We start from the raw sequence: 144,179 nt of genomic DNA on the forward strand, positions 1-144,179 counted from the left end.
AGATTAAATCACTTTAGACATTCCTAGAGTAGCTCAGTCTTTTGTGTGCTACACTAATTCATCTAAATGTAAAATAGAAAGCAAAAATGCCAAAAAGAGAGTCAGACTTTCTAAATTGTATTTATTTGTAGAAAGCCATGACTTGCACATCTGTAAACACTATTTTTTGGTGCAATGGTTCTGCGTTAGACATTATAACATGCAACAGAAATTATTCATTTTGCTGTGTCTGTCTCATTAGTTGTTTAGAACCAATTGTATTTGTGCATGTTCATTGCATTATTGCAAAGAGATGAAAAAATTAGCTTATTTCTGTGCAATGAGCTGGGTAGTGTTTTAAGCAATAACATTGAAGAGTTTTCAAATGTACCTGTTAAAATATTTGTATTCTAGCAGGTGCAGAAGCATTCATTTGTAACCATAGCATTAACACACATTTTGCACAGGTATATTGTTTTTTGCCCTAGAACTGATGAGTTTTTAAAGAGTCAGTGACTCACGTGAAGTTTGTATTCATCATAGTTACCCTGGCGTGAGCCCTGTGCCTGTCCATCCATGCATGGGTGTCACACAAGTACATAGTCTGTGATGTAATAATCATCTTTGACAAAGGATTGCTTACAACATGGTCCTGCTGTGGAGTGCTCTAAAATAGTGAATTCATGTTTGTGTGTTTGAAGCGTTACCCTGAGAGATTACAGGCACAGAGTGATTCATGCTGCTTCCTTCTTTTGTGCCCTAGCCAAGTAACAGGATTTTGCCAAGTATTTGTAGCTCTTGAAAGCCATGTTCATGTCTTTCCAGGATGGAAGATATTCTCAGTAAGTACACAGCCTGCCAAAATGAGAAGAAGAATTTCCCTACAATGGCTAAGATGAATACTCCTAATACTATTTTATAGCAAAATTTATGTCAGTGAATACTCAACAGCAAATTCCCAAAGCTATTACTTACTGTTCATTTGTGGGACACAGTAAAAAGTACAGAGAACGTTGCCTGAGCTAGAGAAGATTTTTTATTTTACACTACTTTTAATATGAGTTTTTTCTGCAATTCCTTTTTTTTTTTAAGAATACGGTGCAAGTGAGGAATTACTGAATTCCTTTAAACTGTTTCCCAATTAGAGAATGTCTCCTTCATCTGATTCTATTAGTAGTATGGCTTACCACAGAACCAGGAGTGGATCATATGATCCACCAGTGATGCTTAATGATAGAACAAAACAATGTCCTCATGCTGACCAAAGGATCTGTCCTTAGGTGTCCTAAATATACTTGAAAGTAAGAAAAGCTCATCTGAAATATGTAGTGAAATGTTTGTTCCCTATTCTAGACAAAAATATCTTAGAATACTTTATTTTGCTGGTCTGGCTCCTTGAATTGGGCATTTCACTATTTGTAGTTCTTCTTCAGTGTTGTGTAGTGTTCTCTTCTGATTTGCACTAAATCTAGAGACAGGTAATATCCCTCATGAGTATTTGCCTTGTGTGATGTTTCTGGCTTTCTAGGTTGTAGTTTACAAATTTTGCTGTGCTATTTCTATACTATTTTTATATTTAATTACTTTTTTTTATTCATAAGAATGTAAAATAGTTCCATTTGACCACATGTGGAACAAAAAATGGATTGTCTACCAACCAATGAACCACTCCAGGGCAAGAAAAGAAGCTACTGTATATATTAACTGGTGCAATTTATAACATCAGCTGATAGGTACTTAAAATATTATGGAATTGACTGCATACAAAGATTACACTGTGAAAGGTTAACTATGGCAAATTGAATAATTGATATATTCTGAAGCCTATAGATAAGAGGATTAGCGAAGTATGCTGTAGCCTTTCACTTTTGTTAGCAGTCCTGTCAAAGTCAAATGCTATCAGGACCGTCTGAAGTCTGCTGGAAACTCTTTGAACCGACACCCCTCACTCTCAAGTGAGCAGCAGTTCTATTGCATCCCCCAAGTCCAGGCTGAAGAAGATGAACTGGGACTGCCCAAGAACCAGCCACCTAAAAAGCAGCATAAAACCCACAGCTTTGTCACCTTCATATTTTATATAAAATGGCAGTGAATTGTCCAGGAATGTAAATCTGTAACTATTGTTGCTATTTATTAAAATTAGTAGTAGTAGTAGTAGTAGTAGTAGTAGTAGTAGTAGTAGTAGTAGTAGTACTACTACTACTACTACTACTACTATTACTGAATGACATTTGCTCTCTGAAAAAATTGTTCCTTCTTAGCCACAAGCAATACCTTTCTGAGCATGCCTCACATGATGAATCTCTGTCAGGCAGTGTCCTGTTCCAGTAGAGCTGTGCTCTACTGCTCTACTAGACAGTATTGTTAGATATCTGTTTACTTCGGCTCCTAACATCAACCCTTAATGATATTTTTTTCTGTTTGTTCTTGTGATGGTCTGAAAACCTGCGGAGAGATTAAATTCTAGCTGGTGCATAAGGACTGCATTAAAAAATAATGAAGGAGAAATGCAAGGAAAGGACTGTGAGGAAACTGCAAAAAGTCTATGTTGCTGTATCCAAAACTTCATGCTGGGGGCCCTTGGAGCCCCTGTGTCCATATGAGCACTCTGCCTTTATTGTGATGCCATGGCTGGGTAAGATACTTCTGGGTTTTTATTGCAAAGACAGCATGGCTGCACAGAATGACAAGATTAATTAATTAATCCCTAATTTGTCCACCTGGGGAAGCAGGGTACCAGGGCAGACTGTGATGCTTTCTTCCCTGACAGTTACTGGAAATAACTGAGCTAAGTTGATTCTGAGATTTCCAGTTGGCTGACTGATACCTGGTGCTTGTGCAGAGGTTCTGAAGAAAGAAGGTTATGTCTCCTCTGAGACCACATCAGGGCTCCAGTACCAAGTATCCAAGAATATGGCTGTGTGCAGCTGAGGCTGTAGCTAACCTCCCACCCAGCTCATCCGTGCAGGACAAAGACCTTGAGAGAATTTCAAGGTCTCTGTCACATGAGCTCCCAGACAACAGCTCTTGCAGATGTATGGCCACAAAAAGGGGGATGTTCTGACCTGCTTTTGAGGACATTTCAATATGTGCACTGTCTAGCATTTCTAGGGAGCTCAAAGATTGTATTTGCTGACTGTGTGTCTTTTTCACTAGAAATAGGGCAGATCTTCACAGTCCCTAGCCTTAATCTGACATAACCTGCTGATCAATGCTGGTTCTGTTTCTTCTGTCTAGAACTAATTTTCTGTACAGGTTTAGTGTGTTGGGTTTATTTTGTGTAGTAGTTGAGGGTTTTGGTGATTTTGGTTAGACAGTTGCTGTGACTTGACCACTATTTGTCCCAAAGCTCCCAGTCATCCTTAATGTTGCTCTGCTATTGTGATATGCACACACTCTCCACTGCCTTGTATGCAAGCCTTTGACTTTTTTGGGGTAGGGATTGTTTTTATGGTGTTGTCTGAGTATCTTATAGAGTTCCCTCATTGAGGCCTTGAGTACCTTTACAAAGCATTGACTATATTAATGAACTCTGTAGAAACAGCAGTATGTCAAATGGAAAAGCAGACATTAGCATTTTTAAGGCATGGGGGGAAGAGTAATAAAGTGAAAGAGTCAAACCTAAAGATGTCATTCCCAAGATGATGCTCTCCACCTACCTCATGCATGCTGTATACTAGGATATCTCAAAGATGAATATAGGATATTTGAAATATGTTTTCAGTCCCACCTCTGGCAGTTTAGATTTGCTCCAGATCATGGCTATTCTACTCCTTCTCAACTCCAGGCAATTTGTGTCCCTTCTCCTTGAGTGTGAGGCTGAGTTTTACTGGAGAATCCTGAAGAGCACCAGCAGTGAGCTATCAATTCTGCACGTGGATTTACCACTCTGTCTCAAAGAGAGCTGTGTAACTCTTAGCCATGCGAATCATGCTAGCCTCAGAGCCCCTGGCTGGCCGTACGTTCCCCGGACGCTTTACCCCATTAGTAAATGTTCCCGATCAGGGCGAACAATGATCCAGCGCAGGGACAAGAGAGCAGGCCCGTGGGGCGGGTAACTCGGGGAAGCCTTTTTGCGCTCCTTCCTCACAGGAGGCTCGGAGGAGAATCTCGTTTTCCTGGAGCGCTTCCAGCAGAGCGGGGCCGGGCGCGGGGTGGTGGCGGGAGCTCCGGGGGCGGGCCGGCCCTGAGGAAGGTGGCAGCGGCCGCCGTCCCAGCCCTGCTCACCTGGGCAGCGGCGCCAGCTCTCCGGGGCCGCTCCCTTCCGCTCCTTGGAGGATGAACGGGTCTGGGAAAAAGGTAAGGGAAAGCCGGGAGGGTCAGGGGCTGTCGGGACGACCCCAGGAGCTGCCCCCTGCTCCAGGGTGCTCGAAGCTGGGGCACGACAGCGTCGAGTGCTGGCACTTTCCGGGCGTTCTCCCGCTCCGGTCGGCGGGGCTTGAGGAGATGTGTCCCACCGCCGAGGCTGCCGCGGCGTTTGCCCGGCCCCGCTCAGCACGGCTCAGCTTCGCCGGGAGTTGTGCTCAGAGTGCCCGGAGCCCCAAAGCCGAGGAGTCAACCTTTCCGGTGGTGCCGTGACCACCCGAGAGGGATTTTCTGTGCAGATATTCCCGGAGAGTAATAAATCAAGGGAGAAGAGTTCTGTTGTTGAAGTAATAACGAGCAAAGAACAAGCTGCTTTTGAGGAAACGACCACCAAGCGCTGCTTGGGGGAACTGTTCAGTGCTGTCAGGAGAGCTACAGCTGCATTTCTTAGCTTTTGAGTGCTGTGAAGTATTTGATTCCAGCCAACCCAAAGGCAAACCAAAGGGTCTGCTCGAGAGCAGGAGCCTAAGCCTTTTAAATGTGGTGTGATCCATCTTGTTCTAGAAAATGTGCCCATAACTAGAAGTACGTGGCCATTGTCCTGCCAGAAGTTCAGCTCCTCGGGTAAATGCTGACACCCGTTGCTACTGCTAGTGGCTGAAGACTGTTGTTGCTAAGTGTTTCTATATGTTACTCTTCCTCTTCAAAACGTTGTAGTAAAGGTTTGCTGTGTCTCTCAAAATAAAGCTGATAGTAAGGACAGTACCATTTTAGCCCATTCTAGGGAAAATTACTGCAGGTGCTCGTCCCCAGGAGGGAATCTGCATCCCTGGGGCACCTCATTACCTCTCAGCAGTGAGGAGCAAAATGCCAGGACTTCATCTTCTCCTTCCTGTAGGGAGAAAGAAACAACTGCAGACAGAGAAGGGCAGGCACCAATGAACTTCCTTGCTCACACACAAAGCGGTGGAGAAGGTAGAGAATAAGAGAAGGCCACCTGCCCCTCTGTTCCACTCTCAGAACAATTTGCGCCTGGCAACTCATACAGTGGGGCTAGTGGAAAGGAAACCAGACTGTTTTCTCTTCAGCTTTGCTCCCTTGAAGCAGATTTCTTACTCCACTTGCAAAATATCCATAATGTCAAGTATTTTATTAACTTCTGGGCAAAACTAAGTGAAATGGCATTGTCAAAGCCCGTCAAAATCTGACTGTTAAAGGGAGATCAAAGTCAAGTTCTATAGTGAGATTTGCAAGCAATTCCAGGAACATCATTCTATTGAACAATACCTACCAGAGGGTATATTTTTTGTAGGATTTTGCAACTGGGAGACAATTATTTGCAGCAGTCACAGAGACAGTGTAACAAAATCAAGGTAAATTAAAACACAGTTTTGCTGCTGTGAGTGATTTTTCAAAGTTATGAAATTAAAGGAATTTGGGGCAGGATTTTTTTTTAAAAAGGATTCTTTTGCTTTTTGGTTGAGTTTGAGAGAGGTCATTACTGTTAGTAATGTTCCTCTTCATCTTTGTTGAGTGAATCATTGGATTTGTGGACTGAAAAGCACACTTTGCTCTTTCTCAAGCAAAAGTAACCTTCACCTGTTGTATTTAATATATTTTTTACCTTCCAAGTGGCATGATTTCTTGTATTGTTGATGAGTAAAAGCATGAAGTTATCATTTGATAATATGTTATACATAATCAAAGTACCATAAAGACAGGGGTGTTTTAACACACAGTGGTGTACCAAGAAAAGTTCTATTCTAGCTGTCATGACTATTTTTCTCATATCTAGTTTAAGTTAAAAACAGTGCATGGAATCTGGATAATTTAAATAGTTTTTAGGTATTGACTTTGCTGTAATCTGAGTTTACAGGATGTTATTTTTTACTGTAGTTAAGAAATTTGTTGGACCAATATGAAAAGACCGAGAAACTGTTGAGCCTAAGAGCCCAGTATTTTTTTTTTTTTTTTGTACAGGCTTACTTATATATTCTTAAACTGGTTTTACAGTAAATGACCCATGAATAGAGTGTAACTGGCTTCAATAGTGGGTTGTCAGGTACCAGATTTTCAAGTCCCTGTAAAATAGGACCTCTGAAGTAGTATATTCTTACTGCAATGAACTGGGATTTATAGATGATACTTCCAATAATACCAACATAAACTTTGCAATCTACTCAGAGCATAAGGCCTTAATATTGAGGTCAGAGTGAAGCCTATGACTGGCTTTGGAAGGGATATAAAGTTTTGGGGAGTATATTTTCCTCATTCTGGAGGGATTTGCCGGTGTAAACACCATAGAAAATGCATATCCACTGCTTTCTCCTGGAAAAAAAACAAAAATAGAAGATGCTTCAGGGAAACTTCTGGTTTCCAAAAGCACTCATATGCTTCAATTCATCATGCTGAAATTAGTCATGTGTAAAAAACTAGTTTCCTGTGAGCATAAAATTTGTTAGGATATATATATTTTTGCAGTTAAAGCCAGCAAAAGTTCTTTAGTAGTGGAAAAACTGATACATGTGAATATTTTCCAGTGCCTGGATGCACTGACTTCATTCTGGGGCCATACTAAATATGCATTTCTGCAGGTAGATTCTGCTTCAATATAGCTGTTTCTTCTGTACGTCCTTGGCTGGTGCGTGCTGCTCACAGTAAAGCCTTCTGCTTAAGTTCTCATCAGTCCAGGCATACTGCAGCAAGAAGACTTCAGGAGCATGACTGGAGTGTGCTGTAAGAGGTGTGCTAAAAGTGTGCTATTAGTGTGCACCCTCTAAATATTCCCTCTTTCTCCTTGTTCAGTAAATCCATGGTTGTCTTCTCACAGGCAAGATGCAGAAAGAGCACTGATGGTAGGAAAAGGAGTCTTAACTTTCCTTCAGTTCATACTTCAGTGACAGACATATTTCCCTCTGCAGCCACTCAGCTCTGCTCCAGCTTCTGCTCACACTGATCATCACTTACTTGTTCTACATTCTTGTGTCTCTAAGCTCCTTCTGAGCACTGTGCTTCTGAGGAGAGGATGAGAGTTGAGACTGTTGAGCCTGGAGAAAAGCAGACTCAGGCCATATCTCATCAATGTAAAACTGAAGAAGGGTGCAAGGTGGATAGACTCTTTCAGTGGTGTACAGTGACAGGTCCAGAGGCAATGGACATGAAAGAAGCTGTGAAATGAGATCCTCTCTGAACATCATCAGGAAACTGTAAGGGTGACTGAGCACTGGAAAGAATAGGTAGTCCAGAGCTGTCATCTTCATACTTGGAGATACTAAAAACTGTCCGGTTCAGCTGTCTGTCTCTACCTGGACACGGGTAGGGTGGTTCTTGGGTGGCACGCGTTTCAAAGGACGAGTCTGGACTCTTCAGTTTTTCGATCTTCAGATTGTTTATTATTTCTTATCTACAAAATTTTCTGTCTGCCCAGCAGAGGTCTGACCTGCAAGGCAGCCAAGGGCACTCTGACCACCCACGAGGCGGTCGTGTCTTTTTATACTAAAATCTATGTACATGATATTTACCTTTATTTCCCAATACCTTTCACCCATATTAGCAAGTGCACTTTCACCATGGACCAATCCCCAAGTGCCAACATCACCACAGAAAATTGATGACAAGAAGAAGAAAGAAGAAGGACGAGACATGCCCTGATCCCTCCATCTTGTCTCCATAACCTCCCTGTACCAAAACCCTAAAATCTATATTTCACCCTATAAATGTGTCTTTTTTACACCCTTCACTTCCAAGTGATTCTCACGTCCTCAAACTGCTGTCACTTCCGTAGATGGATCAAAATCAAGCCACCAAACACTCCTGGTAACATTCCAGGATTTACGAGACCCCCAAGGGTTCTCTCGGTAACTCTGGACATCCGGAGTGATGTGCTGAGTTCCCACAAAAAACTACACCCAGATATACCCATCCCAAGCAACCAGCCACACACCCTTCTTGGGTGTGTGGGGGATTTGACCTCATGGCCCTTTCAAACTCAACCATCCTTTGGTTCTAGGACTTTTTGATTCTGCTGTCAGGCAAAGCATTGTTACTCTTCACAGTTTCCTGTTGCTTTTCAGCAGTCCACATAGTTCCCCATCCTGCAGCAGCCTTCACTCCTCTCAAGCATTCTGGCATGTTGCACAGAGAGGCTTATCCTCTTTAGTTGTGCTCTTTCACCATAAACCTAAAGTAAGCAGCATGGGGGTTGCTGCTTGAGGGCTGCATTAGCAATGCTTCTCCAGAATTGAGACTTCTATTCTTACAGCTTATTTTCTGGCATCAACTCAAATGTATACCTAAGCAAGGGAAATCCATGTGAGAATGGGCAGATTCCTGCAATGCTGCCTGAAACCAATAGCAAAGTTTTCACTGAATTCAAAGGGAGCAAGGCAGAAACTGAAATACTGGGATGTTAAGGAAACCTGACTGACTGACTAACAAAATAACTTATCTGATAGTTGATATCAATTCAGAAGAAGGGACTGTGAATAGCTAGCAACACAGTTTAGGATATGACATAATATTTTCACCAAGCTCAGTCTGCAAAGTCAAAATATGGTTTATGCCATTGATACCTGAGTAAATTCTCATGAAAAACATCTCAAACTAGATAGTCAACAAATCTTAGAGGTCTTTTCGGTAACATCGCTTACCCAAAACCAATAGGTTTGTATGTACCCTGTAAGTGTATGTGTTCTGAGTGGCATTCCTGAGCTCCTGGCTCTCTTCCAAATCTCAGTTGTACTGTAGGGCAGGCAGCTCAAATCCCCAATTTAAGTTTCCCAACCATTAATAGAAAGGAGGAGAGACTTGAAAGTATTGTGATTAATGCATAAAACTGGCTTCTCCTGTTATTAAGTGAGGTTTTAGGACACATTCATCTGCAACTAAGTGCATTATGGTCTGGGAGGCATTGAGATCTCATGCAGAACTGCAGTCTAAGCAGCAAAAAAGGCTGCATGGTTGAGTGATAAAGCACAGTCTCCTTCATTTACTTATACTGAGCCTATCTCCAAGGTTGTCCTCAAAGATAGCCCCCAGCAGAGCACTGTGGCAGTGGGCAGACATGCAAATATGTAGCATGTGCAGGATGTAAACCACAACTTGACTTGTGAACAGGGACAACTAGTGGGGAAGACAGTTACCTAAAAAATTGTGATTACCAGGGCCGACACGGACTCACTGTGGTAACTGGAAAACTGAAAATACTTTGTCAAACAAATTGATGACCTCAGTCCAGTTTCTTGATGGACTAGTGCCTGTCTATTTGCCATAATTGCAATGATCCATGCACTGCATCAAGACAGGCAGAGGCTAAGGCTCAAAGTCTCTCTAAACTGAGGCATTTTAGCTGTGAAATCATCACTTATAAGTAAACTGAAATCTAATTCATGAAAGTGCTTCAAAAGCATTAAGAACCAAAAACAACATATTCAGACCATTTTGTTGTACATCACCACAATCCTTGCACCAGCCATGCTTCATGTTTCTAGTATTTTTACATCATTCACTAAAACTAGGTGGACAAAGAGTGGTCAAACATCAGGTAATACTCCAAGAGGAAGAAAAGGTATATACACAAGTGTTCCTTGATGGCTGGTTTTCAGATAAATGCTTTATTAGGCAGTAAGCATACTGCTTGGATGACATTACCAATTCTTGAAGAATTTATTATGTGCCATTTAAAACAAAGGGATTTAAACTAAAATCTTGCAAAGACTTAAAACCTCCATGTTTAGCTTTACACCTCCTACATAGTTTCACTGTGGTCAATGAAACTATTCACTGTGGAAAGCTAAGAAGGTGTGTAAATCTCTGTAGCATTAAACATTTTTCTTGATTATCTCACCAGGGACTGGAAACAGGGATTGGCAGCTATCAGACACCAAGGGTAAAATGGCAACTTGTGTCACTGAATATTGGCTTAATTGAAAAGCAGCATTAAGAATTGTGAAACAATTCTAGCCTTTTTTCCCTGACTTGCAGTGGATGCTGTGTGGCTCTAAACTGCTCCCTTGAGTACCCCCAAACAACTGAGATTTGCTCACCCAAGAGTAAGGCACATTTTGACTGTCAAAATAAGTATTTGTAACTTTTTTTAAAAGTATTTAGCACAACCAGGATTGCTGGGGACGTATGTTCGTATGTGTATGTGTGTAATGTCCCTGCGGGAGGCTTGAAAACAGACTCTCTGCCTGGGTCATGAGGGGGCTGCACCAGCGATATCATTCTTCTCACCCTTCTTCTCATTCTTCTCCTCACCCTTCTCATGCTTCTCCTCATCCTCCTCCGCTTCCCCCCACCCCAGGTGAACACAGCTCGGTGGTCGCCGGCGCTCCCTAAGACGCTGCCGAAGAGGGGAAGGGGCTTAGCAGATCTGGGGACCCCAGAGGCAGCGCGGGGAGCGGGCGGGGTGACGGGGAGGCGCCGCAGGGGCGGGAGTGGCCGGGGCAGCGCCACCGGCGGGGGGAGGCGCCGGTGCCGGCGGCGCGGGGTGCGCGGCGCAGGGGCGGCGGCCCCGCATCCCGGGCGGGCGGCAGGTGGGAGCGGAGCGGAGCGGCGGTGCAGCGGGGCGGGGTGGCTGGGAAGGGAAGGGATGGGCTGCGCACCCAGCATTCACGTCTCGCATAGCGGTGTGATATACTGCCGGGACTCGGAGGAGTCCAACTCCCCCCACCAGACCACCACGATCTCGCAGGGCACCACCACCCTGCACGGCCTCTTCGTTAAGACAGACGCGGCCGACTCCATCCCCTCCGTCCTCGCCTACCAGAGCCGGCAGCCGCCGCCCTCCGCCGGCCCCCGCCGCAAGGAGCGCAGGGAGTCCGGCGGCGCCTCCGCCCGGTCCAGGACGCCCCACTGCTGCAGCGTCGAGGCGGACACCCAGACCAGCAGCTCCAGTGCCAAGGTAAGAGGTCGCCGCTCCGGAGGGATTTCCGGCGGTCCCGGTGCGGGTCCCCGCCGGCCGCGGCAGAGGGAGGACGGTGTGCGGACCCAGCGCCTCCCCCGCCGGAGGATGCTCGGCGGGCGGGATGCAGCTGGCAGGAGCGGTGCCCTAGTGCCCACTGACTCACCGCAGCTGCGGCGGCCGGGCCGGGCCGGGCTGGCACTGCTGCGGGGGGGCCGCCTCGCCTGGAGCTAACCGGGGGGAGCAGCAGCCGCCGGGCCCCTCAGGCTCTCTCAGCCTTTCTCCGCCCCGAACCACAGCCTTGGTGCGGCTCCGGGGCGCCCTGTGCTGGGATCGGCCACGCACACCCAGCGAGCGGGGAAAGGGCTTGTTTTGAGCTCTGTGGCTGATGGCAGAGAGTACTTAGTGCTAGCTTTATTTACTTCATCCCTTTTTCTTCCCGCCGTATCTGTTAAAATGAACTGTTGCTTCTAGGCGTGGGTGTTCGGCTGAGAACCGAACCACTATGATCTGCACACGTACGCTGATGCACCTTGCTGCTTTAGGGCTGTGGAGATGCTCCTGGAGGAGCGGGCGGGGGCTGTGTCTGTAGGGTACCTGGAAGACTTGGTCCCCCTCTCAGTGGCTAAAGCAGGCACTGCTGCAACCTGCCTGTCAACGTCTTCACTTAAGTTTAGCACTTGCGAAGAGATCATTGCGCTGGATTTTTTTTTCCATGAGGTTTGTTTGGTTTGTGGGTTGTTTGGTTTTTTTTTAATATCAGAGTAAGTAACTTCCCTGAAAGTCTTTTAGAAATTAAAATTTGTTTTGTTGCCTCCTTCCAAAGTTTATAAATAAAAAACAAACAAAAAAAAACCAAACCAAAAAAACCAAAAAAACCCCAACCAACCAACCAAACAAACAAACAAAAAAACAAAAAAAAACCAAACAAAAATCAAAACCGGTGTCATGATCTTAGCTGCATCTTAGGTTACTTTTCTGTTTTACTAAGAAAGCAGGATATCATGTCACAAAGTAATCCTAGTATTTTGTTAGAATATCAGTAAGAAATTCCAAAGTTATAAAATGTTCCTTAATTATTTAAAAAATCAGACATATTAGGAAAACTTAAGGAAAACATAAGTGGGAGAAATCACAGAAAAAAACCCAACACCCCCATGGCCCATTGTCAGTTTGTTAGTTCAAATGCTGAGAAAATTGTAGAATTGTCTGCAGTCATGTTTACTGTTTTACTCACTCAGATGAGGAGCCTGCATTATCAACAACTGGGACAAAATTCAAGCATAGCTGGAGTAAAACAATTCTTGTATTTCTTGGATTTATAGATTTTTATTTTTTTTTACTAGTCAGAGTGCAATACTTCAGACAAAACATGATTTCTTTTTTTAATATGATTTCTTTTTTCTCCTGTTAAGAGGAGAACAAAATCAAAACACTTTTACAATTAAGTTGAGAATTGAAAAGAAAATAGGAAGAATTGGAAAAAAAAAGTTTTTTTAGAGTCATAACTTGGTTCTCAATAGTTGTTTACTATATATTATTACATTACATGCTGTTATAAACAAATATATTTCCCAACTTTCTAGTTATTTAAACTGCATGTATTTCAGATGGTTTGAACTTTCTGATCGGTATTGTAATGTTGGTGGGTTCCACAAGGCCCAGTGCTGGGTCCTGCCCTTGGGTCACACCAACCCCAGGCAGCTGCACAGGCTGGGGCAGAGTGGCTGGAAAGGCCCTGGGGGTGCTGGTGACAGCAGCTGAACATGAGCCAGGCTGTGCCCAGGTGGCCAAGAAGGCCAATGGCATCCTGGCCTGGATCAGCAATGCTGTGGCCAGCAGGGCCAGGGCAGGGATTGGCCCCCTGTACTCAGAAAAGGTGAGGCCACACCTGGAATCCTGTGTCTAGCTCTGGGCTCTTCACTACAAGGCATTGAGGTGCTAGAGTGAGTCTAGGGAAGGGAAACAGAGCTGTGGAACAGCTGAGGGAGCTGGGCGTGAGAGAGAAGACTGAAGAAAAGAAAGCTCAGGGGGAACCTTCCCACTCTCTACAACTGAAAGGAGTGTGCAGCCAGGTGGGGGTTGGTATCTTCTTCCAGGCAACAAGATACAGGATAAGAGGAAACAGCCTCAAACTGCTCCAGGGAAGGTTCAGGTGGTACATCAGGAAGAATTTCTTCACACAAAGGATTGTCAAGCATTGGGAGTGACTGGCCAGGAAAGTGATAAAGTCATCATCCCTGGAATTGTTCAAGAAATGACTGGATGTGGCACTGTGTGCCGTAGTGATACAGTGGTGATTGGTCAAAGATTGGATTTGAACTTGGATGTCTGTTCACAGAATCACAGCATTAACTAGGTTGGAAAAGACTTTTGAGATCATCAAGCCCAACCTATGACTTAACATCACCTTGTCAACTAGTCCATGGCACTAAGTGCCATATTCAGTCTTTTCCAACCTAAATGATTCTGTGGTTCAGATTTGTGATTATTTTTGATAGCTTCACTTCTTTTTACAAATTATGAGTTTGTTAGGCGTCTGGGGTTTTTGAAGTTATTTAACAATTATTTCAATTATATAGTAGAAATATTTTCATTCTTAAAAGAATTAGGATCTGTAATTTGTTTTTTTTTTTTTAGTTGAGTTAGAGCTGCCATTCTTACTGCCAGTCCTGGCGTAATTTTGTACATCGCACTAAAGTATTGACTACAACAGGGTTGGGTTATTACAGAACTATCATACAGGCAAAATAGTATACTATACTTGACAGATTATAAGTGGAAAAGTGTGGAAACATGTTCCTGCAGTAGTACACGATAACAATATTTATTTCCATAAAAGCTCAAAAGTGAAGAATAATATAATTTATTTTGATATGGAAAGAGTGTCTAGAAATACCACTTGGTTTTAACTGCTGTAGTGCTTGGTTGCATGCATTAGCAATATTGGATATTCCATACCATATGGCATCACACTTGGGGAAAGAAGGAGGAAGGCACAGGGGACATTTGGAGTGATGGTGTTTGTCCTCCCAAGTAGTCACTGCACATGATGGGCCCTGCTCTCCTGGGGATGGCTTTACACCTGCCTACCCATGGGAAATGATGACTTAATTCCTTGTTTTGCTTTGCTCATGTGTGCACCTTTTACTTTACCTAATAAAGTGTCAAATTCATGAGTTATTTCAATTTCACTCCTCAGATTCCTTCCCCATCCTCTGGGTGATTGAGTGAATGAGCAGCTGCCTGGGGCTTAGTTGCCATCTGGGGTTAAACCACCACAAAATCTCATCTAAGTGAATTAGAAGACAAAAGCAATATACTAACTATTAGCACTATTATATAATAAAATGTATATATATCTGTTCTGTAACTGCTCAAAACACTCAAACTATGTGTCTTGGTTTTGAAAGACACCATGTTGCTTGGTGTGCCTTCATTTTGTGTTCTAAACTGCTCTTTAGTTGTTTACACAATCAAGTATTGCACTTTACATTTGATCCTGCTTTTTATACAATGTTTTAAAACTCATCCACACGATAGTATGAAACTAGCCTTAAAATAAATCAACCTGTAATAATTTCAACCCTATTCAGTTCAAATAAAAAATAAAAGCCAACCAAAGAAAAAATGATCCAATGTCACTTAAAATACATGGCTTATCTAAACCTTACTTTCAAAGTATTTATCTGTATTCATTTGGTGTGAGGTCAGTGTTACAAAAGATAATTTTTTGTTTTTTTCTTTTCTTCTTCTTTCCTTAATGAAAAGTTATGAATTGTTCAGAGAATTGAGAGGTGTTGGTCCCATCCACTGACACTGTTTATGAGTAACTGGTCAGCAATTTTGGTGGGTAGGTGTGTTTCTTTTGATCTTGAAAGCCTGGTAAACAATTATCTACAGGTTGCTTGACAAAGATCTCAAGTGGACTTGTTACAGGTTGATTTGGGAGAGGACCCACAGTTTCTGGTGCTCAGCCATACACTCTGTTCTTAAAGTACTTGGGCAGAAGCACTCAATTGAAAAAAACCAGCCATTCCTTCCCTTTGTACCCTCCTTAACAAAGCAAAACAATGTAATGAAAAGAAAGAGTATTAATATCTCAAATGTTCCATCAGCTTTCTATAAAGATACAAGGCATTTAGCTTCCATCACGGAAGCATAACAATGAGCTGAGAAGATGCTGACTGTATAATGGCTGCTTGACCAATTGCTCAGTTACTGCTGGTTCTGAAGTGCAGCAGTACCACCTGTTTAGCAAGAAGTAAACAGTCTTTTGGACACTTCCTTGGGGATTTGCAAATGTAAATCCCTTATATATGTTTACATCTTTTAATGATGGCCAAGTCTTAAGCAGAAGTTGTGAAAAGTTCTGATTTTCTTGATATCTTGAGACTTCAGCATTAACAAAACTTTACAGCAACAGACAAGTTTCAAAGCTCGTGTTGCTAACATATTAGCTAGATGGAAAAAACCCTGCAAACAACTTGCAGACTTCCATTGATTACTTTATCATATTTTTCTTCTTGAAATTACAAGAACAGCAGGTGTAATGATTTGGTTCTTCTTATGCTATCTTCTCTGTAGAAAAGAAAGACTTGTTTATGAGCCTCTCTTGATCAGTCACAGTAGCAGTAGAATTTGACCATTTTCAGGCTTTTCTGTAGCAAGAAAAGCTCAGAAATAAGCAAAAATACAATGGGACAGTATTTCTTACCAGTGTTGGCTGTGTTAAGTTCCAAGGTGGAAGTGTTGGGACATATGGGACATATCCTTCTCTTCAAAATGTCAATGGTTTTTTTGGTTAGGTGTTTTTTGTTTGTTTTTTTTTGGGGGGGGGGGTTGTTGTTGTTTGTTTGTTTGGTTGGTTGGTTTGGTTTTAGTTTTGCTTGTTTTGTTTTGTCTTGTTTTTATGTGGGGAATAATTCTAAGACTGCAGCTGCCAAATACAAATTGGAGAACATCAAGAAATCCAGCCACTGAGAGAGTTGCATCAAGTTCATAGGTCATGTGTAAATATAGTCATAGGTATTGCCTTGATTTCAAATACAATTGTCTTTCAAGCAGTACCACGTATAAGAAAAGTGAGGGTACTTCTTGCACTTCTGGTTTTGTTTGAGGTGTACTACGGTTTAACTGGCTAGTAGTAAGTTCTGTGGCATGAGGAACACACCAGATGTAGTGTAAACCTAGAAAATAAACCACCCAACTCTGTAACTTAGTGTGATGAAGGTTCATTTCACAACTCAGTAGGACACCTGAGACATAAGGCACCTCTTGAACATAGCTGAGTACTGCAGAGTTGGCATAAAAAAATTGAGCAGGCCAAAAACTGTTGAAATATATTACAATGCAGGACCTTGTTATTTTAGGCTAACTGTTCTCTGAGAGGTGCTGGCCTGAATAGCTCTTACCCTAAAGAAAAGTACTAGTATAGAGGTGTTATTCTGTGACTAAGCCCAGGTATCTTAAATGAATACAGTAAAAGGACTTTTGCTGATCTGTATCTGACCTTTCCATTCCTCCTTCAAATGATGCAGGTGAACTTTGGCAAGCACTGTTGTTATGCTCTTAAGCAATGCTTGACAGAAGAACTGTTACAAAACAGATAAAACCATTTCTTCAGAAAATATTAAACCACCTGGCAAAGAGAAGCCTGATTAATAACTTCACATTGAGTCACACAACATTCTGGACTTCCAAAATTGCTCTGGATGATATGCATTTATATCACTAAATATAAAATGAGCACACGTGCGTGCGCACACACATGTATGAGAAAAGAGAATTGCCGAAGGCTTGTAAGAGAACAATGAGCCTCAACAGTTTCATCATTAGAACTCAACAAGTCCAGGACCCCTCTAAGTCCTTCAGTAAAAATTTATTTTAAGACTTTGTCTTTCAGTGCCCAAAATACCAAGTGGTGTTAAACTGACCATTAGCAGCATCTGTTTTGCCCTTTTACTGTTTGATATGCGCAGAATGAGACTGAGGTTTTATCTTCTGAAGAGCTTGGTGTGAATCTTTCAAAATTTTCTCTATTGTCCATGTAACTTTTCTAAAAGTGCCTTTAGTGAACACTGGATGTACCTGTATGGCTGCTAGAAAATAACATGTGAAGTGTTTTATGATGCAGCAGCATTTACCTTTTTTTGGTGAGTCTTTTCAAACCCAGGATTATAGCTTAAGGAAATCAGCAATCACATTTACTCATGTAAAGACCAAAGTACAGAGATAGTGAAGAGCAGCCTGTGTGTTTGAAGTGGTTGAGGGCATGAGCTTACAGCTAACTGCCTCCTGATGATCTCTTGTGTAGTACTGTCTCCCTCTGGCACAGATCAGTAGGTGCATTTCTAGCCCAGAAAGTCACCAGCAGTCACCTTACTGTAGGGCAGCAACACAACACCTGGCTGTCCCCTTGCTTTTTTGAGGGCATCTTTTCTGGGGCAGTCTCACAGACCATAAAGTAGAATGAGCTCATTGTGCAGGAGCTTCCACAGCTCCCCCAAAACACCAGTGCTTTTGGCTTATGAAGCTTGAGTCACCTTTCTCTCTATGTGAGGAAGAAGTTCTGTGCAAAAATACATTGTTAATTCTGAGTTAAGGTGACGTTCTGTACAGTTTTTTGGTGGCAGTGTCTACTCCAGGTAACTTTCTTCACTTGAGAAGACCATTAGTCCATTTGACAGTGAACTTTATTTTTCCCTTTCAGTTCAGCCACTTGTGTTAACCACAGCCCCATCCTTCCGCATCCAATTATTTATAAATGTCTTTCTCACCCTTGTTGTCAGCTGTAAAAGAACAAAATGCATTAGAGACATGATGTTCCTTTGTATTACCTCTGACTCTTTGAATAGCAAGGTACTCTGGAGAATAGTTTTTAAAAATCCATGTGTATCTCTACCCTGTAAATCTTTGACTTGGCTATCCAATGCCAAATATTTCATATCTTGGATGTAGAAAGGGTAGAGTGCAGATTTATGCTGAGAAACCCCGCATCTAAATGGTGCTACTTCAGAAACTGTCTCAATATTAAACTCTTAATAACATGAGTTATTCACTTTGAAAATGCATGTCTAATTTTGATGTAGATTTACAATTAATTGACCTTTTACCCTGGATTCAGGTTGCATCTGAGGAGGCAGCATTTGGTCCAAAAGGATGGGAAAACTGGACCAGTGCAGTTGGTTTCATGGCATGGAAAAATAGAGCAGGAATTGCAGAGATCTGGGCCACCTGGATTCCAGTACACAGAATTCACAGACAATACAGCCAGGTGTGAATGTGTGTATAGATATTATTAAACCACATTTAAATAAGAATTCCAAAGGAACAATGGATATTTGAGAGACTCTGCATCAGTAGGGTCAGTAACATCCACTGATGAAATGGACAGAAGAGAGTTTTAAAGCAATATAGGTAGTAAAAATCAAGCTATTCAACATCTGTTTGTAAGCCTAGGAGAAACTGCTCACAGTCAGTTTTCATATAGAGCTGCAGCCTGTCAGATTTAATTACAATTAATTTGTTTATATTTGGAAGAGTGAGGTCTGATTCCTATCTTGTTATATGCATGTTTTCATCAAATAGTGATATAGTTACAGGTGGTATACCTTTTAGTGTTGTAAAAAAAAATCAGTGTAATTGAATGTGGAATTGAACATGAGGTCTCTGGTGTTAGCTTGGGAGCTACTTCCAGCAGTCAATTTTCCCTTTTCTCTTAGGTTAGCCATTTTTCTAGAAGAACAGTGAGAGAGGCTTTCCTCCTCCCCTGCTGCAGACTTAGAAGGCTATCTGAGGGCACTGTGGACTTGAATGTTGTCAATGATCATTGTTCCCCTGCAGTTATCATGTCCATTATGAAATGCAATTTATCAAACCATTGTGCTAGCCCGAAAATCAAGAAACCTCTTTTAGAAAAGGAGAGAGAAAATTAGGTTTAGCTTTTTGTGTGTGTTCTTTTCCAAAGTTAATCAAATTTCTTCTGAGACCCCGGAATAGGTGTTAATGTGATGACTCAGGTGTTTTCTGGATAGACACCCAAGCTCAAGTCTCTGTTTTGAAAGTTTATAAAAAGGTCCTCTCACGTGAGTACTCTTCTCACTGGACTGTTGGCTGTTGTCGCTTTCTCTTTCTCTCGCTTTTAAGATTGCTTCCCTGAAATCCATGCATCCCAAACAGTCCTGCCTGATGAATCATTACTTCCTCCTTGTCCTAAAGACAAATCTTTCTTAAACAACTGTCTATATTGTGAAAAATCACAAGATTTCAGAAAGGGTGGTTATATTACATTCCAGAATAAATCCATTCACATGTGTTAAACGTTTAGGTCTGTGTTAATGTTCTAAGCAGTGCTGTGGCTCATGGAAGAAGTCAGTAACTGCTGTGTCAAACACCTTTGCTGTGGCCTAAACACCTTTGCCATGGCCTTGTTTCAGACTGCTGCATTTTACCTCAAATTGCAATGTGTAGGCTAGGATAGCAAGACAAAAAAGTTAAGATTTCTTGCATTCTCATGGTCATGGTGTACTGATCTGCAGCTGCTGGACAGCTCTCCTTCCCCTTGGAGCTCTGGATGGCAGCCACAGGGTGGTGGTGGAAACCTGGGAAATCTTTGGCTACTTTTGTCAAAAAGGTCAGCTGGAGTACTATGATGGTGTGGTGGGTGGTTAGAGGAGAGATGGTTGAAGTGAAGATCTGAGATGGACTAAGCAGGTGAGATATCATGGTTCAAGTAGTAAAAAAATGATCAATCTAGCTAAGCTGGGGTGGTTGTGGATGGGTCCTGTGTTATGGGCTGGAGGAGTTCAGGGCAGAGACATACCAAAGGGAATGGAGCTTAAGGGACATGTAGGTAGAGAGGTGTTTTGGGGGGAAATAAAAGTCTTTTCTTGGTGGCACTGGATTCTTTGATGCTTTGAGTCTTGAGCAGATGTGATATCTGAATCTAGAGATTTCTGTCCAAATCTTAGAGCTGCACAACAAAAACATATCTTTACCACTCAATGCTGCTGCAACAGGAATTGCCTAGATGATCTGTGTACAAAACTGTACCCACTGCTGCTTAAAGCCACTTGTTAGTCTGTGCTTGTCTCTGTTTTATTAATGAGCCCATCACAGTAGCAGAGGACTCCTTCTGCATCTTATAGTCAAACATTTGAAAGCAAGAAAGAAGTACCTAATATTAGTCTAGACAAACTGAAGATCACTAACCACCTGCTTTCTGAAAGAAGTTTTGACAAAAGAGAGGCAAAGATATTCTCCCCAAAACCAAAATTACAACAACAAAATAACACCAAAGCAAAACAAGTAACACTAAGAATCATAATTGTTCCAATACGGTGATACTACTGATATAACTGGTTTTAGCATAACTTCTGTGATAACTTTGTTAAATGTCAGCAGGGACTTCTGTATTGCCATCCCAATTAGGACAGAATTCACACAATGTGTTAGCTCTGTGAGTCTGGTGCATGGGAATTATTTAAACTTAATGGGTTTTGGTTTTTTTTTCTTTCAAATGTAACTGTATAAATGGTGTCATTTTGTTTGGAGCAACAGTTTCTTTGATACATTCTGGGTTTTTTTTTGGTTCTGTGTGACAGAGCTTTTACTACTCTAGTCCTTTAGGTGAGATTGAACTGAGCAACAGAACTGGGGTTTTTTTTCTCACACCATTAGTGGGTTAAAAACTATGTGTTTGATAGATTTATTTAAGGCTCACACTCAAGACAAGAGTTGTGCAAGTCTTAAAGACAATATATTTTAAATGTCATAATTTTAAGTTATATTTTGTGCATCCTGGTGGTAGAGATGTCAGACTTTTTCTTTCAGGTTTATGAAAGTGAAATATAAAATTATTGAGATGAGAAAAACTAGTGGGACTGATGAGTATTACAGTCAACCAGAATGGGTGTCTGGTTGCAGATACATAAGAACAGCTGATGCACATACAGATCCCTCTTGGCCCTCTGGCATTTTAGTGGCTTAGGGACTATCCGTACAGTTCAAAGAGTTCAGTAATGAACTGTCTTCAAAGAAGGGAATCTTTTTCATGGGTTCCACTGCATTTATACAAGAGGCTATTTTTAGATGAAGCATTTTTTTGCCCCTTTGGAGCTATAAGACATCTGCGACCTCACCTTAGATTTGAAAAATCTGCTGTGCTGGAAGTAACTCCTTCAAGGCCATCCTTTCACGTTTGCTTTATTGTTATTTTTCATTTAGTTGCAAATATCCACAGACCTGTAGATAGTTTTATACTGAAAAAGGTGCTGTATTTCTGTAGCTCACATGTGAATTCTTGTCAGAGAATAGTGTTTTCCTACTTGGCTGATGCACATGATTGCCCATCAAAGGATGAACTTTAATCATCTGAATTTTTTGTGTATCATTTCCTACCACTGAAGGAAAGAGAAGCATTTTATTTCAAAATCTAATGAATGAGCTTAAAATACAGTGTTTACTGTACAAAACAATGTTTAATGATGCAACATTAAAACTTGGTGCCATTTTGCACTTCCAGCTCCAGCGTAGAAATGTGAAATGCATACATATAGTCCAGCAGTACAAATTCAGAAGTCGCGACTCCATATGTTAGAATGCAAATCTTGCATCTGGAAAGAACACTGACATCAGTGAGATGATGATCTGGCTTTTTTTAGATAGGCAGTGGGCAAAAGGCTATTCAGATTTTCAGAAAATTTCCCCACATTTTATTTTTAATTCAATAGGAATAAATGTCTGGGCTGCAATACATTCTCTTGTGGCTAAAGGGCTAACAGTGATCAAAATAGCTGGCATTATACCTCCTACACAGCCCTTAGCTATTTTAACTGTAGTTGGGCTGTGCTGCTGCTCCAATTGGCTTTTTTCTAACTCCCCCTGATAACTGTTCAACATTTCTTGGTAGGTGAGGGAGGTAGTGGCCAGGCATTGGTGCAGCTACAAGATATGCATCACTTGGAGATGTCAGCAGTGCTTTCTTTCATTGATCTGCCACTCTCCCTGCCACAGGATTTTTGGTTTTCACCTGTTCTTTCAGCATAGGATCACTGAGGAAGTGATCACATAAGAAGAGGATAGTTTGCCTTCTTTGAACAATAGGAGATTTTTTATATGTTTGTACATATACTTGCTACATTCTTGTCTGCAGGTTGGGTGTGCCATCTGCTGGCATCTTTCCTCCAGTTTTCATTGACTTTATTCCCAAAATAAATTTTATTTATTTTATTGCCCCTCTCCTTGCCCTTTCGAATGATTGCAGAGGTATTGCCCTTACTGAAAATGGGATCAAAGCAGGATACATTTAAATGTGTGAATTTCTTTGTTCTTTTTGGTCACAGTTCACAGCCTGCTTCTACCAGCTGCCAAGTATCTTCAGTCATTCTTCCTCACTCTGAAGAAGGGTTGTTCTTTGTCTATTCCAAGTATTGACTAAAGTGATTAGTATCTGACAATACAGGTATATCTTCTTTTTTACTATCAATATGCATGCCATGGACAGGAAAAAATCATAGCATAAATGTACCTTCATGCTGCCTGTCACAGAATTAAGTGTAAAACAGGGAAGAGCCTTCTGTACATCTTCTCTAATCTCCTTTCAAATTTTTCCTGCTTGCCTTCTTAAAAATTCACTCAGCAACTGACTTGTATGCTAATGGGAAGTTAGTAAGAATTGGATTTTCTGTTTATTTGAAAATTTTGCTTCAACGAGAGAAATATTTCAACCACAAAATTCTGGGAAAAATGTTTCATTTATTCATAAATTAGAACTTACTATAGTCAGTTTGAGATTCTGGTTATACTCTGATAAAAACGTTCACCTGATTTACAGCTTCTTCAAAAGGCCTTATTTCTAATACATTAATATCTTCTATTAGCTGGGAGGATCCAGCTGAAAATTTTCTCCCTGTCTGGTACTGCTAACTTCACTTCATGCTGCAGTGCGGAGGTCCAAAGGCATGTTACCATAGAGATACCCACAGTAGTTTTAAACCAACTTCAGGTTACTAAAGCTTGAGTGCTAATGATAGCTGCAACATCAGCTGCAGAATGCACACTGTCAGGATGGATACACGCTTCAGCAGCTGACTACACCTAACTAACAGCCCAGTGATGTTCCTTTCTGAGGTTGGAAGCATAGGACTGAGACCTTACAGCTCTTGCTGAGACTTAGCCACTCTTGTACTAGGGCACCTCAACAAATGCATAAGCACCTCAGCTCTGCCACTATTATAAGGGTGGTGTGACACTATTATAAGGGTAGGTGGCATTGAGCAGCTAGATCAGATCTAAAAAGGCCCAGTGTCTCCCAAATGGAATTGCAGTGCTTGCTGCTCTTCCTCTTTGCTTGGTAATGGACATGGGGTTTTTTTTTTTAACTTTTTGTGATGATGTATTTCACACCTTGGGTAGAGGTTGCACTGTTAGATCAATATTCAGGGTGAAAAATAAAATGAGTGATTATTTACTCATCTCACCATCAGACATAACATCTTGTATGTAGTTACTGTTTTGGCTCCACTGTGTGTTTAATACTTGCAGATGTGTTCAGTGAGCACATGCTGAAATGGAAGTTCATTCCCTTTTGAAGAAAGAGATTAAATGGAGCACTAAGGTGAAGAATTTAGCAATCAATCTTTAAATAAATATGGTTTCTTATTTGCTTCTGATCCCAAATCTCTCAAAAGAAACTAAGCAAGGTAGATGAGTAGGCTGTTGCTGGTTCTGTTGTCATTATGTTTCTTTTCCTGGAGAACCTAGTCACACGAGGCAGCACATGGATGAAATGCTTTCCTGTTATTGCTGGCAGCAACTGAAGGGTACAGTGTATGACAGTGGGTCCTCTGGAGTACACAAGGCAAATCCCCATCTCAGAACAGACCTCTCGGCATGGTAAGTACACCATGCTGACTGTAAAATTGCCTTTAAGTCTATCAGAGCTGTTGTCTCTGACCTACTGCAGATTCATACCTACTGCAGTGTCAAAGCCACTTATTTTTTAGAGTACACAAGGCAAATTCCCATTTCAGAACAGATCTCTCTGCATGGTTAGTCCACCATGCTGACTGTAAAATTGCCTTTAGGACTATCAGAGCTGTTGTCTCAGACCTACTGTGGATTCAGGGTATGTTGATTCACACCACCTCTGAAAATACAGCTATATCTACCTAGAGGACTTAAAAATGTCTTTGCTTATTTTTAATGGCAGTTTTCTGAATAATCTGTATCTGTTACGTGGCGGTCTCCATGAAAAACATAATGACTGCAAATTACAGAACATGTCAGGCTGTGCTGTGCTTCTCAGCTATATATAAAAAAGGAGGTAGTGTTCCATGGTGCACATAGCATGAGTTCCCAGCAACAGTACAAAAATAAGTAAAAGAGCTTTTTTTGGGAGGATTAATAAGTAAAAAATTACTCCTGTGTGTTTTGGAAATGTCTAAGGCCTTCAGTAGGGAATGGATGTGGGAGGTGTCACATGTGCTTATGCTGGTCTGGTACAACTTATCCTGTGTTGACCATTCTCAGAGATATGATGTTAGTTTGGTGGCTTGATATGACCCTCTGCAACTGTTATGTCTTTACAATCCTGATCTTCATTGAAGCCTGACCTAGCAAAATATTTAGGGACACAAGTAGAACCATCCAGCTCGACTGGGAAAACCAGAGCACTCATTTGACTTAACTTTTTTTCTCAGGGTCATTGCACCCAGAAGTCTAAAATAGCCCTGGGGTGGTTATGACACATGTCTGGCAGCAAAATTTGGAGCAGTTGGTTAGGTCCATGCCATTGAGGGGTAAAATGGGGTTTCTCCAAGAACTGCAAATGTGAAAATTCATTGTTTTAGTAATTTTATATGGATCTGAAGACTTGAGGTCTAAATTCTGTAAGGGATAGTAATGATATATTTGCAATACCATAACTGAAAAGGTATGTGGTGCTCTTTTGTTAGTCAGTGTGAGGATCCAGCAATCTGCATTACCAAATTCATCACAGGGTTTCTACAGGTGGGACTAGTGAGCAAGTGAGAGTGTTCTGTGTGTGCCCAGAAATGAACGTTTTATGTTCTTTGACTGTAACAATTACAGACATTTTATTACAGAGGAGAAGGTCTCCCAGCCCAAAGTCTCTTATTTGCTTTTGGGAGAGCATTTGATCTTTAACAGCAACTTGCTATGTGAAGTAAAATGTAATTTCTGGACGCTTGGGTCAGAGAGCTGGCCCTTGCAATTGTTGGAAGCCACCTCCTGTATCTTTTTCAGTTTCATCAAAGCCTTGAAAAAGTTTATTTCTGGTCTCTGATTTACTGATGCGAGTCCTAAGCTGTCATGTCTGCATTTTCTATTGTACTCAGCTAAGAAACTTCTAACAGATAGCAACATAGCTCTTTGTATTGTTTGAATTTCACCTAATTTCTATGACTCTTGCAGTCAAGGCTCTCTGCTACCCTACCTATCTTGCAGTTGGTTTTTTTCTCCATTTTTTTTAATAGCTTTGCCTATGGCATTCCAACAAACCCTTTTCAGCAGTCTTGAACAGGACTAGTTTATTATATTTCTTTCTCTTGAGAATGTATGATTTTATATGGTTTTTAATATATATTTTTATAAATATTTAAATATGGTTTTATCTGCACTCATTTTAGAGTGACCCCATATGTTTTATAAAATTATATTCTATTGCATCTTTTGTTCAATATATCTCAATATTTTTGTTCTACCATAGAACTCTGTTGCAGAGTGACACAGAGTAGTACAAGTGGCCTGAGTGCCCAGACCTCTTTAGCTGATCGCTTGGCATCTCCTTTCCCTCAGTTTATGACAATCAAATATTTCTTAACTTCTTTGAAAACTAGATGGGACCCAGTAAGAAACTTACAGAAGTTACTGTTTCCTGTCTTGTGACATGCACTTGTAATAAGTACAATATTAACAGGGAATACAACTTATTTCCCTACAGAGTGCCTCCAAAGACAGCTGTAAAATCAAGAGATATATGAGAGAGATATAAAACAGAAAACTCAGCAATAGCTTTTTCTGTTGTAATCTCATGGACTGTAGTGTAACAGTGTGAATAATTTACACATAAGCCGTTATTCATTGGAGTTGTCCATGATACAGGGTCTAATCCACTGAAGTGAAGACATCATGCCTTATAAAATCTGTGATGGTGCACATGTTTGTCTGTGAATTGAAACTAAAATATTTTATGGCTTTCAGGGGCTGGATTTTTTAATAAAGGTGGTTGGAAAGTGTCAGGATTTTAATGTCCATGTGATCTCTTGAAGAGGAGATTGATACTCTTCCACAGTTCATGGCAGGTATATGGCTCCTGTTGCTTAGTAAGGGCTTAATTCAGTGAAGTCCTGAACGTTTGGACTATACTGCCTTTAACTGTACAAGAAGCCCTTCTTGTCTCCAGAAATCTTGCTCATAAAATAGAATTAAACAATTGCTGAGCTGGGTTCAACTTCCGCAGTATAAGGTGCATTGAAACTAGGCAATTGCAACTCTTCTTTGGGAGAGAAAATTTGTCAGTTAACATTGTACACAGCAGGCAGAACTTCTGCTTTTGATTCTTAAGGGTGGAAGTTCATGCTGTGGACGTGCAGAAGCCATGGGAGAAAATTGATTGGCAAGACATTTGCAAGAGGGTCGTGCTTCCCTGTGTGTACAATTTTTTTTAATCTTCTCAGTAATGTGTTGGTAGTAAGTTGCATAATTACATCCTCATAATGGACAATCCTAATGGTGGAGAAAAATGACTATATTGTGTTCAAAGAGATGTCAGTACCTAAAAACTGGAGTAGAAGTAAGAGGTCTCTGTAGAGCATTTGCATGAGTTTTGTAATGCTGGGTCTGAACCATGGAACTTAATTTAATGGCGCTTCTCTTTGGTAAGACTGGAACAAAATGTCCAAAAAAATGCTTTTCCGGAAAACTTTTAATTTCACCCGCACACGCTGTGTAAGTAGTGGTAAGTAATACCAAAATTATTATTGCTTATTGTGTAAGTAATAATTTGCACTGGTTCAGCAGACCAGGTGAAGGTCTATTATATGCCTTCTTTCCGTGCTTTTGCAGAGCTTATTTGGATTGCAGCTATATGCAAAAGTTAAATCCTAAAATCAGATGCTTGTCCTACCTGCCTTTATATTAATAGAATAATAGCAGTCAAATTTTCATGACTGCATTCAAGTTTGTAAGACTGGGTAACTAAGTTTCATCAGAGTATTTCTTGTTTCTGTGAGGTATGAATTCTTCAGGTGCATCTAACACCTGCTTCTCTGTTCCTCTGAGTCAGAACTTCCCTTGTCTCTACCACTTCATGTATGTCACTTATACCTACCTTGTACAAATACTCCTTCTACTCTTCCTCACTCTTCATCTCTGTTTGGGTAGCCAAACATCTCTGTTTGGGTAATCAGCCCATGTGCCCTATTAGAAAAGTCTTTTGTCTTTGAGAATTGTAAAATTGGTGAGACAACCTTTGTAAACACTTTAGTCTTGAACGACAAAACAGAGAGGGTGGAAATGCTGGGTTTGGGTGACCCAGTCTATTGTGGCTTAGTTTGATGACTCACGAGTGGGCAAGGCACTGTGCATATCACAGAGTGTGATATCTGGATATCAGTCTTGGAGTATTTGAGACATGACTGCTGCTGTCTGGATTTGCTGCAGCGGCTTTGTCAAAACTAGAATAGAAACTTGAACTGAATTAAATGTGATCATGAATTATTCAGTCAGCGTAAGAACCTTGGAGCTGTTTATTTTGATGAGAATTTGGCTTTGATTTTCATTATCTGCACAATTTTTAGTGTGAGACATGGCACAGACTTTCATGTTGATAATTTGTAGTTTCACAATAACAGACAGTGCTAAGCTGGAGGCTTTGTTACAGGAGACAGCATCACTCATGATACTTGAGATGGTAGGGTCTGCTCTGAGAATAATTCTATTTGTGGATTTCTAACTAAAGGGTCAATGGCAAAATAGTTAATTTTGACATATATTTAAGTGCTGGTTTTGGATTTTAAGGTCAATGTTAGACTGTAATGGGGAAAGTGTCCATAGATGTCTGTTATCCTATAAACTTGGGAAGGTTTAATTTTTATTGATGTTTGTACTGTGAATTTGCAGTTTGGAGTGTTGTTGGGTTTTGTATTTTTGTGGAGGTTTGGGGATATTTTCAATAGAGTTCCTAGGCATAATTCTAAGACATATCTTGTGGATGCTAAAGTTTTAATCAGAAGCCAAACTAGTTGTTTTCTACTGCCTGCTCCCAAACTCAACAGTCAAGACAGAAGCGCTGCAAAACAAATGCTGTCTGACAGTGTGAAGGACCAGGGAGGAGAGAACATTATGTTTTCAAAGGACATGTATCTGTCCTTTATGCACAATGCCCTGTTCTTTACTGGAGTTTATTTTGGTTTTTTTGTAAAATGTAGATCAAAGTTCAATGCTGAGTTTGTTTTTTTTTTTCCTAACTGCAAGACAATTCAGAAAACTTCAATAAATGACTCACTCTCATCAGAACATGCTTGTTCAGGGTTTTGTTGGGTTTTTTTTGGCTTTTTTTCTTCTTTGTTCCAGCAAGAGGAATATAATGTTTTATAGAGGTTTTAGGCTGAGATAGTATGTAGGTGGCTTTCAGGAGCTGGTAAAAGAAGATAGGAACAGACCTCTTTGAACCAGGAAAAAATTCATTCAAGCAAGGCCCACCCAAGACAAGAAGTAATAGGGGGTAATAGAAAGCCAACCCTCTGATGGTGACATCCATCATACATCTCTGAAGAAGCAGCCTGGTAACCACTGCAGCCTAGGGCTGGTGTTGGAAGCTAGCAGTATCTACAGTGAATAGTGTTGGAAAAATGGTAGAACAAAACCACGTGTTGGTTTTGCACAGCCTGGTTTTTGGTAGCAGGGGAGCCACAGAGGTGCCTTCTGTGAGAAGCTTCCACCATGTCTGGCAGAACCAATCCCTGGTGGCTCTGAGGATGGACATGCTGCTGGCCAAGCCTGGACCAGTTAGAGATGTTGGTAATGTCTCTGTGATAACATATTTAAGAAAACAAAACAAAGTGGGCACAATTTTTTCTACCCAGAGAAGAGGAGGAGGTGAGACTGTGTGAGGGAAACAACAAGGAGACTCCAATGCCAGTGCAGAAGGAGGGGCAGGAGGTGCTCCAGGCACTGGAGCTGAGATTCCTCTGCAGGCCATGGTGCAGACCATGGTGCAGACCATGGTGAAGCAGCTGTGCCCCTGCAGCCCATGGGGATCCATGGGGGATGCAGAGATTCACCAGCTGCCCATGCTGGAGCAGGTGGATGCCTGGAGGAGGCTGTGTCCAATGGGAGACTCTATGGAGAGAGAGGGCCCTGCTTCCAGGCTGGAGCAGCCTTGTCCTTGGAGGACTGCACCCCGTGGAAGAGTGACCATCCCACAGTGGTTTTGGGAGGACTGCCTGCCCATGGGAGGGGAGTTTGGGAGGACTGCTGCTCATGAGATTGGAACCATGCTGGGAAAGTTCACAGAGAGCTGTGTCCTGTGGGAGGGACCCCACGGCCTCACTGGGGCAGGATTCCTCCCCCTGAGCAGCAGAAGAAAACCTCGGGTGATGAACTGACCAAAATCCCCACGCCCTGTCTCCCTGTGCTCCAAGGAGGGAGGGGTTGGGGGAAAAAGGTGCTCTTTAAGGGCTTGGTTTTACTTCTTATTATCCTCCTCTAATTCTGTTAGTAATAAACTCAATAAATTTAATTTTAGACTATTTTGCTCTTGGAGTGTTTTCTCCCAGTCCTTATCTCAACTCATGAAGCCTTCATGAAATTTTCTCTTTTCTGTCCAGCTGTAGCAGGGAAGGGTGAGTGAGAGGTTTTTGTGGGTGCCTGGCATTTGGCCAGTGTCCAACCATGACACCACAGCACATGCCTTGAGTCGAATGTTTTTTTTCCCTTTTAACATTTGTAATAGAGTCCACAATTACCTACATGTGTACTTGCACACCAAGGATTTCAGGTGCTGCTTCTGACTGCTCTCAGACTGTTGAGGTGCATGATCTTAGTGATTTTGTTTAGTTTCAGTAAAATGCTAGTTTATTCTAAACAGTGGAAGCCAAGACAACTACATTTTTCAGGCTATCTACTACTGGAAGAGTAACGTTAATTGAGGAGGTAATTCAGGTGTATGCAGATAACCTCCAGATGCTTTTTCTTAATCAGTGTTTGGAAGGCAAAGTAAATTTTGCACTTTAAAATGATTCTTTGATTGCAGACTAGCAGTATGAGTCACAAGTTATGAGTATTTACCTAGGCCAAGAGGTGATGGAAGACTATTATGACTATTTAGCTAATCTCTTCCTGCAAATTATGTTCTAGCTGTTTCTGTTCATATTTCTATGATTGTATTACCTGAAATATCCAGTATCAAAACTCACTTATTGGTGTTTTTGTATCATTTTTAATAGCCATGCCCAAGAATTGATCTACTGTATTAAACCATAAGCCTGACTGCCTGTTATCTTGTCTTGGGCAAGTGTAAGGAGCCTCAGGCAACAGAGAGAAAAGAGGGCAGATGGAGAGGGATCACTCCCTGGGCCTCTCTTAGCTTATAACTGAAGGGCCTGCCAGTTGAGTTTATGTCCCTACTGATGTCTTCTGCAGCAGTACAGGGGCCTACCTTTGGTAAGTTTTGTTCAACTGCTCTTTTAACAATGCCCCTTCCAGTGGCCTGCTCTAAGTGCAAGCATCAAATTTCTCGTATTGGGAATGCTCTTGGTGAGTCATTCTTCATTCTGCTCTAGCTGCTCCTGATTTCATAGATACCTGTTCAGTTCCTTAGGAAGCTCTCTTCCTAGAGGAAGCAGCCTAAGATATCTTGAAATTTCATTATTATTCCTGTTGCTTAAATTTTTCTAGTTTTCATTAATTTATCTCAAGGAAAGCAAAAGATTATGTACAACATTGAAAGTGTTGGTTCACCATAAATTTACATGGTAGTATAAGGTTTTTTGTTTGGATCTTTGTTCCTATCCTCAAACTGGTTGCTTTTTTGACTACCTCAACATACAAAGATGAAAATACAATTAACTTCTATATCTCTCTGTATCTATAATCTTGGATTTTGCTCTCTCCCAGGCACCAGTGCATGTATTTTTAAACAGCTCAGTCTCAGTTGGTGTGCTTTTCCCCAAGGTAAAGAAATTTGATCGGATTCCCCAGTAATGTGTGTGACTCATGCTTCTGCGAAGTTGAGAATGAACAGTAATGACAGATGGATTTACAGAAAGAAATCTCACCATGCCAAGATCCATAAGTCTGGACATACTCTGTTCATTTGACAGATGTTTGTAAAAGTTTGTTTTCCCTTCACCTCTTCACATTGCAAGGGCATTAACATAACTTACTTGCCAAGCATATTCAGTGAAGTGAAATTTGTGCGCTAACAAAATAAGTATACTCTTAGAGAAACTTCTGTTGATAAAGTCAAAAGTATACAAAATAAGCTTGATGCATTCTATAGTTGTTTTTCCTTCCAAAAATCTAACATAGTAGTTTGGAAATTAAAGCACTTGTCCAAAAAATGGATTTTACTTCCTGTATTATCAGTACAGGCTGGAATGTGATTGCTGAGCAGCAGCCATGATGACAAGGGATAGGTAAAGCCATGGCTGACCTAATCATGCATTGCAACAGCACCACTTGAAGGGACTAGATTGCCTTCAGGGGTCCCTTCACGACAAAAGTTTTGTGATTCTTTATTCATTGGAGTTTCAGTGAACATCTCAAGCCCTTACCAAAACCCTTCTTCTGATTCATGCTCCCAATATCTGGGGGAAGGGGAGGAGACTACCCAGTGCTGTGAGTTTTGAGACACTCTACATGGCCAGTGAAGAAAAGGATGATCTTAATTTACATGTCCTGCTGCTTTGTGAGCAGAAAAGCATAAGCTAAGACAAGCTATAAACAACAAGGTTAAGGGGTGTAAGGGACAATGTCACCCTGTGTTTGTCCTGCTTTTGCATTTTCCAGTTTTGCATCTGCTTTTGGCCACTTGTGAAGACAGGATGTTGGACCAAGATTACGTGGTTTGACTGATTCTTTTGATTGTTCCTCACAGGTTTTTTTAGAAATGGGGATGTGTTTAGAAATCTCCTTTTTGGATTTTATTAAGGATCATCCTACCCCAATGTGTTCAACCAACTGTATCTCGAATACCAAATTTATTCTATGTTGATACCAAGAATTTTGGTAGTGATCCTAATAGTAGATCATGATCCTTGTATCCATGTAAGAAAAATCTGCATGGTGAGAAATTGTGTGTACAAACTGCATGACTGCTTCCAGATGCTGTTGAATGCCCTAATCTGCAAATTATAGGAATAAATGGGATGTGGACTACCCTCTATGGATAGAGAGTTTCTGAGTCTTTTGCAGCCTTGAAAGGTCTCAGAGTAGCTGCTGCTGTGAGCAGAATTGAGGACTGCTCAACAATGGTAGTTTGTATGCCAAATGTAGCACCATAATGGCTGAGCTAGTGTCTTTTCTGCTTGTTTGTTCTATTGTCCTATTATGATAATGTATTCACAAGGAAGCTGCTACCAAACTGTGAACAGAATGTAAAAAGTCCTAAAATAATATTCTTTCTTCAGTTATCATTTTATATCAGATACACATTTATTATCTTAAACCTCATAGGATTATTTTACAAGTGTCAGCTTGCTTGTTGAAGTCATCTAAAATCTGTATCAATGGACACTGATATTAATTTCTCAATTTTTGTTTCCCTTTGGGTAATCCACTACTTGTGACCTGTTGGTGTTAACTGCCTTTTGTTTCCTTCTCTCTTCCCCATGTCTTTCAGAGGTTTACCTGCATCCCCCTAGTTTGCTTTTCTTCCCTTGAAACTGATTTTAAATTGAAACAGGAAGATTATATGAGCACTACTCACTCTAGTTGCTTAAAAATGGATGACATCTCCTGGGGACGAAAAAGGGAGTGAGAAATAGAGAAGAAACAGATCTGTGGTTTTGACTATTTATTTTTCTAATTTATTATTGGAAACACAAGCCAGGAAACCATATAGAGAGGAATGAGAATGAAGGAAGAAAGAAATCTTAATATCTGTTCCTGAAGGTGATTCTGAGACAAAACTTCTCAGCATTGCACAAAAGGAGTTTGTGCAAAGGAGAAGCAAAGTTTGAGAACAAAACACAAAAAAACCCAACCAACTTAGCCATTCATTATATTATCAACTGTGTAATTCACAGAAGTTCAATTTTTGATTGAAGCATTTGATCCTTACTTTGAAGTTTTTATGAAGGCTTCTGCTTATCTCCAGAACTGGTGACCATCTTATCTCTAAAAAGATATGAATCTTGTCATATGGCTCACACTGAAGAACACATAGTTTGCAGAGAGAGGCATCTCTATGGCAGGTCCTCTTAGGAACCCAGGCAGGCTGGTATTAGGAGCACAGGAGAGATGCAGGGACTGCAGTGGGCTCATCTGATATGAGATATTCTATGCCTAGCCATGCTTGGTTTAAAATGCTTCACTGCTAAATTAGTGCTCTCCCTCCAGGTGAAGGCAAGATTGGTAGGGAAGAAGGAGGTGGGAAAGAAAGTTAGGGTCTAATGCTCCCTTTCAGACACAGGTCGCTGCAGAAAAGGAGCTCAAAGGTCATGGTTGAGAGTATGCAACAGGAGCTGAATTTCATCACCCAGAGGTGAAAGTCGTCATGGAAGGAAGGGCTCTTCTTCCTCTTGACTTGTTCTGCACCCTTGTAAATGTCTAATTCTCTTGTGTGCATGACATAGCTTTAACTGGGGGTATTGATATGGCCTCAACCCAATTCTGCTTGGTTTTGAGAGGCAAAAGAACCAGATGCAGGTTTGTGAATGCTACCCTTGACCCTGCCAAACCTACAGGTTTTGGTGATTTGGGGTCCCATGCGTTGCCTGTGGATGTAATATTTTTATGCTGAATGCCTCAGTGTGTGTTGTCACAAATGTTGTTAGCAGGCCACCACTTCCAAATGCATGTGTGTATTTTTTACCTATGCATCTCAAAGGTCAGACTTCTTTTAGGAGTGCTTGCAAAGACTGCAGTGGCTGAACCAGCAGTGATAAAACTTTATTTCTTCTAAGTAGTATGTGTGTTTGATCATTGTTTTCAGAAAATAAAATAGCATGACCTTGCATTAACTTCAGAGTTGAGCTAACCAACCATCTAATGCTCCTCTGGACTCTGTGGAAAAGTGGCAGTCGGCTGGCAAGAGGGGAGCAGCTCATGGAGCAGAGTGAGTTGGCAGCCCTCTAGTGGGGCTGAGGAAAATGAAGGGGACCAGCAGCTCAGCAAGCAGATGTAAAAGTCAACTGGAAACCACAGCAAGGAGAATCTGACAGGGAAAAGAAGTAGAAACAACAACTACAAAACCCAACAGAATTTGACAACAAGGTGGAAGAGAGCCGTCTTTCCTGAAAGAGAGTTGCTGTAGTTACTGGGACAGTAGCTGTCCTAGTGGGTGGAGAGGATAAAGAGTCAGTCAAATGTGTGAGGCAGGGAAAGATGATGTCTAAAAAAGCTGGGGAGGTCAGACCACAAAACCATCTAGCTCAGGACCAAGCTCCAGCAGTAGGAGTATGTACTGTAGGAGTGATTCATCCTACTTAGTCTCTCAGCCTTTGCCAAATTATCATTTAGGGGTTTTTAGACTCAGAGGTGAAAAGAGCTCTCCAGTTTTCTCCTATAAATCTGCCCCTTCTTTATAAACACAAATTGCTAAACAGGTCAGAGGCTGACAAAGAAAGAGGGAGAGACTCCAAACAGAGAAAGAGTGGCCGAGTGTTAAAGTATACAAAAATGACTGTGGAGTTGGATGGACCAGAAGTGAAAAAAACTAAAAGAGAAGAAAGATTGTGATATTGTTCTATTAAGGAAGACAAGACAAAGAAAAAATGGGGAAGAACAGAGGAGTGTAGCTTTGCTGAACAGCGGAAGGGGAGCTGGGCACCCTTGTCTGGTGTGCTGTAGCAGGCAGAAGTGCAGGACACCAGCTCCAGGCCAAAGGTGTTGGACAACAGCTCTTGGCCCTGTGTCTTGTAAGGGAATTCATGCAAGACTAAGGCCAGGGTTGAAGTCATACGTGGTTGTGGACTGCAGTTTGGCCAGGAAAAAAAAAAAAGCCAAGGGACTTGAGATTGAAAATAGTGGTACAATCAAACATGAAAATAGTAATAGTCAAGGAATAGGTTGACCCACAGTCTTCATCAGCAGTGTGTATAGAAGAAACTGAGCTGGAGGGAAGTGCAAAACAGCCCTGGCAAAGATGCAGCCAGGGGAGAACAAGGCTGAGGCGAAAGCTGGGTCAAAAAGAGATTCCTATTACTGGCTTGCAAAACCAAAGAGACAGATGTCTGAAAACACTACAAAGCTGAATGAAGGGGTGCACTAATGAAAGGGAAAGGGAAGAGGGCAGGAAGCCTTCAGGGCAAAAGGGTGTCCAAAGGGACCTTGGCATCTGTATGTTGCTTCTCAACTGGCGCATCCATCCTGAGCCTTTTCAGGAGGCTGAATTCACCAACACCTTTGCTTCACTGCTTGGTTGGCTCTAGCTGCTGTTGTTGCTCTGAAGCAGCTGCTCTGTTGCAGCTCTGAAGCAGCACAGAATTATGCAAGAAGATTTTGTTGTACTAATTAGTCTACACTAATTACAGTGGTCTATTGGTAATTATTGATGATTCATAAACTGCATGGGCTGTAAGTTTGCTGCCATATTGGGGTAAAGACTTTTGTACTGGTGACTTAGAAAGGTGAAAATTCAATGAAGCAGTAATGCGTTTTGCTTAATGGCACTGCTATGATAGTAAGCTAATTGGTGATCGCTGGTTTGCACAAAAGCATAAGAGCTAAGAAAGTGCTATTGGCTTTGTCTAATTATTTGTTTCATAGCTGATTCCTGGGGAGAATGCTTAGGAGATTACAATGATACTGAAAATAATATTGGGCAGTTAAAAATGTTAAAACAAACTTTTTTTTTTCACTGGTTTTATGCTTTTATTATTTCTAGGTGGTTATTTCTTTGGTTTCAATACAGCGTCTGTTCCTCCGTTCACTGAAATTAGGGGTTTCTCACTGGCCTCTTTGGAATCAGGCTTGTCTCTGCATGTTTTACCAGAAAAGTCTGTTATGAGCTACTACACTAATTGATTTAGGTTGCAGATCTATTAGCAGTCCTTCCTGGCAGTCAGTCAAATAATGAGAGCTTTATTTAAATTGGAAATCATCAGCAATGTGCTATTCACTTAAGCGAGGAAATGAACAGAGGTATGGTCATGGTATCACTAATACGCAATGTCCACATGGTCAGATTCTTCTGGGAGTTCAGAAAATGTGGAATTAGTTCCTTCAGGCAAGTGAGAGATCTGTAGGGCATTTGTGAAGGCCAGGCATACATGTCTTTATTTTTGCTGCCTCCTTTAGCTGAGTTTGACAGAGAAAAGTGAGTCAGTCACTTATACCTACAGCAGTTTGGGCATATAAATCGAAGGGTCTGATTCAGGTTGTGAAACAAGACTCAGAACTTAAAGACCAGAAAGGAGGACATCAGACATAGTTTTTGCTATATCTAATGAGAAGGTTTATTTATCCTTCCCATATTCAAGTTCATTACCAACCTTAATTTGTCCCATCTGTTTCTGTGCATTGTATAAGTAATGAAGTTGAGCATTTTAGGAACTCAAAGACAATACATAGCAATCTTTCAGGTAGAACAGCACCTATTCTGCATCCCTCCATGGTTCTGACCCCATTAAGTCTGCACTGAGCAGGACAGGGACATGTTCACCAACATCAGGAGTCTCTGATTTTCTAATTTTCACCTAACTTTCCTGCTGTTAGGAGCACCCTGAATCTGGAAGGAAGGGAGGAAGAGAAAGACCCTGATTTTTTTGTCCTTCTATTCAAGTGTTTTCTATTCATTCATGGGGCTGACACAGAAACAGCCGGGAGAAAAACTCTTGAGTCAGAGTCTGAGTGAGTGGATTATTTTGTTGCTGTTGTTTTAAAATAAACAGGATAAGAAAAGTGGCTAATCTATATAAAGTAATCTCTGTAAAGGACTTGATAGACTTGCCTGCATTGATCTGTGTCTTGGACACATGTATTCCATTTTTGACAATACAGAGTGACTAACTCTGGATATCTTCTGAAGCAGTAGAAAGTGGAAGGCGTTCATTTACAATGTGAGTTCCCTGATATTTCCCTGGCATTAGTAAGTAGAAAATAAAATAAATATCTGTTTCCAAACATACATGGATGTGTCTGTATTCTTCTTTTGTACTGGTGACTTCTTTTGTTGAAGAATCTCACGCTTTTGATTCACACCTTCTGAGACAATTTGAGCTATGTATTGTCAAAAAACACGCTTTTGCTCTGAGACTGACTGAAGTCTGTTGTGTAGTCTTACAGATTTGTCTAATGAGATCACTTTGAGACTTTTTTTTTAATCAAAGTGTATGATAATAAAATTTTTATTTAAGAGTTTTTTATTGAGTATCATTGGAGTTTGGATGTACTGTTTTTCTCTTTTGGTTGGGGGGAATAGGAGCTGTGAGCTTTCAGAGAACTGTTTCTATAACTTACTCTTAACTCATGGTTGATGATGGGTGCTAACTTCCATTTCTGTTCAGATATGCTTACTGGCACTAAGCTACATTCAGCTACACAGGAGCTCAAGTGGGAAGTGAAGCTTTTCTGTGAGAAAAGGAGAGGTTAACTACACTTATATTGGGGGCAGTTTTTGCTTTGGAAAACAGTGGCAGGCTTTGTAGTTTAATCTTTTGGAGTACTGCCCGTTACCACTTTCTGACGTAGGTTGTCGGGCTGAGAAGAATCGATGCGCACTGGTGCATGAAAGTCCAAAGTGTCAGTTGTAGCTATACATAATGCCATTGTCTCACGTGCAGGCCAGGCTGTTAATGCTTAACACTGCATTGTATTCTCTAAAGAAAAGAGTAGAATACCGGGAACTTCATCTGTTTTAAATGTTTATACACATTCCTTTGAAAAATACATTTTTAAAGGATTAAGTATTGCCTGTATAAAAGGCTCAGACTAATGAGCACCACAGAGAAAAATGCCACAGAAATAAGGCTCCAGCATTCCCATGTGTCAGGGAATGGCCTTGGGAATCTGCCTACAATTAGGGTTTTGGTCAGATTACATGTCTTGCAGGATTGCTTAAACTCATCTACACCTGGGGCACCTGGGGTAACTGGTGGTCATGAAAGCAAGGAGTCTGCCCTTTTGGAGGTTGGTAACTTGCAGCTAATTCTCCATATGCACGAACATTTTAAGGGTTTAAAGACTCTTCTCATTAAGTATGTGCACCTGCGTGAGGGCATATGTATTGTTCTGTTGCTTAACAACCTTCTGTAGCTAATGGTTTGAAGTGAAACAAATCAGTGGTGTACAGGAGAAGTGTACTGAAATGTATCAAGACACGAAAAGTATTAACGTAGTCCAGTTCCTAAGAAGTACAACAAACAAAGCGGCCTCAGCCCACATGTACTGGCTTTCTTGCAGCAGGTTTAAATTATGGTGTGCTATCATATCTTCTGAAAGATGGCTCACATGGTAGTGATATTTTTACCTGAAAACTGAAGGCTATGGTTCAGGAAAACAACTTTCAATCTACAACCCAAAAAAGTTCCCTTTTCTCAAAAGTCACTTCTTTCACCATCAATCCCACTAAAACATTATTATTTAGAATATGTCACAAGACCTTTAAAAAAAGTTCTATATTACATTCTAATGAATAACTTTTGGCTGGAGATAAATAGCTTTCTAGTCTCCAGCAAAAAAAAGTCCTTCTGTGTAACCTAGGTACTCTGTTGGGGAAACAGAGAAAAGAAAGTGTGTGTTTCTTACTTCCTTCTTTTAAACCCTAGCATTTTTAACTTACAGGCAAGTAAAAAAAAATAGGAATTTGGTAAAGATTATCATGTGAGATGCACTTCATAGTAATGAAATTAAGGCTGCTATTCATATACCAGTGTGCTTTTTAGCATCTTTCATGGTTCTGTTTGACCTTTAATTCTTGTATGTAAAATGCTGCCTTCTTAAGAATGACAATGAAAAAAAAATCTGTATTTCTTTAGCAGGCTTCAACTGCAGAAGTACAAGTTGGGTCCATGAGACTGACACAATACCCAATTCAGGTAAGATGCTCCTTCAGTTTCTGAGAGAGCCAATTCAGTATTGATAGATGAAAAAGTTAAGGTTCAAACTCTTTAGTTAACTATAATATTTTAATTTCACTTGTACAAGGACTGTGAGAGGGATAATGTGTGTTTTGTGTATCTGATTGCTTGAGAAGATTTACAAGTAAATTAACTCAGTAAATAAGACCCTTAGATTTCCACTAACATCCCCTCATTGCTTGTATCTGTCCTACCAGTATGAGTGTGAGTGTATGTGCATCAACCAGGGAAAGAGCTGCCTCAATGGATATTAAAACCTGTTCAGTTTTGCTATACCACAGCAGAGACCTTCATGAAATTTAGGTACATGTTCAGTTTTGCTGGGTTTTGCACAACAGGATAGAGAACTGTAACAGGACAGAGAACTATGTTTTACAGACCACCAATTCAAGAAATGTCCTCCAAGAAGACAGGTTCAAATTCAGCTAAGGAGCAACAGCTCTTATCCATACATGCTTCATTTTCTGTACATTTTGTTCCTGTGATAGTATCAGATGCCAAGTGTTATTTTTTTCAGCTTATAGTGGATGTTGGAACGCTCGGATTATAGGAAATTAAATAGCCTTTTAGCCTTTAACATTGTTTTAGTGATACATAATTAATCTGAATTAATTTATGGGTTGGTTAATTCTGTAAAATACAGACACATTTAGTCACCAAGCACCCTTTCTGTGAAAAACCTATGTGTGGAAGAAAAGCATCATAAAGCTTTACATTTTTATGGCTTTACATTCAGTCTTGAATGTAAAGCCATATGAATGACTTTATGAATGTAATCTCAATGATTACTCAATCTGATGAAATTACTTGTTTATATTCTAATAAGACTGAGGAGTAGTGACTTCAACAGCAGAACAACCTTCAGTTTTGTAGGGAATTTTAACATAGAAATGTGTAACTTTTCACAGAAAAATATTTTTAGATCATGTTCATCTTCAGAAAGATTATCCAGAAGATATTTAGCAACTACAAATACTCTCAGTGCTTTTGTGAGGATATTACTTCATAGAAATTTGATTTCCCCAAGGCAAAGTTGGATTTTTGTTGTTTTCAAAAATTGACATTCTTCTTGGTATCTTTTCAGATGGGGGTGTTATTTTGTCTTTACATTTCACAACTGAAAATCTGTGTAAGAAAATAATCTGTTTTAGGCAGAAATGATTCAGTAAAATCATTAACTGAAGAATTTTCCTTAAAGATGTTGCCATACATTAACTTATTTACAGTTAAGTAAAACATTTTATGTAAACCCACCTTGTGTAAAAAGCCACATTACCTCAGATAATTTGGCAAGTAATGCACACATCCCCACATTAAAAAATGTGTGCTAATCTTTTATTCCATCTTGACAATACAATTATGTGTTTCTCTGTGCATTGCAAACAGCTACTGAATATCACATTTTAAATGTCTGTTTGTGGATGATTAATCATGTTTACAATTGCCTGACAAGTTAAGTTCCATTTGTTAAAACAATTGCCACTGAGGCTTTTCTTAGCCAACTTCATTTTATTCTGCTGTGTTTTATGCTGTTATGGGACACCTGTTCCAACCTCAAAATGGCACATATTTTTTGTCTGAGAAGTGACCTCACTTGTGCTTGTGACCTGCCATAAAACCATTTAATAAGTTCCTCACTGGACTTCATGACCATATATGTCAGAGTAAAAATTGGGTTTCATTTGTACAGAATTGTGACCCAGGTGCTCCTGGCCTTAAGAGGCAAAGGGAAGAGTCCAAAGCAAACCAGCTAGCTCCAACCCTCAAAATATCCCATATACACATTGCACAATTGCCTCAACTTTGTACCAAGGCTTGTAAATAGGAATGATTTGATTTCAGAAATGACCATGCTGAAAGTACACAAAAATGTGCTTTCTCCAGGGGACACTGGAGATGTGGTTTTTATAAACAATAGTGCACATAAAAAGGTGCTGGATCCTCTTGCAGAAATGTTTGCTCATAAGCGTTTCAGTGTTCCTATTCAAATGCTGCATTTTCTCACCTTTTAGGACATTTATTTGCCATCATCTCTTTCACAGCGTTGACACTGTGATCTTCCCTGATGAGCTGCAAATGAAGCAAGATGATGCACAGCATTTCGCTGTTCCCTCAAACCATTATAATGGGTATCTCTGTAACTTTATTCAGAGATACTATGTCTTTTCCAATCTGGAAGTCTCTTGCTAGGATATGATGATTTGAAAATGATTAAATAGCTTCTTAAGTTGCTGTAATTTTCTTTCTCCTTTTGGTAGCTTGTTTATCCTCAGCTGATGTTTCTTGTATTTCAAAATCTTTGAAGCAAATTTCTGTCCATTTTTTGTATTTGTATAATAAACTGGGAACTAGATGTGCAATAGTCATGTCAAGCAAATACTTAGAGTAAAAATTTCAGTACATCACCAAAATTAGAAAGGCCTCTACAGAGAATGTCCATGGTATTCCTAAATTAGGGCAACAATGAGTAAAATTATCTTTTTACAGTAACATTGCAAATCATGCAACAAAAAAAAAACTACATGAAGTTTTTTTGGCATGGAACACAGATTGAATTCCTTGATCATGTTGTTTATATGGATTATTACATTTTTGCCTTGACTTTGACAGCATTGTTCAAATATACTTGCAGTTATATTGTGTTTTGATGATTTATAGTAAGCTCCACACAAATGTTAATGAGAAAGTGTAGTACTAATACCTTAAACCACTTTTAAAATTAATATTCTCAGAAGGATTTGTGCACTGATAATCAGTTACCAGGGAGAGATTGTATGGTTTAATTAAGCTCCATTATTTTAAAGATGATAAATTATTGCATTTTACCATCCTTTATTTCCAAACTGGGAGTGCTGAGAGAAGGAAGATATCAAAAAACGCGCCACCCCTGCCCCCCTCAAATTTTCTTTCCCCATAACATTTCAAACTAGGAACAAAATAAAACTAATGGCAGTTGGAACCAAACAGAAGATTGTATCAGAGTAGGGACTTCACTCAGGAAGTAGAAAATCTGCAGCTCAGCCAGGTCACTGCTTTCCAACTCTTTGATGGCTGGAAAAAAAACCTCAGGGATTAAAAAGAGTGACAACAGTTACCTTGGATGTTAAGTGTCAGTAAACCAAATCTGCTTATTGATAACTGCAATCAAAAACCTTCCAATACATTGAAACTTTTACCTTCTTAATATTTACAGAAATTGTGAGCATATAATTTTCTTCCATTGTTTAATGAAACTCTGACTGTCACAGTAACAATGATTGATTTTTTTATTGTTTAGAATTCAACAATCCAGGCAGCTAAAGATAAGAAGAATGCTATTGTCACCTTTTCTAGCTTCTAGACTGATCGTGCTGAAATTCATGTGCTGACACCACAGCTGCATAAAGCAAGGTGGATAAAGGTTATTGGCCTTTCCTACAGGCATTTGGAGCAAAATTTTGCATATTTTTCTTGAGCACGTTGTTTCAGTAAAGTCAGGGGATGACTTTTATATGTGAAATGAACAGGATTTTGCTTTATACATGACTAATCTCTGGCTGCTGACTTTTTGTGCAATTTTAATAGCTGTGGATAAAGTTTTGACTTTTTGAGGCCTTCTTTTTCACAGCGTATTTGCACTAAATTAGCCCTGTTCTTCGTCTGACACAGGGTAGCACGGATAGTTATCAGTCGCTATGGTAAATACGTGCAACTGTAATGGGGAGTGTCTGCATGACTTAGATTAATAAATGGACACTGATAAATTGTGTGTTATGGGGCAAGGATGAAAAATTTATTCTTTCTGAAAAACACTTCTTTTTACATGAGAGGCACAGAAATACAGCTGTTTTCAGCTTCTATTCTGTGTTTCAGCTTGCAAACAGGCTTCCTACAGCATCTCCTTGATCTTCAGAGTGGCACCTCTGTACACTTCCTACCTGATCTTGTGTGAGCAGTTCCTTAAGTGTTCAGTTGAAATTGTCTAAACTACTTTATAAGCTTAGGGACAGTTTGGCACAATTTATTGGGTAAAAAATTCTCACATTTGAATATTTTTCCTCCTCTACATACCTTCTTGCCTGTTGCTCTTTTCAGCTTTGAAATAATATTGGTTAACACCACTTTTTGTGATTAAAGAAGACAGAACAGATAAAACTTTGTTATTGTTTGCCCATGTCTTCAGGGATGATAAGAGGTAATTAAGGCAGCTGCATTTCAGACAGTTCCTTACTATCAAAAGTGTGTGTAGCTCGGATGAGACAAGAGTGGCAATGATGTTTGATGGTTGGTTGCTGATTGAATTGGAACAGGAGCTAGGAAAAAATCATCATGTGGCAAGCTAGTTTTGTCCTAAACTTTTAAACAGTCCTTGTTTAAAACCATTAACTATATAGTTAACTGTTGTTAACTATTGATTATTGATAACTGTGGTATCCGTTAAGAAAGGTGTAGTACTGCATTGTTTGTTTTACAACCTGTGGTTCAAGCTTCCCACTTTTAAAGCAGACTTAAAATCTTCCAAGGGGCAGAATTATTTGTCAATACTTGCTCCATGCAGAAGACTACTTTATGTGCTTAATGTGGTGCTGCTGTTTTCCATCCTCTGCAGGTTTTGCTAATCTTTGCAAAAGAAGACAACCAAAGCAATGGTTTCTGGTGGGCTTGTGACAGAGCAGGATACAGGTGCAATGTTGCCTGGACTCTGGAATCAGCACTTGAATGTTTCCTGGATAAGCACCAGGAAATAATTGTTATAGATCACAGGAACTCCAAGTATTTTGATGCAGAAGATATCTGCAGGTAACCTAAAGCACCTTATGCTTCTCTTAAGCTTTGAAATACATTGTATGAAACCAAACCTCCTAAATTGAAACCAAACTCCTAATTTGAAAAAATAGGGAAAAAAATAAAAACAACAAACAAAAAATGAACACCTAAAATTGCAGTGGAATGGAAGCTTGGGGACTGAGGCCAGGAGGTTTGCACACATCTACAACAATATAAAAACTACATTATGCCAAAGCTGAACTGTAGAATTATCTTTAAGTCATGGGGTTTCTATCAGAGCATAAGCCAAAGCTGTTGTGAAACCATTCTCTGCTGTGGGTGCTGCTTCTTTCCTGGCTTACTGCTGCATCAAAATCTGAAGCTGCAGACTTCAAAGGAATGTGTTTGTTTGTGTGAATGTTGTGCACAAGGTCAGGCACTGCCAGTTCTTCGCAAAAGTTTGCATCACTCTTCTAGTCCACATGGTTGTACCTAAGATGCTTTAAGATTACAAGTGTTCAGTATTGGGATCCTTTGCTAAAATACGTGGTTTCAGCTGAAGCATACCATTTGCACCATACTGTGCTTCTAGTCTGCCATGAGCTGAAACTTGCCATGTTTATGACAAGGGGCATTTTAATGCTCAAATATTTGTGCTGGTCTTTCTTCCAAAAGACCAACAGATAAACATAAGGATTGTTTATTCAGAGCAGTGTAATATGAGTGAAAAAAAGCTTATCATTAGCCAGTAAAACACAGAGTGTTCTTCTGATAGCTGGTCATATCTTTTTTGTTTTCTCAATAATATGCAACATGGTAAAATTTTGTTTATGCAGTATTTAATGAACTGTAGTCTTTTGTAATTTGCTATGCCCACTTTTCTTACTTTCATGCCTTGATAGCACTTCCCACCCTCTAAACAAAATTTCGCAATGTCTAGAAGGACAGTGGTAAATCTGAGAGGGGGTAGAGATTCTTGTATAAATTAGTCAAGGGCGTTGAAGATACTTTGCATGTACTGACCTTTCTCGACTCACGCATTCAGGGCAGTCTGCCCCAGATAAGCTGAATACACAGGGGAAACCTTTGCTAGGTCATAAGAGAAGGTCTGAAAAGTGATGTTTGTCCACTGAGGTTTTGGAGCTTTTGCCTTCTTACCTCCATAGAGCAAAATGAGAAATATGGTGCCAAAATGAAAATGGTTTGTCTAAATGAGGATAGTTAAGTTTGGCAGTGAACAATCATATTGTCTAGCCTCAGTGGTGTCTTTCAGTCCTGACTTTCATTTATATTTTCAGTGGAGGTACTCAGAGCAATATTGAGAAAGCATTCAGTGTAACTGAGAAATTTTTGTTTCCTCAGGTCTATTCGTGCCACAGAGATATCAGAGCATACTGTAATACTTGCTGTGGTTCCACGCACGTAAGTATTACTGGTTTGTGAAAGATTTTAATTTTACTTTATAAGAACAGTTACCTAGTCTATAACAGTTATTTAATAACAGAAAGTATCTTACTAGCAAATTTTACAGAGTAAATGTAGTATTTTTCATCTGAAATGGTCTAGTGATGTTCTATGTTTTATTTGAGTGTTCAACATCTTTCCTTTAGTACAGACTAGTATTTTCCTGTCACCTCATGATGGGTTTTATAGTAAGAAAGCCAGACAGATATGTGTTATTTCTAAGAGGAAAGGAAAATACAAATCCAAACTAGAAAGGTGCGTATTACTTTCTAAAGGAAATAAGTAGAGAAATAACAAATTGTTGTTTATTGAACTGGGTGATGGGGCAAACTTCAATCCAGCTGATGCTAAATTCACCAGAATGTTGTCCTTAAACCCTTATTTGGTAATTCATAACCCATGCATTTAGGAAGAATTCTTACTGACTTAAATATATATTTATCAAATATCTTCAAATACCCTTGTTAGAACTCCTACATACTACTGAATCCATTACCATTTTCATTTCCTAAATCAATTAGTATATTAGGAAATAGAGTGGAAGGAGAACTATTACTACCAAGATTTGAAAATCAATTAAATTTGCTGCTGAACAAGATTTTACAACTTAGCAAATACCTTTATATTAATAATATTTTTTTAGATTATTTCTCATAAGATATCACAGAATGTCTTTTTTATCTTCTTTGTACTTTTTCTTGCAATCCCCTTCTGTGTGTAGAGAGATACGGGACTTCTCTGGAGAATCTGTCAGTCAGGTTTGCTGTAGGAGTAATTATCAAGTTGTATAGAAGCTGCAAATACCTGTAATAGAAGACTATAGCACCAGCTTCTATAATAGTAAGATTTTTTGTATGTATTTAAGGAAAAACTCTTCTCACTGAGTTCATTATGTTTAGAGCACTATGTTAGATTCATGCCATCTAATCCTCAACTGTTATGTCCCCTTATAGTAAATAATATACCAGCCCTGCTTAATATCTGTATCAATGACCTGGACAAGGGATTGAGTGCACCCTCAATCAGTTTGCAGGTGACACCAAGCTGGGTGGGAGTGCTGATCTGCTGGAGGGCAGGAAGGCTCTGCAGAGGGATCTGGACAGGCTGGACCATGGCTGAGGCCAGTGGTGTGAGGTTCAACAAGGCCCAGTGCTGGATCCTGCCCTTGGGTCACAGCAACCCCAGGCAGCTCCACAGGCTGGGGCAGAGTGGCTGGAAAGGACCTGGGGGTGCTGGTGACAGCAGCTGAACATGAGCCAGGCTGTGCCCAGGTGGCCAAGAAGGCCAAGGGCATCCTGGCCTGGATCAGCAATGCTGTGGCCAGCAGGGCCAGGGCAGGGATTGGCCCCCTGTGCTGGGCACTGCTGAGACAACACCTCAAATCTTGTGTCCAGCTCTGGGCCCCTCACAACAGGAAGTATGTTGAGGTGCTGGAGTGAGTCCAGAGAAAGGCAGTGGAGGTGGTGAAGCATCTGGAGCATGAGTCCTGAGGAGTGTGGAGTGAGGGAGCTGGAGGTGTCTAGCCTTGAGAAAAGGAGCCTCAGGGAGACTTTGTTTCTCTCTACAAGTACCTGAAAGGAGGATATACTCTCCATACCAGGTGGGGTCCATTTTTTCTCCAAAGTATCAAGGGATCTGACCATAGGAAATGGCCTCAGGTTGTGCTAAGAGAAGTTTAGATTGGGCATTTGGAAAATTTTCTTCCCTGAAAGGGTTGCAAGCATTGCAACCCAGGCTACCCAGTACAGTGGAATCACCATGCCTGCAGGTATTTAAAAGATGTGTGGATGTGACACTTGGGAAGTGGTTCACTGCTGTTCAGTGCTTAGCACTGCTGGTTTAGAGGTTGGACTCGATGATCTAACAGTCATTTCCAACCTGAATAATTCTGTGGTTGTGTGATTTTGTTTTGTAGATCTGCTGACCAAGAAGAGACTTCTGTTCTCCCCCTTCTTGATGCAGGCTTTGATAGGGTATGTATAAATTGCCTATGTAATATAGAAAACATAGTAGCTTCATAAATTACAAACACTTCTGCTTCCTCAAATTGAAAAGTACACATCCTCTTCTGTTAGAAATTTATTGATAAGAAACCAGTGGCAGTTGATTTAGTTTTCCTTTCAGGAGTATTCCAGAAGCATATGAAACAAAAAGCTCTGTGATCTAGGTAGTCCTTTCAGAATAGCAGCTGTACTGACATTACCTTCTTGTGGTCTGGCTGGGTAGCGGGTGTGTTTTATGACTGCACTAAGAAACAGGGGTGGGAGGCTCTGACATCGCAGCATGCTGACTCATCACCCAGACCCCTCCATGTGTCTCAGGCTGCTAGGGTTTCTCTTCTAAAGGGACTACAAACCTGGTCCAGCTTGTGAAGATTTTTTCCCCCTGTAATGTCTGAAATGTTGGTTTGCACAAATTTTTCTTACAGAGTTAGAGACACTCCTGTACCAGAAACAGAAGGGAAGATAACTGTTCATACTGTTCCTCAAAGAGCTTTGTAGGAGAGAGCAGAAAGGCAGGAGTTCTCAGCTCTGAAAATCTAGGTTGCTTACCCTCTCCCAACATTTGTGTGAGTGGCTTTGGTTGGATATTAATGTTATGTTATTCTAAAATAAACCAGCTGCATTTTTTAAGTTAGCCATTCATAAGGAAGGATGTGTACTTAGGCATAAGAAGCACATCTGGAGAATTAGTTAGAATTAACTGTATAAATTTTCTTTAAAATATACATATTTAGGAAAATTAACTGTAGTAAGGAAAATTGGAGAAGAGATGGAATTAACCCAGGCAAAAATCTCATTCTCCTATGCTCATGCTGAGTCCAGTGTCTTAGCAAATTCACATTCAGCCTAAGTTTGTTTATACAGCAGAACATGAACCAGAATTAACATTTTCAGATGATCTCCCAAAAATAGAGGTATAAGATCTTGCCTGTACTGCAAGAGTATTGTGGGACCAAAGCATTTCTAAAGCACTTAGATGCTCTGAAAATTGGAAATATTAGTCTGAGAGAAAGGTCAGCCCAAGAATGCCAGTGTTTTATTAATGTCGTTTCTCTCTCTCTCTCTGTCTCTCTCTCTCTCTCTCTCTCTCTCTGGCTTAAATATTTTTCAAAGAGAAGTTTATTACTTCTCAGCTCTACTGTTTCATTTGAACACAATGTAGGGCAATGTGTTTTGTAAGCTAGATTAAAACTGTAGGTGTAGTACTGAGTAAAGTCAGAGGAGACTCTGTGGCTGTGAGACATGGCTCAGTGAAACTCTCTGCCTTGGAAAAAAGAATCTTTTTGCACCTGACAGCTGTGCTACTCTCTCTTGCTGTCCCACATTTATCAGAGGGCTTGAATAATGTAATAATTGCCTATTGGAATTATTTTCAAGATTTTAAAATACATCTGATGTGACAATTTCTTTTTTGCTGTGGGGTGGACATAGGAATTATTTTTGCTTGGATGGGGATCAGGGGACTAAATGCATTACCACACAAAGATTTAAAAATGCCTCTCTTCAAACAGAGAGGTGGTATTTGCAGGGTCTTGTCTCTTCCTCACCAGCAAAAATTAAATTTATTTTTGGAAAATTGCAATCTGTTTAAATCATATTTTTTTTTATGCTGACTTATTTCTGGTTTTTCCTCCTTCTTCTTAAGAAAGTTCATTTTATTACATCTGATTTTCCCTCTATATCATTACCAACTCTTGTGTTTGTGTATTAATGCTGTTGCTAATCCAGGACATGAATTATGCTTTTTTTTTTCCTCTCAGCCTCATAAACCTAATAGTGGTGGCCTACTTAGGATGGGCTAATTTGAATAAGCAATTTAGCTTCCTGACTGATTTTTAGCTATGATTTAAATCAGCAAACAGGAGATCTTAATGTTTGCAGTTACTGAATTACAACCTTGTCTTGTATTTTGAACCTCTTTTCCTAAACAAATGTTGATTCTCATTGACCAGATACTATTAAAACTTACTAGATTGGAATAAAAGGAGTATTTAATATTAAAATGAATTCTTATTGCTAAGCAAAAAGAAGAATGCATTGCTGCTAGTTTATAATTCCTGTGGCTTGTACTAAGTTCTGCATAGAACAACAGTGGAATCCCATTATAATGGAGTAAGAAATAATTTAAAACTATATGTTACTTAAAATGTACTGCATAAATATGAAACTTTTTAAAAATAAAGTGTTTTGTCTGTCTTCTAATATCTGCAAGTTCAGAAATCTTCTTATTCTTGTGTCACATTAGAAGTACAGATTAGAAAAAGAAATGCTTCCTGCTATTTTCATGTCCCAGTTGATTTCTCAGTTTTGAGTCAGCCAGCGAATGACCAGCATCAGCACTATAAACTTAGATAAAGTGATTCTTTAGATCTGCAGAAGACTATACAACAGTTAAGAGCATGGTTAGCACTTTGATAAGCTGCAGTTCTTGTTTCTTAGCAAAGGATTTGTGCCAAGAATTTTGTCATTGAACAGCAGTGCTTAAATTTTTTCAGTAAAACACGCTACTATAAAATTCAGTTTATAAAGACCCTTAGCATAATCTAGTAAGTCTATTTCATAAAATAGGTTGCCATCGTAGATAAATTTTATATTATTGAGAGTTGTTCTCATTCTTTTAAATTTAGCTCAAATGTATTTGAATATTTAAAAGAGTACCCAAAACCTGAAAATCTTAGTCTACACTGCTTTAGAAGAGAAGTTTGTTAGCAGGCTGTTTGATACACAAAACCACAACATTGTTTGCTTTGTTTCTGCCAACTTTTTATGGTACCTTTTGTTTTCCCGTGTGTTCTGTAGCATGGGAGGTAAAAGTTACAGAAATATTTTAAGATGTCAACATTAAAGAGTAGAACAGACCCATGCCAACAGTTGTTTTTAATGTTACTTTTGTTATATTTTACTCACAACTTGGAATTGAGCCACTGGTGTCCAAAACACAGTTTTTCACACAGGACAGAAGCACAGATTTCTTGAAAGCTATTCTTTGGTGGTTTGCATGCTCCTCTGGACTGCGCATGCAGCTGTGCTGTGAGAACTAGTGACAACACAGGGCATTTCCTATGATAACTCAAATCAGTGCATGTGATTGATCAATAAACTTTAACTGAACTCAGAGAATATACTTCTTTTGTAGCAACATAAAATTTCTGATTTCAGCAGGACCAAGCACAAGACCTTTTAGACCTAACAGAGAACATTCTCTCCTATCTGGAGTAAAAGTTTTTTTCACTGCGGTCAGATGCTTCTTACTTTGTGTCCTGAATTCACAGTGACAGCTCAGTGAGATTACTTGAGAAGCAAAGTTGCTTGACTTTTGGAAGCTTTAGCTTCAATATTTGCTTGGAAACAAATGCCAAATATAATTTTCTTTCTTTTTTTTTTAGCATGTATGTTTTATGTCTCTAAGGTTTTCCATTTCCATTCTGAATTAAGGATAGACATTCAAAATAAAACATCAAGGCAATACTGGTTTTGTGTGAGACTGTGGGGGGGGGGTTTTTTGGAGTATTTGGTGGGTTGCTAAAACCAAACGGGAAAATCTAGCAAAGGAATTAGCATTTTTATACTTGCTTTGTATTTAGATATTTGTATAGTCTTAAAAACTAGAAACTCATTCCCAAGGGAAAGGTTATTATTCACAACACAAAAGGTACAATAAAAACTTTTTTCTACCAGAAAAGAAAGTATGGTTGAGGTTGGAAGGAACCTCTAGAGGTCATCTTGCCCAACCTCCCTGCTCAAGTAGTTTAGGACCATGCCACACAGTTTTTCAACATCTCCAGTGATGGAGATTCTGCAACCTCTCTGGGTAACCTGTGCCCAGGTCACCCTCCCAGTAAAAAAAAAGTGTTGCCTGATGTTCAGGCTCCCTGAAACTCCTTTGTTTCTGTTTGTGCCAATTGCCTCTGGTCCTGTCACTGGGCATCACTGGAAAGAAGCTGGCTGGCTCTGTCTTCTTACAGTCTCCCTTCAGACATTTATATGCCTTGATATATTCTCCACTTCAGCGTTCTCCTTTCCAGGCTGAAAAGTCCCAGCTCTCTTGGCCCATCTCACAGCAGAGGTGCTTTATCACCCTTGTGGGCCTTTGCTGGCCTCATGCCAGCTTTCTTTAAAAAGTTAAAGTTTTAGATGCAGAAACAGAAATAACAGTTTAAAACTATTCCAGCCTATTTCATGCACTCTTGATTTGTCTTCCAGCAATTCATGGAGAACAGCAGCGTAACTGCTTGTTACAATGAACTGGTTCAAATAGAACGTGGGGAAGTGCGATCTCAGTTCAAATTACGGTATGTAGAGGTGTGAGAAACTGCAAACATCAACTTCTTGGTCTAAACAATTGCATCATGTTACTTTCTGCTTCTTCCCAGCTAAGCATTTGTGTACCTTGCATCTGTATGTTAACTAATACGCTATTCTTTTATATTTCTTCCTTCTGTGTTTTTGTAAAGGACAAACTCAGTGCCTTAGTAACTGGTACCCTGAGAAATCTTGGTCAGTGTAGGTGGGAGCTGTGATTTTATATGATGGTAAAACTTTATAAAGTCATCCTTGATCTCATGTGTCTGAGCTTTCATATTAGGAGGCTTGAACTGAATGCAATCTTGATTCAGCTCTGAGTTTTTATTTTCTTGCTTGGCCAAGACTTGGCAGGCCAGGAGCACAGTTTTATATGTCACTGAGCACAGTTTTATATGTTATTGAGTGCATTCCCACATGCACTTTTTCCTTAATGTGACTAATTTTGTATTTAATATAGGTGCTTTTGCATGCACGTAGATATTTTTGCAATGCAACCATATGAAACAATAGGAAAGAAATGCAGAGAAAGGGCTGTTCTCTCTGTGGTATAAATTAATTTGAGTTCCATCTACAGAAATACTATCACTTTTTTACAGGTTTCAGAGTCTCTGTTTCACAAGTTGATTTTTTCTAAGATTTCTTTGCAAACTGATACCAAAGTGACTTTACATTTTCAGTGATTGCATATTCATGCACACAAACTGCAATGACAAGAGAATTCCAGGGAAAAAAATTGGATTTTGGTTTACACAATTTTAATAGCTGTTTTCTAAAACTCAGCAAGAATGTCTTCCCCTTACCTCTGTCTTATTAGAGAAATGCCATTAAAAACTCATCAGAACTGATACTGGTTATGGCATTCAGGTATAACTTTTTTTTCATTTCATAAGGGGGGAAAAGAGTGCTGCACTGCACATCTGTGCTGCTAGTTGATGATCTGGGAGTCTTCTATACAGCTTTGTAAAAGTGAAAGGGAAGAGAATGCAGAAAGTTAGTTGATAGAATTAAACTCAGGATATGTCACGTGTTCAGACACAAGAGAAATGTAATGAAAAAGTAGCACCAGCCCCAGAGAGAAGTAAATGAGGTCATGTCAGTGGTCAGAAGTGGCTTTCCATTCCTAGCACAGACTCCCCTTTTCCACATAGCTGGTTCTGGTTTGAAACTTGGTTGGACATCTGTGTGCTAATTAAAGGGGATATGGGCCATTTAAACTTGTAATTTTGCTGGCTTGCTTGTCAGATCAAATGGAAATACTAAGGCTTGAATAGTGCAGACATATCTGTGTGTTTTCTTACAGAAAGTCTCTGTAATTACATTTTTAGCAGCTGATGTACCAGACAGGCATCTATCACTGAGACAAATTAGTTCCTTCACACAGCACAAAATCACACTTGGGAACCAGCTTGAATTGCTAGAAAATCACATATAAAATTACACTCCAAGCTCCTTTTATTATATGAGCAGAAACACTTCTGTCATCTTCTGCACAAAATACTTTTTTCCCACAAATCTTCATTCACATGGTTGCATGTCTGTGTTTCCGCGTATGTCTCTTTGTGTATCCTATTTTGTTTTGAGTTACTTCCACAATAAGCAGAAGTAGTAATGTCCTGTATTTCTTAATTCTTTAGTCAGTTGTACTAATTCAAACCCTGCTATGCAGCCTGGAAGCAAGAGGTTTCTTTTAGGTAATAACTGTGTACAGGAATATTTATGCATGGTGCATTTTAGTTCCCTGAAATGAGAGTCATATAGAAGATAATTAGTTTGTCTTCAGACCAAATCAAAGACAAGGCACTGACATCTATCAAAGCAAGTATGACTAAGTTGTTTCTTCCAGTTCTCACTCTTCTGGGCCATGGTAGGTCTTGGAACTACATGATCTTCATGTCCCTTCCAACCCAAATCATCCTATGATTCTATGAGATATACATTTTTCCCTAGTATTAAAAGCCTATATTAATGCTAATGCCATCCTGTGTAAGTCATAATTTAAGCAATTTGAATTCTGTACCAAGAAGGTAAGGCTTTTGTTTTCCTGCATTAGTTCAAGGATAGCCCTGAAAAAAATAGGCAACAAAGATCGTCTGGGTCCTGAAAGATGAGGATGTATGGAAATCAAGTCACTGCATTATTACTTGGAAGAAGGAAAATTGGTATTTTTTTTATTAGAACTTTGAGATGGGTCAAATTGTTTCCTTTAACTGTGTTGTATGACAGTTTCTTTGATAGTGCCAACCTACTTGCTGTACTAAAACTTTGTCTATATGTGCTGTCATGATTTTTGTGCTTCCAATCTTTAATGATCACAGAACTTTCTGATGTAATAGTAATGTATTATTTTTACTGCTAATTGTTCATTCCTGCTGTTCAGAGCATGTGTGTAGATACAAAAATATTCTTAAGATGCTGCAGCACCTGTGAGCACATTTACAACGTAATCTGCAGTAAAAGCACGTTAACAACAAGGATGTCTGAGGCTGGCTGTTCTGAAAAAGTCATAATAAAGATTGTGGCATGGTCTAGTCAAAACAACTGCTATTTTGTGGTTCATCTATCAATAAGTACAATTTAATCATGTATTTATAGTGAACAAAATGTTCTAATGGTAAAACTAATGTGCTAATCATTTGCTACTTGCAGGGCTTGTAATGCAGTGTTTACAGCATTAGACCATTGTCAGGAAGCTGTAGAAATAACCAGTGAAGATCATGTCATTCAGGTAGGGGGGGAAATGTTAACTATTTTATAGAATTTGAAAAGAGGGACCCCAAAGACATCTTGGGTCAGTAGTTCCTGTTCTATATCAATATTTTAGTTTTGTTGCCCATTAGAATGTCGTGTGCAATGAACTGCTTAATTTCTGATTGCTGCACACTGATGCCTGCTGAATTTATAAGACTTTTCCTTCTGTAACTTCATTGAAATTATAGTTTTCGGTAATGTTGTTTCTGGTAAAACCTGCATTAATTCTCTTTCTGTGCCTTCTGATAGATTACATATTGCCTTCTCTGACTTGAATAAAATGTTTCACCATTACATAGTATTTTTATATGAGAATCACTGAATTGTAGGGATGTGTGGTTGTGGCTTTAGCATATAACTTTTCACACTTTGATACTTATATATAACTTACTAGTTTTTAAATAAGTTTTTTTTTAATATTGTCCTAACGTACCTTTGTTTTGGCAGTATGTTAATCCAGCCTTTGAACAGATGATGGGGTACTGCAAGGGAGAACTTATTGGCAAGGAGCTTACTGAACTACCTAAAAGTGATAAAAACTCTGCAGATCTTTTGGACAACATAAACACATTTATTAAAAAAGGAAAAGTAAGAAAATATGACAAACTCTTGTGAAATCACTATAGAGTTCTATTCTGATTTGGTTTTATTGCTGTAGGTTTAAGAACACTAGATGTATTCTTCGTGAGTACACATATAAGACTAGAATTGTGTTTCTCAGATGTCTAAGCACAACACAAACCATGCCACTGACAAGTGACTAAAAGCTTTGCTTTTAGGATCCGACTGAACTCCTGCTGATTTGCTTAAGATCAGTGTCAGAATGTTTTCTGTGTTTCTGTTTTGCTTAGAGCCCATGGAGCTTTTCTTAGATGCAATGTAACAGTTTGTCCCTCAGTCAGTCTCTCAGGTGGCTGAATCATCCAACTAAAATGTCTAACTTCTGTCAAACCGCAGAACCTTGCTGACTGCATACTTAAAGCACCAAAATGTATTGGCACCCAGTGGGGTGCCAATTGCTTTCCTAATAACTGCAGTTAGAATGTCTGCAATGCCCTGTGAACTCCTGTCCTTGAGGCGATGGGCCTGGCAATATGTTCCCCTAATACATGCAACACTCTTATCCCATCTCCCCTGGGTTGTAGAAATACCTCTTGCCCTTCCCTGTCTCACATTCTGCTTCAAGACCTTTGGGGAGTTCTTGAACCTTTGAGTCACGTCCAGCAATGATCTGAGCTTTGTGAGTCACTGTCTGCAGGTCCACCTTGGTTCATTAGCAATACCTACAGGCCACTCCTGCTGTGCTCCTCCTCATTTATATGGGCTGCCCTGCAGCTAGCACTGTCTGCTCAAAGGTATCTTCTACCCATTCTCCAGCTTCATCCTACCCTGCTGCCAGGTAGTTCCCTCCTTAAGATATTTCCTCTTTGAGGTTAGTTGAAAGACATGTTTAGATCAAGGATTTCTGAAGTTTAGTATATATATCGCATGGCAACTGACAACTTCAAAGCTGAATGGTGTTTGGGCTTATTTCTGCTGGTGCCAGAGGATATCGTCTGGATGTGTTGCAGTCACTGCTCCTTATGGTGGCACCTAGCAAAAATGTTTGTCACCTCTTTAAGTAGATGATACCTAAAGTTCCTTGTAAAAATTGTAAAGTTCCTTGTAAAAAATACCTTCTCCCAAGAGGAACACAATTATACTCTCCTTATGTTAGTTTAGGATGTTGCTCTCCATTGGGTGAATAGTTGCTGCTCACTCTCTCTGTTATACTTGAGAGTACATTAATTTTATACAATTTTAGAAAATAAAACTATGAAATAAAAATAATTATTTAGTACATAAGAACTATGCAGTAATAAACAAATATTTGACTGCCAGCTCTGTATGCTCAGATGCTGTCTTTGTTTTGTGTGTTTCTTTAGGAATGGCAAGGAGTTTACTATGCAAGAAGGAAATCAGGAGATAGTATCCAGCAGCACGTGAAGATAACACCTGTGGTTGGTCAAGGAGGGTAACTAACTTGTCCAGAACATAATTGCTTTCTGGGTTTTAGGGCCTTCTCTCTGCTTTCTGCATCTGTAAGTTGGACATGAACCTCCATGTATTTAGCAACTGGGAAACCCCCGTGTTTGTGTATGTGCTTGTACGTGTTCCCACCTTCGCAGTTTAGAACAGACACGTTGCCAAATTCTGCTCCCAGATTTGCAGGAGAATTCCTGGATCAACAGAAGTATCAGGCGTCCTGCAACAAAAACCTCAATGTCACGCTGAAGGACTGCTTGTCACCCAGTTGTCTTGCTGGTGTTGGGCTTGGTATCTGTTTTCCTGAGGGCTTAGAGATCTCTCCTTTAGAAAATAGTAACATATCAATTCACTTCTGTCTTTTATGATGTGATGGAGTAACAAGTGATAATTTCTGTTGTTAGGAAAATAAGACACTTTGTGTCCCTCAAAAGACTACATTGTACCAATGAAAACAACAAACAGGTATTGTATTTCTTTCATGTGATAATTTTCATAGCTTTTAGTGAACTGATATTTTTTGGCTTATAAATTTTTCCAAGAAGATGTGACCTATATTGTCAATGAGATTCTCACTGATTGTTGGAGCAAGCAAGAAAATTTCAACATTTGCATGCATTAGTCTCTGTTTGTAGGACTCCTGAGGAAGACCATCTTTCTTTTTCTGGAGCATGGACATGACAGTTGAGTCCATGATACGGTGGAGCAATACAGATTACAGTTCAAAGGGAGTTCAGGGCCTGTTTTGTAGGGCTGCTCTTGCCAGTCTGATCTGCTGTACTTACACCAACTAATGATCCGTGCTCAGTGGCCCCAAGGTTTGATAAGTGTGGTACTTTTATGAAGTGCAGCCCTCATGCTGGCCCTGAGGCTTCACACACCTGCCAGAACAGGTGCTGTGGAAGGGTGCAACTCAAGCCACGACCCCAGTAAACCAGCAGCAGTGGCAGAGCTGGGACTCTGCAGTCCAGACACAAATCTACACCAGCTGCCCCTGCAAGAAACCTGGTGGTGTGGGGAGCTGTTTGCTGTCATCTTCTCCTCGCTTCCTCCCTCTGATGGTTGGTGTCTGAGGCACATGATCGTATCACATACTTTGCTCCAGAAATACTCTAGTAAGTGCCATGTTGAGTAAAGAAGTCTAGAGTTTTGTGAGCAAAGGAATGAAGCCTGTCTTTGGCATGTGGTCTCAAGGGGTGAGACAGAGAGTGGCTGGAAACATTTTAGACCAAGCACATGCTCTGTACATAGGATATGTTTCCATGTCATTTAGGAGAGGGGTTATGTATCTTGTTTTATTTAGAATTTTTTTATGTGCTTTTATCTGTAATGTGGGTAAAGACACTTAGGCATGAAAAGTATTTAGAAAGTCACTAGTATGTCTAGTTTCCCTTTCTTCCATAGAATAATACTGAATATTAACACATTACTGGAAAACCACTACTTCTAAAAGAATTTCATAGGGGATGAAACCCTAGGAGGATGTTGAAACCATCCTCCTTGCACAAGTTTTTGTGGAGGTAGGTAGTAACAAATCAAGGAGAACTCTGCATAATTCTTGGAAGAAATTTGCATGGCTATCATTGAAAAATAAGATTCATAGTATTTTAAACTGACTTTCATCTTTGAACTAAAACATGTGTTTTAGTATTAGCAGCAAAATATCATTTACAGTCACAGGATATTTCAAAATGCTCAGGCTAGAGTGCAACAGAGTTTTATAAAAGCAGTGATAAAGTTGCATATATTTTTAATTCATTGTTTAAACCTCATAACTGTTGTTTCATTTATAACTGTTTTGATGTTGATTTGCAAGTAAGACATAATCTAACGGCTTTTTCTATATTATACACACAGCTGAAAGACTGGTACAGAAAGGTGTATATATGATACTCTTAATCCAAGATAATAAGTATTACGAACTTGTACTCATATGTAAAAAATAGCAGTAGGAATATAAGAAAAAAGTAATTTTTTTTGTCCTTCTTTGCCCTGTAGATTGCACTGCTTATACCAGTAAGAATCATGCAATCATAGATTGATTTGACTGGAAAGGCACCTTAAAGATCACCTGGTTTCAATCCCCTTGTCACAGGCAGGATCACCTTCCACTAGAATAGGTTGTTCAGAGCCCCACCCAAGCTGGCCTTGAATTTCCAGGGACAGGGCATCCACAGCTCCTCTGGGGAACCTGTTCCAGTGTCTCACCACCCTCAGTAAAGAATTTCTTCCTGATAGCTAGTTGAAACTTACTCTCTTTCAGTTTAAAACCATTGCCTCTTGTGCTATCACCATACACCCCTGTAAAATTTTCTTTATTTTCTTGTAGGCCCCTTTAGTAATTGGAAGGTGCTAAGAGACTTCCCAGAGTCTTCTTTTCTGCAAACGGAACAACCCCAACTCTCTCATCCTTTTCACATAAGAGAGGTGCTACAGCTCTCTGGTCAGTTCTGTGGCCCTTCTCTGGATCTGCTCCTGCAGGTTCATGTCTTATGCTGGAGGCCCCTCCAGTGGTGCTGTGGCCCCTCAGGCAGCTGTGACATTGCAAAGCTGGGTGTCATCAGCCAGCCTGCTGATGGTGCACCTGGTCCCACTGGCTGTGTCCCTGACAGAGATGTGAGTAACCCTGGCCCTAGTGCAGAGCCCCAAGGAGCACCACTCGGCACTCCTCTCCACCCAGACTCCTGGCCACTGGCCACAACTCTTTCAAGCAGGAACATTCAGGCAATTCCTTACCCACTGGGTGGTCCACCTGTCAAATCCAGGGCTCTCCACTGTAGAGTCAAGGGCATGCAAGGAAGCATCAAATGCTTTGCACAGGTTCACTTAGATGACATTCCCTTATCCATCCAGGGAAGGAGGCCACCAAATATGTCAGGCATGATTTGCCCTTAGTGAAGCTGTGCTTGTTGTCAGCAATTATCTTCTTATTTTCCATATGCCTTAGCATAATTTCCAGTGGAATCTGCTCCATTGATTGCAGGGCACAGAGGTGAGACTGGCCTGTCATTCCCTTGGTTTTCCTTTTTCTTTTCTAATCTTTAGAAATGACAGTTAAGTAAATTTCCCCATTTCCTGGAAACTTCACTGGACTGCTATGACTTCCCAAATCTGATAGACAGCTGCTTAGCCACTTCCTTCACCAAGTCCTTCAGGACTCACAATGCTGATCAGGTCCTGTGATCTCGTGCACCTTCAAGTTCCTTGGATGTTCCCAAACCTGATCTCTCCTACAATGGGTGGTTTTCATTTTCCCAGTCCCTGCCTTTACTTCCTGTGACTAGGGAAATACATGTAGCTGGAACACTTGCCAGTGAAGACCAAGGCAAAAGAGTCAGAGAGTACCTCAGCCTTCTATGTGTCCCATAGTAACCACATCTCCTGTTTCCTTCCAGAGAGGGACCACATTTTCCCTAATCTTTCTTTAATTCACCAAGGTACCTATAGAAGCTTTTCTTGCTGTCCTTTATGTCCCTGGCCAGATTTAATTCTATCAGGCTTTAGCTTTCCTAACATGATCCCTGGCTCGTCAAAAATTCTCTGTATTATTCCCAGGCTACCAGTCCTTGTTTCCATGCTCTGTAGGCATCCTTCTTTTGTTTGAGTTTGTCAGCAAGTTCATTGTTCATCCACACAGGCCTTCTGGCATTTTTCTGACTTCTCTTTGTTGTGAAGCATCATTCCTGAACTTGGAAGAGGTGATCCTTGAATATTAACCAGGTTTCTTGGGCCCATCTTCCCTCCAGGGCCTTATTCCATGGCACTCTACCAAGCAGGTTCCTGAAGAGGCCCAAGTCTGTTCTCCTGAGGTCCATGGTAGTGAGTTTACTGTGTGCCCTCATCAATGCCCCGAGGAGGATCTTATACTCCTTCATGATTGCTGCAGCCCATGCTGCCCTTGAACTTCATGTGCCCCATAAGCCTCTCCTTATTAGTGAGAAAAAGGGAAATTAGGAAACAAGGACTTGTGTCCACAGCAACATTCATATTCTCCTGTACTGCTGGAAAGTATCATCCATTCCTGTCTTTTTAATACTGGTTCATGAGAAGCTACTAATAAATTAAGCACTATAGACCTGGGAAGATTTACACATTTGGTGATCCCAGGGAATATGGCCTTCAAAAGGTTCTCCACAGATACAGAGGTCTGCCACAAATGTTAAAGACCGCAGCCTAACAGAAAGTATGGTCTGTGGAGATTTTAGGTCCCTTGAGAAAAAAATAAGGTGTGTTTGATAGAACTATGCAATTGTTGTTTCACTTCTGTCACAGAAATATCTCATGCCTGTAGGAGATCCTGGACAATGCAGTTTTCCTAATATCCATGCTTTAATATTTGCAGCAGTAGAACTTTTCCTTAGAGTAAAAAAATTGGGCTCCTTTTCAAGCTACAGATAAATCTTTATTGAAGGATAAAAAGAAATCAAATTAAATATATACTTAAGTTACAGAGCAGTAAAAGTTGTCATAGTTCAAATTTTGATGTCAAATGTCTAATGTTTCACTAAATCAATATAATTTTAAACATCTTGATCTCAGCATTCAGACAGTATATGTTGATTTCAAAACATCCTTACATCATTACACCATTACACATTTCCACCTTAAAAAGTATATGTGTTTTTTGCCAGTACCAACATCCTCTGTAAGGGATATCAGAGACCTTCTCAATTTCCATGCCAGATTTATCACACAGAAAAACTCAGCATGTTAAATTTATGCATGGAAAAAAAATACCTAAAAGAGCATTAAGCATTCTTACAGTGAAGATTTATGAATGAGGATTGACTTTCATGTGACTATTCCCGTGTGCTGAGCCTAGGTAATTATTAATGCTGCCATTGTCAATTTGAGACCTGGCAGGATAGAGTCCAGTGTTTTCACATTCATAAATTTACAAGAGAGGTGTTGTTTCTTTCAAGAACATATTGACCCAAGATTAACTGTGTAACTGCCCTCATAACTTACCTTACATGGCTCTTTCAGGACATGCCTGCAGAAGGGGAAGAGAAGTATTCAGGACAGAAACGTGGTTTATTTTTTTAGTAAAGCACTTGGAGGACTGTGCCTATGTTTCTGCCAGTTGTGCAGTAGAAAGAGATATATCCATTGCCTTTGAAAGAAGCTCCAGGATGAGGCCAGAACAAGCAGTTCAGATGCCTTTTGTCACTGTACCATATTTGATGAGATTTCCTTAACCTTACTCTGTTTGGATGAGTTTATTTCTCTTGAGAGTTTCTACATGGCTACAAGAAAGGTGTTCAAACTTTTGAAATTTTTTCGGATGAAGAGTCAGTTCTTACATTCCCCTGAACAAGAATTATATGGAGCATGAGCAAAGGGTTTCCCTTTCTTGTTTTTTTTTTTTTTAAATTCGTTACAAAAAGCCATGTCTGAATTTTGAAAGAAGGAAATTTCCATTTTCTTCTCTTCTCCTTTCACCCTCTGTCTCTCCCCCCCACAGCAGAAAGGAAGAAACCAAAGGTGTGCAAGAATGACAGAATGACAGAAAAGAGAATTTGTGTCATTCTTTTCCTTTCTTTCCTGAATAATCCCCATGAGGACCTTGCAGCATGCACAGTCACAAACTGATAGAGACCAGTAAAAGCACACAAGTACAACCTTGTCATACTCTCCTTTTAACTGACAGGTTGCAACCATGGATTTCATGCTTCCATGTAATCTAGTGCTTTACTACAGGCAGATGGTGGATGTGGTCAGAGCAACCAGTCACCATATGATAGTAATGGACTCCTAAATATTATGTGTACTGAATAATTTGTAATTACAGTGTCAAGCACTGACAATTATTCATCTGAAGTAAGAGGGTATGTGTATCTTCTCTAGTGACTGCAGTAAAAAAGTAAGCATTATTCCTAGTAAGCATTATTTCTAGTCTTTCTCTGTGACTCCGTTAGCTATACTTATATACATCACACACCAATTTTCAAGACTTGAGGAACTGCCATTTCTGGTCTGCTTTCCTATCAACAGCAAAACACTTTCTTGTAATCACATAACAAAGGAAAGGGGTGAGGTGATTAGCAGGTATTAAACTGTCATGAACTGGACAGTACTTTTGTTTTTGAGAAGAATGAAAAAGCAGAGGAACATTTAATCTGTGTTACTGCAGACCAAGCAATAGCTGTAAATTTTAATATATGGAAATATCCTATCTAAATTCTAAGAAAGCTTGAAATACCTACTGTTGGAGATACTTAAAATGTTTCAGAAGAACAAAGAATTAAGATTTCATGCTTAATTATTCATTCATGAGAATGATTAAAAACTACTTGAAAATAAAGGTCTGATGAACAACAACTACCTCTACCCCTTATTTCCTGGAGAACAGTTTTTAAAACTGAGTTTTTTGAAGTCCAGTTTATCAGTTATCCATGAAAGGATGCATTCAAAATTAGCTTCAATAGTTTTAAGAAAAATATGTTTAAAGGACAAAAAATAATGTTGTAGGTTTTATTTTATTCTTTCAGGTTCATATGCAATTTGCACTTAAAACACTACCTAAATGAGTATCAGTTCTTTTGTAAACACAAGCATGAAACAGGAATTCAGTACATAAAAGCACTTGTATCTGTGATTTTCTGCAGGACCTATCTGTTTGCTTTCATATTATTTCTCTACATCTAATTACACCTGAAGAAGAGTTTTTGCCAAACAATTTTTTTTAGATAGCTGAATGGAAAATGCTGAATATGGACAGTGTTGAATGCAGCCTGTTTAAAGTTTTTTGTATTCTTTTTTCTTACATATATATTTTACTCTTATCTCCAGCTCTCCAAGAGTCACCGTGAGGATAAGTACACTGGAGACAATTCCCAATCAGGTTAGAGTATTACCCTTTACCTCTACATTCCTCTGTGCTGGGGGCTGTGTCAGGGTTCTCTGCTGGAATGAATTGTTGTGTCTTCCCCCTGTCCGGTCAGTGGTCAGAGCTGATGGCCAAGGACAGATGCCAGCTGCCTCTGATACTACACCATGAATTGGACTTGTAATCATCAATAATTGAGTCTCCTGTGCAGACCTCTTGCTGTGCATTTGAAGTTCAGTGTTTGATCCTGTGGCTGGTGTACCTTGGCACCTCTTTGTGTTTGAAATGTGGAATGTGCTGATTTGTGCCAGCACACCTGCCACAGTGTGTCCAAGTTTAGGACCTGTGAGCAGGCCATTGGTTTGGCCCCAGCACAGGCTAAGACAGTTGTCTCTGAGGTGTCCAGGACTGAGCAACTCAGTTCCAGTCAGCACAGAGTTGCTACAGGATGTCTGCAACCCTTGTCTTGTGTCTTAGGTAGGTTTACTTACTCACAGACAGCGCACTCCAGCCCTCCTTGAGTTTTGCAGAGAGGTTTTGACTAGAAGTGTGGAGCATGAGGGAATAATTCCTTCCTCCAATGCTATGTAGGGTTTGGAATACCCCTTTTCCCTGAAGAAGGAAGTACGTAAGGCCAGTTTTAAGCTTGTGACTCTAGTGGTCTCAGCCAGACTCATGTCTTATAATTATGAGTGAAAAGGTTCTCATGCCATGTTACCTTCTGGCACCTGAAGCCTTTCCTGCTATGAAAGGTGAGACAATGTTGCTGTTCAGTTTCAGGCAGCTTCTGGTTTTCACATGGGAGGAGGATATAACATATTAAGAGCATGGACATGACTGCTTGACATCCCATGCTCTTTCAAGGAGCCTAAGAATACATACAAACGTCTGAGAGCTTTGTGATGCCAAATAGCAATGGGCAGGGGGAAGAAAAGACAATATGAAATTGGCTGTCCTCGTTCCCATTGCTGCTGCCAGAACTGATCCACAGTATATTAGACCATTTGCTCCTATATCCCTGCAACAAAAGCAGATTTTCTTCTCGCTGTTTCTGTCCTGCAAACAGGAAGGTGAGGAAGCCCATTAATTAAGCAGGACACTTGTTACTAACATATTTATATTAGCTTGCTAATGTTTTCAGTTTGCTCATTATTGTGACAGATTTCAGCAAGACTGGGAAGCCCCATGCTATGACACCACATTGATGACAACATTGCAGTGAAAGTAGGCAGTCTCAGAGCATGTGATGTAGTTTATCCTTCCCTGCAGTCCATGGCTGTGCTCCAAGAATAACATTTCAGAGCCATGGGCATATACCGATATGTGACGAGCATAGAAGAGTAATCCGTGTGTATCATGCTGTTTGCAGTGGTGTGAAATTTGTAACAACCTGGATGATAAGAGTTTCTGCTCACCAGGTAAAGAAAAAAATTTTACGTAGGCATTTAAATATTTACAGATGAAACCACAGTACGGCAGAGAGTAGCTTTTACGCACCTGTGACTCTTTGGGTGGCACTAGGAAAGTATTTGACTTGCTAGATGGTATTTAACACAAGGAGAGTTGTTTTGTCAGCTATAGCCACTCATAGCTATGTTTATGTGTAAATGCTTGCTCCCACTGAAGTGCCTTATGATAAAGTCATCCAAACGTTAGTGAAAGAATAAATAAAATTATTTAACATGCATTAGCTATGCCCTGCTCTTAGGTGTCAACAGAGGAAAATGCTTTCCATTTCTCCAGTTCAGACTACAACAAAGAAGACCCAAACTGTCTGTGGTAGAAAAAAAGAATTAAGACAGAAACTATTTCAGTAATTTAGGATGGATGAATTTTTAATTCTGGAGAATTGTATGTTAACATTTTATTTTGCTAAAGAGAGGCTGCATACATCCTGTCTTATGACATTATAATGAAAATTCATCTTTATGTTAAGAATATCAAAATCATACTTTTGACTCTTCAAATGCTTTTATTAGCTTTTGAAAGCCTGCTAGGGTCTCTGATCCTCGAGTGGCATTTCAGATACCTTGAGAACAGGTACTATCACCACTTTCCACTCTTGGAAACAGCATAGTTGCTGTTTTAAAACATAAGGGAGAGTGCAGACTTTAATGTATTGTAGAAAAATGAAATTTTACCAGATTTATTGTTTTTTAAACTCCTTCCTGTCATTTCATCCAGCTTTTGAATTTGACTGGATGTGATAATTTCTCTGGCTTTAGCAAACAGCCGTTTCAAGAATAAGTTTATTGCATAACTAATATTCAGAAGAACTAAATGGATTGTTTAAGAATTTTCAGCACATTAGATTTTCCTTAAACACAGGGTGCAAATATTTATTGCAAATAAAAGGAAAAGCTGTCGGAGTCTGAACTATGCTTTGGCTTTAAGTGTAGAGTAAGATGAGACTCTTCTCAATTGGCTAAAGTTTTAGGCAGTTAAACTCAGGCTTGTTCAGTGGTCAGAGCAGAGCAAAAAGAACACACACAAGGGGTTCAGCCCACCTGCCTGAGACATCTCTCCTGAAGCAGAATCTCTGAAAACCTTACATGGTGGCAGCCTGAAAGACTGCTGCTTTTAGGGAGCTAAAGTTAGGTGAAGCAAGACTTCTGTTCCATAAGGCATCTTGACTTCCTTGCAAAAGACCCTGCCAGGTGACTTGAGACAAGTTGCTTTAAATTGATAGACACCAAGTTCCTTGTTCTGATGTGCAGAAATTGCAGTATTTCCCCCAGTTGTGTGAGATTGTTAAGATCACTTAATTAAATTTCCAAAATTTTAGATGGATATTTTGTAGAGGCTTTACTTGATACATTTTTAAAGCTTTTGTTTTGTACTTACAGAATCTGGTTCTTACACGTGCAAGAACAGAAGGAAAGACTCAGTTGATGTTAAGTCAATAACATCTCAAAGTAGTGATGGTAAGAAAGCAAACTGTATGTACAATACTGTAAATATACATGAATATATATTTATAAATAAATAAAGAACAGACTTGGCTTGGGCAATAAAACTGCAGAACAAAAGAATAACCAGACAGATTCACAGCTGGTTAAACAGAGATTACTCCATTTTTTTATAACTCCTGTAAAATTTCTTTCTGATTTGCAAAGCAGTATCCCAGCATAAGTACCAGCATTGCTTACAATGCATGACAGTCCTGGATGCCTTCACAGGGAGGAGGAGTGACTGTGCCAAGGGACAGAAGCAGCTTATTAAGAGTGTGTGGTGAAGCATTAATGCCACCTCTCTTAGAAAACTGCAGTTTGTGCTCCTAAACACATATTTCGGTTTATTCATGTTTAACATGAAGGAGCCTATTGCTGCTGGTTACTTGAGAGCAGTACTTCTGACCCCATTTGTGACTGCTTACTGGGGTGGAACAATGGTGGAGGGGATTTCTTTCTGCCCCTATGTGTAGCGAGAGAAGCACTGCTTGTGGGGAGCAGGAAGGGTTTTCTTTAGAGCAACCATACCACCAAGATGAGGGACACACACAGACTTAAAGGAGAAGCCATGTCTGACAGAGATGCATTGCATCAAAGGGCATGAAGTGTAAGTACAACTCCATTCCGAAGTGAAGGATGGATGGAAAATCTGACAGCAAAAATGAGGGGTGGCTGCCAAGGAGGCAGACAACAGTACAAGAAATGAAACAATGAAGAACTTGCAGGGGGAAAGATACAGGAGAAATGGAGCACAAGGCTGTATTTCATTGTGCTGTGCCCCAGCCTTCTGCACTCTTTAAATGCTGTCATCTGATTCACACTCTATGGCTCTTTAATGGCAGCTCCAAGTTTACAGACCCGACGCTACTCCTCAATGGCACGGATTCATTCTATGACAATAGAAGCTCCTATCACAAAGGTGAGTCCTGAGCACTGACTTTTCCACAAACTCCAGAGTTTCGAGTTGCACTCATAGGAAGTATGTAGTTTCTGGAAAGACAGAGGCTTCCTGCAGTTTGTATTTAACAGAGTAATATAAGTAATTTGTTTTTATTAGCACTTTCTACATCTCATCATGGCATTCCAAATGCTAGTCATAAGGAAGAATATTAAGGAGAGAAGAATGCCCTGCTACATGCATGGCTTCTGGCAGGAAGGGGACACTGCTCTGTTGGGTCATGTGTGAGTAGGAGGATGTTCTTCCAGTCTCACCTTTGCTCTCACTATTGATATTTATAAGATACCCTGCAGAAGAGGGAGCATCTGCACCATCTTCTGTCTCCCCCAGTTTCTGCAACCTTTCTTCACTCTGCCGCACAAATTGTGTGTCACAATTGGCTGTCACAAATCAGCTGCACAGTCACTTGTAACACACCAGGGTGTCAGGTATCTTCCACTTTCAAATAATTTTTTCCTCTCTCCCTATCTTTTCTTGCTATCATCAAGCTTGCTCTTCCCAGCACCACTGTGACTGTAAGAGCAACTGGCTTCTTTCCTTTTCCTAATCCTCAGTCATACCCACAGGGAGGCTTGTAGTGGCTGTGCAGCAGCCTCTGGCTCCTGGAGAAGACAGCACTGGGACTTTCTTCCCTTCATTCTTGGCAGAGCCAGGAGCAGTCACTGCTGCATTTCCAGATTGTGGCTGAGGCACAGTGTGGGTTTCAAAGAGCCATCCTCTTCTCCTACAGTCCAGTACCTTCTGCTCTCTGCCTTTGACTTCTACAAGAATATCATGGTATAATATCAGCATATCCGAGTCACATCCATGAGTTTGTTTGTTTGGATTTTCCTTCAGGGATTGAATAATTTGTTTCAGAGCAGACCTGGATATGCTGAAGTACCAGGACATTGCTGGTTTTTGGTCCACTCACTGGTAACTATTTCACACCGTTCTACTTCCACTTCCCAGGAGTTTGCCAGTTAAAAATAGCAGACGGATACCAGGAAATCTGAGCACAAATTTACATTTTCAGAGTTGTACTTCAAGGGTTGTGGGGAGTTACATTGCATTTGATGAGAATTAGCATAATCGAGACAAGAATAAAAATTTTGTAATAAGAAAAAGGTGCCATTCACTTTTCTTTGCCTGCCTCCTTAATCTGCCTTCAGGTTATTAACATAATTAACGCTGCCCAGGAAAACAGCCCGATCACAGTAGCAGAGGCGTTGGACAGAGTTCTGGAAATCCTGCGGACAACAGAACTTTATTCCCCTCAGTTAGGTACCAAAGATGAAGATCCTCACACAAGTGATCTTGTTGGAGGTCTGATGAACGTGAGTAAAATTAGTAAAGACAAAACTGCTGGATCAGTGTCCTACATCACAATTCACTGCTTCGCTGTGCTAAAATTTCCCAAGCAATGGGAAGGGAACTTGTAATTCATCACCATTTCAGTTAAGCATTTTGGCCTCTTTACTAGCAGTACTGCAAGATGTAGTAAGCTATGGCCACATTTCAGTCCACTGTGCACATTCATCCTCAGATACCGGTGAATAGACTTGCCACCAGAAACTATATCCAATCTCTCAGAAGATACTGAAGGAGATACTTTATAGAAACTCTAGAAGCTTATATGGGATTAGAGGGATTGCTCTATAGTTAGTCCAGTGTATCATTGAGGTTGCTTTAATCAAGCTCTAATTTTGGTCCTGCAGCAGCAGGAAGAGACAAACTATCAAAATTTTGTCATGGATTTACTCATTTTTAATAGACACTGAGCTAATCCCCATCAAAATAATATAAAGAAAATGAAAAATAAATTATAATGACTGATTTGAATGATGGAGGTGCCAATGAGAGGGTCAAGGTGGGCAATACACTGTGTATTTAATATCTTTTCTGGAGATCTCATACCAGTGTTCCAGGGATCCTTTCATGTTTTTTTTGAAAGACCCTAAAACCAGGATTATGCTATAGTGCTGCAATAAGAGCACTGCTTTTAGTACCCAGGAATAGTACCTAAAATGCATGTGGTGTTTTTGAAACTAGTGATACAAAAAAACTAAGATAAACTGGCTTTCTTTTTCAGGATGGCTTGAGAAGACTGTCTGGAAATGAGTATGTGTTTTCTAAGAGTAAGCCACCATTTTAAACTTCCCTTTGCACGTGTGACTTCTTTTGTTAGTACTGCTAACATACAGCTTCAGGCTAATTTGCAGTGGAATATATGTCTGTGGAAATGGCTGTCTAAATGACTGCAGCAGAAGTGCCAGGCTGCCTCAAATTTGGTGTTGAAACAGGCTCAAACAATTAAAATAATGCATTTCAAAATGTTAGCAAAAAACCAAATTGTCACTCAAAGAAATGTCCACTGATCTGGTTTATGTTCAAATGCTCTGTAATAAACCTTTCTATTATAGGCATTTACAGACTTTTTCATGTAAGGAAAAAAAGTTGTTTTTATTGAAAAAGAGTTGCTTTCTAAATGGAATTCTGAAGAGGGGCTGTGGTAGTGTAGAGGGAATAACCTAGAAATGTGTTAATTCCCAAATTCCATTTCAACAGATACGAACCTGAGCCATACTCACCTTCCAGTGCCAAACACCATCAATGATGTTCCACCCTGTATTGCACAGCTCCTAGATAACGAGGAAAGTTGGGACTTCAATATTTTTGAGTTGGAGGCTGTTACAAATAAAAGGTATTGGACTCCTTTCCCTGGGTGCCCAGAGAAATTTTGTTGAGGAGCTGTAGCTCTGGAAAAAATGCAGCAAGACACAACAAATCTGTGAGAGCTGTCTTGCTTGACACAGATCCACTCTGTCCCAGTGACACTGTTCAATGTAGTCTGATGTTGCCACATGCCAGATGCCCTCCAGATGGCCCTTTTTCTTGCTCATGTGCAAATGGTCCTGCTGGAAAAAGCAAACCTCTCCCCTTCCTCACCTAAATCATCCCACAATTTGGGAAGATCTAAGGCAACTGCAGCTTTTGATTATAGGGATAAAAAAATGGGATGGAGGATAAACCAGTGATAGGATCAACAACTAGGATTTTAAAGCTTATAATGAAAACAGACGTCAGTAGTTTTGAGGTCATGCAGACTGCAAAAATAAGCACATCATCCAGACAGAAAAGTTGCTTTCATTCCAAGATGCAAAGAATCAAACAGACTACCCGTTCTTATGTACTCTCTTTGCATAAAATAGCCATTTTGGAAAATTGCATTTGCCTGGTTTTAATCTGCAGATGTTGGGGTTTGGTTATGCCTTTCTCAGCTCACAGGCTCTGTAGGACATCTTGCAGGAGGGAAAAATGTAACTGATGAATAGGACTCTCTCACAGGCAACACAGAGTAAAAGACAACCCAGAGTGGATTTGGATTTAAGAATCAAACAGAGTAGAGGTTGTACTCTGTTTACTGTTTCACACATGGGATTCCCAGCATTGTACAAACACCCATACCCACACCCACAGAGCACTTTACAATTGAAATTTGACCTCTTTTTTGGCTTAGGACTTTTTAGCCTTTGGCATGTGCTCATGTCATTCATGCTCAAAGTCTGCTTTTTCTCCTCAGGAAAAAAATTAATGGAATTTTGTTTGATTGACAGATACACAAAATAAACACACAAAAAAAAAGGGTTTTAAGATGTTTTTTCTGAAGCCACAGGAATTCTTGAAACTCTAATGGAATAGTACAATTTCTACAAAACATTAAAATAATGTCTGAAAGGATGATAGATGCAATCACTTGTAACCTTGGCCCAGCTTTTTAGAGGTGATAGATATGCAACTTAAAAACTTAAACTTTACCCACCCCTCTTAAAAGTCTTGGTTTCTTTGTTCAATGCATCACTTTTAGAACACCACAAGTTCCTATTTTACAGCAGTGCTTTTTTCTTCTTTTGTTTTTCAGGCCATTAGTGTATTTGGGCTTAAAAGTTTTTGCCCGTTTTGGGGTCTCTGAGTTTTTAAACTGTTCAGAAGCAACACTGCGGGCATGGCTGCAGGTCATTGAAGCCAACTACCATTCCTCCAACTCATACCACAACTCCACACATGCGGCAGATGTCCTGCATGCTACTGCCTTCTTTCTCGGGAAGGAGAGAGTTAAGGTAGAGCCATCACCTAGGAGTTCTTTGGGTTAGGATTTCATCATGTTTGGCATTTTATGTGTGTCATCCAGAAGACAGATGTTTAAATAATGGTCCTGGCTTCATAAACTCTCTCTGTCCTTGAAGTCTTCCTGTGATGCAAGCAGGCCCACACAGTTTCTCTAAAGTCTGTTTATACAAATTTACATTTTTAAATAGCAATGATGGAGGTGGGGAGGGAACCTGGCACTTTTCTTTCTCATTTTAACTGGCTGTAGGTAACAGCTCTTAATAAAGCTTCGCAAAAGCTTTGCAACAGCTTTGGAGAGGAAGGTGTGAGTTATTCTTCCTGGTACTCAGCTACAGGACATGTGGACATGTGAGAAAGATTCAAGGCTGTGCCAGGGGAGGTTCAGAGTAGACATTAGGAAACATTTATTTACTAAGTGGTTAAATACTGGAACAGGCTTCCCAGAGAGGTGGCTAATGCCCCGCACCTGTCAGTGCTTAAGCAGCATTTGGACAATGGCCATAATAACATGCTTTAACTTTTGTTCAGTCCTGAAGTGGTCAGGCAGTTTGGCCAATGATCATGTAGGTTACTTCCAAGTGAAACAATCTATCCTATCCTGTGCTAAAACATAAGGTGTGTGAAGTAGAGTCAATAAAGATACATTCAGGCAAGCATACAAAGTGGAAGGAAACCACTAGGTCATCTATCCATTGAAGAGTTCTATGCAAAGATACTGCTCAGGTGACAGCAGTGTAAAAAGCTTCATTAAAGAAAGCATATTTGGATAAGGGTAGGAGTGGAAATTTTGTGGGAGGTAATCTGTAGGCACAGTGAATGGAAAATGACTGCAAGGAGGTAGCTTGCGTGCTTAAGTTTACATTTGTGTAATTGTGGGTACCTGGAAGTTATCAGAAAATATTTATTGTAATTTTGTGCCACATTGTAATTTTTCTCTCTTCCTATAGGGAAGTCTGGACCATCTAGATGAGGTAGCTGCATTAATAGCTGCCACCATTCATGATGTAGACCATCCTGGACGGACCAACTCTTTCCTGTGCAATGCAGGCAGTGAATTAGCTGTCCTTTACAATGACACAGCTGTATTAGAGAGTCATCACACAGCACTGGCATTTCAGCTTACAACAAAAGACAGCAAATACAACATTTTCAAGAATATTGATAGGTGTGTCTGCTGGACAAGGGCAGTGTCCATGTGTGGACTGCTTATTTGGCAGTTTGGGGCAAATTGAGAGTGTACCTTCTAAACAAGAATGCATAGTTTAAATACAGATAATAAAATTTAACCTCTTCTGGAATCCTATATAGACATGATTTATAAAAAGGTTTTCATCTCCCCCTCACCAGCTCTGTCTTCCAACTTGTAATTATTGGAAGCTTAGAGAGATGTTTAATAATCTTTTATGCATTCCATTAACTTGGTCCAGTTAACAGCCTCAAGGCTGCATCTTTGCTCACTGCCTTTTCATTGAAGGAGCCTGGGCACTACCTTTTTGGGATATGTTTTACACAACAGCAGCTAGATGCTGCTTGTTGTGTCTGCACAAGGTTCTATGCATCCCTTGTAGCATTATTGTGTAAGTATTGTGTAGTAGCATTACTACATTCATGTGGAATTGAAATGGTGGTGGCAGAGGACATGAAACTCTGGGAGAGCTGGAAGCTCCCTGTGGTTGGCTGGGCATGCAAGTAGCCCAGGTGTTCCCACTGCATGACTCCAGCTTTTGTAGGGACAAGGTGAGAGAGAAAGAGCTCTGAAAGGGAAAGAGCCTGACCCCAAAGAGATAATTGAAAAACCTGAGATTTGTGTTCCAAGCTAACACTAACATCCAGCAGAACATACATGGATACATTGGTGCCATTCCTGGAGAAGTTATCTTAGTCTTACAGCATTATGAAACTGAGATGTAAATTGTTGCTGACTTCTCAGGATTTTCATTAGGTAAAAATAACAGAGCAGGGGGGAACTTGGAGAGGCATGATCTTGTACATTCCTCCATCCTTAGACTGTTCCTAACTCTGAAGGTGCCAGCTCGTGGCTGAGTCCCTGAGCAGTGTTTTGTAGCACTATGTGGGTAGGGATAAGGAAAGGGCAGAGCTCTGTCTGGCAAGCTCATGAGCAAGAACTCTTTTTCTTTCCTAGAAATCGCTACCGGACATTGCGACAGGTCATTATTGATATGGTTTTGGCAACAGAGATGACAAAGCACTTTGAGCATGTGAACAAATTTGTGAACAGTATCAACAAGCCAATGGCATCTGAGGAGAGCAGCCCACACGTAAGTGCTTGCAGGACTTTATGCCTTCAGGCATTTCAGTGAAGTTCTTTCCAGACAACCTTAAGTATCATTTTCATTCACTTTGCATTAATTTGCATTATGGCAATGCCCAAATGACACAAATGGATTTGTGGCCTCACATAGCAAAGTGTGAAAAAATATGCTTTTTCTCTTTTCTGCTCTTAGTTCATTTAAACACTTCATTTTATAAGCCTTATGTTAAAAGCTATCTTGTATTCAGGAAATATATGAGTGGATGTTGTTTCACATGGAAAATTCTGTGCAGGTTGGCACCTGTTCCTATGGTCCTGTCTCCAAACAGTGGGATTTGTCTGAGCCTAGGGATGTAACTGAAGAACCTCCTGAACAGTTTTGTCTCTGTGTAATCTGGAGCCTTCAAGCCCTGAGGAAAAACGTCCTGAGACCTCTCCATTCCAAATTGTACCAAGAGATGTCCAGGCCTTTTTGCATAACAGTTACAACTCTCATGCTCCACCAGGGTTTATTTAATAAGCTGTCTCTGAGTTTCCCATCCCCTCCTTACCTTCCCTTAGTGCCTCTCAAGGCTGAGCACCTAAGACCTGACCAGGTTCTCCAGGGCACCTGGAGAAAGACTATCTGAGGAAACTATCTGTTAGCTGAGGAAAGACTATCTTAATGCACCTTAGTGAATATAATGCTTTGTTCAAAACATGAAAAAAAAAAGTCAGACAAAACTGAAGGTCAGCAATGCTAAAACCAAATAGAACTATCTTTTGTTAGCTATCCAAAATAGGACTTTGTACTGTAGACTGTTGTGGGTACCGTTTACAACTTTAAAAACAGCATTCTGGCATCTGAAATTACCTGCTTCTAGGGACTGCTAAGCTCCACTCTCCCACAACATGAGCTGGAAACCACAAATGCTGCTGAACTTATCTCACAATAAACGTGAAGGACAGAACCACTTGTGCTACAGACTTCTTCTTTTCCCTCAGTATTAGGTTGTTCTGTTCTTTACTGTTAGCTGTGGCTCTTTCTGGTTTTGGTCTTGAACAGCAGTTAAGATACAGACAGATCTTGATACTTGACAGATACTTGACAGATCTTTGCTGGGCTACCCATGCTGAAAAAGGATTAACTGCTAAACATAAAGTTAGAAGATTAATGCCTGAATTGGCAAAAGTCACAGCAAAATAGTTCCCCGTAAGCCACAAAGATATTTAGTTGTGGTGGCAAAAAGTACTTACATTCAGTTTTTGACTCAAGAGTTGAATTTAGCAGTGAAGGGAGGCCAAAACCCCACAAATATATTATTTTGAGAATAGCATTAATGTGAGCAGAGGTGGAGGCCTTTCATTAGTCCATAATTTACCTGTGCCTTTCTAAACTGCCCAAGACCCAGAATATGATGCCATAGCAGACTGGGAACAATACCTTGTCGCCACCACCTGGTCTCCAGAGCAGTCAGTAAGAAGTTTGGTATTTTACTGTCTAGCAAGCAGAGAATTTCTGCAGTCAATCTGCTGCTCCTGTGATTTCCTACTGTTAATCTCATAGATTATGTAGGATTTCACCCTCACCAGGAACTGAGATCAAAGATTATTCCAGGTTGAAGGTTCAAAATCTGAGACAAAGAAAGCAGTTCCACTTGGAAACACTCTGGAACTGAATGTCAGAGACCTGCTTTTCTGTGTGTAAAAGAAATAGTTGTGACAGTTAATTCAGCCCCCTGTGCCTGCCTCAGTATTCTCATTTAGGAATAAAAATCTAACTCCAGAAACTCCCCTAAGTGAAGCAGTCCCCTACCATCACCATCCCTACATTTAAACATTCAGAAGTGAGGATTGTTTGTGAGCTTACAGTTGGTGAATGCATCCCCTCTCATGCGATGCGTCCTCTATCAAGGGATGCATCCCCAAGAGGACCAGGCTGGAATGCAAAGGTAACATCCTACCTGATAAAGAGCCTGTGGCACTTTATTTCACAAACTTTGATACTAATTTTGAGAATGACCACAACTGTAGTATGTATTTGGATTATCATTACTTACTTAGCAAGGCAGCAGTTCTCAGACATCACCTTCTTCTCCATGTTCTGGGTGCTCTGCATGAAACTGTAAGGCAGTAGACTGGGTGCCTGCTTAGTGCCTAAGTCTGGTAGAGCTGATAATGATGCCCTCGGTCCTGCTAGCAGGGCATGGCCCCTATAACTAACTCTCCTTTACAGAATGAAGGCAGCAACACTGAATGCACAACCAACATAAAGAATTTTCCAGACAACCAGACACTGATCAAGCGCATGATGATTAAATGTGCAGATGTAGCAAATCCATGTCGCCCCCTAGAGCTGTGTATCGAATGGGCAGGTAGGATTTCAGAGGAGTACTTTGCACAGGTATGTATATTTTTATGACTTAACTATTACATTATATAAAGAAGTGCACATTGGCTGATCTGCTGTTCCACATAGGATCTGCCTATAGTGTCACCACAGAGTCCAGATGTATGTTTTTTGTTTGCAGTCAGAACTGGCCCCTCAATTTCATGCAGAAGAATTCACTCCAAGCAGTTTGCTAGTTTGCTTATCATGAAGCTTGTTGTCCAGAAGGGTGGAAAGGAGGTTTTACACTTTCACGATCTGACCAAAATGATTTGATTAGTCCTATTCAAGTAAATTGGCTGAAATTCAAGATGGTCAGCACTCTAGCTTCTTGTCCCAATACCTTCCCAGAAGATCAATGCCTCAGCTGAACTATTGGGATTGCCCTTTCTCTTCTAAAGTGGAACCTGAACTACTATCACAGTAGGCAGAAAAGTAGTGCAGGCATGTGGGCAGTGTAAATACTTATCACATGGGATGTGTCCAGACAGTACTGGAAGCTCATCTTTCTTTCTTCACATTCAATTTTTCTGCCAGAAATGCAACCAGCTTCCTGAAACACTCTTTTACCTCCTTAATTAACAACTGATAAAATCTTAGCTTTTATTTCCCAGTAATGGTGTGGAAATAACAGCTATGAGTGGAGAGGAAAAAAAGTGGGCAGGCCTACCCTTCATATTCGCACAGTGTGACAGTTACTCCTGAAAGAAAATTGTAGCTACTACCTGAAACATGTCTGAATTTCATTTTAATCATAGTGACTAAATTTTGTCATGTCCTAAGAAAGATCAAAGATCACTTATATCTCCCTAGCAGTCAAGGTATCATAAATTAGTTTTAAATTGCCCAAATTAAGCACTAGCCTGCTTGCAGCAATGTGAGATTGAGAGAGTTGTTCTCCTGTTTATTCACCTCTGCTAATTTTGGAGACTGCTCTGCTGCCAATTCCTGTTTTAAATGTTGCCTGTGCTACTTAAAAGGGGATGTTTTTCCAAATTACATTCTAAGAAACTGCTGAGGTGATCTGTTCCTCCACCACAGTGGGTGCAAGAAAACCAGGCCTCTTCCAGTTGGGGACAGAGTTAAAGGGCATACCTATACTTTCATTCACCTGATAACATGATACAAGCAGAGGAAGTAGCACCAGCAACAATCTCTTCTTACTTAAAAGACAAATGGTTTGTAACACCCACTGCAGATGTGGAAAAATGAGAGATCAAACCTGTTCTCTGCTAAAGGACTCTACAGCTCCATTTTCCATATGTTTACCTGGTGTACCCTAATCACCAGATTACAGCATTCTGTCCTGTTGGAGCTAAGTGCAATCACAGGACTGCAGTAAAGAAGAGTACTTGTGAAAGGGAAGAGATGTTGATTTCAGTTCCTGTTCCAGACAAAATAACACACATGAAACTAAGGTTCTAAGGCTTGTCTCAAATCTCCTATTGCAATTAATCTAATTCCTTGACCCCTGCTATTCCAGCACAGAAGTCAGCAAAGCTCTACTTGCTAACTGGAGTTTTGTCTTCTTAGACTGATGAAGAGAAGAGACAGGGCCTGCCTGTTGTAATGCCAGTATTTGATAGAAACACCTGCAGCATCCCCAAGTCCCAGATTTCCTTCATTGATTATTTTATAACAGATATGTTCGATGCATGGGATGGTAAGTACTGATTTTTCTTCTTTCCTCTGACACAGAGATTCAGAGATTCCTACAGTCCAAAATTACTAATATCAAGGTGGCCTTGCATCCACTTTTTTCAGAGGCTGTACCCATATATAAGCAGTACAACACAAGATATTGTGCAATCATGACACTGAAGTCTGTTTCACTGCACACAATGAAGCTGTGCACTTACCAGGCAATCTATGTAGAGAAGGAGTAATGGCTTATAATTAAGCTTTTTTTATCTATGTGTTTTTTTTCCTTTAGCACTGTATTTCTTCTGAGTTGCAGATTTTAAGACCACCAATGGCTGCATGTTAGCATAATTTAATGAAGTCACCATGCATTTGGAAAGGGATTTTCTTGAAAGAGAATCACACACACACAAAAAAATCTTTCCCCTCTTAGTATTACTTTAAGGAATTGGAAGAACAAAAGAGAGTAGGAGAATGCAAATTTCAGATCAGGCTGGGCTGTTCTTCTACCCATTCTATAAACATGGTAAAACTCTTTTTCCTATTCTTTCAGCATTTGCACATCTGCCAGTTTTGATGCAACACTTGGCTAATAACTACAAACACTGGAAAACACTGGATGATTTGAAGTGCAAGAGTCTCAGGCTCCCATCAGAAAACAACAACTGATACTCAGTCAAGAAAACCAGACCTCTTGCTCTACCAGTTTCACTGTGAATCACTTACAAAAACTCTTGGCTACAAAGGGGATTAATGTTGCTTTTCCAGTGAAATTAAGACTGCATGACAAGAAGGAAATATTTTACTCATTTTTAAGCTTCTATGAATTCTACAGAAAAATGTTTTTAGAGGCTATATAAACCACAGATGACTAAGTGCTCTTCAGAAATAATATTTTGTGGCAGAAAATGTACTTCTAAAACTAGTTTCTAATACTGAATATGCACTTGCTGAATCTTGTAGTTGATACAACTGTATTCACTAACACTTCACACAACTGTTTTTCAGAGAGGGGGGTAATCTAGTCACCAAGAGAGTAAGAACAGCCTAACAAATAAGGACAGAAACTTGCCACTTATCTAGCATAAATTTGTTCCAATTCTGTCAATGTTCTTCAGCTCTGTGAACCATACTTCTAAAGAGAACATGCACAGCAAAACAAGTAAATTTTAGTAAATTAGATACATAAAAAACCCAAACATGACACCTTTTAAAACACCTTCTTAATACAGAGACTCTCTCAGAGCACCACCCGTTCTTTCTTTTCTATATAAAATCTTGGTAGGAGTCAATGTTCTCTAAAACTGATCATATAATACAGGAAAATAAGCATGTTCTGTCTAGGCAGTGCCATCCACATGGTTCCCTGCCATCTTGCAGATATTATCACAAAAGTTTTCATCAAATTTTACACAAAAAACTACTGTGGCACTTGATCACCATACTTTTTTATAAAAACGGTGTTTGTAAACATGGTCATCAATTTATTAAACTGATCTAAATTTTATGTCAAGCTCATTTATTGTGCTACTTCTAGGATGAACCTATCACTTTTTAAAAGAAGTTTCCAGGCTATAATTTATAAAAGCATTATAATTTGTACTGCTTTATCTTCCTAATAAAATGCTGATTGGTTTTGTGATGTAAGAAATATGTATATCAGTTGGAAATCAAATATAGTTCTTCATTAGTTCCAAGATATGAAATTTATGCTAAGGCTTTTAAAGCACAAATGTGTATTTTTGTACATCTCATTTTAATCACATGCAGAACATGAGTTTAAATTTTAGACTATTCTCAGACTATTCAGTAAATAAATACTGGCAGAACTGCTGATTTTTAACACTGTGCACTCCAGGCTGCAAGCAAGACTGTCAAAGCTGTGGCTGCAGTTAAAGAAACAGTCCACCTACCCTGTGCTGTATCAAAAATCAAACTGGGTAAAAGAAAAGGGGAAAAAAAGCAAACAGCATAGATTGCTATGGAAGAATAGTGACAATGCTGTTTACTGCAGGTAGCTTACATATGTGCCAACCTTTTTTGTATGTTTTGTACCAAGTTCTGAAACAAAAGGCAACATTCATAAAATGTATGTGCAGAAGAATGTATAGAAGCTATATTTTTGTTAGAATTGTAACAGATCCTTACTTTTGTCATAGCCAAGGCAGGTTGCTGTGTATTAAAATGCCGCATTGTGTATATTTGAAGAATGGTGTTTCTGGTGAAGCATGGTTATTCATTCTTTCCTATTATCTATGGCAACATTCTTCAGTGGATTTTTATTCAGAGACGTTGAACCTCTTTTTTAATACTGTATACTGTTTGCTTTTACCATTTCTTTATTTAGAACTAGTGCTCTTAGTGGTTGTACCTTAACTATTCTGAACTGAACATTCACTGCAGCTTGCATTAGAAGAAAGAATTTCCCAAGATCTAAGCTTTGTTAATTTAATTTGTTAAATATAGCAACGTTGTAAGACCATATCCATGTAAAACATTTAATTCATAATTTTTGTCAAACTTCTGTCACACAGACCAAAATGTCAACAGTGGAAGGCATCAAAAAAATAAAGTTCTACTTGTGAACCAGAACTGAGGCCAAGACATTAATACAGAATCAATATATTTGTTGCAGGATCTTGTGTTTCTTCCCACAGTCAGATTAAAGAAAAAAATTTTTAAAAATAAATAAAAGAAAAAAATTGTGTGGATATCGGTCCTCTTTAATAGCAAAATAAGTCAGCACAGATTACTCATAATCTGCCAGCTGTGTCAGATCTCCTAGACTAGTCCAGTTTACTAAGAGCTGCTTGTTTCATGCTGCTGTCAGTGCACAGATGTAAAAACAGCCACCTCAGAGTTGTAGAAGTATTAAGAGTAGGTCTGACAAAGATATTTACTTCCATGATGTGAACATGTGGAGTTCAGTGTTACTGCAAGATGGAAAAATATTTAGGGCATCAGTTAGATGTAAAAAGTCTCATCAGGTCAGCATAATTCTGCTCTCTGCAGCTCCCAACAGCAGGTGACAAATTCTCATTTATTCTCTTGTTACACTCAAAGTTCATCTGTAAAACAAAGAACTCAGTACTTTTAAGTCAACCATCTTTAAAAGAAGAGACCCTTCGGAGATCTACTGCCAATGGAGTGTATCTGAGAACAATGGCACTTTTGATAAATATAAATATTTATACCTGCATGTAGGACTATTTAAAGCTGAATTACATCCCTGTAAAATGCATAGCGAATTTTGTGACCAGAACTGTACAGTTAAAAAGGTCTGTTTCTCTACCAGGTATTCACTTAACGGCAGTCAAATAAAAAGGAAATAGCTGTTCTCATGCTATAAGAAGACATAATAAAAATATGACCTTCCTTCTCTCTAGTTATAACTGATGGTAACAGGAGGCTCTCCAAAAAACCTCTGTTTCATAAGCTTTCACTGTAAAGGTCTCATAACAGTGTGTACACACAAGCACTATATACAACCAAATAGTTATTTTGCAATTAAAACAACAAAAAAGATCCAAAGAGACATTTTATCTCCCCAGCTTCTCCTGGGTAAGCCAAAAATGCATCATCTGCTGAAGAAGACAAGCTGAAGCAATGTAAACTTAACATGCTTTCCTCTCTCAAGTTTAATACCATACACACAAAGGGATGTTATCCTCAGCTGTAATCCAAATGCCTTCCCTACATGAGTCAACAGAATAGCCAGCCTTAGCAAAGAACATGCAGCTCAAACTTTAACACAATTCAGGATTTAACCTCCCTGAATTGAAAGGAGATGGTAATTTAACAATTCTTACATCTGTTTTGTGGTTTTGAAATATGTAATTTTGAGGTCTATACTCAAGTAAGATTAGCTGTACAGCCTGACTAAGGTAGAGAAAAATTACAACTCAAAATCTTGCTGCCCCTCTGCCCTGCATTCCAGAGAAGATTACAGTCTCATAACAAGACTCAAGAGGCAAAGGCGGGCTTCTGGGTGGTAGGAGAAAGGAAAGAGCCCGCTGCTGCTGAGGGTAGCAAGTCTAAAAGCCTCTTTGGTTTCTCCTAGGAAGTTAGGAGCTTTCTCCTTTTGCTCTTGCGAGAATCTGCTTAGCCCTTTGTCTTAATCACAGTTACTGCAACCACTGTATCTGAAGTCTGGAATTACAGACATGTAGTCTCCTGTACTGAAAACAATTCTCACTGATTCAAAGGGAAGAGATGGCACTGAAAAGTTGCACAAGACTTATTCCCACACCATTTAAGTGCTGTATCTCCTGAGTAGACCTGAGGATAGTAGCACCCTCTTCTACATAGTTTTATGACCACTAAGTTCCCAAACTTTCCCTTTTCCCTAGCTCTTCTCTGTTCAAATGGTAATGTACCACTCATTATCTTGTCCTCCCTCATGCCATCTTTGTATCAGTTCTGGTTTAACTGTTTCATTTTTCAGTTTGTTTTTTGTTGTTGTTGGCGGGGAGGGGGGAGAGGGGATTATTTACTTGTTTGTGTGTTGATTCCTTTTTTGCTTTTGTGTTTTTGTTGCTGGGGTTTGAACTTTGTTTTAGTTTGCTTTTCTTTCCCTACTCCTGTTTAGCTGCTGTTATTACAGACTCTTAGTATCTGTGCACTTAGCTACTTAATTTTTTAACCCTGAAATACTATTTACCTTACAAACTTGGTAGAGGTTTCTCAGCAGTCAGACTTGAGAATTTAGTATTCATATGGCAAAACACAGTTTCACTACTATTGAAATATCAACTCCTACTGCTTAAGAAAGGATTCTGAAAATTCATGGTAAGGCAAATGCTTTTTATTAGATACAATTTAATTTGATGAATGCACTATGGAAAGACTAAGCTAAACTACTCACACTGCATGCTAAACTTGGTAATGGTGTAATAGTAATGCTGTATGAAGTCCAGTAACATAGGCTAATCCAAGTAAAACTGCAGCTACTACTAGTAAACAGTTTCTGTGTACCTCAGTTTGCCAAAAATTAGAACCTGAGAAACTGGCATTACCTACCTTTTTTTTTTTTTTTTCTTACCATTGGTGCAGGATATTAACCAAAAGTGCAAAATTTCTATTTGAGAATGCTTTCTTTCAGGGCTTTCTGTATACACACAAATCTGAGCCATCAATGAGGAAAGTTTAGCTTCTAGAAATAAATTAGAACAGGAAGCTGCAGATTTCTTCCCGTGCCTTCTTCCTGCATATAGCATTGTGGATGCCCTCAACTGCTTTAATTATGATCCATCTACTGTATTTCACAAGTCTTAATTTTGACATTCACCCATGAAAATTTTAAACATTTGGAATAATATTAGAAAATATTTAATGAGTCATCATTACCTTCAGTCTTTCAAGAGAACACCATTTCTGCTGACAAAGCATAACAAAATGCAACATCCCCCTTTGATAAGAGTAGCAACTAAGAGAAGTCCCAATATAACACATGACATTAAGTGTAAGCCCTACTAGAAGTCAGACTCCCAGATTCTTTAAACTCATATTTAAAACACATCCAGTTTACATATATACAGCCTGTATTCAAACAATTTAAAGTTTGAGCTGCAAATCACCATTTTGTGCCAATTTTTTAAATAGTGTTAAACTGCGGAGGCTAGATTCTCGTTCACCATCCTTCCACAAAATAATGAGGTGGTCAGCAGAGCATGTAGCCAATCCCAGTTCACCAAAGTACAGGAACATCTGCAATGAAACAACTATTATTACCATGACGCTTGCATAAGATGGTCAACTGCTTTATTTATTTAGTGTATAGCTGGATTAAACAAACATATATATCTGAAATGGCTCTGCTTTTAAATGGGAATACAAAATTACATACTGTATGTTAGAGATGCCATAAAACTGCTACACAGAAATAAACTCATTAGTCACTTCATACTGAAAGATTTCCATCTAAAAAAAGCCTTACAGATAGGTAAGTTAAAGGACAGAATTCTGAAGAAACTTGTTTCAAGTCAGGAGTAGAAGAGTGAACGACTTGCACAAACTCTGATCTGGTTTCTTGGGAACAGAAGTGTTCTGTTCACTGGGTACACTGTCCCCCCTCCCCCCTACAACACAGAGTTAGCAGCAGGCCTGGAAAGATCAAAGGACAAACAGCTGTGACAGACACATGCCTAGTCACACAGAGGAAGTCAAACAAGCAAGAAACATATTACTGGAGGGAAGTACAGCACCAGAGGAAGGATTTTGCAAGACCAATGGAGCTAACAAATCATGAGTTAACCCCTGACTTACGAGATCATCACAAGACTGCCTAAAATTAACCACTAACTGCAGTCCAACAAGACAGCCAATGGAACCAGTGATGTCACTATCGCATACTCACAATGCCCTAATTCTGCAGTTTGTAAAAGGGATCTGTCTAGGGGAAGCATTCAGGCCAAAACCTACCTGCCCTGGGAAAGCTCCCTTAGCTACAGGGTTCCAGCAGACACAGTCTGCCAAGTCCTCATCTTGGCCATCACATTTCATCACTACTCGACATTTTCTTCCTCAACAGCTCCCATATTCCCAGAGTTTAAAAAATCCATTCAAAATTTTCCATATGTAGAACATTTTAGGAAATCACATCCACCATCATCTCCATTACTCCTTTGCTCTGCATCTCAGCCAAGACCCAATGTATGCCTCTCACCTTCGTTTCTCTTGCTGAATTACACACTATGCCCTCTTGCTTAGAGAGCAACTTTACAAGTGGTTAAGACCCCCCCTCCAACAGTTTTTCAAAAGAAAGATGGCAGAAAGGGAAAGAGAGCCTTGAAGAAATCCCTTTAGCAGAAAGGTTCACCTTAGCTATTAAAGAAAAGCTTTCAGGTTTTAGCAGCAGCAGTCTGAAATCCAGTCTGCCTCATGAATGCCTGTGAGCAAAGCTACTCCAGAACCACGCTATCCCCTTCTGGCTGCCCTTCTCCCTGCTCTTGCCAAGAACATACGTAAAAGTCCACTGTAACGAAGTGCTTTGTTACTTCAATACCTTGTGACAGGAAAGTGTGGAGGGAAAATGCCATTTAAAATGAACACCCACTATTTTAGGCAGACAGAAGCATGGAACAATACTGGTAGTACTGCTTAAGTTAAAAGACCTCCTTAATGCTCACAGCACAGAGGGCTAAGAAATAACTCTGTGTGTTTTGGTTTCAGTTTTTTTTGTAGAAGCCCTTCTTTAGATTGTGAACTTCAGATGAAGTCTGGGTCATGTACACGTTCCCAGCTGTATTGCCTGCAGTCTCTAAATGAAGCAAATACTCTGTGAGATTATCTCTAGCATTTATGTGCAAACACAGTCCTCAGGCATCAGCGAGCAAGTTGTCATTAGAATATTAAGTCAGTGTGTATACTGAGTATTTTCACACTGCACTAAAGATACCACAAAATGTGCTCCTAGCCTCCAGAGCCAGACAGTCAAAAGTTACAGCTCAAAAAACACTGTCAAATTTATGTTACTTACTAACATCCACTTTTTCTCATTCTTACTAAAGCTGACCTACCTGCACAGCTGATGAATGACCAATCAAATCACCAACCAGCTCCAAGAAATACACAGGTGTATTCTCCTGCATCTTCTTAGCAGCTTGGTTTGCCTGCTTGTTTGTCCTTCCAAATCCCCACATGTTGAAAAACCCTGAGAGGGGAAAAAAATCTCTTATTTTGATAAAAATCACAAATACAATTTATTTCTTCTAGCTAAAGAGAGAACTACAAAAGCCATATAAAATCTAAAAGCTGAACACTCTGTATGGCAAAGACAAAAGCACTGTACTGTGCAGCTCTTTAGCATCTGGATTATTCATCTTGAGGGAAGAAGGAAACATAGCTACTTGTCCCACTTAATGTAATTTAAAAAACATGCTGAATTACACACCTGGATGAGACAATATACAGATTTAGGAACAAATACAAAGACTTCCTAAAAGAATGAACTGAACAGCAAAGTAGGTGCAGGACAAGTTTATGCAGGTGTTTATCTTTGCTCTGCCCACCTAAATTCTTACTTGTGCAAAGAGCACAAAAATGAGGCACCAATCTCTCCTCTGTATGTTCTGCACTACAGCATCTAAGTGCTAGCTCATTGCCTCCTTCCTTCAGCAAAACCTATCAGCAAATGTGGAGTGTAAAGATAGTACTTCACATGTTCCATTTAGATTGCACAAAAGTACACAGCCACAGCCCCAGAACTGTGTAATAGTATTGACACAAGTAAGAAGGTTGGGTTCTGTTGACAACACAGTTCAGACTTTATTCCCAATCCTTCCCTCAGCCCTATCAGCACATAAAACTAGAATTGCGCTAAATCATGGTCCTGGTTCAAGGGAGATAACTGGTGAGATGAACAGCTTCTCAGGGGATCCCTAAAATAAAAAGAGTGCAAATCAATAGCAGTATCTCCCTAAGGTTTTTTCCAAACATCTTAATTCATAGAAGTTATAAATTTATAATGTGAAACCAAACACCCCTTGTCACTATGTAGATCAGCCTGTCACCAGCAATGCTGAAGATGGAATATTCCTGAAGATGTGTTTGTAAATCAACCTAGGCAGCAAAAATACATTTTCAAAAGTTACCAACAAGAGATGAATAGCTAGGTAAACAAGATACACCAGGAAAATTATTCACATATTGAATCAAAAAATTCCTACAGAAGAGCAACTGTGTTACTGTTCCCAGTCCTTGATACGAACCATACTGTCCAGAGCACCTGTCGAAGATCCCAACTGCCAGTGTGCAGGGGAGCTTGGCCAAAGAGTTGCAAGTACTACAAAGGAACTGTCATTACTCAAGCATAAGCAGGAAATACACAGGAGATGGAAGCAGGGTCAGGCAAGTTGAAAATACAGAGAGGCTGTAAGAGTAAGTAAAAATGAGACAAGGAAGGCCAAGACCCATCTGGAATTAAAACTGGCCAAGGGTGTCAAAGACAACAACAAGGGCTTCTTCAAATACATCAAGAACAAAATGAAAACTAAGGATAATGTAGGCCTGTTCCTAAATGGAGGGAGGGACCCTGTAGACCAGAATGCAGAGAAGTCAGGTACTGTACTTCGCTTCAGTCTTCAGTGACAAGACCAGGAAGGAAGACTTTCCCTTGGTCAAGGAGGATTAGGTTAGAAGCCATCTAGGCAAACCTGACATTTCCAAGTCCATGGGCCCTGAGTGGATGCATCCACGAGTGCTCAGAGAGCTGGTGGACACCACTGCAAGGCTCCTCATGATCATCTTTAAAAGGTCATGGAGACTGGGAGAGGTGCTGAGGACTGGAAGCAAGCAAATGTCACCCTGGTCTTCAAAAGAGAAACTACCAGCCTGTCAGCCTCACCTCAATCCCTGGGAAAGTGATGGAGCACTTAATTCTGGAGACCATCTCTATCTACATGGATGACAAGATGGTGATCAGGAACAGGCAGCAGTTTCAATAAAGGTAAGCCATGTTTGACTGACCTATTTGCCTTCTACAATGAAGCAATTACTTGGATGGATGATGGGAAAGGAGTGGATATTGTCTACTTGACTTCAGCAGGGATTTCAACACTGTCTCCCAGAACATCCTCATAGACAAACTCAGGGATGTGGGCTGGATGAGTAGACAGTGATGTGGATCAAGAACTGGCTAAACAACAGATCCCAGTGGCTCAAAATCAGTGGCACAGTTGGAGCCCTGTCACTGGCAGAGTCCTCCAAGGTTTAATACAGAACTGTTTAACTGTTTAATACAGAACTTCATTCTTGACTTGTAAAAGGTGGAATGTGTCTCCTCAGCAAATTCATTGAGAACACAATGCTGGGAGGAATGGCCAGCGCTCTGGAGTGCTGTGCAGCCCTTCAGAAGGACTTTGGCAGGTTGGAGAGATGGGCAGAGAAGAGCCATCTGAAAGTCAACAAAGGCAAATGAAGGATCCTGCACCTGGGGAGAAACAGCCTCAGGTACCTGGGGCTGACCTGCTGGGGAGCAGCTCTGAGGAAAAGAACCTGGGGGTCCTGTGGAGAAGAACCTGGTGGACAAGAAGCTGTCCATGAGCCAGCAGTGTGTCCTTGTGACCAAGAATGCCAATGGTATCCTGGGGGGCATTAGGAAGAGCATTGCAGGTCATGGAAGGTAATCCTGCCCCTGTACTCAGCCCTAGCAAGGTCTCCCCAGGAGTGCTGTGTCCAGTTCTGGACTCCTCAGGACAAGCAAGCAGGTCAAGCAGAAGGCTGCAAAAATAATGAGAGGACTGGAGCATCTGGATAGGCTGAGGACACTGAGCTTGATCAGCCTTGAGAGGCTCATCAATGTCTAACAGTATCTGAAGAGAGGTAACAAGACTATGGACCAGGCTCTTCTCAGAGGCGCTGAGTAGTAGGACAAGAGGCAATGGGCAGACACTGATGCACAGGAAGTTCCACCTGAATAAGAGGAAGAACTTCTTTACTGTGTGGATGACTGAACACTGGAACAGGTTGCCCAGAGGTTGTGGAGTCTCCCTCACTGGGAATACTCTAAAACCATCTGGACACAATCCTGTGCCATGTGCTCCAGGATCACCCTGTTTGAGTAGGGAGGCTGGACCACATGACTCACTGTAGAACCTTTCAACCTTATCCATTCTGTGATTCTGTGGATGTCTTTACTTGGGGAAAATGCTCCCTGTAACACAATCAACTAGCTCTGAGGACCGCAGTGCCCAGAGGCAGTATGTGAGTTTGGATACAGCTCCAAACTATGTCCCAATATAATTCTAAGTTCAAAGAGGAGATGTGGAAAACACTTTTTTTTTTGCTGCCAGCTGCTTATCTGCAAGCTTTCATCATAAGCTCCCTACTCTTGTACGGTATAGAATTCAATACTGTTTGGTACAAGGAGGAAAGGATCAAGGTTTGTCAGTTCTTTTTTTTTTTTTTAACTGGCTCATACAACTGTAAATTTTAAGTAAGCTTTATGGCACAGAATTGCTTCAACTGGATCTTCTATCATCCCATATCAGATCTTGGGAGTACTTGAACACCTACACTCTCTTCAGTTTCCCTCCCACACCTGCAATCAGTTGGTTAAACACAAGACATTATCTCTCTTTACAAAGCCTGAAAGCCTCTCTATTCCTATATGGTGAATACTGAGTTTTTAAATGTTCCTTTCACTCCCCACTACTAGCAAACCTGTCGGAACTGGTTCAGCTGGCAGCTGCTGCTTTTCTCTGAGTTCCCAAATGCGCACACTGCCATCTTCTGAACAGGAGATCAGCTGCCTGTAAAAACAGTTGGTAAGCAACACTAGCATGGATACTTACCTGTGCAAATCACCTTGTCATGCCTCTATGAAAGAGACAGTAAGTGCCTCAGGTTCTATACAAGTTTACTAGAACTCTTAAATGTAGCAGGGTGTGCAGATGTTCCACAGAAAATAAAATTCATTAGTAGCAGAAGTATAACAGATATTTAGAATAAGTGGAAAAAAATAAACCTTTTCAACTCCGTATTAAAACCATGCCACTATGTAAACCAAAACACAACCAGTCTAGACTCTGCAAACACAGTTCCTCTAACTGGTTTCTGTAAGTTTACTTTCATTAAGCAAAGCCCTATTTTTCTTACAGAAAAATAATGAAAGGAAAGGTACTCTGTTTCATTACACATTTAGAACAGCTTAGCATACATGCAGTTACAAGACCAAGGCCTCAGTTTTTATCTTCTGGCAGATTTTGCCCCATTGAACAAGCACATAATGGGATCTAATACTATTATCTATAATATATTACAGCATATACATATATATGCAGCAACTTGTCCAAGTTGGCTGTCAAAAGTTCAAACTAGAAACTGCACTAAGAAACAAAAACTGCAAGTTATTATTTTTTGTTAAAACATTTCAAGTGTTATAAAATATTTAATGAAAAATATATGCTATATGCCTTTGCTTTCTATTAGCAAAATGCCATTAAGCTATATTTTCACAATACAAACAAAAGTGCTTCATCAAATCTGATTTTGAAAATAGCTGAGATATTTTCAGCCTGTCTACCAGCCATAATGGAATATAGGTTTTCCCACTGAATTACAATGACAAATTTTCCAAAATTAGATCAACAAGTTCTACCTAATAAAAGCAGCTCAAACTGAAAATCAAGTCCCTGCCCTAGAAATCCAATGTAGCTTTGCAGTCTGTCTCTAGTCACTCTTCCAGGTTTTGCTTTTCTTTATTGCATTAACAAAATGTACTATGTTTTTTGTACCTGTTTGGAAGCTTCTCAATGTGCAGCACAGAGGAGTCATGAGCAGTTCTCTGGCAGGCAATCACACGCTTCATTTGAAGATTATATACGTATATGCCTTTCCCAACAGCAGCAAACACACACTGGAAAGAAAATTCAATAGAACAACTTACAGAATCAGATACTGAAGGATCACCTTGCATATAATGGATTTCCAATGATACTATGACCTAGCTTGTTTCTATCCTCATGTTATTGCTTTATCCCAAACATATGAAATTAGCAAGTTATAAAAAGAGATGGATTTTTTAAAAGCAAATGTGGGATATAATCCTATATTCTAAGCAGTAATTTTATGTCTGTATTTTTATCCTGTTCTTCAGAGTCTAAGCAGAAACTAAAGATACCAACCAATCAATACACTTCTGTAATTAAATGCTCATGTTCTTACAGTAAAATATTGTCCCATGTTTTGAAAAGCCCTTGTTTTATCAAGAAAAACTACTATTATTCTTAACTGAAGACAGAGATGGATAAAGAGACCTTACTCAAGCATTTGAACTCTATTGAATTCAGAAAAGGAACTCTCTCATAGCAAAGCATTACACAATACTCCATTTTGCATTCAATGCTCTTCTTCAAAAGATTGCAGGCATTCCATCTCATAACCATCATGACCCTAAGACACCAGAAACAGTTTACAGATCTTTGGAACTGGACTGCTTCATGTCTTTTGATGAACTTAAAAAGGACAAGTGTACAATCCTGTGTATGTACACATGATTAGTATTCAGTACCAGAAGAGTGCAAAAGGTTTCCATTCAGTACATATTTGCAGTTTTGAACATGCCTTGTTTAGATGACAGTGTTCAGGAACATTTCCCTGAACAGCCAGCTTCTTTTACACAACCCAAACATTAATATCTGATATACAATTCACACTACATGTCTGTCAACATTTTGTACAACTCGTAGCCTAGGGTCTTTTGACTAAAGTTTCCTGTATATATTCATCAATGTTTTGACATTGTTCAAAACTCTTTGTTCAGGTTTTTATTCTTTTTTTTTCCCCTTACATGTATCTGTTGTGGGAGCACTGAAGCTGAACAGATTTCTGATACCACCAATAGGAAATCAAGACAAAAAACAAACCACTAAGCCCCTTATCTTAGTTTTGCATAAGGTTCAAATGCAATGGCTTTCAACATAACTCTTCCAACTTGAGCCATACAATCTTAGAGCTTTGCAAAAGATGCTCTTCGTGGAGCACTCTTCTTTTTTCACAAGCCCTGGCAAAATCCTGGTCAACTCAAAATCCAAGAAAATAAAACATATGAAGCATAAATTGTACAGTTCTATTAACAGGCAAGCTAAACACACATACCAGGACAGCAGATGTACTCCTCAGCACTGTTTCCTAGTTTTGAAAACCTTTACCATCCCATTTGTTTCTGAATCATGTTTTGCCTACAAGCCCAGTGTCAAACTAGACAAGTGTATCTTCTCCAACTACCTAACTACCAAGTCTGGAAGACAGAGAAAACATATATTTTATGCTATTTTTTAACATGAAAAGCAGTGGTCTGCTTTGAGATAGCACATTACAAAATAATATGTTAGACAAATACATTTCTGCACCACACTTTAAGCTCCTTGAGGAGCTTTACAATACAGACAGCACTACCTTAAAAGCACCTCCTATTTTGGTATGTAATACTAGAACCACCTTTTCTTCCCATCATTCAAAACTCTCACAATTTAAAAAAAAAAAATCACACCTATTTATTTAGTTCAGTCTCATGAATGGAAGACAGCAGCCCCAGATTCCACACTGAATGTTTTGAAAACTTCTGTCCTTCCTCAAATTCTTTCCTACTCCCTTAAAACACATCATATGTAGCTTTCAAGCATGGAATCTAAGTGTTCTGAAGCTAAATTACAGAACTTATCCTAAATAAAATCCATTTTCGGCTCATTGTAGAAATAAGCATTAACAAAAAAACCACTGTTTATCCCACCTTTAAGGGCAGCCAAATCTTTTTTGGCCCCCCAACTTCTCACAGTATTTCTCACTCCAGTGTTTTAGGAAAGTTCTATTCAGAAAGAGGCAAATGTGTCAGGTGACTGTTTGGTCCTTACCCTATATTCAGGCTTTTCCACAGCTTTTATGTTTTTACAGCTTATATATCTGAATCCATTTCCAAGAATCTCTTTCTTAATCATTCTCAATAACAGACCTACAATGCCCCAAACAAAATCCCAGAGTACCTCAACATTGAAAGATCTTTTATTTTGCCACATTTAATTTTGTGAAATGTTGGTAACATTTCACAAAATTAAATATCAACCTGAGTATTTTTAGTGTTTGCTGTATGATAACTGAGTTCTAACTGAGTATTCTGACCAAGAATTTATCTCTAAAGCATGACTATAGTAGACAGGATCTTGGAAACATTTGAGTATACAATTCTGTATAGTCCCCCTGAACAGAAAGAGGAATACTGATTTACTATTAAGCATAGACATACGCCTACTCTTAAATAGTACCCCATAGTATTCTCACAGTAACCTCAGCTGTAACTGCTCAAACAGGTGGATTACTGGGAAAACTGTATTTCCAGAAGCTGGACTACAAAAGATGATGCCATCAAAACACACACCCATTTTTACTTTTCTCTAGTGGTAGTTTAAACAAGTAATAAATCTTTATTAGTCAAAAAGAAATGCTGTTGTGACAGTCCATTATGTTAGTTTCCATACCATCAACATATTAAACCCTTCATATAGGTCAACAGCAAATATTTTATATAAAAACCACTGACCATATAAAATAGCTGTGCACATTTAAAAAAAGTCTCTCATATTATAACAAGGAAACTGAAAATATAAACCATTCAGTCTTCTGTGGTAAGATCATCCTAGCTTACTTAAAGCAATTTACTCTGAAGCTTTTTACCTCCTCATCAGATGTTAAGTGTTGAACTGAAGTTTCATGTGGGCTTTGGGATAACTTTATTTCTGGTTGTACATCTGGATGGACAGAGGAGTCCCAGAAGTTGCACTCAGATGCCTGCTTTGTCCAGTCAAGCGAATCCCAAACTATTAACTCACCTATATGAGAACCTGTCACAAAAGTCAAATCTGAAGGGGAAAAAAACACACATAGAAATCACATGATATTAAAAAAATTAATTTCACACAAAGCTACAACCCTAGAAAGACAGCCCATTTATGTATAAAGCTATGTACACTGTGCAGTGCATAACTGACTGGACAAAAACCTCTCTCTTTGAGTAAATACTCATCAAATTACCTAACATAGCTCAGACAAGTGCTCATGTAAAATTAGAATTAGGAAGAAGAACATTCACTGGCCACAGAGCACAGCACAGAGTTGCAAAGGCAAGGAACACCACCAGAAGTGTGTACAAATATTTGAACTTCATTTCTACATAAAAAGCCCTTCTATTCCTTGGGGAAGCATCCCCCAACATCCCCCAGACACAACAAAGTACATCTTTGCCCTAAATAGAAATACTGACCACAAATTAAATGAATGAGTTAATGGCAATATTGAAGTAACTGCTCATGACTTTATCACACATGGAAAGGAACTTCTACAACAGTACTTAATGCAGGTAGCATCTTGTCTTTTTAAGCCAAACACTGCTTGCCTTTCATAATCAAAAAGAAGAAAATAATGGCAACAGTTAAGCTCAGAAACATGTACCATAGAACCCAAGTTTTCTTTTTTCCAGCCTGTTGTTACCTCTGTAACACAACCTCTTTGTGCCAGCCAGGCAGACAGAGATACAGCCAAGGATAAATAAACACTCTCTATCCCACCAGTAACACCTTTTCCTGGCTGTGGGGTTGCTCCATAAAAAAAAAAAAAAACAACAAAAAAAAAACCAAAAAACAAACAAACAAACAAAAAAAAACCAAACAAACAAAAAAAAAACCAAAAAAAAAAAGGGAAGAAGAAGAGTAGAAAGGGCTGATGCTTGCAGCAGAGCAGACAGAATTTCAGGTATTATTTCAGTATTACCCTAATGAGCAGCATAGATCATATCAGCTTCCAGACCCTCTCTATAGAGGCTCTACATGCAGGCTCACATCTGCACACTCAGAATCTCCAGTTACCTTAGGACTACAGCTGCAAGGGATATGGCATTGCATATCCCATTTTAACAATAAGAAGGAACAAGACAAAAAAAGTAGCATTTTTAACTTCCACAATAGAAAGACCAAGAGTTCCATTTCCATCAATGACATTGACTCTTCTACATTACAACTCATCTGGTTTCATTTAATTGTTAATCCATAAAGAAAGTGTACTTTGTCACATCACTACCTTTGCAGCTACACAAAAAGGTACATCCACTAGTTACTAAGTTTCACTCCAGTTAAAACTTTAGTTCAAATAAAAACTCCATGGGTGAAATATCCCACTGGTAACTAACAAAACCAGTAATATTATAAAATTATTCTTACCATTAACACTGACTAATGATGAAATGTTATCCTGATGGTCAACAAGGCGCTTTACTTCAAGAATATTCCAACCTTCATACCCATTGTTAGAAGCACTCAGCCTAAAAATAACTTCAAAGATAGAAAAATTGTCTAAATAAGCTTTTTCATTTGGAATAAGATGGAGCTATGTTTAAATAAAACAACATTTTTAGAGACACAAATTAAACATTGTGAGACCATATAAGAGCCACTTATAATCAAAAAACAGGAAGCCCTTACTTCAGTGTTACCATTAAGGCCTCAGCAAATATAGGATAAAACACTTCAGCCTAGTAACTCTGAAATTCAGAGAATTGGTCAACACCAGAAGTGAAAAGTATCAGACACCTTTATGGATAAGTTAGTACAAGTGAAATATGTTTTCTTGAGGACTCATCTATGTGAAACAATAACATTCAAAAACAATTAATATTAATATCCTCTAGTAAAGCAACCAATATTGTCAGAAATTAAGACTTTATTTTAATCGGTCTTGGAATTTCTTTTCTATCTCAAGGGTACTATAAAGCTACTCATTATAGCCTTGGATAGTTAGAGATCATCAATACCTCATACTTCAGATCCCAGGATAAGGAAGCTCTAGAGAATCTGAATATCTTGACAACTCAGATAAGCAATTCCAGACCTTCTCCAGAAGAACAAATGTCAATTGCCATAATCAGATCTGGACAGGTGGCACTAACACTGAGGGAGCTGACAGAAGAGCTCACCAAGCCAATCTCTGTCATTTATCAGGAAGGTCCCAGTCAAATAGAGGTTGGCTAATGTGATGCCCATCTACATGCCTGGTTGTAGGAGGACTGAAGGAACCACAGGCCTGTCAGCCTAACGCCAGTGCCAGGTAAAGTGATGAAACAAATTATCTTGAGTGTAATCACACAGCACATACAGGACAACCAGGGAATCAGGCTCAGACAGGATGGGTTTAAGAAAGGCAGGTCCTGCTTGACCAACGTGAGCCATTGGGTGCCAAGGTAGCCAAGAAGGCCAGTGGCATCCTGGCCTGCATCAGCAACAGTGTGGCCAGCAGGACCAGGGCAGCAACTGTCCCCTTGTACTCCACACTGGTGAGGCCACAACAACCACTTCAGGCGACACCTCAAGTTCTGTGCTCAGTTCTGGGTCCCTCATGTCAAGAAAGATATTGAGGTGCTGGAGTCTGTTCACAGAACACCAAGAGAGTTGGTGAAGAGTCTGGAGTACAAGTCTTATGAGAAGAGAGCTTGGGTTGTTTAGCATGGAGTAAAAGGAGACCTTACCACTTCCTACAACTACCTGAGAGGAGGTCATGCCAAAGTGGGCATTGGCCTCTTCCCACAGGCCACAAGTCACAGGAGAAAAGGAAGTGGCCTCAAGCTATTCAAGGGGAGGTTCAGGTTGGACATCAGGAAGAATCTCTTCACTGCAAGAATAATTAGACATTGGAATGGGTTGCCCAGGGATGTGGAGCAGTCAGCACCCCTGAAGGTGTCCAAGAAATAACTGGAGATGGTACTTAGTTCTATGGTAGTTGACATGGTGGTAACTGGTCAAACCTTAGACTCAATGATCTTGGAGGTCTTTCCCAATCTTAGTAATTCTATAATTCTAAATACAGAAACATTTTGTTTTGTATATGATGCATATTTCCAAAAATTCTTGAGTAAGATTAGTATAATCTCCTCTTTGTCAATGGTCAAAGAAAAAACATTGCTGACTACACCCTAATACCATTTACTTTTCCTATAAAATTTCAGCAGAGTGGTCTTCAAACATATCTCTGATAAGCAGCTCTTATGGAAGAGCATGAACACTGGAAAATGCAAGATACTCACTTAGCTCTTTGCCAACTGCTGCTGCAACACAATTTTTGGGCAATTCAACCAAAGCACTGATGCCTTTGAAAAAAGGGGGAAAAGAATATTGATTGATCACAAGAAAACACAACAAACTGCTATTTATTAATAAAATTCTTAACAATCTGCTTTCCACTTATCAAAACCAAAGTCTACTGACTTAAGTTAAATGACATCAGACATGAATAGTTTATCTCAAACAGAGGTAAGTCAGGAGTTTTGGTCTGAATCAAGCAGAATTCTGAACATCAAAATTGTGGTGAAGCTGAAATTAAATGATCTTTTTATTTTACATACAATTAAGATATTTGTGTTCTAATCCTGGACAGTATTAAAAACACCATGACAATTATTGCAGCTCTAAACACAGGCACTACCAAAATCAGATACTGATACTATCTCAAGTGTGCACAATTCTAAAATAACGTGCAGAGCAAGACAAAGAAGAATAAAGCATATGATAAAATGCCCAGCTTGCTATCATCTATTTTCATCCTGCAGAAAATTTCCCCACCCTCTGACAAAGCACCATTAGAGGAAAATTCCTCAAGGAATAAGCAACCTCTTTCCCCACAAAGGAAGTCAGAGATTAGGACAGAAGAGAGGGCCCATGCCACACATTCCGTTGATTCCTTGTACCAAAGTTTCAACAGCAGTCCATACTAAGCACCACAGTCCAACTGGTATTTAGCATGATATTTCACATTGAACCAAAAGAACTATTAATACCCTCAAGGACTTAGGAGGCTTTGCCTACCAGTACTTTATTCTATGACAAAAATAAGGCCAATATCAGTTCCACCTTTGAATGTGATTCACAGCTTCGTAAGCATCTTGGTAAAGTACAGCAATAACATGAAAAATTTTCTTCACATGGACAGATAATATAGAAGTTCACTAACAGAAAAGCATGATTGACAGTGATTTCTGATTATTATATTCCTATCGAAACATGCATTTTCTACATCAAAAGTATTGATTCTTAACAATAAAAAAAATAGTCTTTACTGTCCTGCTATTACAAATTTTCACTCTAGAAATATAATAAAACTCCCACTCAATCAGACAAAAAGCCAGTCAAAGGATCTGGTACATGTTACAGCAAACACATGAATCAGTATCTGAGCTCTAGCCCTGTAGTTCAAGACAATGTACTGTACTAGTTACTGAGATCTGAGATATTCTAAAATTCACACAGCACAGAACATTAAAAGAGGTCTTAGTTCAGAAACTATTAAATTTGACATTTAAAGAAATAAAGAGTGGCTCTAATACATAATGTTATCATTAGAATTAAAATGAATTTGCCAAGTTGGTTTTGCATCATTATACAGATCAATTTTACTTGCACTTTACCAACTATAATGAGTAATTTCCATTTTTACCTGCATCAGTAAGATGACTGGTCTTACACAAGAGATCTAATTTTTGGTTCCAAACACATAGATCACTCCCTCCAGACAACCATACATTCAGTCTTTGAAGAACTGTCAAACACTGCAGAACAAAAACCAGATATATGTCTCCTGCAAAAGTTCTTCAGGGAATTTTTCAGTGAAATGATCATGAGCTTTAGTTAGATAAATCTGTAAGTACTACGAAATACAGTATCAAGGTCTCTGAGAAATACATATTTCATTACACACTAATATGTTAAATTTTTCATCAACAGTGCAAAAACTTTAAATGTTGTAGGCTGCCTTTTCCAACACAGTAATAAAACCAAGTCACACCACTACCTTTGATCTACCTCCTCTCAAAAAGAAAACTGAGGTATTAAGAGATCCAAAACCAAATTAAGAATTATGCCCACTTCTCAGCCATTATGTACCTATTCTTAAATAAAGCAATGCCTTTCATTCTAACAAACCTGCCCACATGACCCATGATCCAGACATAATAGCTTAATGTATAAAACAAAACAACAGACATTCATAGGGATTCATTCTTCAGTACCTTTACAGTGGACTGGAAACATGACACTTTTTGAACCTGTCTGCCACTAGTGCAGTCCCAAACCTGTCTTTATTCATTAAGGAAACTGAAAGGTTTCTATGTATCATAAATGAAAATGCTGTTTTGGTAACTAAATGACAGATTAGGAGAGAGGTATGCAGACTCAGTCTCCCAAACCCTGACAGTCTTCTCAGTATTTGGCCTAAATTATATATTCATAAAGGCCAAATATTTATATTCATAAAAGGCCTGTTATGGATTCATTTTTTTTGTGGCAAGGGATGTATCTACATGTGAACAATAACTAGTGAAACCCCTGTGTAATCCAATTACACCTAGTGGGTATGGGTAGCCTTAAAGTTTTGAGATGGGCTGTAGCCTGTGTCAGTGCTATCTTTAGAAGTAAAAGCCACAAAAAGTCCATAGAATTTTAAATTCTCTCCAGATCAAAGGATACAATAACTGTTCTATCAGCTGATGCTGTTATAATCAAGTTAGTTTTTTCTTCAGCAACATCTGATGAAGAAAACGGTGCTATAGCTGTAATTTTGTGTGTGTGGCCATGAAGTTCATGAAGTTTTTCTCCAGTCTGAAAAATAAAATCATGGAATACTAAGGTTAAAATAGGAAAATGCTTACAATAGCAGAAAATATAGGTATTAAATTACTTTTTAAAGCAAGAATTACTGTGAGTTTAAAACTGCCCTTTCTTAAGAAATGTAAGGATTTTCTACTTACTACCTTCAGTACTGTTCAAGATCTTAAATGAAATAACACACTATGAGTAAGTTTAAAGAAGTAGTACATAATGGAAATTATCCTCTGAGTAAAAAACCTCTAAAAGCCCTTAAGAACACAATTCTGTATTAAACTCATTTACTTTTAAGGCAAATATTGGCTAATCATCCTTCTTAATAAATCCTACACCAATTCAGATTTGTTGACAAACCCTTAATTGAAAATGAATTTTTTTTGAACTATTGGAAAAACCTGACATATATTTATGGCCAACCTCCTGCCAGATTTACTTACTATGCTCATTGTCTATAGATTCAAGTGGGTGCTTTAGACAACTACAGCTATTTCTACTAACATTTTAAGTAAATGGAAAAACCCTACAAACAAACAAGCAGAAACAAATTGGCATTTCAAAAATACAGCTAAAATACAGGGTAATTTTAACTGCAAACTTCTTGACAAATGTGGATTAATGTTTTAAATTAAAAGTGCAAAGATTTGCTTTAACAAACACAATAGAATTCCCACAGAAATAGAAAATGGAACTCAGTTCATAAAGCTGGATATCCAAATGAGTTTTATGTTTACAAGCTGCTCAGAATACTGTGCATATAAATTCACACATGTGGGTTTTAATACTAAAATCCCTTTACTTTTACAAATTATAGAATTATAAAAAGCTTTCAAAACCAGCAAAGCACTAGCAGAAACTGCTCAAAAGTTTCAAGTCTCTCCTTCTGACCATTATAAATGTCACAGAAATTTTTCAGAATTAGTAGCTCTGCAACAATTCTTATTTATATTTAAAAGAATATTTTAAGTCTGTTATTTTTTCTTCCTCAATTGAATGACTGATACATTGCAGAACCTTCATACTTCTTGCTAAACAATGTAACTCATATACTAGACTTCCCTAACCTAGGTCTAATGCTCATCGGTTCTCTGCAGTAACTGTCTCTGCAGTGCTGTCAACGATACAGAGAAACAGAGCAGTAGAGCAAAACAGCAGGTGTCACACTTACAGAGCACTATTTGTATGATAAAACTAATGTCTTATTAAGGTTTTCAAAAGTTGTAAGAAGATTTTTTATCACAGCAAGCAATTAAGGGCATGTTCATGCATGGCGTGAAATGTTTAATTCCTACTGACTTTGGAATCTTTTAAATACAATTTTGTGATAGCTCTCCATTAATCAGTCATACTAAAGAGGAATTACTAATAGAGTCACTGAAATGTATTTAAATCTTAAATGTATATAAAAATCCTGGCAAGTTTGGGATCTTGCTACATATTTGTTGAGTTACTAGTCAGCATTTCAGCATTTACAGCAAACACAGAACATACTTTCAAAGAGTAACTAAAATCACAACTTCACACTTCTGCTTTTAAACAGAAAAACATTTTCAAACAGTAGCTCTGCAGCAATCCTTATTTATTCTGCTTTTTTTGCTCCTAGACATTTCCACCTCTTCTCTACAACATCTACCCTGTCCAGAGCAGACAAGCCACCCCTAAAAAAGACAGCTAACCTGAGCATTCCACAGAAATATGATTCCATCATCTCCTGCAGATGCAAACCTGGAAAAAAACCAAATCAAACAAAGAACCATAACAAACTGAAAACTTCATTATAGCATAATGTAATGGAAAAGCAGTAAATACTTACAGAAGTAAAAATATTTACAAGATATATCAGATTCAGTCTTTAAAGAAAAAACATGTATTTGAAATCCTAATTACAGTTTCTAAACTGAAATAGTGTATTTAAATAGGTGATTATCAACATATACCTAATATAAGAACAAGACTTAAGAATTCCAATAGTGTTATAAAATGTCTTCATGGGTCACCTCGGTCTTTTTCAGTCATGATCACCATCATCTATAACCTTGTCTGTTTCCTGAAGGAGCAAAGAATGGTCAAATGATCAAAAAAAAATCTATTCTTAAAATGTGTTATGAACTCTGTTTAATTTAATGTGTCAAAGGCTAGAGTATTACTTGCAATTTTACCTCAGTCCAGTTTTTGGAAGACTCTTGCTGAGACTTAGCCTTCTTTAGTGATCTTCCAATCAATATGAGCCTTACTTCATGTTTAAAAAGTACAAGAGCAAAGAAGAAAAAACCCCAAAAAACCAACCAGCTTTCTGTTACATTCATAGAGGATTTATTTAGTATCTTCAAAAACCAATATGAGAAAATTTTCCACTCACTGGTTTTAGCTGAGCCACTGAGAAAACAAGAAAATCCTTCTGTAAAATTCTCACTAAGATGATATTATCTAAAGACCTGAAGCGTGAAACTTGGCTTACAATAGTTGACAAAAAGCTCACAATGGAATAGCTGCAGAAACTAAACAAAAACATTTCAGAAGCTTGAGTAACAATAGTAGTCTTACGGAAAAGAATTAAGTGAAAAATATTATCATGTGTTTAACAATATAGAAAATATATTCTTGATAAATAAAATTTAGAATTACTGCCAGTAACAACTGAAACAACTCTATTAAACTCCTCAAACTCTCAGAATACTAACCAGCTACACAATTCGCTCATTATCCATATACTATTTCACAACCTATCTTAAACATCACCACTAAGGCTTTAGTTTTACAATGATTATCATTATTTTAGCTTTAGTAATTTACCTGCCACCAAATAACAAAGCCCAAAATGGAAAAAGACTTCTTTTTATAAGACTGCATGTGCAAGCTAAGAATACTGTGGTGTTTCTACAAAGATGAATTACACATATTCAGTTTACATTTGAGAAAAACGTACTTTGATAAAGGGTTATTTTACTAAGTTGTCTGGGGAAAAAAAAGACTGAAGAAACCACAGAAGATTCTTCCATTTTTATATGAATCTTCTGGTGGACTACTACACAGAAAAATAAATGTTATAAAAATGCATGTAACTTTCCTGACTATATATATATATATATATATATAGTCAGGAAAGTTACATGCATTTATATATATATAACATTTAAAATAAAAACTGGCAAGCTAAAAATCCTCCATGGAGTCTTCTGTGAAATTTTATTTATGTATATATATAGATATATATAATATTAGAAAATAAAGATTCTGTGGGCATTTCTGAACTGGAAGAGACCACTAGCAAGGTCTCTTCCAATCAATGTGCATGGGGAGGAAGAGAATCTTCAGAATCTTCCATCACAAAACACCTATAGGATATAAAACAAACTCTAGGCCATGTTAACTTCATGCAGTGTATTGATGACTATATTAGAATTTCCCTTCTGTATATCTAATCGGTAAAAGATATAAATTACTACATCTCCTTAACAGAGCTAATCTTGCCTATTACTTATGTTCTTAGTCACTAACATTTTCTATTTAATTCTCCACATCAGTTAAGAGTCACTACATTTTATGACTGAATTAAGACTCCGCAACCTTACTTTTAAAGCAGAAAATGAATTCTTCTCTCATAGAATTATGTTAAATTAAAGAACATGCAAGGTAAATTTAGAAAAAAACTAGAATAGAAACTAGTTTGTAATGTCCAACTATCATAATTCATACTCTCAGTCACACTTCCTAAGTTACAAAGGTAAATACAATTATTTCATCTTCTTAACCAGTTTTCCAGTTTTTAGATAACTCTGTCCTCAGAAGATAGATAACTCAGTCTTCAGAAGTTACAGATAGAGATTGTTAGGAAATATACAGAAAGGTGCATATAGCTGAAACCTGAAGGAGAGAAACAAAGGAACTATCAGTTTCAAAGAAGTATAGCAAGTTGAACCAGATCAAACTGGAAGAGACACGTAACGCAGAGGTCGGGCATACAGTGACTTTTGCTAAGCAGTCATTCTGAATAAAGTAGCTAAAACTTTAAATCTTGCAAAGCTAAAAAAAATGCATTAACCAAAGCTCAAGTGAATTTAGCACTATAGCATCAAAAGAAGTGCAACAAAAGATCAGAAAGAAAGGAAAAGCAACACCCATTGTTGAAGATGTCATGTCCAATTCTACAGCACATCTGTAGGAGTCTATTACATTCTTTCGTAGAACCAGAAGGTAAAACAACAGCTATCCTCAATTCAGAAACACAGGACACATGCATCCTGTCAGAACAGCAGCAGACTGCATATTGTTCTGTAAGAATCTATGCATGTACAGAAGGCAGCACTCAGACCAGGAATAGACTGAAAAAGAACAGATGAATTAGCTAAAGGCAATTCTTACAACAAATGAATCTGTACTGAGAAACATAACATAATGATCATTATTTTCTCATTAAAGTTTGACTTAAAAGATACAGTAACATAGGAAGGGAGTATTCATCCCTTGACTTAACACCAGTTTTTCAAGCTCTCACCCCCAAAAGTAAAAACACAGGATTAAAATGTTACTACATTTTTACAAACATATTGCCAAGGACACTGTGAAACAATTTGAAATGGCATTTCATACCTGAAATCATCTATTTGCACTAGAAATCGTACTATATCTTGATGACCTTTCAACACAAGGAGCTCCGTGTAAGGATTCTGTATTTGCTCTTCACCAATTGTCTGTACAGAGGATTTCTAAAATTCATAAAAAAGGAAGTAAATTTATTTTGTACTAACATAATTATTTTCATCAGGTCTTTGTAATGTCTAACAGTCTACATACAGACCCATGTGTAAAGTTTCTGAAATACCATTTTGCTTTAATGAAAATCATAATAAAACATAATTTCCTGTTATTTCATATAAATAATAGCTTTCTATAGAATGTATTTTAAATTACAACATAGCATTTTCTTCTCAACAAAAACATTCTGTACTGATTTAATTGCTGATACAGTGAGATGAAAACCAGCTCAGTTATAAGCTGTCATGTGAAGCCAGCTTCATGACTCAATTCACCATACATTCAGTCTGTCATTAAATTACACCTCTTATGGGATGGCTGTGAACCTCTCATATCTTTCATCTACTGTTCAATGTTAAAATCCTATATAAAGACAACATATTTAAAACAAACAAGAACAAATGCTGTTTTGTTGCATAATACGTAAATCACCCACTGGTACTCTATTCACAAAATACCACAGCAAACTGCTTAAAAAAATATAGAGAATGATTAATCATTTTATAGAACAGCATCTGCAATTACCCCCAACTAGACTATTAATTAAAAGAACAATCGATCACTTGGAGCAAGCTGATCACTAGGTAGGGTCAATAAAATACTGCATAGAGCTGCATTTTTAAGGCAGAATAGTTCTGCCAATCTCAATCGTCATTTTATTTCAAGACAACCTTTTTGTAATTAAGATCTGAAACATTCTGAAACAACTTGCCAGACTTTTTCTTTAACCATCTAAATAGTGACAGCACTCTCTCCCTTCTAGATTTATTTTACACAACAGTCAACATCATACTATTTCCAAGATTGTCCTTTCTTTGAGAACTTCAACAGAATGTACATTGTAAAAACAGCAACTACAGAACACTGTGCAATATCCATCACATGACACATGAAAGACAAACATGTCATCCTCAGAAACTTGAACTTTTTCTTGCAGGATTAATAAATTATTTTCTATTACTTTGATATTGGTACTACGATATTATTCCTCAGGAACTAAGAACAACATAGTTAATAAATATGGATGGAAAGAAACCTGTTGTTATTTTTAAAATGAAGAGTTTTTAATTTTTAAATGAAGCTCTTGTGATTTTATATTGCTTTTGTGCTACCTGATGCAATTCATGAAGCAACTGTTCCTCATTTTGTGCAATCACATGAGAACAGCAGCTCCCCTTTAAGATAATGCAAGTAGAATCTGCATGGCTGTAATAACAAATTAAATAACTTGGAGTTCATTCATTATAAGCTAATCAAAACCACTCCTTTTAAAAAATTAGAGTTCTAAAAATCCTAAGGAAATTTCAGTATACCAATACTACAATCAGAAAACATACATTCAGAAAACAATTTTAACACCATTCTGAAAAACTCAGAATTTGTATCATTAACATCCCAATTTTACAGTCTGATGTTGCTTCCTATTCAATACAAGATGATGTTATTTCTTTTGAACAATATGTCTAATCTTAATTCTAACAATGCCTGTGAATACTGAAAGGTACAGGGCTGGTAAGGTACTTATATATGAGAACAAAATAACATCTTTTTCCCCAGAAATGTCATACAACAAGTTGTGCTCTCTTCAGATCTTCATTAATATTTACCCAAGTGTTGGGTTACATTAATGTTCTTTCTCTGAAGAAATCTATTTTATTATACAAACTACTAACTGGATTCTCCTGTACCAACACCAAATTTCTGGAGGTAAAATCTGGATACTGATGTTAATGGAATCTATTCCCAACATGCATACTTTTATGCATGACCTGCAAGCAACATTACAGTAATCAGGAAAAAAAAATTCATCTCAACCTAAAAACTTCCCAAGATGTGAAGCATTTAAAAAGTGGGATTTTCAAAAGCTATTCATGAAAAACACAGATACAAGAGTACACAGGAATACTGATGTATGGATCATAGAGCATGACAGATTAGCTCCTATAGACCACGATGATCCTGCACTGAAGTGCTCCCACCACAGAGCCACCATGACTAAGATAACACCATGGCTGGCCACCAACTGAAGAGATTCTGATTCCACAGATAAAAAAAAAAAAAAAAAAGAAACAAGTAAGGAGAAATTTCCATTTCACAAACTTAGGACAGCTTTGCCAGAGGCTCCCTCTATTCACCCAGTGCAACGCCACTCTAACACATCTGCCTGAAGTCACAGCACAGGAAACAAGCACCTTAAGTCCACAGCCCACACACTGCTGTGGGCTTTCTTACCTATTGAAGAACTAATGGTGATGAAGATTATTAAATGAAACAATATTACACCATGCAGGGTGGAAAAGTCTAGGGACTAACCCTCAGGAATACTTGTTCTTCAGATTTTCAGCTGAGAAGCAAAATTAGTACTATTGTTCCACAACTCTGTGAGAGCAAAACAATGAGAACAAAAGTCCCCTGGATTGGATTTAACCAAGGCATTAATGGCAGAATGGAAGAAGCGGGCCACACCTTGATTTATGCTCATGCTTTATTAAATCACAGTATATAAACCAAAGCTGAAGTCAAACTTTGGAGAGGCACACACAATAATGCGGTTTTCTAGCACATCTTAGAAAACTGCATCGTATTTCCCTATCCTCCTTCTAAAAACAACTGCACGCAAACCTGCAAATGTGACTGCAATCCAACTGGCATTTTGACTGATGACAAAAGTCAGAGGTATTTCCACACATCATCATTCCAACCTGGTGCAGACCCAAATTAAGTACTGACCCTTAAAGTCAAGCATAATATTGGCATAACTTGCTCATGAGCAGCAAATGAAAAACAATTATTTCCTCATACATGCCTAGATTACAAAAGCACTAAGTGCATGGAGTGCAGCAATACTTTTAATTAACTCTTGTTAAATCCATGCTGAGAACTTCAGCAGACTCTTAGAGACACGAAAATTGCAGAAATTTCTCCGTCTAATCCAGTAACATTACTCTTAATCTGAGCAGCAGCAAGGATGTCAGTGTATAGTACACTCCACAACAAAGCATATTTAATAGATGACGTACTAAGAACAAATGCTGGTAAACTACTACAAACTACTGTGACACATAAATAACAACTTACTGCCTATAACTTACATTATCGACCTCAGAGTCCTGAAAGCAGGACTTGCAAGAACTGCACGAAAGCTACACACCAAACTCCCACAAAGCAGGAGCTTAGCTCGATCGTTCTGCTGTTCACAGAATCAATTAGGTTTGAAAAGACGCCTGAGAACGAGCCCAGCCTATGATAAACACCACCCTGTCAATTAGACCACGGCACTGAGTGCCACGTCCAGTCCTTAAACACCTCGAAGGATGGTGATTCCACTACCTCCCTGAGCACTCCATTCCAATATCCAATCACTCTTTCTGTGAAGAAATTATTTCTGATGCTCAGCCTGGATCTCCCCTTGTGCGGCTTGAGACTGTGTCCTCATCCTGTCACGGGTTGCTTGGGACAAGACACCAACTCCCAGGGCTACCCTCTCTTTTCAGGTAGCTGGAGAGAGCGACAAGATCTCCCCTGAGCCTCCTTGTCCCCAAGATAAAACCAACGGAGCTCCCTCAACTACTCCACACAGGACCTGTGGTCCAAACCCGGCACCATCTCTGTTCCCCTTCTCCCGACACGTTCCAGCACCTCAATGTCCTCCTTGAACTGAAGTGCCCAGACCTAGTCGCAGGCCTTGAGGTTCGCCTCTGTGCTTTCCCAGCTCCCCTGTTTCTCTTCGAGGACGCTCGTAATCCGTTCTATCAGTCCGATTACCTCGCAGGCCGAGACCCGGCCCGGAGCACGGCTCATCCCGGGGCCAAGACCCACCCTGCGGGAAAGGCCATAACCCAGCGCATCCCGACCTCACGGCATCACCAGCCCCAAGCGCAGGGCTCCGCAGGGAGCCGTCTCACCTCGGCCAAGCCCTGCGGCTCCCGGCCGCCGCCGATCAGCCAGCGCAGCATGGAGACCGGACCCAGGGCCGCGTCCGGGCCCTCCTGCGGCACCGGCGGGGCGGCAGCTGAGGGACAGGCTGCTCAATCGAGCTCCGCGCGGACACCCGCCCGCCGGCGGGCGGGGCCGGGAGCGGCCGGAGCAGTCGATGGCCGAGCGGTGCGCCGCGAGGATCGTGCCGGTGTTACTGCGCGGCCTCGTACGGCGGGCAAGTGAAATATTTACTGGCCTTTTACCTCGCTGTCTTCCGACGTCAGAGAAGATTTATGCTATTACCTTTTGCCATATTACCATATTGCGTATTACCACATTACAGTTATCTTATTGCCATTTTGTTGTGACGGTCGTAAACTGTTTCTTGAAGCGGAATGAGCGCCAAAATATTTTCTAAGTAACAGATTTCCCTTGGCTGGGGCTGTTTCCATCCTCCTTCGCTGAGGTATGTGATGCTTCTGACAGAATGAAACAAACATGGGTAAACTCACCTTATTCACTGTCCTGCTCCTCTGCTGCCCTTCACGGAATCCCAGAGCGCCGGGATGGGTCGGGTTGGAAGGGACCAGAGTCGGTCACCGGTCCAACCTCCCTGCTCAAGCAGGGTCATCCCAGAGCACACGGCACAGGATTTTGTCCAGGCAGCTCTTGAGTATCCCCAGGGAGGGAGACTCTACACCCTCTCTGTTCCAGTGCTCAGTCACTGCACAATAAAGTTCTTCCTCATGTTCAGGCAGAACTTCCTGGGCATCCGTGTCTGCCCATTGCCCCTTGTTCTACTGCTTGGCACTGCTAGGAAGAGCCTGGATCCATCCCCTTCACACTCTTTAGACAGCTATAGGCATTGATGAGGTGATGCATTAATCTTGGAAGACTTTTGAGTTTTAGATGAATGTGTGGCAAAATCACAAAACCCTTCCCAAAAGGCCACACAAACCCTGTTCTTGAGCAGACACAAGAAACCGTGGAGGTGTACAGATGTGTCCAACAGGCACCGCTCTCAGCATCTGAATATACACAGGTCACTTGCCCTGGTGGCTTTTTGCCAACATTTTTTCAGGTAACTCCAGACAATGCCTGAGATTTCCCATAGGGAAGGAGATTATGGTGCTTTTCTAAATCACAGAATCATTGAGTGGTTTGGGTTGGACGGGACCTTAGGGTTCATCTAGTTCCAACTTCTCTACCACGGGCAGGACCATCTTCCACCAGACCAGGTTGCTCAAATCCCCATCCAGCCTGGCCTTGAACACTCCTGGGGTGGGGCATCCACAACTTCTCTGGGCAACCTGTGTTGTGGCAACCTCACAGTAAAGAATTCCTTCCTAATACCCAATCTAAATCTGCCCTCTATCAATTCAAAGGCATTCCCCTCTGGTCCTGTCACTTCATGCCCTTATAAAAAGATCCTCTCCATGTTTCTTGCGGGCTCCCTTTAGGAACTAGAAGGCCACCAGAGGGTTGACTCAGAGCTTTCTCTTCTCCAGGCTCAACAATCTCAATATTTTTAGCCTTTCTTCACAGGAGAGGTGTTCCACCCCTCCTGAACATCTGCTATTGACCAGTCTGTGTGTATAAAGCATGGGATGCGAGGATGAAATGATACAGAAGTAACATAAGTTCAACAAATATTTGTGGTGTGTAACCTGAGTTTTGCCATTTGTTAACTGCTGTGATCTCCTTGCAGCTTTGTAACCAGCTGAAGTTGATAACAGTCATAAACCACTCTTAAAGTAGTTGTTTAGCAAACAAACTTTAGCAGACTTCTGCTTTTTCATTTCAGTTCAGTCATGCTGACTTCCATCTTAGAGATGCAGTTCCTGCAGGCTAAGGGCACAGCCAGTGGAATTACTTGGTGCATGTGGATACACCTGCCAGGGTTTCCATGGTAATCAGCAGTTTTGTCATCAGCAATCTGGTCCCTGGCAGTGTCCCTAAATAATTTGGTATATTCTCCAAACTGGCAAGTGTTGAGTCATTTTGTCACATTTTATTTATTGGAAGGAATGACTGCGCAGCATGACACTACTTACAGTTTTATGATCTATATGACCACTGAGATGAATTGACCACAACCTCCTTCCACCATCCTCCTGTGCATCTGCAGGAGGAAGACAATTTTTGAGTAAAGTTGAGCCCAGAAAGAAGGAAGACACGGAGAGAAGGTGTTCTAAAATGTTTTTCCCTTACTTCTGATTATCCTACTTACTCTGATTTGATTGACAAGAAATTAAATTAAATTTTTCCCAAGTCAAGTCTGTTTACTCTTGATGGTGTATGGTGGCTGATATCTCCATGTCCTTATCCTGACCCATGAGATTGTTGTCATACTTTCTCTCCCCTGTCCAGCTGAGAAGGGGAGTGATAAAGCAGCTTGATGGGCACCTGGCATCCAGCCAGGGTCAACCCACTGCAGATGGACTTCAGGAGAGTGCTTTTTGTCTCTTTAATTAGAAATTACTTCAGAATTCTGCTTCTGAGCATCTTTTTATTCCTTCCTTAAACTAACAATTCTGTCTGCTTCCAGAATTTTTCTCCATTTTCCATTTCTCTGCCTTTGTATGTTGTATAAATTTCTGTACAGTTCTTTTCTGAATTCTTCTTGCAATCTTAAAAAAACAGTTTTGTTGTAACCATTTCAAGCTTTTGATGTATTGTACACTTCCAGGAAGAAGAAGAAACTTCTCAGTTTCCCAGTGTGGTTGGTACAGGTGCTGTGTTTGTTGTGGTGCCTAGGTAAAGAGTGCAGTTGATCACAGCATTGCATTTGCTAGGCCAAGATGCAGTGTTTTCTGCAATTTATGGCTTGTTGCTGTCAACCATTGGCAAAGGATTGTGCTCAGGCTCTTAAACTATGCAAAAATGATGGAGTGTTGGAGGATAACACTCACTGCAGGAAATGTGCAGCACATGTGATTACAAGAGCACAGTTTCCACCAATGTGACATTTCTTGTCCCCAGGCCTTAGTATCTAAATAGAAGAATACTTTTTCTTCCCACCTTCTAGTACAATAGCTTCCCTTTTTACTTGCTCCAGTGGCCTCTGCAGTAGTGACTAGGCATAGAAAGTGTAACTAGGTTATCTCTTGCTCAATTAACTAACATTTCCAGTATGTCACATTATTTGTATGTGTCTTATAAACTGCTGAAGCCTATTACGGTTTCCTCAAGTTACACAGTTCAAATTTTTCTGTAGATTTTATTCATTGGATAAAGTTCCTAGGAACAGGTGAACAATTTACAATCAGCCTTACTCTAAGAATTACTTGGAGGGATTTTTACAAAGGAAGTACTAGAAAACATTATTTTAAAGGTGAGTTCTTTAAATCAGACCATATAACTTTGAGATATAATTGTGATTCAGTTTCAAAATTCATGCCTAATCCACACAGTATTTTCCTTTATGTCTAATAAATAGATCAGTTGAAAAGTGCATGCAAAGATTTCACACCCTGTCAAGATTGAATACAGTCAAAGCACTTTACATATTAAAGAAACAGAGTTAGAAGCAGCCAACAGATGCTATTTCAATGGACAGCATACGCTACAGTCCTCCACAACCAGTATATATGTCTTAAAAATCCATGCTGCTGTTCCTTGTATTCAATGGTGGTTAAATACACCCCCTTAGGAAACGGCTAACTTTGCAGTCCCAGCTCAGGTGAGTGATACAGAAGTTCAGAGATCTGTTATTCTTACAGAGAAATTATCCATTTCAATTCTGCACTCCCTGTTAGAAGTGCAGCATGGCCCTGGATGATGGAGGATAACACAGATTAGTATCATTTGCATTTTTCTGGTACTTAAGTTCATGCTGTCTAACCAGTTCACTTTGTGACTGAAGGTGATTAAAAGTGCTGAGAAAAAATGGACCTTGTGTCTCCTGCTAGTTCAAGGGCACTGTTTTAGATAGGCAGTGTGCCACCAGAGCACCCTCATGGCATTCCTTGCAGGATTCAATCCATTTTGTCACATGACTACCTATCTTCCAACTAATCACCAGCATTTAGAGGTTTAGGAGAAGGGTAGGAGATCAACCAGCAATACCACCTGAACACATTGAGTTCCTCCTCTTGGCTGAATCCCAGCTGCACGAGACCTGGCCTAAGGACATTAGCTTGATTTAGGTGAGCCTGAATCTAAACTCCGGGAACTTCTGAGGGAATGGAAGTCCAACCACAGGTGGTAATTAACTTGACCCCATTTATCCTAAGGGGATTTCTGCAGCTCCAGCGATGGTGTTGTGTCTGAGAGAAATGTTGTACCTTGACGAAAGATTCAACTGCTTCCATCATGAAATTCTGGAGTTGCTTACAGGCCAAATAAATGTATGGGTTCAGATTAGAATAAATAGTTTTGTTTTGTAATTAAAATAAATAGTTTTGTATTTTTCTAGATTTTTGTGGCTGCAAGAAAAGGCTTTGTCACCCCTTCTAGTCAATGGCTTCAGCTACCCTTGAAGCTGCAGCAGAAATTCACATGTTGCCCAATTATATGGGGTCACCTTTGGATGGTGTCTTTTTTCTCCATTGATCAAATGACCCATGATGGGTCAATGACCCAAACGCAAGTAACTCAGCCCCTAAATATAGGCATCCTTCCCGGTCCACAGGGACACTCAAGTTCCCAAATCCTTGACCCTAGAACAGCTCACTAGACGGAAGGAGGAATCAACAGGTACTTGAGTGCTTCAGAGTCTTAGGACTGTGATGCAGCTCATCATACAAGCCAAGTTGTGCAGTGCTCCTGTCCACCCCTTCATGGAGAATTTCAGCAGACTGGAGAGAATTGAGGAAGGGTATCACACTGCTTCTGGCCAAGGGAAAACTAAATGGTGACTTGATTAAATAATTAAGAAAATCTCCTTTCTCCCCTTGGCCTTAGATTTAACATCTAAGTGTGTGAAATGTGTATTAATTTCTCCTGTCTGGTCAGATTGAGAAAAGTTCACCAAAAATGCAGATGAATACCTAGTAGTGTGGGGATGCTATCCTAGCTACATACTGACAACCTTCATTTTTGTTAAGTTGTAATTTCTGACAAAGATACAAAGATTCTTATCAGCTCCCATTTTCATCATTCTGGCCCAATCCATGAAAATAAAGTCGAGGAAAGTCTTATTTTTAACACTATTTTAACAGATTAAAGTTATTGTCTGTGTATTTCCATTTTTAGTACTTTGATGTTGCAGTTATCTGTGCTTGAACAATCCCTTTTCTGCCTCCACAAACTGTCGCCTCCATCTGATGTAATCTAGTCTTTTATATGTGTTGTCAATAAATAAACTTATTTTTGTGTTTCTTGCGTTTGGTTTACATTTATCTGTGAAAAATAGATTACCTCATACAGTGCATAATGCTGTGTTTCTCTTCACAAAGCAAATTGGTTTGCCTCTTCAGTGCCTATTTCTTGTATTATGCTCTTGCTGAAGGTCTAAGGAAGCAAGTGCCATAAAATGGAATAACACCTGCATGAATTCCTCAAAGTCTGACTGTACTTTGTGAAGAAAATGGAGTGAACATTTTTTTTTTATCTCACAATACAAATTGCATGCTGCTCTTATCTAAAGTGGAGTGTGATGGCAATATAAGCCCCCAGGTGGCATTCTAACCTTGTTTTTCTAAATCATTTGTTTTCATAAGGAGTGGATCTGATTCTTTTGTTTAAAAAGAAATTTTCTTCACCCTCATGGTAGATTTGAACAAAGAAATTAAAGCCATAAGCTGATCCTTTTTTTGTTGTTTTTTGAGGTTTCCAATTTGTACATGTTTTGTAGATTCAAATGCAGTAGCCTCAAACCCAGCTTGAAATCTGATTTGATGGAATGATGTAAATTATACTATATTTGAGATACTAAGGTTCGTAACATGATGATGTCCTGCAACAGCTATTCAATAAAAAATACCATTTGAATTTTGAAAATCACAATTGCAGTAAAACACTTTGCAACAAATTTATGAGAAAATCATAAATCCAATTGTGACTAATACCTTACAACACATGGATGTTAACTGATGCTGAGTTACAATGAAATCCAGGCAGAATTCAATATTATGACTGCATGAACCCAGTGTGATTCTGGTTGGATTTCTATTTCTTTCCAGGAGTACCAGGTAGGCAAAGGCTTGTACCTTGTACCTTAGGCACCCTGTTTATGTACCAAGGGTGCTGATGGTCCTTCTTGAGGTCCCTCATTCACTACAGGCAGGATGGCTCCCACAGAGATTTATTTAGACTACCTCACACAACTCCTCAGCTGAGTTGCTCCCTGCTGAAGCATTTCTTTCCCCACCAGGTTCTCAGTTCAAAGCTGGGTCTAGTGTTGCTTTCACAGTATTTATTCCCTTTCAACTCTCTCACACCCAGATCTTACTCTGCTAGTGAATACTTATGTGCTTTCTTCCATACTGTCTGGTACATGTGGAGGAGTGCCCACAAAAAAAACTTCACAATCACCCCTAAAATTCTTTCTTCCAACTTTTTTCTGCAACAAAACCCACAACTTCCTTAGAAACCACAGGGCTGATGTGCTACAAGATGTCCTTACAGCTCTGACCAAAACTGTCACCTAGTCATGTGCACCATGGGCTGCCCCACCTGCAGCTCTTTGCAACCTCTGCTGATATTTGGATTGCAACCTCTTTGAAAGGCAGACCAGTTTAACTTGTATTTGTGCAACGCTTGGGCAAAAGGAATCTTTGTCCCTCTTTAGGATTCCGGTGGGATATGGAGCACAAATACACAGTAATCATATTTAATAAAGCAAATGGAGCTAATTTAAATTACTGCTTAAAATATATTGGTATGTATTAGGTCATAAATAAAAATCGACCTACACGCTGCCCTGAATATCTTTCAGAGTGGGAGGAGTCACTAAGTCAGAGCATCATCAATCACAGTTCCTAAAGCAGAAAAACCCAAATTGCTGCCGCACTGTAAGACTCTAAGTAGCCAGAAGGCACAGACGGAATGTTTGAAATTCAAACTTCATCTGTCTTTATTGTGTTTCAGTCCTAAAGCTCTCAACAATCCTTCTGAAAAGTCATTCCTGTATATTTTTCAGTATAAGGACCAAGCCTTAATTTGTAGCAAACTCTTGCAGGTGGTATCTCTGGGCTTTGGACTGGACAAATGTAAAACTTCTTGAGTTTAAATGGATTTTGAAACAAAGTCGTGTATGTTTGTTCACAAAGGCTTATGAGTAACCCTTTGAGCTAGCTGTCTTGCACTATGCACATTATACATTTCTGTTTAGTTATTTTCACATTCGTCAAACACATTTTTTCATCCTAAGTTTTCTAGCAATATTTAGTTATTAATATGCTTAAGTACTATGGATAAACATAAAATTTTAGCCCCCTGTCCCCTTTATAGTAAGTCTGAAATTTATCACAGGGTATTCTCTTCTTCCCTAATTCAGAAAATGCTTGAGAGAATCCTTTGCCCTTACAAAAAAAAAAATCCTCTTGAGAGATAAAGTATAGCCTGACAGCTATACAGTAAAGGAAACATAAGTTAAACAGTCAAGTTTTATACATGTAGCAAAGAGGTCCAAAATGGAAGAAGCCTCACTGTCTTAGCTGTAGTGAATACTCTGGCAGCTACAGCAAAATATCTTCAATACCTACAGCACATTACGTAATCACAATGAGAGGATGGGTAACTTCTTACCTTGCCAAAGAAGAAGCTGTTGAATGTCCTCTACTGTTGATTTTTTGATTCTCTTGGGGGTGACACTTAGTTTGTGGCCATATGAGTACACTGGCAGTGTGATGCAAATGTACAGCTAATCTCTGCTGCTACAATGGTGAGATACTGCTAGTACAGATTTATAAGGACCAGCATACAGGATGCTAGACAAGACCTGATGCACCATGTCAGCTGAAGTCTGGTTCTCCACTCAGAGAACACCAATTCACACCCACGCACGAGAACAGAGCAGCCGCCTTAACCTCAAGGCTCATCATATCATATGACACCAGAAATTCAGCTCAACCAAACATAAGTGAAAAGGGGACAACAGCACTCCTTTGTGTATCATAGAGACAGCAGAGGAGGCTGGGAATTGGGAAGGGTTTTTATTCCAAAGCAAGGTTTTGGTCAGAGAAGCTCTTCTGGAGCTGCACAATGGCACACAGGCAGCCTCAGAAAGGCCCTATATGGACAGAAGTCCTGGAAAATCCCTTCCTGTGTTCCCATCATCATGCACGAGGCTGGCAGAAGGCCATTAAATACCTAGCAGGGACATATAATTAGATGGGTATCAAAGATACCCATACCTTGCTCTGATCTCTGAACTGAGCGTGGTGGTAATAGGGAAATTTCAACATGCATTTAACGAGATCCAATCTAGCAAAATTTTTCCATCACATTTGCTATGTACACTGTCTGAATTATCACTAAATTTTTTCACCAAAATATTAAAAGGCAAGTCTGTGTGTAGAAGTGTTGCCTGAACACTGTGGGCCACATAACTGGATAAATAGATTTCATGCCCTTTCTGTGATTGAAGAGAAATCTTCCTGCTCAGATTAACAGAATAAAGCCAAATCCTTGCACATATTATTTTAATAATTTATTCCAAGTAACTTACTGGGAATTAGGCAACTAAATATCTGAAGGAGTAAAGGCTCAGTCATGAAAGACAAAGTATGGTCTGACTGCAAAGTCCAGCCTCCAGTTAAGAAATACACTGAAATACACTGAATATGAGCACCAGATATTGAGGGTTTTTTTCTTTCACATTTCAGTCTGCAAAGTTTGCAATAAAATCTCATCCAAGTTTACATAATAAGTTAAAACAAAAATTATAATTGATGAGCCATCATGATTTAGAAGATTAGCTAGGAAAAGTTCCTTTCTATGCATACCATGGTTAAAAAAGATTACTATGTTAATTTATACTGTGTCAATAAGTATAATGATTTTCCAATTCTGACTCCCTTCTCTGTATGAAGCTACTGAAATGCTGCAAGAAGGCACTGGTATTATAGGCCATATTCTTTGCTGCCTTTTCATACAAATTCCCCCTTGAAGTAATGTGCAAGGTTCAGTCAGGAGAGGTCCCCATTTTCTTTGGCTTTGATCTCTTAAATCCCTGCACAGTGTACAGTTGGAAACTTAGAAATGCTGTTCTCAAGGCTAATTTTGTGACAGAAGAGTCTGGATGATGTTGCATTGAGTGTGTGACTGTCAGCTAACCAGCTGTGTCATTCGTCCTGTTGCTGTGTGGCTGTCCTTGCCTCCTTCCTGATGAAACTTGCTGTGGTTGTTTTCCAGAGCAAGTACAAGCAAATGCTGCATCTAGATTACAAGAAAATTTAGGTGAGACCTGCAATCTTCCGTTAAGTGTGTAAATGATTCACAAGAGCCTGTTCTCTTATACTTTTCATTACAAAAAGGGTTAAAAAGGGGCACAAAAGCTGTTCAAATGGGTGACTAATGATAGTGGGAACCTTTGTCAACAGAACAAGCTGGTGTAAAAGCAACATGAATTTCAGGAGAATTGGATTCTCTGACTTAACAATTCTCTGACTCAAAATTACACTACACTTCCTGTCTCCTCCTCCTCTTAGAATAGGAGAGGCTGTGTTGATACCAACATTTGGCAAGGTTATCTCTTCTTTTTCAATATGGCTTTCTTGAGTAGTGCATTGTCTCTGCTGTATCCTGGCTTGAGAGGCATTTTAATAAGCTTTCAGACCTTTCTAAACATTTTCTCTTCTTTTCTCCCAGGCATTCTTCCAAACAAGTCAGTGACTTCAGAAATAAATAAGCCAGAAAGAGCTACGTACTTTGTTTGGTAAGTCATATCTTCCATGTAACACAAATCAAAACACTTCACCCAACCATTTCTATGGGAAGCTTCCACACAAGCTGCAGCATATCTTCATAAAGGCAGATGTTCTCCGTGTAGGGATTTCACACGACTGAATCTGGCACACATGTTGTCCAGCCACTTCAGGGCTTGATTCACCTCACTGTTTAAAAATGTTTAAAAACATCTTGAATTTTTTTCTGACTCTCTCATCCAATGACAAGGATCATGGTATGTATTTTTATGCCAGATTTCAATAGGTAATCTGTTCATTCCCAGACAAGTCAGCAAAGTGAAAATCCAAGTATTCCTATGTATTTTTCTGTGCTTCTGAACTGTTCTTTTTCCTTCCTTCCCAGACATAATCTTGCTCTCCACCTCGGTATCTGGGGTCTCCTTCCTGACCTCCTTCTTATACTAGTGTGAGGTTGCAAACCCGTTCATGCCTCATCTTTGGTTCACAGACTTGTGAGACTACAAAATCTGTGGCATAGTCTCACTTTCTCTCACTACTCATCTTCATTAAATAAAGAATCAGAGGATTCTACCAGAGACCATGTGTAATTTTGAGAGAGGATTGTACTTGAGGAAACCTACATAAGTAAAAACTGAAATTTCTGATATGACTGAAATGTAGACTTTGAGGACAGATGGTTTTAGCATTTTGTCATTCAGCATTCAGTTGAAGAGAAAAAAATCCCAGTTATTGCTTTTCACAGGCAAGAGCTGCTTCTTACAAGAAACCACCAGGTAGGCAGCCTCAGCATGTCTGAAAAAATTAGGGGACAAAAAATATATGTTTCTGCCCAGGGACTAACAGCTCCTGCCTTATGTGAGGGAATGGGGAAACACTACATCCATTGCTCCTCTCCTGTCCCTGAGTACTTTCAAAAATGATGGAGAAGGAGCCAGTGCTCTTGAATAGATAAAAATGTTGCTGTGCCATGACCCAGCAGTGTTGAGAATGGCAGGCTCAAGGATAACCTCCTGAGTAAGAACTGGGCAACGGTGGAGATGAGACAAAATTGGCAAGGACTCACTCTGTCAAGAGTTGAAAAAGGGAAATCTTTGGTCTCTTGCTCTTCTCATCTGGAGACACATTAAACACATTTCCCATCAAGAACTACCTAGGGTCTAAATGCCAGAGGACCTTTGAAGAATAAATCTCATACTTTTCATCTGAATGACCACACTTTGGGGTCTTTTGGTATGGAGTGCCAGGATTAAGGTCCATTTTCAGAAGTGCTGAGTGCTGGTCACCAAAGGAAGGCTTCCTGCATCTGCCAGTGCTCACTGCCTCTGGGAAACACAACTCAAGGGGTTCTAAACAGCCAAAAATGAGGAACAGCTTTTGAAATGTGTAAACTTCCAAAGCAGCGGAAGCAGCTGTGCCACTAATCAGGCAGCTTGCTACACTGCCATTCAGGTCTTCCCCGGCACCGGCTTTTAAAAACAGACTTGACTGTTGAATAAATAGCATGACCATTTCTGCAAGTGCTTTTTTGTGAATATGGGCTTGGAACCACCACCCCCTTTTTCCTTGTAGCTGTGATTATATCCAAATGGTACTGTATCATCAATTCTGGACTCAAGTGAGAATTCAAGAGATGTAAAGGAAAAGGATGAGATTATTAAAGGAGAAGCCACAGCCCAAGAATTCTCTCACCATTCAAGGAGCGTCACACACACCACTTAGGCCTTCCTGGCTAGGACTGGAGTCTGTTCTCAGTGGGGCTGATGGGCTCCCTTCCAAATGCTTGCACATACACTCATTCTCAGGTGCACTTCCTTCTTCAGGGTCTGTCCTGGGTTTTCTGCAGCAGAATCTAAGGTGTCAGATTTATAAAAATCTATATTTTAATAGAGTGATACAGCAAGAGATCAGCTTAAGCTGACCCAGAAGCAAAAAACCTCTGGGCAATTAGACCCCATGATTTATGCACCTGCCCTCACGCACTCTTCACGTGATTTCAAGTCCAATGGTGATTTTTGGGCTGGGATCTTCTAACACCTTATTGGATTCTTTCTCTGTCTCCCCATAGTCAGGCTGTTACTGCTCTTATCATGTTGAACTGTAGATTCTGCTGATGCCTGCAGCCTCCTTGTCTTCTGGTTTGTGTTTCTTGTGCACTAATCAGTCAGGACATAGGAATGAAAAAAGGCCTAGACTTAGGGACAAAAACCACTTTGTAACAACTAAACATCAGTGTGTTATTAATATTCTTCCCTAACTAAAGGTAAAACACAACACTGTACCAGCTAGCAAGCAAACCAACTCTGTTCCAACATATCTGGGTGGAAGTTCACAGCTTACAGCTCAGGGCTGAAGTAAATCCAGCTGCCCATACTGAGCAACTAGAGCCAAGCAAACAGCAGATTAAATCACACATTATTATAATTCTGAGTGACGCATTCTGTTCAAAAATCACTTATTTAAGCTGAAGAAAAGATATCTCTCAACAGAAAAGGTTTTTTTTTCTTCATAGCCAAAGATACCCATCTGGATTTCCGTGCATATCCTCCTGTGTATGCAGCCGGATATCCATTTTATGATTATCTGAAGGAGATGACATGGATTTTGTTTGTTTGTTTGTTTGTTTTAGGGTTTTTTGTTTGGTTGGGGTTTTGTTGTTGTTGTTGTTGTTTTCATTTTAGTGGGCCTCAAACTTCACTCAGAATCTTCATAGAGTCAAGGAAAATTGTGTATACAGCCTTGGAGACAGAGCTCTGCTTCCTTATGCAAGATTCTAGAGCTCCTAAGGGTCAGTGTGTGCAGAAAAGACTGGTTCCTAGCCATGGTCGTTGTGGAGATCAACTCTGCCTTCAGACCACACCCATGAGTTGCTGCAGCTGATACCAGCGCTGCAGCTGATACCAGCACTGCTGCCACCTGCACTCCAGTGTCCACTCAGCCTGTGAGTGAGATGTGGCCTCGGGGTATAGTGGGTATAGTGGATACCTTTTTGCTTTCTCAGTCTGGATTAGAGACAATTTTTGTGATTTTCTCAGCCCAAGGTTACCCAAGTGGGTAACCTTGGGCTGAGAACAGGTGTGAAACAGAACAAAGTTACTGAGTCTGTGATTTGAGCCTCACATTGTGTCATACTCCCTGACAGTGACTGAGGCTCCCGCTGCTTTCTCCCCTTAGCTGCCGGCAAGGGGAAGTGTTTTCCCTGGACTCAGGCAGCCAAGAGATACCAAAAACTGAGTGAAGAAAAAATGAAAAACACATAATGCTTGTAGGCAGACATTCCCATCTTTGCCAGGTGCCTCAGCTCCTCTCGTCATCTCCCATGTTAGACAAAGAGCCTGTCAAAGCCAAACAGATTGGTAGATTACAAAAGCCCCTCTGACCCACTCTCTTCTCCCAAGAGGATTCACTTCCTTTCAGCTTTCACATCATTAGCACTCTCATGGCAGGCACGGGGTCATTTCTAATTTGTGAATGCCCTTGTACCACAAGCTGGGATTTTAAATTTGTTTACCTTGCATATTAAACAGCACTTTCAAAGGTACTGTCAATAAATCCTCTATGAATCAGAATCTTCACTCCAGACCTTGTTGCTACTTTCACTTTTTGATTTGACTAGATGAGATTAAAAACATTCCATAAGGGCAATCTCAGTCACCAAACACAGTGCCATCACCAAAAACCCCAGAATGCTGAGGGCAAAACTAGGGCTTTGTGACATGAGGGAAGAGCATGACTTTGCAAAGGAGAAGTCAAACCCAGCTGCTACGTCAGATCCTCAAGTGGGGACTCAATTCCAGGGGTTGTGGCAGTGAAAAATGCCTCCTGGGATAAGCTCACACAGAGCCTCCAGCCATCAAGAGGAGGCTGGAGGGTGCTGAAGGGTGCTGTATCACCTTACCCACGGTGCCTTTGGGAGTACCTAGACCTGTGTTAGCAATCCCCCAAGCACCACACACGAGGAACCAACAGGAGAATCTCAATTAGTTCATCAGCTTAGCCTTCCCTCAGAGATCCATGCTATGAAGACAAGTATAGTACTTAACAATAGCTGTTACAGTCTTACATCTTCATGAAACGTTGCTTGTAACCTTGTCCCTCCTATCTCATCTCCAGGGTAAAAGAGGGAGTTTTATTTCTTTTTCACATTTTGAATTCACTAAACAGTTCTATTAAGTTTATATGGCAAAAAAGGAAATGCTTGCATATGTTTGAATGTAAATGCATGATAGTGCCTCAGTAGTGTTCACACTTTCTCCCCCACTTTGGCTGATAGGTGGTATTCCAGGGCTATTGAACTCTGGCACTGATCACAAATAGACCCATGAGGAATTCAGCAGTTTCAGTTTACAGGGTAGCTCCCTGCTACTAACCTTGCTCCCACTTTTAGCTCTTGGGAGGTTTGCTCACACATATAGACCAGGTCTGAGTTTCAGGATATCCAAGATGTTAGAGTAAAACTTAGTTCAACTTCTCATGGAAACGGTGGCAAAGCCATCTGGTTTAATATGTAATCAAATGGTCACTTGAAAGAGGCACAGTCAAAACTGTCCCATATTTGGTCTTTTTTATTCTAAAATTTTGGCCCATTTTCCAAAGGTGTGTAAATTAGAGCAAATATGTAAGGACCCAAGAAATCCCCATTGAGCCCAGATAAGTTTAGTCATAGGTTAGTTTCCTGATCCTTCTACTCTGGTACATTTCAGTAAATTTCACTGGATGCTTCACAGGAAGCTGCAATAGGAAAAAGAAATAAAAGAAGAATATAAAAGAAAAACAAACCACTAACCACCTGTCAAGCAAACCACAAACCACCTTGACCTTCTCCAGGGCAAGGGGTAAACTTTCTTTGAAATAATTCTGTTTAGGGCTTGCTTTACATCCTGAAGCATCAAGGATATTCCATAACCCAGCATGGGAAAAGAAAGGGGTGTTGTGAAGCTAAACACACACTTGAGAAAACACTGTCAGCCAAGGCACCCTATCTCAAAAGATAGTTTGCATTTTCTTCACCACCTGGGCTTCCCCTCCACTTCATCATGAGCAACTGCTGCAGTTGTCACAGCTTCCTCTTCTACCCACCCTTGCCCGTGGTACCTGGGTCCTCCAGGTAGGGCTGCTCCATCATGCATAGGAGTTGGTTACATCATGCAATCCATCCAGAGGGTAGCAGGAGTGTGAACAAAAAAACAAAGTAAAGAAGAGGCAAGAGGGGCAGTGGATAACCTTGGGTTGAGAACACAAAGAGCCACCTCTGTTTGCAGAATGTCTCAGCTTTTATCTTCCTAGATGGATATTCTCTCCAACACTGCTCACTAGTACTTTCTTTCCTGATCAGTGCCATGATTCAGGAGTCATGTCCTGCTTATAGTGTTTTTGCACATGCTTTTCCACTGCTCCATGGAAAGTCAACAAGTATAAATGACCCTCCATGTCTACTAACACAGTGGCACAAGAAATGCCACAGGACCTCTGTGAGCTAGGGTGCAGAGCCACACTGCTGATGGGAGCAGCACCACAAGGGTCCTCCCTGCACAGGACCCTCCTGCAAAGTGGTGCACTGGAGGGGAGGGACTGTGGCCACACCAACAGGGACAGCCAGCTTCATAGACTGAGCCCCCTGGAACGGAGAATGAGAGGCCAGAAGAGCCCCTTAGACAATGAATTATCTAAATCAGGCAGTAAGATGTAACACTGATTGAAAAGCTTGTTCAAATTGCTTTCACTGTGATTCATAAACTCTTCATGTAAATTCATATGTTAGGATGAGCACAAAAATTAGAAAGCTGGAATAAGATTGCTTTAATTTAAATAAGAGACATGGTTGTGAATATTAGGCCTTTACACTGTTAGCAGTAACCCATCAGATGTTAACAAAATCTGATATGCAACAGTTTTACATATCCCCTTGTGGGAGAAAGATCAACTTGCAAACCGCTTTATAAATCAGCCACACTGTTAGAGTTAGGCTACTGTATCTAAATGGCTTTTAGATATGCTTCCTGTTTTCAGCTACCATATTTACAAATGAAAGCTTTTTCAAACCACGTCTTTTAATATAATTTGCATATTTAGTAATACATTGATTAACATTAAACACGGATTATTGCAATTTATTTCAGAAACAGATGGGATACATTAAGTGAAAAGCCAGAGCATTTAAACAGAGCACACTCCCAGGCTGACTCCTGATGATTGATGAATACAAAAACTTTATTAACTAAAAGAAAGAAAAAGAAAAAGAAAAAGAAAAAGAAAAAGAAAAAGAAAAAGAAAAAGAAAAAGAAAAAGAAAAAGAAAAAGAAAAAGAAAAAGAAAAAGAAAAAGAAAAAGAAAAAGAAAAAGAAAAAGAAAAAGAAAAAGAAGGGAAAAGGAGAAAGGACACTTGATGCTGAGTCCTTTTCAAGCACTTCCCTTACTTAAGAGTATACAAAACTGCCATTAAGGGGAATTTAAATAAAATAAGGCCACTTAGATGTGTCCATGGATATACAGAAAGCTCTGGCACAAGGAAGACAAAATTCTGAACCTGGGTGTCTGCTGAAAGGAGGGAAACGGAGGCGAGGGCTAGTCCCCCACCGCGGGCTCGTCCCCGGTGCCAGTAGATGGCAGCCGCCCACAACGCACATTTCCAAGGCATCTTTAGGGCTGGGGTTTTGCTTTTTTTTTCTTTCAGCGTTCGCGGAAAACTTCTCCGGCTGGGAGAAAGCTCTGTCGGGTTTCCTTCTCTTCGCAAGGGCCTCTTAGCACCTGGCTTTCAAATACTGCCTTCAGTTGGCACCTGATAGTAGGAATACCCTGCAATATGTTGTGGTGCTCTTGTGTTTGTGTGTCCAAGTATACAGGTGTAATTTTAGCACAAAACCAAGATGCACATAAACTGTATAAAATTTTCTATGAAGCAGTCACATGTACAAGGATATGCATGGTTTTTTAATAGCAAAATGAGTATTTAGAACAGCAATACAAAAAAAAAATTGTAAACCTGCTATTCATGTTTACAAATATTCTCCTCAAAGAAAAACTTCATGTCCCAAAAACAAGTTGGCAAGTCTTTCATCTTTATTTAGGAATATACATTACAATAGTCAAGAAAGGAATAGGCAGTGTCATTGAAAGGTAGGTCTGTTGGTGGTATTAAAACATGACAGTTCATGAGCCATGGAAGTGTGGTATGGAGGGGATTACTTCTGTATGTGCCCTGCTTCTTACACTCTTATAAGAAAATGTATCCACTGCTGGGCACTGATTAACCCATAGCCTGACCCAGTGCATTGGTTTGTATCTTATTTAAATAAGTTTTCTGTATAATTAATGATGCAGCCAATTAGTCTGACAGAGCCTGGATACCATAGCTAAAATAAGCTTTGACACTTCAATAGATCTTTTCAGGTAGATTACATAAATGTTATTTCTATACTACCCATTCAGAGCCCTTCCTTTTGTCTTATATCTCTAACAGGAATGGTCCTTCTCAAAGCAGGAGGTGGAGATCTCCAAAGGGAAGCAGTTTTACCTTCCCCCTTCAGGTTATTTTATTTCCAATGAGCCTTGTTTTCCTCTCATGTAGTTGCACGTGGCCTTTGCCGTTTAGTATAGTGAAGAAAGGGAAGGAGGACATTCTGTCCTCCACACAAATACAAACTCATGGGCTCAGTTGAATTCTTTTCTTTCTGGATGGAGAACATTAGTCACTCTAGAGCTGGGAAAATGAATCATGAATCATTGCACTCCATGAATCAGAGCACATCATGATCTTGGGGGAGTAAGAATGGCTCCTCTTGAGCAAAGTCTGAGGGAAGAGACCTAGGAAATGGAAGGCAATTTTATCTAAGGTTCACCTCGGGGGGTCTACTCCAAAATTTGTCCCAAGAGAAGGTGCAAAATCACCTGGGACTGATTGTACTGATGCTGGAATTAAACTCCCAAATTCTCATTTTTTTCCGAGTTCTCAATGAACCCAGGGGAAACTAGCAGAAGGAGCCTGTGTGCTCAGTCCTCTGTGAGTCAACCCCGTACCCCTGCAATCAGGTGTCTGTGAGATGAGAGGACACTCCTAACTCCAGGTCTGGGGCTGGGCAGGGAGATCAGCCACTGGTGGACATAGGGGAAGAAACTATGTCTTTTTTTATCTTTCACTTCTGTTCCTCCCTCTCTGGCCTTTTGATCCTAAGGGCTCTTGTAGTGGGAACTTATTTTCAACACCTCCACTTTCTGTGAAGGGAAGGAGAGCTGTGTGTGACACAGGCATCTCCTGCACAGAGCCCAGCAGGAAGATGAGCCTGTACACACCCATAGTTCGGGTGCTCGTAGGTAGCATGGCTAGACACCCAATGTGGCTGAGAGATGGCACATGGCTTGGCCAGTTTATACCCTACTGTCCCCTCATCTCCTTTCAACTTTGTCAGTAGATCATGTCTTGACTGCCCTATTTAAACGCCTTAATGTACAATCCCTCTAATTTCTGTTCATTTAGCTTTGTGCTGCTGTTAGAGTATGCAGCTCTGGACATTTAGGTCACAATTTCAGCAAAGATGCTGTGTACAATTTTATCCTCACTTAAATCTCTTTCAGATTAATCCACTGTTTAAGGTTACTTGAATAAGTTTCTTTACATTAACTAGAATAGGGAGAATCTATTTAGGGGTAAAATAATAGAGGGTATTAATTCATGAGCTTGTTAATACATATGAGCTCTCCCAGCTCTGGGAAAGAAATTCTTTGTTAATATTTTGGGTTGCTGTGGCACAGAGCCAATGTTTCAGTTACACTACAAAAAGCACCCAAAAAATTACCAATACTTCTTTTCCCTGTCTTCAAACTTTTATTAAATACTCAAAAGTATTTAAAAGGTCAGTTACCCATTTTGCTGCTATCAGGAGATTACTCTAACATGATGTGTTTGTCTCCTATTGTGAGTAGTGAAAATCCCCCTGTATCCAGTGTGTTTTGTTTGGATTGAGATGGCATGCAGCTGATGGCTGTGACCTTCATGGTGGCTTAGATCCCTGGCTGGCACTGATTTTTGATTTAGTGCCGATCTGCTGCGCTTGTCACAGGCTGCAAGGTGCTTTCCATGCACTAATGGAACAGCTCAAGGGCAGAGGGGCCCTGTAAATGTCTATCTTTCACCAACACTGTGCTAAATAGAGAGCTGAGTTTTCTACATGTGAATGACAGAACCTGAGATTATATACAGGAATGAATGGGAGTTCTTTCACCTGGGCTGATGTTCAGCAGTAAATAAATGTCACTGTAAAATGGGAAGTTTTTGTTATTCTGAGTGGTAATGAGTATAAGTGTACCGTATTAAACAGCATACTTAATATTGCCTATATATCCACATCTGAAGACAGGAACTAGCTCTATACAGCCCATATCCTCATGAGCAGTTATTTCCTTTGAATACCAGAGGATTTGTACCAGAGTTCAGTTTGACTCTGTCTGCATTAATAAGTCATTAATAAATCCTGTTCCTTAATGACATATTCAGGCTGAAAATGAATTCACCCTGAGCTCTCCCTCTCAGGAAACCAGCACACTGGATTGCAAATGGCAAAGGATTCCAGGTTAACTCTTTGCTTATTCACTGAAGTTAGGAATTGATGAAGGGCCAAGGCAATGCTATCCACATAGGAAAAATCTCCTACTGATGGAGGCTTCTTTGACTATGAGTGTGGGGAAAGGGTATCAGATTTGCTTCATCATCCCCCTTATAAGGAATAATGCAAGTCTCATAATTTTATTAATTTATTTATTTACTTACTTACTTACTCACTTAGTCTCATATTAATCTTATAGTTTATTTTTAACAAAATAGGTCTTAACAGGAAAAATGTTCTTCTTACTCAGGACTTCCTGGGGAGCTCCACTGTAGTTTCCACATACTGGATACAAGCTAGAATATTCAGATAACATAAACAAATGGAATAATAAATGCATGCCCTCTTAAGTATAATGAACAAGATCATACCATAAGATTCTGCAAAGGAATCCTGAGTGAAATCAAAATTAAGAACGATGCATGGACTTTAGGTGGAATGAGGAATTCTGCTTACAAGCCAGAACTGTCTCTCTCTCTCAGCTGATCACCTCTCTCCTTATAATTGGAAAATTATCTAGGTTTTAACTACTTAACTGCTTTTTAAAGTTGTTGGTTTAATCAGTAAGGTTGCCATCACTAATTTATAATGTGGGAGATGAAAGGAAGAGGCCACTGCTTCCCTGTTCCTCCCCTTGACAGCTAAGGGTATTCTCAAGACTACTCAAAACAGCCTTTTGCTGCCCATTGCCCCATGGAGTAGCAAGGGGTAATTGTAACCTGGGAGCACTTTGACTGTGGAATGATGCTCAGGACAAGCTTTGCTGACTTCAGTATATGTCCTGGGTAAAACCATTAAAACAATTTTCTGGCCAAAGGGGTAAAAAAATGCCATAGCAAAACAAAATTATTCAGGTAATTTTTCAAACCAGTTTCCTTGCTTATGAAAAAAAAAAAACAAAAACCAAGCAAAGCTATGATATTGAATTAATGTATTATGAGTATATAAATTATTAAATCAACCAGGGAGTTTTTATGGGAAAAGTAGAGGGAGCAACATCCACTCTAGAATTTTGTTATACAGGAATTTATTATAATTTTCTCCAAGCCCTTCTTTTTTTCCAGCAGTAATGAGTACTCTGTGAGTTTTGTCTATAGGGGAAGACCCATAGGAGAGGACCCACAATCCTCTCATTTAGCCCATGAATGTACTTTCACTGGTTTTGACAGTCAGACACCAAGAAGGATCAGGCTATAGGCTACCGAGCCTCAGTTTCCTCATCTGTGACTGAGAAATTCTATTTGTAAAGGTCTTTTTGGGCTAATTAATTGCCATTATCAGACCACAAAAAAGCCTTACCCAGACAAGAGTGGGAGGCTAGCAGTCCCACCTAGGGCTGAGCTCTTTCTTGGTCTTCAGCCTGAGCCTTGGCTCAGAGGGAGGTGACTTGGAGGGACGTGGGTGACACAGTATACAGTTCTAGGCTGTGGAGAACAGGGCTCCCCCTCCAGCACCTGCTGCTGCCTGGGATTCATTTGAGCACTGTGGTGGTTTGGAAGACCTTGAGAGGGACACCTGGAGCTGTCAAATCATACACTGCCCAGAGCTGCCAGGCTGGCCCCCTGCCTACATCCAGATTGCAGCTCAGCACACAGCTCCCTCCACCACCCGTAAGGGAGCCAGTGTCTGGCAACCCCACACCACTGCATTCCTCCCCTCTGCAGAAACTCAGACACCCAAGAAGTTCAGTACCTCAATACAGTCTTGTCTGACATGAGTGGAGGGCTTAGGATGCAGTTCAAGTACATTGAAGTGCGCTGTTGTGTTGTGTCCAGGCCAAAGTCTGGATCTCAGTTGCGAAGACACAAGTGCCACCTCCCCTGCACCTTGCACCTTGTCCTGGGGCTGTCCCCATCGTCCCAAGAACCCGACACCCAAATTTCTGGACATGTCTGTTTAAACGGTGCTGGGACAAGGCTTGTCCTGGTGGTAAAATTGGGATTCTGGAAATGCTGCTGCAAGAAAGGCTTGGACATCAGTAGTCAAGATCTGGGGTGGAATATCATAGCTGCTGACAGGCTGATGGGAGACTGCAGGCAGGCATGTGTATTGATGGTCATACTTAAAAGACAATATTTGCTTTGCTGTGCACATGATGGTTTTACACAAATTAATATCCCTAGATACTCATATATTCCCTAGCATGGAACTAAGTTAGGGGAGAACAATGAAATTACTCAGTTCACCTTTTCACTTCTTATAATATAAGAAGATAACAGATCTAAGATGTAAATGCTTTTTGCCCCAGCCACAATAAAACTATCATTGGAAATTCAAGACCTATATCCACAGCATGTGAGAGCGTGGATTTACCTAACATGTAAATGACATTATTTGAGAATGCTTCACCTTTACATTAACTTTTTCCTATAAAGCTGTGAAGGTCAGTGAGACCTTGGTTCATCTGCTGCATAAGTGCCAGTTGTTTAAGGCAGAGCTGCTGTGGAACAAGACTCCTGAAATATTCTTACCTCCTAAATTTGTGAATCAGTAGAGGATCTCACATGTGTGTGTCAGAGCCTTTACCAGCCCTCTTTCTTCCCTACTGCCATTTAGGCTTACTAATGCAGCATATTTCCAAGTGTTTCTCTGAATACACCTGCCCTCTGGTATTTTGAGAAAATTGGGTATTATCTAAAAACTTGTTTTGCAAAACTTACAGAAAGAGTTCAATATGCTCTTTCTTGTCCAAATTAACAATTTACAACAAATTAACATTATGTACTGACAGGTACAGTATATAATGCATGTGAACCCTAGGTTCCTATGGACGATCCTCTCTGCAGAGCTGTCAATAGATGGATAATGCAGTCATCGCATCCTGTGAAACACCTTTTTCTTCTTCTTAATATTTTCACCATTGAATTTTTGAAATTTTTAACTGGGTCTTACATGCATAAGACCAAATTCTCAGGGAGTTTCTGGGCCCACTCCTGATCTGTCTTTTTGTGTGCATGAGGCTGAACACTCAGTCGCTCAAATGTCTGGAGAGTCCCAAAGTGAAGGATATTAAAACCTAATTTTCAGACTTAATTTTAGAAAAAGCTGCTTCAGTGTTATGTGGTACAGAGATATCTCATTAGCTCTTACTAGATCCCTGCCTTTGGAGGGCTCTTTCACTGTGCTAATGGCACTTTGACATTTTGTGGATTATTCTTTCAGGTTCCATAATCAATTTAACATTAACATTCATGTAAACTATTAATGAAATAATATTAAAAAAGAAAAATGTTCCTACAATACTGCAACATTTTAATGCCTCATTAAAATCATTAGTAATGCTAATATTAAAGAACTTACTTCATCTTTCAGAGAACCCCAAAATAAATCATAATCAAATGTTTGCTAACGTACAGCCAGAGAAATAATTTATACATTGCTGGCATATAGGCATCACGTACGCTAAAGATGACACTATAAGGTCACATTATTAAGCACTCACAACTAGTTCTGGCTTTGGAAACTCATTGTACACAGTATTATTTTATAATTATCATTAAACATACTGAATATTGTTTGTGGGTTTTATTTATGAGGGAAAAAAAAGGATATAGTGTGCCTCTCAGCTAGCCAGTGCTTTCATGGAATTCAAGTTGCAAACAATGACATGCTTCACTGACCTCAATGACTTACAAAGGCCATTTATATTCAGTACTCTCATTTACTCTATCTTTAAAAATGAGTAAGAGACATATATTAATAGCAAGAAACTGGGAGAATGATTGCATCACTACCCATCTCCGGACTTATTGCAACACTTCATTCTCCAGGAGTAGAACTGGCATGGGAATGTAAATGTCATCGATAATATTTATATAAATTTTTCCTATATGTGTAAGGCTAGGCCTGTGGTCCTCCTTTTGCTGGCCAACTTCTGCATATCATCCTGAAGAGCTGTAGCCACAGGAGTAGCCTTAATTCAGCAAATTGTAAGAGTGAATACCAGAGGAAAGTTCTGATTTGGAGCACAGCAGATCTTTATAACAGGATGTAACAGGGACATCTTTAGCAGTGGGCTGGGAAGAAAGCTGGCTCCAGGTGTCAGCACTGCGTCACACCAGCACTTCCTAGGGAGTGGTCCAGAGGAGCAACAAGGCAGGTGCCAGGGCTGAGCTGGAAAGAGTTCTCAAATGAGTCTATCATTTGGTTTAAACCACTGTGGACATCCATTTACACCAACAAGCCACCCATTCCCAGACCAGCAGTCCTGTAATGTAAAGTGGCAAACAGGCAAGTAAATGAGCATTCAAACCCACTGCAAGGAGCCAGAGAAAGAATCCCTTCAGCCTTTCCCTAGGAGCCCCACGCTTTCAACCAGTTTGGCAGCGCAGGTACCAGGACTGGCTCCCAGCCCCTCTCAGGGTGAGCCCATGGACACAAGCTGCCTCTTGGGTGAGGGCTGCCCCCTCCAGCACAGGCTGGACAAGTCAGGGCTGCTCCAAGGGCAACTGCAGCTTTCCCTGCCATGAGCCAAGCTCATTAGGTTAGGCTGGAGACATGCCATGCTGCTCCACTCAAAAGGGAGTTAGCTGGGTTTGGATGTTCTCCCTATTTAGCCACAGTATTCAGTTCATCCCTCATTCTGGAGCAAAACATACACAACTTTTAAAAAATCACCTCCTCACTGTTGGGTTTTGCTGGTTGCTGTGCCAGATATTGGAGACCAGATCCACAGGATTAAAGAGGAGCTTTGGTCTCAATTTGCAAAAATGTAATTCCAAACCTTTCCCAGACAGTGTCTCAATCCACTCACCGAACACCACTCTCCTTTATAGCAAAGACAGTGTTGCATGTCTTCCCTTTATTTCCAGGATGAGCTGGAAATGACCCAAGCCCTCATTGTTGGACAGATTTTGCTTTGCAAAACCTCCTTGAGGAAGCTCAGCAAATACATCCATTGGCATAGCCTCCTGAATTCAAAATCAGAAGACTGATTCTGGTATGGTTTACATTTTCTTTTTTAATTTGTCATTTGGTTTAGATGAAAGGTTAATTGCGTTTTCTCTTAATATATTTAATATATTGTAGTAACAAGCAAGCTCTAGAAATGATAAAGTAATTTGTTAAAAAACTCAGCTACATCATCTTTAGCCATTCATGTTCCCTTCAGAGAGAAAATTAATTGTTCCAATCTAGTAAGCTACAAAAGAAATACAGCCGACAAAGGGTGAAATATGAACATCAATGGTAAGTTTCAAATTTACCCTATTTATTTTGAATGTAAGATCTCGTGACCCACTAAAATTCAGTTCACAGTGTTTTATGAAAAATAATGGCTGAAATTGAATGTCTTAATTTACATTTAATGCAATTAAGAATGGTTTAAATTATGACTGATGAACAGCACACACAGATGTCAGTCAGTTTCATCAGAATAAATTGAAGTCAGTGTCAATGAATGCTCCACTGATAAATCCCACTTTACATAAAATTAATAAAAATAAGGAAATATAATCCTTAGCTAATTGCAAAATGTTCTGGAATTCCCCTGAATTTTGGAGGGGGTGGGGGAGTGTAAGTAGAGAAAGCCACAAAGCAGAGTATGAAGAGTGATTTATTGTTAACGGTGTCCTGTCTAAAATTGTGCAATGGTCTGAAAGTTTACTACAAAGGGTGGTTTTGTGCAGAAATACCTTGCTTTGCTGAAATGAGTTGTGGAAGAGTGAGGAAGACGCCTGTAATGTGCAGCTGTGCATGACCACAAAAGAGCTGTCCTCCTTGCATATTCCTAGGAACTCCTGTGCCTCCACCCAGGGTGCTGCAACTGAATTGGTATTTCCCCTGCTTTTGCAGCTTGTTGGGGACCTGACCTACCTTTGCCAAACCTGGTGCTAGCAAGAATTAGCCCAGAGTTTTCAACCCTGTGCAGTAAACGCAATGGAAATATTGTTTAGCACTCTCACACGTAAGGAGTATCGACACTTCCATACAGGCATAATTTTCCAGCTCTCTATTGGCATGGGGTCTGGCACTGCAGCATCATGGCTCATTGTGGGTCCCCTAAACACTTCCACAGTTAGGAGGGTAATTTTCATAAAATCAATATAAATTCAGACTGATTTATAGAATGGTTTTGAGGTAAAGCAATATACACTGGAATTTCACCAAACTTTTGATAAATGTTTTTCATGCTAACACATGAGGGCAGCTTTCATTCTGCCTTCTGCATTGAAGAGATACTGATGTTTTCTAAACAAATACAGAATATTTTTCAGTCTGCCTTCCTGGAGCGAACATCAGATGTAGGGAGTGCTGTAAGCTTGGCATTTGGCTTACAAAGTAGTTATGGAGTGGTCCTGCAGTCCTAGTGCAGGAAAGAGAGATCCAACCAATGTTGAAGTCAGGAGGCTTTTGAGCATTTCTACTGTTTCTCTAAAGAATGCAGAGGCTGATTTTAACAAATATAAATTCTCAGGATAAACAAAAATTCTTTCTGTGGAAGACCAGGGCAATGCTGGAAAACATTGAGCTTCTTCATCACAAATGCCTACACATGCTTGTGGTGATCACTGTGACCAGGAAAGCTCTGGAGGACAGGGTTATCTGACACACAGGAACTCCTTCCTGTGACTTCACAGGTAATCATTAACACTTTTATTTGTAGAGGCTACAAGTTATCAACCATTTGTTCATGAATACATAAAGGCAAACATGTCTGAGATAATCCCCTTTTCACATCAAATTATTTTCAGACACTTGGAGAAGTCTTATGTGAAGGAAAAACCATAATCTTCGAAGACCAAGCACCACACTTTCTAAAATATGGGAAAAGACAAATTATGATGTTACTGTAACTAAACCTCCCAAGAGTATTTTACAGTTACAAGCTTACATTTTCATGTGGCAGTTGTAGAACAAGTGACAATAGAGCAAGCTGAAGTTGGCACTTAAATGTACGTGGTGTATATATTACATAAGTAGGAAAATACTCCTTACCTCTTTCAGGATATGCCTACTCCCTGTTGTATGTCTGTTCTGTGATAGCAGATTAATCAGGATGCCTTAATTGTGTATTCTCTCTGGGTGCAGGTGTTCATTATCTGTATGTTAAAGAGTTGAGTGTCCTACCTGTCCTTATACAATATGGCAACTGGGCCAATGTGTGCCCTAGATAGGTCAGATGGAAAACATATCAAACTAAGGGAACTGGCATGATTTATGCAGCTCCTTTCTGGTGCCCAAAAGCAAAAGGACACAAGTTTAGGTCACTGCAGTGTCCTGCATTCCCACTTAACCTTTTCCTGTGAAATGTTTTCCTGCCATGCCAAGCTCAAGTTGCTGGGCTTGCAGTTCCATATCCCTGTGCAAAACCAGATAATGACCCAAAAACCATGGGAAGCATTTGCCACCAACAGAAGCTGAGCACCACCTCTCCCTTCTCAAACCCCTGGGAGCTGTGGGTGCTCCACACCTGGCGTTAGCCAAGTCACTCATTTCACCTATGGACGGTATGGTGTCAAACACAGCTCATTTAATCCTTGCCAGAGACTGCAAAGGCACCAATTTAAGCACTTACCTAGGGCCAAATTCTCAAACTGGAGGTGCCCAAGACTGCAAATCAAAAAATGAGGATGTTCAGAAGTGCACTCAGAATTGCATGCAGTATTTTAGTACAACGTGTCTTTGCTGTGCCCTTATTATCTTGTAGATACATAGTGTAATTTATGCTAATAGACTGACTCCCAAATTTACCCTTGCTGTGTTAGCCACTTTTCTAGAAAGTGCAAATGGCACATTGTTATCAAAGGACCAAAAAAAAATGGAAACAGAGGGCAGGGGAGCAGCCCCTGGTGATCCATGCCAGACTCCAGCGCACAGAAAAGTGTCTTATATTTTATTCTCCTTATATTTTCTCATGCTTTTTCAATTTAGTTTTAAATTCATAGGGCTTCATGTGATGGAGCTTCTCTGGTTCCCGTGAGAGATTGCTCCAGAGCTGTATTATATATTTTGCTCTCAGGAAGCTTTTCCTGATTCTTCAACATAAATGTTTCGTTTGTTAACTTAATTGTATTAGTCCTACTTATATCTCTTTTCAGCCTAAATAACTTTCCCCCTTTCATTTGATAGCTGTACCCTTCAAACATTTGTAGCATGCCATCCTATCCTCCCCTTGTGTAGTCGAGCTACAGATATTTGGGGGGTTTAACCCTTTTTTCCAGCCATTCTTTCCATTCCCTTACCCACATTTGTTGCTCTTCTCCACACAATTTGCTCTTTTGTTCAGACAAGAAAGCAAAGGATATTCTAAATGCATGTTTCTCTTGAAAATAAATGCAATGCTTTTGTTTGCTTGCCTCCTTCAGCCACAAATTTTCCCTCTTGTAGGCTAAGCATACAGAGGGGAGCACAAATGAAGGAGGCAGGATTTGCATAGGCATGTAGACAGCCTTGGAGTGACACAGAATGCTAATAAAACTGGTTTAAGGGGTTTTTCTATGAACATTTTTTTTCCATTTGACTTTAAGAGATCATCACTCAATGTTATTTCTTAAACTGAAGAATCTAAGGCGAATGCTTTGACTTGATTTTAAAGACATTGAATTTTTTCTGCTGGTATAAATAGTATGGACACAGTAAAAGTACTTGAGAGAGCCTAATGAACCATTTCTTACACCCCATTACCTTTAGTCTGATATGACTGAGAGTACGGGCACTAATTATCCTCTCTTTCACAGGCACCGACATAGATCTACAGTAGGTCTTAAAACACAATATTCCATACAACTCTTAGCAGTATCTCATGTAATACATTTCTGTATTTTTTTCTAATCGAAATTTAAATTAGAGGCATGCCACTTTCCATCTACCTGCCACTTATATATATTTTATGAACAATTCTTTTAGATTATTTCCTACCAAAAAAAAAAGTGCAGGTAGCACAGGACCAGTCACCAGAGTGAGTCCTAAAAATTAAAGGATTTTTCTTTGAAAGGAGTGAGGCAACCATACTGCCCTAATGACAGAGAAGCTCTGCACAGTGGAGACTAGCACAGGAAAGCTGCCAGTTGAGGGAATCAAGGGAGTGTGAGACAAGCACAAGATCAGAGCTCATTTCCCCTGGGTCTCTCGGAGAATGGAAAATTGCTTTTACTAGTTTAGCTCTGCTCTTCTGTACAAGAAAAAAGCGGGCAGCAAGGCTGATCTGGGGGATAGGAAATCATGCATTGCTCTGCATTGGTTTGCATTTCACAGATAGCCTTGCTGAGGTGATGCAAGTGCATCAGGCAAGATGTATGCCTGTCATTGTCAGTGGCTGTGCTTTTGCAAATTATTTGTTGGACTTTCCAGGCTCAGGTCATGTGAGGAAGCTTGCCTACATCCTTCAAATTCTAGCCTTGTTGATCCACCTGGAATGCAAAGTGCAAGGCTCCAACACCTCACTGCCCTGGGGTAAGTGCTGCTCCCACCCAGAGTGCTGATTTGCATGACTGTTACTGAGCTTGAACCTTTATCTCACATCAGATGGAAGATGAAGTTTTCTGCTGGTTAACAAGGAAACACTTGGAAACATATGAGCTGCATATTGGGATGCAGATGGTTCTATAAGACAGTACATACATTTATAAAGGAGACATGTAAGGTCACTGGGAACCATCTGCTTTAAATATTCAAATGTCCTTACACTGAACGTATGAGTAGTTTTGCCCTGGACTTGTAATATTAGCCATCGACCAATTTTTTATAATAATGGTGAAACAAAAGAAAAATGGGAAGGTGGGAGACAAGGCATGGCAACCAATTTACAACATCTGGGCCCTACACAACCAGCTCAGCATCAATGCAACCTGTCCAGGAGCAGTTTGCTCTTTTTGCAGTGGTTCACCCCCAGGCAAGAGCATGTCCTCTGGGGCTGTCATAAAGTCCTGTGCTGCTCTGACCTGGCAGAAGGGAAGTCATTAAGCAACCTAACTATCAGGAAACCTCCATAATCCTGCTCACCCTTGGACAGGGTATTTCCATAAGAGTGCAGTTTTGGCATGATTGCCTTGCTCAAACATGCCAAAGCATTCAAAGATCTTCTCCTTGCACTAGCCCATATTCTAACTGAGCATTGAAGAGCTATGGCTCCAGAAACTCTTGCCCTGCTGACTCTGCACTGATTTTCCCAAGAAGACATGTTCCCACTTTCTGTCAGTTACCCCCAGTAACAAACCAAAATAAATCTACTGTAGCCCCCTATCTGCATTGTACTCCTTGCATGGTTTGAGAGCCCTATCCTTTGCAGACAGGCATGCTGGCACCCAGGGGAAACCACCACCCTTAACTGCCCTAAGCCCCACCTAGGCAGACCCATGCTTTTTCTGAAGACAAATGTAGTGTTAAATCACTTTGGTCCTCCTTTACTTTACTGAAATATTTTTCACCAAACAGAACCACCCAGGTAGAGAGAGAGGAGCTGGAGAGCTTCCAGGAACACAGTAATGCTCCAGCCCTGACTCTCAGCTGCACCTCTGGAGCCCACAGCACTGCAGTGCTCCCCAGAGCATGGTACCACAGCAGGCAGAGCTGCTGCTCATGCCTGTGCCACCAGCAGAGGAGTTTCTTCATTAATTTTGTGTCTCTGTCTCCTCCATTATCTGGGGAGCAGAATCCACAGGGTGAAAGTTTTAAATGGTTATCCAGCTTCACACCCTTTGCTGGGTGTATACATATACCATATTCATCGTACTTACATACATACATGCAATATATATGTGCTTGTGTGTGTGTGTGTGTGTGTGTGTGTGTGTAGGTGTAGATATAGATATAGATATAGATATAGATATAGATATAGATATAGATATAGATATAGATAGATATGTATATAGATATACATAAATGTATGTACATATTATTCCTAGGGTCACATTTTTCCTCCTGAGGTCTGTCCTTGCACTTCGGTTCTCCTGTTCATCTCTCTATCAAACATAAGTAGGTATGGGGATTAACAAATTTACCAGGACAGATGGATTACTTTTAATGGTAAAAATCTGTTACCTACCAAAAGAAGGAAAGCTGTTTGTTCTCCTCTGGAAATACATGAGGAATAAAACCACAGCCAAAACCATTCATAAATGTTTTTTAGTCTGAATCATTCTCTCTCAGACTTCCTTGAGCTGTAAGAAGAGCTCTGCCTGCAATTACCAAAGCCTAGGAGCATACCAGGATAACCCCCTTCCTCAACATGAAGCCTTCAATCGTACTATTGAAAATGACAGTTGGTTGTTGTTGCTATTGCATCTCACTGATGCTATGATTTAGAGCCTTGTCTTACACCTACTGAGGAGAAAAGACAAACTCCACCACCTTCTGGGAGCCCCCACGCTCTTCCAAGTTCTCTTTGAGATTGTTTGGTTTAGGTTTGTTGGTTTTTTTCATTTTCCCCAGGAGACCTTCGTCTGTGCTATTACAGATTCACTACATCTATCTTATCTTCATTTCAGTATTTCTGTCCTTTTTAAAGATCCCTTTACAAATACTACTTACATCATCTTGATAGGAGCTTTTGATTCAGAGCAACGATGTGACTTAATGAAATTTGTGCATCTGTGTATCCTTGGATAATATTCACATTAAGCCCCAAATAGCTACCCAGAGAAAGAGTGAAGAATCTGGAAAGAAGAAGAGAGAAATAACAAAAAGGACAGATGAAAAGCAAAAGTGTGCAAAATAATTGTACTGCTTTGCACACACAAATAAAAAGCATATCAGAGGGAAACAGTTAAATTAGCTCACTGAGTGTATATAGGAGTTTTAAAGCTCTATTGTCAGCTCAATTAAAAAGATACCCTAACAACAGCACACTGATTTATAAAGCAGATGACATTCTCCAGCAGCCTGAGATGGTCTCTGTGACACCCAAAGCAACCACCTCCTCCTGCTTTCCTTGTCCTTTGGAGCATTATAGACTACTCAGGATGATTTCAGACTGTCAGGGCTCAAAACCAGCTGTTCCTTTTCTGGAAACCAAACAGCCCAACCTTCCACTTTCTATGGCAACAACAGTGAGCCCTTCGCAATCTGACCTGCTGAGGAAAACCTGCTGTTAATTAAATGTTAATTGCCTTAATGCAGTATGCATTATGTGGAAAAACGCAAGTTATTTTAATCTGTATTTTAAAGAACACATCTGAGGCAGAAAGTGCATGGCAGAGGTACCTTATAAATTGACAGATATATATTGCTTTTGCCCCTTTGGTGTTAGAAGAGACTCCTATGGGTTTAATAGAGGTGTTGTTCTACTATTTCTCAGACTTTCAGGTCTCTTTCAGACAATTTAATTATATTTCTATGCAAACCCAAATGCACCATTAATAGCCAAGTTTGAATGATATTAAGATGCATTTTTAAAATTACATCAATTTGTTATTTTTATTTTAAATATGTCAGGACCTGAGTCTTTCTAATTCCACCAGACAGTGTGTGTGATTTGATTGAAGGATCTTTATTCCTGGGTAGATACGAACACCTTTGTGTTGCCCCCTCTGTGGTAGGCAGACGCTTGTACAGCCATTCTCAGAGGGGTCATGCCACTTCTAGCACCCTGGGGAATATAGGATTGTCAGTTTCTCAATTTGAAGGGCTTCTCCAGAGCAACCTGTCTCCCTCCTGCAATATTTTGCTCAAACACCTTGCCTTCCCTTAAACTACTTAGCACCTGGGCAAAAAGACCCCATTACTGCCGCAGTTTTTCTGCCAGCTTGGCTCAGGCCCTGAGGAGACTTTCCACCCCCAAGACTGAGGTGATGGGGATGAGAGGAACTAGAAAGCACAAACTTTTTTGATGTGTAGGGGAACAGCTACATCATAGCTCCTTGCTCTGGCCAAAATTCATTGTAATGGCTGTCATGGGCACAGGAGTGCCCAAAGGCTCCTCTCTGGGGATGGATGGGTATGCTACACTGCTTTTTCTCCTGGCCAAGTTTATGGTTGTATTTTCCCTTAGACTGCTGCAAATGCCATGATGCTCTGTGCAGGGCATGCAACAGAAATGCTAACACAATAAAAAAAGAAAAAAAGTTCACATTAACTTTTGGCTGACTCAAGAAGCAGTGGGGATGAAACAAAGTATTCCACAATGAGTGCTTGTGAAAAATCACTGATCATGTACCTGTGTTGTCCAAACTGTCTTCTGGGAAGAATAAATTGTGCACTGATATAAAAGACAGACCTGATAGCATCAACCATAAACATGTCACTCTCCCTTCTTCCCTTCTTTAACTTATTTGCAATTCAAAATGGCAAAATACCAAAGTTAACAGTAGAGAAGCTGTTCAGCTTCTGTGCTGGGCAAACAGGTAAACTGAAGCTGATAAAGTTCTGCTGGTCTGCACTAGCAGCAAATGCCACTTAAAATAAGCTGCATACATGCTGCAGTGGTCTCATGGGGATGTGGGAATACCTGCTTCTGTGATTTGATGCAAAACTATTTAGAGCCTCAGAATTTAACCCCCTAGACAGGAAGCTGCCAGAAGAAAGATGTCAGCAGAGGCAAGTGCTGTTGGGGAAGCGATGGTACTGCCAGCATAGCCCAGGGGCCTGCCTAAACACAGAGTAGCATCCATTCCAGAGACCCGAGCCTCTCTCAACCACATCTGGATTTGATCTCCAATATTCACAAATCTGGGGAGTGTCTCAGTGGTTTTGGACTGCTAATGCATTATTTTTCTCATCTTAAAGTTGCCTGTGTAGAGAAAAACACAAGACTTCAATAACAGTTACCAGCATGATTTGCTTTTATTACCTTTCTGTTCAAGACCCTTGTTTCCCCTTGTAGCATGTCAAATTGCCCCCAAAACCATATTATACAGCAGAGAAATGTCGTTCACACTTCACTGGCTATTGATTTACTTTACTTATTGGCACAAAATCAGCCTGAGATAAACATTTTGTCCCCCATTTCCACTATTGTAAGCGATATAGTTCACTGCAAGATAGGCAAACCCCAATGTGCGGGGTCACAATTCGACATGGCTTTCTAATCAATGTGTGAAAAATTACCTAATGAATAATGGGTTGCACATTTCCACAAACAAATTAACCAGGGTGAGACTGAAACTAATGATTATATTTATCTAATGTAATTTCACATCTGTTACTAGAGCTAGTAATTTTTTTTCTTTCCAGGGCATCCTTAGAATTGCAGCCTTGCTTTTGAAAGACAGACATTTTACATCCATTTGAATGCATACTGTTCAAGCTTCTTATATTTATATCATTTTAAAACTGCAATATATTTGGGAAGTTTGTTATTATTTTACAAGATTTTCGGGGGGTTGAATGGCCTTTTGAAATGTGGTGTGGTTGTCACACCACAGAGCCAGGGTGCTCCAACTGACAACACCTCCCATACAGGGAACAGCAAAAGTGACCTTTTCCCTGGTATATTACCTGATAATTATCACTGGAATTAGGCTAATGTTATTTGCAGATTATAAGGTTTGACAGTGGGAAGAAACCTCACAGTCATGTTCTTTTTCTTCTTTTTATAATAGATTTGTTTTCCTGATGAAATTATCAGTTTTGTAAATTCCAGATATTCCTGGAATCTGACTGCCAACCCCACACATGTTCAGAAAGTAGCCAGGACCGGATGCAGCAGGATCCTCTCAGAATGGGGAAAGCAATTGACTCTGTGGGGTTTGCTTTCCAGCTGGGGGTTTTTATTCTCCAGGCACATTAAAGTATTTTGCTTGGGGTGACAAAAGTTGCTTAGGCACCCTCCCTGGCCTTCAAAATATGAGGCATTAACTTTCTGACCCTCTCCCAAGAGACGTGTTTCAAGAAAGGGCTTGCAAGATCACCAGGGAAGGACAAAGAGGACAATGGTGGGGTTTCCTTCCCTGAAGTTAGCTCACCTCAATCCCCATGGGGGAAATAGAGCTCTCCTTGCATCAACCACCTTCATTCCTACTGCAGGGGGCTGTATCTGCTCTGTAACTTCCACCAGTTTCCAGTTGTCTTTAAAGACATTGCAAGAAAAGCAAGAGTCTCCAAATGATGTCACTGCTTGAGTCAACATTATTAAACAATTTCACAACCTGTCTCAGTCGTGGTGGCAGCTTTCATAAGGATTTATTATCCAGAAAGGGAAGAAGAGAGGGGGCTGAGAGTGCACAGAGGTTTGAAAGTCATTGTACCGAGAGTTTAATTATTGTATTTTTCACTGAAGTTGAAAGTATTGAGGAAAATCTAGCCAATTTCATATTACCTCATTTGATTAAAGAAGTTGTATGATTGTTCAGAATGTGTAATTGCCATTCAGTACAGCTGAGCTGAAAAAAAGCTTTTTGACTTCACATCCTTAATACTTGGTAGTATTTTGTAGCCTCATTGGACTAGCCAAACAAAACTGGGAAAATAGAACCAGCTTTATTTCGAAAACATTCTGGTAATTGTTTTGACTGAAAATTATGGTAAGTCAATGTGCATTTCTGTTTGGATTTGTAAGTATATGCTGTTTTTAAAAGTATATGTTTACATTATCACCATTGGGAAGAGTCCTCTCTACAACAATGTTACGTATAGGGCAATATATAACTTCACAGGTGGGTTTTCAAACCACAGGAAATAAAGAGTGACACAATATCATGTTTATTACATGGAGTAAGATATGCAGACATCCTGCAGTTCTGTGCCTTATAAGTCTAAAGTGATGTTTTGTTTTTTAAGTACTCTTTTGTATTTGGCTTCTTTATTAAGAACAGAGACTCTAAATGTGTACTGCTAAAAATACTTCTTTTTTAAAAAAAAAAGTGAGAGCAGATAGCCCTAATTCCTTCCAATGTTCGTTCCAGAAATAAACAACTTTGTTTTACCCAGAAGCTTGTAGGACAGCTGAGGAACATTCTGTCTGGGTCAGTCTTAAACTGTTTGGTTACAAAGTAGACCTCTGGATATCTTGATTGGGAGACTTCTTGTTCCATCAGCTACAGAAGAGTTGTCCATGTACTACTAGCACATTACCTAATGAAAAATGGATTGCACATTGCTACAAACAAGCTAATCAGAGAAACAGACACTATCAAGTGCCAGCCAGCCTGGCAATGGTTGAGCTGTATCCTTCTTTGGGAGCATCTTCTGCAGCAGCCTGTTAATCCCCTCCTATGCAGTGGAGGACTCTGGTGTAACACCTGAAGAGGAGTGTTTCAGACCTCTGGAGTGTGAATGGACTGGGATAACACCAGTGCCTCCATTTGCTCATGGAGATTGAGATATGTGTTGCCACTGGGGGAGGCAGGAGGTGTGTAGGTGCCAGGCACGTCCCTCTGCACTGCGACAGCTGAGCAGGGTGACAGTCACCACCTGGCTCACAGGAAACTTTGGTGGAGTTCTGGGGCAGTAAACAGTATGAAAATAGAGTATGAAAAACAGTATGAAAATAGAGCCAAACATACTAGAGACAAACTTGTTTGTAGCCACCCTGTCCCAAACACTTGATTGCCCAAATTTATGACTCTTCCTAAAGCACCTTATTTTCCCTACTGTGAGCATGATGACTGTAGTATGTCCTGGGCTGCCACAGTCTGCAGAAGCCACAGAGTGGGAGGGCTTTGACGAGGCATGAAAAACCCAGGGATCTCTTTTTTCCTGAGGGCCACTGTGACAGATAGAGTTGCTTAGGGACTGAGCTCAGGAAAATATTTGATGCCTGCTGATAACAAGCATATTCACTCAGTTATTTTTGCTTCTCCTTTATCCAGCACATGTGCTTCAGTTAATGACTCTTAGCCTAAGTTAGGCTCACTCAATCCTGAAGATATAACTCAAAACAAGCAATTCCTGTTTTAATAGTAATTCACTGATTGCTGCATAGGCGTTTGTTGCTGGAGAAAGTAGCGAACTTTGTTGACTGAAGAACACAAAGCATGTTGATGCAAACACAGCACAGAGCTGTCCAGACAGACTCAGAGCACTTATGAAAGCACACCAAAAATAAACTAAGCATCAGTTTTTCCAGCAGAGGCAGTCTGAGTGTCTCAGCCTGAGTCCAGAAGGAGGTCACACAAGAGAGGCATGGCGTGACGACAGCCTCCATGCCTTTTCATGATAACCTGGCTGCACCACTTGTGTTTCTCATTTTCCCTCTGGTACAAATTTCTCACT

At 39.9% G+C, this 144,179-nt stretch overlaps 2 protein-coding genes across 5 annotated transcripts; one reads left to right on the forward strand and one right to left on the reverse strand.

Moving 5' to 3' along the window:
- Positions 1–10,859: 10,859 nt before the first annotated feature.
- On the forward strand, positions 10,860–80,468 carry PDE8B (phosphodiesterase 8B). Of its 3 annotated transcripts, none has more exons than XM_066569314.1 (22): positions 10,860–11,188; positions 39,355–39,414; positions 44,045–44,235; positions 45,565–45,624; positions 47,582–47,639; positions 51,873–51,961; positions 54,621–54,699; positions 55,170–55,310; positions 56,648–56,736; positions 57,152–57,212; positions 63,540–63,591; positions 66,423–66,500; positions 67,370–67,446; positions 68,637–68,801; positions 69,557–69,602; positions 70,033–70,168; positions 71,387–71,585; positions 72,543–72,760; positions 73,739–73,874; positions 76,083–76,250; positions 77,769–77,898; positions 78,430–80,468. In XM_066569314.1, exons 1-22 carry the CDS (start codon positions 10,877–10,879, stop codon positions 78,543–78,545), a joined length of 2,661 nt encoding a protein of 886 aa, XP_066425411.1. In that variant the 5' UTR covers positions 10,860–10,876; the 3' UTR covers positions 78,546–80,468. The 3 variants fall into 3 exon arrangements, with proteins under 3 accessions (XP_066425411.1, XP_066425412.1, XP_066425413.1); XM_066569315.1 differs by having other exon boundaries at positions 39,358–39,414; XM_066569316.1 differs by lacking the exons at positions 76,083–76,250; positions 77,769–77,898; positions 78,430–80,468 and adding an exon at positions 74,161–74,807.
- Positions 80,469–82,664: 2,196 nt separating this feature from the next.
- Positions 82,665–107,771, reverse strand: WDR41 (WD repeat domain 41). Of its 2 annotated transcripts, XM_066569318.1 has the most exons (14): positions 107,668–107,771; positions 103,598–103,713; positions 100,684–100,732; positions 98,873–99,004; positions 98,416–98,478; positions 97,845–97,956; positions 96,439–96,501; positions 94,583–94,693; positions 93,200–93,229; positions 93,045–93,118; positions 90,110–90,231; positions 89,037–89,125; positions 85,394–85,527; positions 82,665–83,582 (listed from the first exon to the last, which is right to left on the reverse strand). In XM_066569318.1, exons 1-14 carry the CDS (start codon positions 107,716–107,718, stop codon positions 83,430–83,432), a joined length of 1,299 nt encoding a protein of 432 aa, XP_066425415.1. In that variant the 5' UTR covers positions 107,719–107,771; the 3' UTR covers positions 82,665–83,429. The 2 variants fall into 2 exon arrangements, with proteins under 2 accessions (XP_066425415.1, XP_066425414.1); XM_066569317.1 differs by having other exon boundaries at positions 93,045–93,229.
- Between the last annotated feature and the right edge of the window lie 36,408 nt (positions 107,772–144,179).

The sequence above is a fragment of the Molothrus aeneus genome, chromosome Z (assembly GCF_037042795.1).
Source record: "Molothrus aeneus isolate 106 chromosome Z, BPBGC_Maene_1.0, whole genome shotgun sequence".
Classification (NCBI taxonomy): Eukaryota; Metazoa; Chordata; class Aves; order Passeriformes; family Icteridae; genus Molothrus; species Molothrus aeneus.

Coding starts and splice junctions, on each gene's coding strand:
- WDR41 (XM_066569317.1), bottom strand. CDS start 107,718: ATGCTGCGCTGGCTGATCGGCGGCGGCCGGGAGCCGCAGGGCTTGGCC. Junction 99,005..100,683: donor TATTTCTGTGGAATGCTCAG/GTTAGCTGTCTT, acceptor TTTATTTTTCAG/ACTGGAGAAAAACTTCATGA. Junction 90,232..93,044: donor ACTTAACATCTGATGAGGAG/GTAAAAAGCTTC, acceptor TTTTCTTTCCAG/TGTGTGTTTGCTGCTGTTGG.
- PDE8B (XM_066569314.1), top strand. CDS start 10,877: ATGGGCTGCGCACCCAGCATTCACGTCTCGCATAGCGGTGTGATATAC. Junction 54,700..55,169: donor GTGAAGATCATGTCATTCAG/GTAGGGGGGGAA, acceptor TTGTTTTGGCAG/TATGTTAATCCAGCCTTTGA. Junction 72,761..73,738: donor ATTTTCAAGAATATTGATAG/GTGTGTCTGCTG, acceptor TTTCTTTCCTAG/AAATCGCTACCGGACATTGC.